Here is a 121,896-nt window from a genome sequence, read left to right as displayed (position 1 = left end):
TGGTACGCCCCGGATTCCTAGATTAGTATTTACTATGGCAGTTATGGCTCAAGTATGGCTCCAACTTTGGCACTCCTCTGGCGTACCGGAGAAGAGCCAAACTTTGGCATGCCATAGGATCGCCCAACTAAGGCTATAGTTAGGCACCGTACTTTGGCACTGATGAATGCCATGGTGCAAAAACCTAACTGCGCCAAAGTTGGGCCCTTATGTTTGCCCGACCTTTGCCCAAGTTGGGCATTCCTCTGGCGTGCTACCTGGGGCAATACTTGTCACAAAAAAAGAGGTATAGGATTTTATATGCTTTTGAGTCAATGATGACAGCAACACCTGAGCTTGACGTGTATCGGTGGCCTTAACTGCGGTGGGCATATCCAGCATCGACGACCACAGTTATGTACGGCAATCCATCCTCAGTGTAGTCTCCGGATTCGCACACCATTCTGTGCTCTTCTTTTCCACCCGTGTCCATTTCAGAAAGCAAAATGTCTTCATATTTGCTGAATGCTGTCGGCGACATGGAAGGAATGTTCAGGAGAGAGAATATTTCTTCTATTAAGCTGAACCCATTTCCGGAGCATAAAGTGCCCATTGCAGCTGCCTCCTTTATGTTGGTTTACTTCAAGTGCTTAATTGAAATGACCCATTCTTCGTTGCAGTGCGTGCACACAAACGTAAATCAAGAGCATAAAGCCTGCCTTAGCTCATGTGCAAATCGAAAAGTGCCACTCGTATCCTCGGGCAATCATGGCATTCAAGTTTAAGGATTTTGGTAATGAAATACCCAACTGAAACCATTCTTCTACCTTCGACCCGAGTGGAAAAGTGCAAACCTGAACTGTGTATGGTAGGTTAATATTTGAGATGCAGGTGGAGTTTCCATTGCTTGGATTTTTGACGATGATGCTGGGCAGATTGAGTAGACTCGAGGTTGATGAGCTTGATGATGGCGTTGGCATTGGTTCAGAACAGGTTGTTCGGTTTGACACGGAGCTGTGAAATGGAAACGAAACATTAGCAAAATATGTTAATATAAATTTTAGCATCGTCACATCGAGCTAACAAAAAAAATCACGAGTATTCTTTCATTATTCGGACTTACACGCGATCTCACGTCGTGTTTATCTGCGAAATAAAAAAAAAACCTGCTACATTAAATAAATTAAAAAATACGGATAAAGTTTTTTTTTTGTCTTACTGAAAGCCACATGGTCCTTCCTTTTTCAGGCAGACGAGCTTAGAAAACAAACCAAAAGTAAATTAGGCACTACACCACAGCCATGAGGTCGGGCTCCCCATTTATTGCGGGATGGTTAGCGCTGTAGGTGAAATATTTAGCCCGTAATATCGCGATCAATATGAGTGCGAATACCGCTCCGCGTGGCCCGCGGTACTATCAGTGCCCCCTGGCGATTGCTCTTTCAAGTATAAGTGCCTATTGCGGTAGAGACATATCGTCTCCGGCGATCGCCGCACCACTTTGCACTTCCAGGTCATCTGCTAGCGAAAAACGGTCGGCGAAACCGCGAAGCTTTTCACCAATGACGAAGCGCATTTCTCGCTAGCAACGTGCGCCAGCAGAAATAACTTGTATAAATATTTTTAGCGTCATCTATTTGCTTGGGGTGTTTTAGTAGATTATCCCAATTACTCTGATAGCAATACCCGATGCTCCTATGACGCCTTTAAGCATACCTCATATTATCGGCGGTATCAAAACAATCAACTAAGACTGCCTATATTACTTCCTTCGCATGATTCTTGCGAGAGCAAAGGACGTAGGCAAAAAGTTAGCGCGGTGCGAGTGTGGGTGATACTCTTCACCATGGAAAACTGCACGAAAGAAAAAAGCGACGCGGACCTCCCGTGCGTTTCTTTTACGTCATCGTCGTTTTTCTGCGATGTTTGCCATGATGAAGAGTATCACCCACGCTCGCACCGCGCTAACATCTTGCCTCTGCGCATCGGTGGTCCTTTGCTCTCGCAAAACTCAAGCGAATGAAATAATAGGCAGTCTTAGTTCATTGTTTTGATGCCTCCGATAGCAATATTATGCATGCTTAAAGGCACCAACGAAGTATCGGGTATTGTTATCAGAGTAATGGGAATAAATATTTATCTATGCTATTTCTGCCTCGGAGTAATGAGAATAAATATTTATCTAAGTTAATTCTGCTGGCGCACGTTGCTAGCGAAAATATGCACTTCGTCATTGGTGAACAGTCTCGCTACTTCGCCGACCGTTTTTCGCTAGCAGACGAGCCGGAAGAGAAGAGTGGCGCGGCGATTGTTAGAGACGATATGTCTCGACCGCGAACTGCGCTTCAAGGAGAAATCGCCAGGGTGCACCGATAGTACCGCGGGCCACGCGGAGCGGTGTTCACACTTTTATTGCTCGTGATAGTACGCTGTGAAACATAGCTTGCGGTATTTTACAAGCATGACACAGTAGTGTTACAAGACCACACTCTCAAGAAAAAAGGGTGTCAAAAGGTGTATCGTTACGCCCTTTGTCCCATATAATACACCCCAAAATTTCAATTCGATGTACAGCGCCCTACAGTCGATCAGACGGCCCGAAATTTCACGAGGGGCTTGATAGCCGTGTGGTACAACATTTGAAATAGCTAAAGTACGTATCAATGACCACATAAAGAAAACATCGCGTTCTTACAGTACGGCCAAGAAAACCCCGATTATTTTTTTTTGTTGTCAGTAAAACGTACATTAGCTATTTTAATAAGTTGTAGCACACGGCTATCAAGCCCCTCGTAACATTTCGGGCCGTCTGTTTCACTGTGGGGCGCTGTACGTCGAATTGAAGTTTTGGGGTGTATTATATGGGACAAAGGGTGTAACGATACACCTTTTGACACCCTTTTTTCTTGAGAGTGCATAGGCCGGTGCGATGCTCATCAAGATTGAAAGGGGCACGCGCAGAGATCGAGCCGGAGATCCCTGCTTTCCGCAGTGCGAATATTTTGCCGTCTTTGAGGCATGGTGCGCCCCAAAATACACAGGCGGTGGCGTTCTCTGCCAATATAGTATTGTCATGAAGGAATAGGCGAGGAAACAAAGAATAACGGAGGAAACTAAATGTTTAATGGGGCGAACTTGTGCCCGAACGGAAAGGAAGAAAGGAAGAGCGTCGCCAGCGTCGAAGTCGGCGAGAGAGCAGCATTGAACGCTTGGGTGAGACTGACTCCGCTCGCCCTGCGGAGTCCCTTATGTACCCTCGTGGGTTTCTGAATCATTCGGCGTAGAACTTTCGATGCGTAGAACATTCGGAACTCGATCTGACAAGAATGTTCTCAAACTAACGAGAAGGGCAGGTTGAACGAGTAATTAAAAGGACAGTCCGTCGGCTGGAATCGAACCCTGGCTTTCTGCGTGGAAGGCACGCCCGATAACCATTAGGCCACGAGAGCGCTGCCTGCTTAGCTTCGATCGCGGCAGTATTAAAAAAATTGAACACGCTCAATTTCAATATTCTAAAATTATAACTATTCAAAATATAGTGACGATTGTGGGAATTAAAACACATTCTGATCATCGTTTGGTTGTCAGTGAATAAGGATACCTTTGTCTGACTGTTGAAACCTCTCAACGCCCAAAAACCGTTGCATTTCCGGGTGGCCGTTCTGGTAAACAGCTGCTGGAATGAGCAGCTTGCAACAAATTCTAAACTAGAGCACTGCACGGGCTGGAATTCCCAGGTCCGTTTGACCCGCCCAAATGGGTACACGGCCCGAGCCCGGCCTGGGCTACAAATGTCCTTAAAATGTGAGCCCGAGCCCGACCCGGGCCCGTCAGGTTTTTACAATCTAAATACGAGCCCGGCCCATACCGCCAGTTTCACAGACGTGATCCTGGTTAAGTTTTCCTCCCCAACCTGGCAGGTTCGATATAAAAGTGGGCCGAGTCGTGTTTTGAAAATTTTAAAACGTTTCCGCGTCCGACATGGATTGGTTGGCTTGGCTGGCCCCGGCTTTGCGGGTCGGCTTGGCCCGAAATATTTTTGTAACAATCTCGAGCCCGGCCCTGGCTTGAGAGATACATACGCTTCGCGACCCGCCCTCGGCCCGTGGGTCGGTCGGGGCTTGAGTTTTCGGGCAGGCCGGGCCCCGTGCAGTTCCTGTACTCTATATTCTCCCACCATAGGTTCTTTCAAATTATTACGTTGCCTTCGTCCGATGAAGACGCACATACTTTCCAACATTACAGCACATCTTACCTCCCCAGATCTGTAGAGATTGCTTTCGCTGCTGAAGCGGCAAGCTTATGGCAGTGTCTTTTTTGCTGTTGATTGGAATATATAACTATCAGCGCTTTACGTTAGTTTCCGTGGTCCAATAGACATCCGGGGCTAACACCTCCATCGGCTATCTGATCAGCGAGATTGTCGCCTGTGGCGATTGGTCAAGTGCCGCGCGTCACATATAACAAACGCTCTCAAGATTGTGAGGTTCGTCATGAAAAAACGAGGCAGACTGAACGTCGCCATCTGCAGATCTCGCAAATTGTTTCATGACCTTATCGTGGAGCAAAATATTACATTTTTAGTTTGTCTACCCCAGCGATGTACCAGAGTGGTCCGATAAGTACTTAGCCTACAAAAGAAAAACAAAAATTTTGAAAAAGTGGCGATTTATTTCTCTTACACTTTACCCAGCGATGCTCCAACTTTTTTAACCCATCTAAGAAATACGTTTTCTCGAGGTCTGCAAAGTAGGCTTCCGTGCCGGCGATGACCTCCTCATTCGACTCAAATTTCTGCCCGGCGAGTTACTTTTTCAAGTTTGGAAACAAAAAGAAGTCGCACGGGGCCAAATCTGGAGAATATGGTGGATGGGGCAGCAGTTCGTAGCCCAATTCGACCAATTTGACCGTGGCGAGGGTGGAGGTGTGAGCCGTTGCGTTGTCATGGTGGAAGAACACTTTTTCCTTCGCTAAATGCGCCGTTTTTTCTGCAATTCGGTGTCGAATCGGCCCAATAATTCGCCATAGTACAGCCCTGTGACCGTTTCGTCCTTGTCCAAGTAGTCGATGTAGATCACACCTTGTGAATCCCAGAAAACGGTGGCCTTCACCTTTCCGGCCGATAGGTCAGTCTTCGCCTTCTTTGGAGCACGTTCGCCGCGTGAAGTCCACTGATTCGACTGGTCCTTCGTCTCCGGTGTGTACCAGTGGATCCATGTTTTGTCGATGGTCACGAAACGACGCTGAAACTCTTTCAGATCGCGCTTAAACAGCGTCAAACACTGCTCTGAAGTGGTCTCACGGTTGCGCTTGTTGTCCGGAGTGAGCAAACGCGGCACCCATCGCGCCGACAGCTTTCTCATGCCAAAAATTTCATGTAGGATATAGCCCACGCGGTCTTTTGAGATGCCTACTTTCTCTGCTATCTCGCGCACCTTCAATCGGCAGCCTGCCAATACGAGATTGTGGATTTGTGTCACATTATTCTCAGAGGTAGCCGTATTCGGGGCACCTGGGCGTGACCCATCAAAAACCGACGTGCGACCACGTTGAAACTCGTTAAACAAGTTTTTGACGGTCACCATCGAAAGAGAAGAGTCACCGTACACAGAATCCAAGCGGTCTTTGATTTCACTGCACGAATTTTCTTTCAAAAACAACAATCGAATCACCGACCGATATTGCTCTTTTTCCATTTTTCTAAAATTCGCTCACACGCCCGCTTTCAGATGCGGTAAAAACAAAACTACGAGTCCGATTCGGTTGAAATTTTGATAGTAGCCGTCTACGAGAATTTACTACACAATAGCACATTTTTCTTGTGATAGTGGCGCCATCGGGCGGTGAGGCTTATCGGACCGTCCTCGTACAGCACGGCTATCAGGCTACGGCCCGCCGGGTCCAACCACGAGCTCGTTAGGAACCACCTGCGTATTCACGAAACAATATAACGCGTGTATTTTGAATTTGCTCATGATTGCATCCGACTGGCTGCAGCTAGGTGTTTAGCCCATCGCAGTGCACGATCAAGGGTACGTATTCGATGGTTATTCAAAGTGCCACAGAAGGTATGCCCCTGCCCAACACTTATGAGTTCTCTCTTGCTTCATTGAGGCCGTCTGTGTCGCCAAAGTAAGGGGCGGCGGCGCCTCCCTTTACATGTTGTCTGCGGATTTTTAACGTCTTCGCCCTCACTTCTAAGAAGTGGAAATCGAAACCACACACTATATATTCTGTCCGTACCTTACACAGCTTCGACTTCGTGTACTTGAGCTTAGCTGCGCTCGAAGCTAGCGTAAAACGAAGAAGTGATGCCGCGCACCTCTACAGCGGTTGCGCGAAATGTGTAAACTAATTTTTCTTACGTCGCAATTCAATTTTATGTGCTGTTTGTTATGTGCGAACCCCTAGAAAGTCCACAAAAATACAAACAGCAACAACAGCTACACTGCCAAATACACGCTCGATAGTTAACCGCAAAACACAAATTTGTAATCCCACGTTATTTTTCATCTTTGACGACCCGCGAAAAGGTAATCAAATCACGCCAAATAAAATAGTGTCCTGAGTTATTTTGTGATTCTTTCTTTTTATTTACTATGTGTATAGTAAGCGACAGCTCCTCCAGCCCTGTAATGCATTTACCAAACTGAACATTGCAGAACCGGAAAAAATATAGCGCTGAACGTACTCATTTTCTCGCTAAAAATAAGTACTCAGAGCTATTCTGAAGTAGGTTTGGACCTCATGGTACTATAAAACCTCCATGTCGATAGGTGTTCCCCATGCTCTATGTTTTTTAAAAAGTAAACAGCTAAGAAGCCTGGAACCAGGCTCCCAACAAAACAATAAAAATAAATGCTTTTGTGCTAATTATTGGCGTATTATAGATCAAAAAGAAAATTGTGATTCTGTCATTCGCAAGCTTAAACAACTAGTGGTATAATATTAAAACGTATTAGTAGGCATAAACCAGGACCGCAATAACAAAAAAAAAAAAAGAAAACTACAACAGATGTATAGTTTAGCGACTTTTTAGCGACTTCCTGGCGCTTTTGTTGGAGTTTTCTTTCTATCCCAATCGGACGGATGCTTTCACTGCAGGAGGGCCGGCGTAGTCCTATCGACGTTCGACAAAGCTGGGGCACGTAATTTATTTCCAGGCTGATTCGCCCAAGAAAAGAAAGTGCTACGCGCCATTGCCAAAAATAAAGATTTTGTTTTTTCATAGAGACCCCTAAGATGATGATCGAAGCATCAAAAAGGGAGTAGATACATAAAAGACAAAAAAGTATGAAAAACAAAAAGCGACGCTCTTGGGCGCGCGGTGCCGTCGGTTATCAAATCCTCCATCTGCATGACACCGCAAACAAACCGGATCACCGGATTGCACTTCGTAAAAGCATCACGATCGGAGAAACTAAACAATGACCAGGGATGACAAAGTCAAGGAGAAGGCAAAATGCACACTCTATCGAGGCGCCAACATACACGACTTTATCTGCTCATGTCTAGGTCTGGATGACGATGCGAGCGCCATCTGTTTTTCTAGAATCACACTAAGTGAAGGTGGGACTTCACCTTAAAAGCTCTGATGTTCAGCTGCGCAGTGTCGTACAGGTTACTCAAACCTTATGTATATGTAGAGGATCAAATTTGTAAAAGTTTTCGAAGTGCCGCCATATTCACTTCCTCCAGCTTCCGCTGATCACCGAAGCTTTGCTTCAGTAGGTGAACGGCATCGGCATAGCACGCTTCTGTTGCAAGTAGGCTGGCAAATGCCACTGCGGCGCCTCCAGTGAGGTAGCGGCGCCAATAATAGTAATTATTTGTATTGACAACGCTTGATTGGAGTGGATTGTTCCTTTCAACTGTTTCCAGAGGGTGCGCAATGCGTTATGTCCAATCTGAATGCAGTTATATCTAACTTCGGTAGCTAAGATGCAGTCATCCTGTGGACTCAGGTATACTGGGTGTAGTCCGTCCGGTCGCGGGGAGCGTGCGACGTCTGCAAATCTAGAATTCCTCAATCTCAAAACAGAGTTCAGCAAAAAACAAGTTGGCCTGGCTTTGAAATTCGTAGCTGCTGTGCACTCGACCTCGAACTCCTCAATCAGTAGTAGCGGCTATAACACCTCGTTTATTCTGTCCAGCTCTGCGTTAGTTTTAGTAAGGCGTTCTTTTATCCAGATGAGTCTGGTCAGGTCCATTTGAGGGTTGTTCAGTAGTTCGGTACCGTCGTTTATCATACCGGTGCTTTGGGCTCGTAGAGTGGTAGGGTTCGCTTCTTATTTTAATACTGCGATTCGTTAGGGTCGATCGGTTATTGCTTGGTTACAAGAATTCTTCCTGAAAGGTATTCGCGTTACGTTACCAACGGTTTGCCTCCGCCGTTAAAGTCTCCAAGTACCACATATAGGATTAGCCCCGAAAGTCCCAAGTAGCTGGGAAAGTTGCAGCGTTGTCTTGGCTGGTAGATGATGTCGTGAATCAACCTCCCGGGCTGAGACACTGAACTGTCAAAGATCTTTTCCGTTTTATGAAGTAGGACGTCAAGCAATGATTTCCATACCGTTGAATTAGTTTTGCTCGTACTGCCCTAAACTTTCTACTTCATATTCATTCCTCGCTTCGTCTTTTTTCTTCTTGAATCTCAACAGCCGCTAGAGACAAGCGCACTACAGCGTCTATAGACACGAGTGCGGGTACGCAGACTACAGCATCGGCAGATGATGGGAATGTCATAAACTCTAAACCATCCACAAAGGACCAGGCGGGTACGCCAGCTATAACAACCGGAGAGGCCGGTGAACAAAAAGAAATTACTGAATCAACAGAAGGAGTAGATTATATGAAAACAACAGCATCAACAAAAGGCGAGGAAGGTAAAAAAATAACAACCACCAGAGAAGTCGGTGAAGATATGCAAACTACATCATCAACAGAGGCCGGGGATGCTATAAAAATTACAGCATCGACAATGGTCGAGCCGGGTACGCCAACTACAACAAGCAGAAACCGCGGTGAAAATAATACGCGAATTACATCCATAACAGAGGCCGGAGATGTTATAAAATCTACAGAATCAACAATCGTCGAGCCGGGTGCGCCAATTACACCAAGCAGAGATGGCCGTCAATATACGCAAACTACATCATCAACAGCGGCCGGAGATGTTATAAAAACTACAGCATCGACAATGGCCGAACCGGGTGCGCCAACTACAAGAAGCAGAGATGTTGGTGTAAATACGCAAACTACACTATCAACAGAGGCCGGAGATGTTATAAAAACTACAGCATCGACAAAGGTCGAGCCGGGTGCGCCAAATACAACAAGCAGAGATGTTGGTGAAAATACGGAAACTACACTATCAACAGAGGCCGGAGATGTTATAAACACTACGGCATCGACAATGGTCGAGCCGGGTGCACCGACTACAACAAGCAGAGATGTTGGTGAAAAGACGCAAACTACACCATCAACAGAGGCCGGAGATGTTATCAAGACTACAGCATCGACAATGGTCGAGCCGGGTGCACCGACTACAACCAGCAGAGATGTTGGTGAAAAGACGCAAACTACACCATCAACAGAGGCCGGAGATGTTATAAAAACTACAGCATCGACAATGGTCGAGCCGGGTGCGCCAACTACAACAAGCAGAGATGTTGGTGAGAATACGCAAACTACACTATCAACAGAAGCCGGAGATGTTATAAAAACTACAGCATCGACAATGGTCGAGCCGGGTGCGCCAACTACAACAAGCAGAGATGTTGGTGAAAATACGCAAACTACACTATCAACAGAGGCCGGAGATGTTACAAAAACTACAGCGTCGACAATGGTCGAGCCGGGTGCGCCAACCACAACAAGTAGAGATGTTGTTGAAAATACGCAAACTACACTATCAACAGAGGACGGAGATGTTATAAAAACTACAGCATCGACAATGGTCGAGCCGGGTGCGCCAACTACAACAAGCGGAGATGTTGGTGAAAATACGCAAACTACACCATCAACAGAGGCCGGAGATGTTCTAAAAACTACAGCATCGACAATGGTCGAGCCGGGTGCACCGACTACAACAAGCAGAGATGTTGGTGAAAATACGCAAACTACACTATCAACAGAGGCCGGAGATGTTATAAACACTACGGCATCGACAATGGTCGAGCCGGGTGCACCGACTACGACAACCAGAGATGTTGGTGAAAAGACGCAAATTACACCATCAACAGAGGCCGGAGATGTTATCAAGACTACAGCATCGACAATGGTCGAGCCGGCTGCGCCAACTACAACAAGCAGAGGTGTTGGTGAAAATACGCAAACTACACCATCAACAGAGGCCGGAGATGTTAAAAAGACTACAGCATCGACAATGGTCGAGCCAGGTGCGCCGACTACAACAAGCAGATATGTTGGTGAAAATACGCAAACTACACTATCAACAGAGGCCGGAGATGTTATAAACACTACGGCATCGACAATGGTCGAGCCGGGTGCACCGACTACAACACGCAGAGATGTTGGTGAAAAGACGCAAACTACACCATCAACAGAGGCCGGAGATGTTATCAAGACTACAGCATCGACAAAGGTCGAGACGGGTGCACCGACTACAACAAGCAGAGCTGTTGGTGAAAAGACGCAAACTACACCATCAACAGAGGCCGGAGATGTTATCAAGACTACAGCATCGACAATGGTCGAGCCGGGTGCGCCAACTACAACAAGGAGAGATGTTGGTGAAAATACGCAAACTACACCATCAACAGAGGCCGGAGATGTTATAAAAACTACAGCATCGACAATGGTCGAGCCGAGTGCGCCAACTACAACAAGCAGAGATGTTGGTGAAAAGACGCAAACTACACCATCAACAGAGGCCGGATATGTTATCAAGACTACAGCATCGACAATGGTCGAGCCGGGTGCACCGACTACAACAAGCAGAGATGTTGGTGAAAAGACGCAAACTACACCATCAACAGAAGCCGGAGATGTTATCAAGACTACAGCATCGACACTAGTCGAGCCGGGTGCACCGACTACAACAAGCAGAGATGTTGGTGAAAAGACGCAAACTACACCATCAACAGAGGGCGGAAATGTTATCAAAACTACAGCATCGACAATGGTCGAGCCGGGTGCACCGACTACAACAAGCAGAGATGTTGGTGAAAAGACGCAAACTACACCATCAACAGAGGCCGGAGATGTTATCAAGACTACAGCATCGACAATGGTCGAGCCGGGTGCACCGACTACAACCAGCAGAGATGTTGGTGAAAAGACGCAAACTACACCATCAACAGAGGCCGGAGATGTTATCAAAACTACACCATCGACAATGGTCGAGCCGGGTGCACCGACTACAACCAGCAGAGATGTTGGTGAAAAGACGCAAACTACACCATCAACAGAGGCCGGAGATGTTATCAAAACTACAGCATCGACAATGGTCGAGCCGGGTGCACCAACTACAACAAGCAGAGATGTTGGTGAAAAGACGCAAACTACACCATCAACAGAGGCCGGAGATGTTATCAAGACTACAACATCGACAATGGTCGAGCCGGGTGCGCCAACTACAACAAGCAGAGATGTTGGTGAAAATAAGCAAACTACACTATCAACAGAGGCTGGAGATTTTATAAAATCTACAGCATCGACAATGGTCGAGCCGGGTGCGCCAACTACAGCAAGCAGAGATGTTGGTGAAAATACGCAAACTACACTATCAACAGAGGCCGGAGATGTTATCAAGACTACAGCATCGACAATGGTCGAGCCGGGTGCACCGACTACAACAAGCAGAGATGTTGGTGAAAAGACGCAAACTACACCATCAACAGAGGCCGGAGATGTTATCAAGACTACAGCATCGACAACAGTCGAGCCGGGTGCACCGACTACAACAAGCAGAGATGTTGATGAAAAGACGCAAACTACAACATCAACAGACGCCGGAGATGTTATCAAAACTACAGCATCGACAATGATCGAGCCGGGTGCACCGACTACAACAAGCAGAGATGTTGGTGAAAAGACGCAAACTACACCATCAACAGAGGCCGGAGATGTTATCAAGACTACAGCATCGACAATGGTCGAGCCGTGTGCACTGACTACAACCAGCAGAGATGTTGGTGAAAAGACGCAAACTACACCATCAACAGAGGCCGGAGATGTTATCAAAACTACAGCATCGACAATGGTCGAGCCGGGTGCACCGACTACAACAAGCAGAGATGTTGGTGAAAAGACGCAAACTACACCATCAACAGAGGCCGGAGATGTTATCAAGACTACAGCATCGACAATGGTCGAGCCGGGTGCGCCAACTACAACAAGCAGAGATGTTGGTGAAAATACGCAAACTACACCATCAACAGAGGCCGGAGATGTTATCAAGACTACAGCATCGACAATGGTCGAGCCGGGTGCACCGACTACAACCAGCAGAGATGTTGGTGAAAATACGCAAACTACACTATCAACAGAGGCCGGAGATGTTATAAACACTACGGCATCGACAATGGTCGAGCCGGGTGCACCGACTACGACAACCAGAGATGTTGGTGAAAAGACGCAAATTACACCATCAACAGAGGCCGGAGATGTTATCAAGACTACAGCATCGACAATGGTCGAGCCGGCTGCGCCAACTACAACAAGCAGAGGTGTTGGTGAAAATACGCAAACTACACCATCAACAGAGGCCGGAGATGTTAAAAAGACTACAGCATCGACAATGGTCGAGCCAGGTGCGCCGACTACAACAAGCAGATATGTTGGTGAAAATACGCAAACTACACTATCAACAGAGGCCGGAGATGTTATAAACACTACGGCATCGACAATGGTCGAGCCGGGTGCACCGACTACAACACGCAGAGATGTTGGTGAAAAGACGCAAACTACACCATCAACAGAGGCCGGAGATGTTATCAAGACTACAGCATCGACAAAGGTCGAGACGGGTGCACCGACTACAACAAGCAGAGCTGTTGGTGAAAAGACGCAAACTACACCATCAACAGAGGCCGGAGATGTTATCAAGACTACAGCATCGACAATGGTCGAGCCGGGTGCGCCAACTACAACAAGGAGAGATGTTGGTGAAAATACGCAAACTACACCATCAACAGAGGCCGGAGATGTTATAAAAACTACAGCATCGACAATGGTCGAGCCGAGTGCGCCAACTACAACAAGCAGAGATGTTGGTGAAAAGACGCAAACTACACCATCAACAGAGGCCGGATATGTTATCAAGACTACAGCATCGACAATGGTCGAGCCGGGTGCACCGACTACAACAAGCAGAGATGTTGGTGAAAAGACGCAAACTACACCATCAACAGAAGCCGGAGATGTTATCAAGACTACAGCATCGACACTAGTCGAGCCGGGTGCACCGACTACAACAAGCAGAGATGTTGGTGAAAAGACGCAAACTACACCATCAACAGAGGGCGGAGATGTTATCAAAACTACAGCATCGACAATGGTCGAGCCGGGTGCACCGACTACAACAAGCAGAGATGTTGGTGAAAAGACGCAAACTACACCATCAACAGAGGCCGGAGATGTTATCAAGACTACAGCATCGACAATGGTCGAGCCGGGTGCACCGACTACAACCAGCAGAGATGTTGGTGAAAAGACGCAAACTACACCATCAACAGAGGCCGGAGATGTTATCAAAACTACAGCATCGACAATGGTCGAGCCGGGTGCACCGACTACAACCAGCAGAGATGTTGGTGAAAAGACGCAAACTACACCATCAACAGAGGCCGGAGATGTTATCAAAACTACAGCATCGACAATGGTCGAGCCGGGTGCACCAACTACAACAAGCAGAGATGTTGGTGAAAAGACGCAAACTACACCATCAACAGAGGCCGGAGATGTTATCAAGACTACAACATCGACAATGGTCGAGCCGGGTGCGCCAACTACAACAAGCAGAGATGTTGGTGAAAATAAGCAAACTACACTATCAACAGAGGCTGGAGATTTTATAAAATCTACAGCATCGACAATGGTCGAGCCGGGTGCGCCAACTACAGCAAGCAGAGATGTTGGTGAAAATACGCAAACTACACTATCAACAGAGGCCGGAGATGTTATCAAGACTACAGCATCGACAATGGTCGAGCCGGGTGCACCGACTACAACAAGCAGAGATGTTGGTGAAAAGACGCAAACTACACCATCAACAGAGGCCGGAGATGTTATCAAGACTACAGCATCGGCAACAGTCGAGCCGGGTGCACCGACTACAACAAGCAGAGATGTTGATGAAAAGACGCAAACTACAACATCAACAGACGCCGGAGATGTTATCAAAACTACAGCATCGACAATGATCGAGCCGGGTGCACCGACTACAACAAGCAGAGATGTTGGTGAAAAGACGCAAACTACACCATCAACAGAGGCCGGAGATGTTATCAAGACTACAGCATCGACAATGGTCGAGCCGTGTGCACTGACTACAACCAGCAGAGATGTTGGTGAAAAGACGCAAACTACACCATCAACAGAGGCCGGAGATGTTATCAAAACTACAGCATCGACAATGGTCGAGCCGGGTGCACCGACTACAACAAGCAGAGATGTTGGTGAAAAGACGCAAACTACACCATCAACAGAGGCCGGAGATGTTATCAAGACTACAGCATCGACAATGGTCGAGCCGGGTGCGCCAACTACAACAAGCAGAGATGTTGGTGAAAATACGCAAACTACACCATCAACAGAGGCCGGAGATGTTATAAAAACTACAGCATCGACAATGGTCGAGCCGAGTGCGCCAACTACAACAAGCAGAGATGTTGGTGAAAATACGCAAACTACACTATCAACAGAGGCCGGGGATGTTATAAAAACTACAGCATCGACAATGGCCGAGCCGAGTGCGCCAACTACCACAAGCAGAGATGTTGGTGAAAAGACGCAAACTACACCATCAACAGAGGCCGGAGATGTTATCAAGACTACAGCATCGACAATGGTCGAGCCGGGTGCACCGACTACAACCAGCAGAGATGTTGGTGAAAAGACGCAAACTACACCATCAACAGAGGCCGGAGATGTTATCAAGACTACAGCATCGACAATGGTCGAGCCGGGTGCACCGACTACAACAAGCAGAGATGTTGGTGAAAAGACGCAAACTACACCATCAACAGAGGCCGGAGATGTTATCAAGACTACAGCATCGACAATAGTCGAGCCGGGTGCACCGACTACAACAAGCAGAGATGTTGGTGAAAAGACGCAAACTACACCATCAACAGAGGCCGGAAATGTTATCAAATCTACAGCATCGACAATGGTCGAGCCGGGTACACCGACTACAACAAGCAGAGATGTTGGTGAAAATACGCAAACTACACCATCAACAGAGGCCGGAGATGTTATCAAGACTACAGCATCGACAATGGTCGAGCCGGGTGCACCGACTACAACAAGCAGAAATGTTGGTGAAAAGACGCAAACTACACCATCAACAGAGGCCGGAGATGTTATCAAAACTATAGCATCGACAATGGTCAAGCCGGGTGCACCGACTACAACAAGCGGAGATGTTGGTGAAAAGACGCAAACTACATCATCAACAGAGGCCGGAGATGTTATGAAGACTACAACATCGACAATGGTCGAGCCGGGTGCGCCAACTACAACAAGCAGAGATGTTGGTGAAAATACGCAAACTACACTATCAACAGAGGCTGGAGATTTTATAAAAACTACAGCATCGACAATGGTCGAGCCGGGTGCGCCAACTACAGCAAGCAGAGATGTTGGTGAAAATACGCAAACTACACTATCAACAGAGGCCGGAGATGTTATCAAGACTACAGCATCGACAATGGTCGAGCCGGGTGCACCGACTACAACAAGCAGAGATGTTGGTGAAAAGACGCAAACTACACCATCAACAGAGGCCGGAGATGTTATCAAAACTACAGCATCGACAATGGTCGAGCCGGGTGCACTGACTACAACAAGCAGAGATGTTGGTGAAAAGACGCAAACTACACCATCAACAGAGGCCGGAGATGTTATCAAGACTACAGCATCGACAATGGTCGAACCGGGTGCACCGACTACAACCAGCAGAGATGTTGGTGAAAAGACGCAAACTACACCATCAACAGAGGCCGGAGATATTATCAAAACTACAGCATCGACAATGGTCGAGCCGGGTGCACCGACTGCAACAACTACAACAAGCAGAGATGTTGGTGAAAAGACGCAAACTACACCATCAACAGAGGCCGGAGATGTTATCAAGACTACAGCATCGACAATGGTCGAGCCGGGTGCGCCAACTACAACAAGCAGAGATGTTTGTGAAAATGCGCAAACTACCCCATCAACAGAGGCCGGAGATGTTATCAAAACTACAGCATCGACAATGGTCGAGCCGGGTGCACCGACTACAACCAGCAGAGATGTTGGTGAAAAGACGCAAACTACACCATCAACAGAGGCCGGAGATGTTATAAAAACTACAGCATCGACAGTGGTCGAGCCGGGTGCGCCAACTACAACAAGCAGAGATGTTGGTGAGAATACGCAAACTACACTATCAACAGAGGCCGGAGATGTTATAAAAACTACAGCATCGACAATGGTCGAGCCGGGTGCGCCAACTACAACAAGCAGAGATGTTGGTGAAAATACGCAAACTACACTATCAACAGAGGCCGGAGATGTTACAAAAACTACAGCGTCGACAATGGTCGAGCCGGGTGCACCGACTACAACAAGCAGAGATGTTGGTGAAAAGACGCAAACTACACCATCAACAGAGGCCGGAGATGTTATCAAGACTACAGCATCGACAATAGTCGAGCCGGGTGCACCGACTACAACAAGCAGAGATGTTGGTGAAAAGACGCAAACTACACCATCAACAGAGGCCGGAGATGTTATCAAAACTACAGCATCGACAATGGTCGAGCCGGGTGCACCGACTACAACAAGCAGAGATGTTGGTGAAAAGACGCAAACTACACCATCAACAGAGGCCGGAGATGTTATCAAGACTACAGCATCGACAATGGTCGAGCCGGGTGCACCGACTACAACCAGCAGAGATGTTGGTGAAAAGACGCAAACTACACCATCAACAGAGGCCGGAGATGTTATCAAGACTACAGCATCGACAATGGTCGAGCCGGGTGCGCCAACTACAACAAGGAGAGATGTTGGTGAAAATACGCAAACTACACCATCAACAGAGGCCGGAGATGTTATAAAAACTACAGCATCGACAATGGTCGAGCCGAGTGCGCCAACTACAACAAGCAGAGATGTTGGTGAAAAGACGCAAACTACACCATCAACAGAGGCCGGATATGTTATCAAGACTACAGCATCGACAATGGTCGAGCCGGGTGCACCGACTACAACAAGCAGAGATGTTGGTGAAAAGACGCAAACTACACCATCAACAGAAGCCGGAGATGTTATCAAGACTACAGCATCGACACTAGTCGAGCCGGGTGCACCGACTACAACAAGCAGAGATGTTGGTGAAAAGACGCAAACTACACCATCAACAGAGGCCGGAGATGTTATCAAGACTACAGCATCGACAATGGTCGAGCCGAGTGCGCCAACTACAACAAGCAGAGATGTTGGTGAAAATACGCAAACTACACTATCAACAGAGGCTGGAGATTTTATAAAAACTACAGCATCGACAATGGTCGAGCCGGGTGCGCCAACTACAGCAAGCAGAGATGTTGGTGAAAATACGCAAACTACACTATCAACAGAGGCCGGAGTTGTTATCAAGACTACAGCATCGACAATGGTCCAGCCGGGTGCGCCAGCTGCAACAAGCGGAGATGTTGGTGAAAATACGCAAACTACACTATCAACAGAGGCCGGTGATGTTATCAAGACTACAGCATCGACAATGGTTGAGCCGGGTGCGCCAACTGCAACAAGCAGAGATGTTGGTGAAAATACGCAAACTACACCATCAACGGAGGCCGGAGATGTTATGAAAACTACAGCATCGACAATGGTCGAGCCGGGTGCGCCAACTACAACAAGCAGAGATGTTGGTGAAAATACGCAAACTACACTATCAACAGAGGCCGGAGATGTTATAAAAACTACAGCATCGACAATGGTCGAGCCGGGTGCGCCAACTACAACAAGCAGAGATGTTGGTGAAAATACGCAAACTACACCATCAACAGAGGCCGGAGATGTTATAAACACTACAGCATCGACAATGGTCGAGCCGGGTGCACTGACTACAACAAACAGAGATGTTGGTGAAAAGACGCAAACTACACCATCAACAGAGGCCGGAGATGTTATCAAGACTACAGCATCGACAATGGTCGAGCCGGCTGCGCCAACTACAACTAGCAGAGGTGTTGGTGAAAATACGCAAAGTACACCATCAACAGAGGCCGGAGATGTTCTAAAAACTACAGCATCGACAATGGTCGAGCCGGGTGCGCCAACTACAACAAGCAGAGATGTTGGTGAAAATACGCAAACTACACTATCAACAGTGGCCGGAGATGTTATAAACACTACAGCATCGACAATGGTCGAGCCGGGTGCACAGACTACAACAAACAGAGATGTTGGTGAAAAGACGCAAACTACACCATCAACAGAGGCCGGAGATGTTATCAAAACTACAGCATCGACAATGGTCGAGCCGGGTGCACCGACTACAACAAGCAGAGATGTTGGTGAAAAGACGCAAACTACACCATCAACAGAGGCCGGAGATGTTATCAAAACTACAGCATCGACAATGGTCGAGCCGAGTGCGCCAACTACAACAAGCAGAGATGTTGGTGAAAATACGCAAACTACACTATCAACAGAGGCTGGAGATTTTATAAAAACTACAGCATCGACAATGGTCGAGCCGGGTGCGCCAACTACAGCAAGCAGAGATGTTGGTGAAAATACGCAAACTACACTATCAACAGAGGCCGGAGATGTTATCAAGACTACAGCTTCGACAATGGTCGATCCGGGTGCGCCAGCTGCAACAAGCATAGATGTTGGTGAAAATACGCAAACTACACTATCAACAGAGGCCGGCGATGTTATCAAGATTACAGCATCGACAATGGTCGAGCCGGGTGCGCCAACTGCAACGAGCAGAGATGTTGGTGAAAATACGCAAACTACACCATCAAAAGAAGCCGGAGATGTTATAATAACTACAGCATCGACAATGGTCGAGCCGGGTGCGCCGACTACAACAAGCAGATATGTTGGTGAATATTCGCAGACTACAGCATCAACAGAGGTCGAAAATGTAAACACTACACAATCTACGAAGTACGGAGCAGGTGCGCTGGATACATCTGCCCTGACAACGCATAATGCAGGAACAACTGCACCAACCACAGGCAGTATTTCAGAAGGCGCTTCAAATGACGGAGTATCATCGACGCTGACAACCCGTTCTGACCCCAAAGAGGGTGAGTAATACATATTTAAATTTAAATGTGGTATTTTTGATTTTTATGAATATGTGGTTTGTTCTGAATGTTTAGAATTGTTCATAGTTTGAGTCTTTTTACACACCGGTTGTGGTTCGGTACGCCGCATTTTAGGAAGGTGAAATATCTGTTGCTGTCTTGAGGGTTGTCAATTGGAGCTGGAGAGTTATGGCCGCATGCAGTGACTACCTCAGCAAGGATAGTTTTATTCCGCCTCTTGAGTAACAACAATATAATCGGTATTCTAGTCGAAATTAGTTACGTGCAACCCGTAGCAGTACACTTGCGAGCTAATGATTTATCACCTAATTAAATCTTCCAGCAGCTAGTACTTAGCTACTGTGCAATCATGACGCTTTATATACTATGTTGCCATGACTATTTTAAATTAAACATTTTTATAGTTGAGAAAGAAAGCTAATAGATGTGGCCCTAATATACAGGGTATTTAAATTTCAGGTTTACTCCTCTTACAATATTAACCTATCGAGGATAAACCGAATCCCTTGCATCTAGCTTTTGCTTCCAAGTTGACGCTTATGGAAGGACAAGTGTACTTGACAGTTTTTTTCAGCAAATTACATTTATTGTTTAATCGTTCACTTGGATACGCGCTAAATAAACCCGTATTCACGTTATTATCCGTCTAGGACTGGTTGCTGGGGCGTAGCCGGGAGACGGGTAGGCTTCATGGCAGTTTAGTATTCAACGCCCTTGTCACCGAAATGTAAACGACCGATATTCGTGGTGCCACTGTTCACACCTAGATACATAGACCCTCTCTACCCTGAACCTCCCAACCCCAAATCCAAAAATGCTGGCAACATAATTGACCTCATGTGTTAGTTCATACTGCATCAGTAGTCGCTTCTGTAAATGGGACATACAATATGTATATCTAACAGCGACGACATTGAGCAAGACGGATTCTGCTATTTCTGCATCTTCAAAAGAAACCACATCAGCCAGTCCTTCTGAGGCGCCGACATCAACCGAATCATCACATGTTACTGACAGGAGTGAGTATTCAACCTTTAGCTTGGAATCCAGAATGGTCAGAAGTTACAAAGCGATCGGTGTTTCGTACTTCTAAGTCGCAAAAACTATATCATGCCTTAACAGATATATATATAATTTTTTTAGGAATGGCGTGCAAAATACCGCCTCACCGGTTTTATTCTCTCGCGTGAGTGTCTTTGAAGCGCTGCAAGCGAGGCGCTGGAATGTTGTCAAGATGTTTTATTTCTATTACCTGAGGCGGGAAACGGGATGAACCGAAATATTTCAAAGTGCAAGGGGCACGAAAAACAAAAACACAGTCCGTCTATGTTATATTTTCTTTCGCTTCAACATTGACTTCAGAATACATATATATTTTTACGGGGTTGTTGTTGAAGGAGCAGTCCAGGAGTCAGAATCTGACGGTCGGCTTTTATTTCGAACCGCCGGGCTCGGCCCGAGCTGTCGCGCGCCCTAGCCATTTTTCAGGCGCGTTCCTTCTCTTTTTCTAAGTAACATTACCCCACCCCCTTTTCCTTTTTTTTTTTTTTCGCAGTCGTTTCGACCGCAATAAGCCCTTTTTTTCGTCGTTTTTAAGTAAAGAAGGTTGCGGTGGTTAGTGCGGTGGGTCGGGGAGTGTGGGGCTTCATCAGGGCGACGTGGACTATATCGGAGGTCGCTCGGCGTTGGTCAGCACTGTCTTGCTGTTGCTGCAGATAGTATAAAATGTCGGACAGTTTGCGGATGACTACGAAAGGGCCGATGTAGCGGTGAAGGAATTCGGTAGCCAAGCCCTGGTGACGGTGAGGCGTTCAGAGTAAATCAAGGTCGACTATTTCATACTAAACGGGGTGGTGAGTCTTGTTATACCGTCGGCATTGGCGTTGCTGGGATGTACGTGTGCGTAGCCATGCCAAAGTATGGCTCTCCTTTGGTCCGCCACATGAGTGCCGAAGTAGCGCCATACTTGAGCCATAACTGCCAGAGCAGCGCCTAATTTGGGTATTTCGGACATGCCAAAGTTTGGCTTTTCTCTAGTCCGCCACAGTTGTGCCAGAGTAAGTGCAAGATTTCAGCCAAAACTGCCGAAGTAGATCCTAATTTCAGAATTCGGGGCATGCCGAAGTTTGGCTCTTCTCTGGCTAGCCATTGGAGTGCCAGAGAAGTGCCAAAAGTGCTAAAGAAAGCGCAGAGGCCTGCCGAAGTTTGGAATTTCTTTGGTGTGCCACATAAGTGCTCTTTCACGCGCTCCAGAAGAAAAATTTTAATTAAATAGGTGTTGGGAACACGATTGTCAGATCTCACCATCTGGGTTCCCATGCAGCACTGCGATACTTGGCAGTGTAGTGCCAGTAGTGGCTGAAAGTGGGTTACAATATCGCTCAGATGTCTAGTTAAGAACCACCATTCAAAATCCGGCAGGTATTGACGCGTAGAGTCGTTTTTTCCCGGTCTAGTGTTCACGCAAAATGTTATGAATACTCTACTATGCGTCTCCTCCGTATTGGCCGGATGTCGTGCAAGTCTGTGTTGTATAGGACGTTGCACATCATTTGTCGCATATCAATGACATACATCGACGAACGAAATTTTTTCGAACACTCCCAGAAGTTTATTAAATCTCTGTCATTCTACACAACTTATTCTCGACATATTTACAAAGGTCATACTTCTCTGCCAACTGAAGACCGAGATATAAAATATAATGAACACAGATGAACAAGCAAAATTTATAAACTAAAAAAAGAAAACGCGAACATTGAAAGGAAAGCAGAACTACTGTGGGAAGCATGCTTGCAGTGTAATCACTAATAAGAGCGATATCATGTAGTCCTTGATAAATGCATAATCCAACTTGGGCAGCCGAAAAACACAGTCGAGAAAGAAGGTTGCGCAAATTCAACTGATGTCTTGTCGTCGGCGATGAGCAGTTTTTGTCGAAGCCCGTCCAACAAACGCAGCACAAGAATTCCACGAACGTATTCCGGCCATTTACAACCAAAAAGCACGGCTAGCTCTGCAACGCACGAAAGCAACAGAACACTGAAGAGGGCATTTCGAAAACCGGACCTACGTGGCCCGCCTCTTTCTATAACTTCGCAAACGGCGCAAACAACAGCCCCAAAGATGCCATCAGCGACAGCGCGATAGAGAGTCACGTGTCAAACTTTAGGGAGTGAGATCACGACTCACGCGTTTCGCTCCACCCTTCTGATTTGCCTAATGCGGCTGTCGCGCTCGCCGACAGCCACACGAAGACACAAGAGCAGGTGGGGAGGCTTAGCAAAAGGCGAGGTCGAAGGGGCACCAACAATGTAGCTAAGCTCCTTCTGCATTATGGGCGGAAAGTGAAAACTTTCAATGCCTCGTACCCGAGTCTTGGAATGTCACCTTTGGTAAGTGGGGGAGGCGGGGGGGGGGGGGGGGGGGGGGGGGGGGAGGGGAGGATTGAAAGACTGTGAGGGAAAGCAGTGTCTGGTTTGATGCTGTCAAATGCTTCAAGTTTACTTCAAGAAAAAATCGTCCCCGCCAGGATTCTATCTAAGATCCCCCGAGTGTGAAGCGGGCGCAATACCGCAGAGCCACTGTCGCTCTCGCGTTTTGTTATCGCTAAGATTTGACACTACTCAATCGCAATGCAAGACACGCACACAGCAATGCTCGCTTTTGCAATGAGCCGCCTAATAATGATATCTGTTGAGGAGACGTGCGCAGATTAGTCCAGCGCAGCGCTTGCTTCACGACAGCAGTTTCTGCAACGTCGAACCATTTTCACTGCGCGTCCGTATATTGGCGTGTGTTCCTACGTGCGAACACAACAATCCGGCGAAATCTGCGTTTGCAAAGCCTGGTCCAGCCGTGGCAAAACATTCAGTCTACCTTTGGCCTGGAGAAATCAAGAAACACACGAAATAAAATCAAAAGTGGCGAGCAGAATAAAACTTGATTTCAATTTAGTTAAGTTGCAGACCACCCGTGTACATCCAATGCCTCATCAGCCGAACTGCAAGGCAGTAAGCCAAGTTCTGACACTTGTTTGGCGACTTTGGCCCGTAGCTGCCAGATGACAGCCGAACCATAAGGAAGTGAAGCCTAACTTTGGCACTTGTTTAGCTACTTGGGACCAAAGATGCCAGATGCGAGCCGAACTACGAGGCAGCCGAATTACGAGACCCAGACTCTGGCACATCTGTGGCGATTTTGGCCCGAAGGTGCCAAATGACAGCCGAACTATCAAAAAGTGGTCTAACTTGGGGCATATGTTTGGCAGTTTTTTGCCCAAAAATTGCAAATATCAGCCAAACTACCGGGCAGTAAGCTTGACTCTGGTATTTATTAGGCGATTTAGGCCCAAAGATGCCAGATGACAGCCAAACTAGCAGGCAGTGAAGCCTAACTTTGGCACTTGTTTGGCGAGTTAGTGCCGAAATACCCAGACTCTTGCCAAGGAAGGTCAGGTTTGGCTCTACTTTCGCTTCTTCGGGCTTTTCTAGGCCTAAACTTCCAGACAAAAGCCAAATTTTGGCCCAGAACTCTGTGCCACCGGGGTGTACATTTACTGTATATAAAAGTTATACTTTAGCAACTCTACTCCGGGTCTGTTTCCTTGGGGCCATGACAACAGCGAGCCACAGCCCCGACTCCCGCTTGCGCACCTGAGATCGTCAGTACACACACACACACACACATATATATATATATATATATATATATATATATATATATATATATATATACAACGGGAATGGTGGTGGGAGGCCGACGGCGTGGGTATGTAATTGAGAAGAAAAAACCGTTGGCGAAAGCAGCAACAACGGACGGTTTATTTTTTTATTATAAACCATCCGTTGTTGCGCTGTTTTCACCAAGGTTTTTTTCTTCTCAGCTATATATATATATACAAAAACGAACACATGAAGATAAAGGAACCGTACTTAATGCTATGCATGAAACAATTAAACGGCGGAGCCAGGATCCTTGCTCCACCGTTTATTTTGTCTTTCGGCGGGTAGGTAAAACATATATATTCGTTTACTTCCTTTTCGGAGACCACGTACGATGATGAAGAGTGCCCGTGATTTATATTTAAAAAGAACGGGGCTCTTGATTCTCGTAGATGATGATGATACCATTATCCTAAAGCTCCCAAACAAAAATAAATGTACATGTACACCTGACGAGACAAACGGTGCGAGGATTTCCGCAGCACAGCGAGCACGTACCACGTCCCAGCGAGCGTCGTACCGCGTTCCATGTGGCGGCGTGTGCTTGTAAGGCACCTCTGATTGGATAGATTTCGTTTCTTGTGCATGAATAAGACAAATAGAAAACGCCAGAAAGCCAAGGTGGAGTGTTGGAGTGGTCACCACATCCGATTAGTGACTGGGAGGCCCACAGTTTATATCCTGGCTCCGACGTTTATTTTGGCTTACGGCGGGTGCGTAAAAGTTTAATTCTTTGATTCGAACGCTTTGCTAAAATCTGTGAAAATCTCTAAAGTTAAAAGTGTATTCTCAAATTTTTTTATTATTAATTCCTTCTGTACTAGTAAAGCTGTTTCTGTGGATATATGTTTCCTAAAACCGAATTGCGATTCCGTCAACAAGGAGTGTTTGCCCACAAAATTGATAAGTCAAGAGCGCATTATTTTTTCAAACGGGCTTTGAAAAAATGGAAAGGTTGGAAATCGGACGGTAGTTACTCAGATCATTCCTATGCCCACCTTTATAAAGAACAGAAACTTTAGCAACCTGTATCCTCTTCGGGAATATACCGGATGATAATAAAGTTATACAAATGAGTTAAGCATAGAAGTATCAAATCCAAGACAAATTTCACAGGTCCAATTTGGAGATGCTGACAGTCATGACTACGGCTATTTTTTATGTCATAAATGTGGAGAAAACTTCGCCTTCATCAGTAGGATTAAAAAAAAAATTGTTTCATTGCAGGTGGTAAGATTATTTATGGCTGTACTGTTAAAAGTACTGTTTCCCACACTTACAAAATAGTCATTGAATTTATTTCTAAGTTCGGTACCCGATACTTCCCTATTAATAATGGTCATGCTTTCAATACCGTCCTGTTCTGGGTTACGCATTAGTGAGTTCAAACGCTTCCACATAATTTCGGGCTGCCTAAAACAAGACACATCAAATTTGGCAGCAAAATAACGTCGTTTTGCACGTTTTAGCTGCGTATTTACGAAGTTTCTAATTTTTTTGAATTCACGCAATTTTACTTCGTCTCGAGTTTTAAGTTAAACTCAAGACGTTTCAATTTTCGATGACTGTTTTCTAGACACATACCTCGAAGATGTCCCTTCCCATTTTGAAGAAGTTCGACAGCTCTCAAGTATTTACACGTTACAATTTTAACAACAGCAATTTATTCGTCACGGGGAGCACCACGCAACCGTCTTCTCCACTGTTGGCGACGAAGGTCTTGTATGTACACCTCCTCGTCAGGCTGGAAGGTGCGAAAAACTTAAGGAACGCTTCAAGAGCCCATTTCAAATCTCTCGTAAGCTGTCCTCCACAAACAACGAAGTCGCACCTGCACATTCAGTGCATAACCACTGCTCTAAATTAACCAATATCGTCCATATCGCGAGACTAAAACCTTACTACCGTCAAGTCCCATACCATCTGCGGCCGTTGGACCGGCCTTTTCCTTGAGAGACGTATATTGTCAGCAAGAAAGAAGCAGGGCTCAGACCGCAGTGTACGAGCTGAGCTCTCTCGGTTCTGCATCGAAAGGTCACACCATCGTAATCAAATATCATCCATTGTATTAAGTCGTCCATCCATCCAGAGCTTTAAAATATATATACATACATATGTATATATATATATATATATATATATATATATATATATATATATATATATATATGTGTATATATAAGTTGCGTTGTATATATTTGCCCGTGGTAGATCACTGACATCTTCCAAGGGACGGTGTTAAAACATCTCCCACTGCTATATTACGGATAGTCGAACTCGAACGATGTTTGAGATCACCACGCGTATTCTACATTGCCGACGCCAGCACGTGGCTATGATTAAAAGAGCCATAAAAGGTTTTATCTACTTTTGCTAAATACTACTTAGAATCCCTCCTTAACGTTAATAACAGCATAAACTTGCCTTAGTTCTTCTTTCTAGACAATGGCAGTCACCAGGAAACATTCGAGATATACGAGCACTGGGTATTTATTTATTTATTTATTTATTTATTTCATTTTAGCCCGCAGCGCCAGAGGCATTATTGGGGGCGGGGGGAGGGGGGGCGCAGTACATTTGTGTACAAGATGACATGGTACCTGCGTACACAATGTACAAATAATAAAAAACACAAGCTCCCAGGTGAATATACACTTGCACAGTACCAGCCAAACGAAATGGGTAAAAACACGTTAGAGTGTCGCAAAAGGGGGCACAAGCCCCTCAATTATAATCAACCACAATAAAATAAAAAAGCACAGAAATCAATAAAATTTAAAAAATACAAATGCTCAATACTGTTCAATACAGTGCCCACAAAACCCGGCACATTTTCCACAAGAAAAGGTAAACGTAGGTGAGATGTTATATTCTCTTCAGTCATGAAACCCCGCCCAACCATCGCCCGGTTGTCTGTCGTAAAAAGGAGACTCGTACACGATGAAAACATTTTCTTCGGGTAGTTCATTCCACTCTTTTATGGTGTTAGGAGAAAATGAACATTTAAAAATGTTGGTTCGGGCTGTGTCTCCTCTTATTTGCTTAGAATGGTCCAATCTTCAAGAGACGAAGTGAGATGGTTGTATGTACTTTGGTTTAGTAATACCCGTACGATCATGATCTATTGCATGAAGAAACTTCAAGCGCAGTCGCCTTCTTTTTGAGCATAGTGGTTCAAATTCTTATTGGTTTTTAAGAGCAGTAACATTTTTCTTGGTTTTCTTTTAATGAACATTATGAAACGATTGTATTAGCGCGTTAACTTGGCTTGATGTTTGTTCTTTTTTTTTCTTCCGGTGTGTCGATTCAACAGGTTGGACAAATAATAAAAACCGTGTAACGCGCAGTAGTGCAAGTGGCTGATTTGGACGATTTGTAAAAAGGATCACAGTTAAAAAATAAGACGCAAGCGCAAAATATTAAAAACCTTTTTTTTGGCGCGATTGGAACTCGTAAGTTTCACGCCGCAACAAGTACCGGCGCTCGTACCTCTCGACTACAGCAAAAGGCGAGTCTTGCCAACGCTGGCGTAGGTATATAACTATACTGCACCGCCCTTATCTAGAGTGATTTTTCATTTATTTTGGCTTATATTTATCTTCCCTGGTCTTAACTTTACCTGCGGCTCGTAAAGTATGATGGAGCGGTTAATTGGACTTCACTTTAAAGCCTCTGCGGTCAGTTTCTGCTAGCAAAATTAGACTTCTGTACTTGAAGCGACCCGGAATTTTCAGCCATTAGGCAGAGGCGCAAGGTACGTCCTCGTCCCCATGCAGCTGGTCACGTGACATGAAAATTCCTCTTGGCCACAGCCGCAGCCGCGGCCGCAAGATGAGCAAACCACCCCTAGTGCCTATCCTATACCGCCAACAATTATAATAGCCACGCAGCGGGGTTGGAAAAGTAGAAAACGCCTGCTGAGCTCCAGGCATTGTTAGCGTTCGGCTATTTTCATCACCGCAGTGGTTGTACACGAGACACTACACGAGTGTCCGCCGGGGCATTGATTGTTACGAGCCGAAGTCGAGTCCTCACGCAGTGCTTTTGTCCAATACATGAGTCGCCCTCGGCTCTCGTGAGGCGGGTGGTTTCGATCCCACAATTACGCCATCAAGTTTCGAGAAGGAGATAACGAAAGAAGCAGTTCCGTTTTATCCTCGCAATTTCACCGCGAAAAGAAGCTTCTGAGTCAGTGGAGGCTTGTGCGAGTATACTTGGGTTAGACGAGGACCAGTGCGAGTCTTCTAACTTCTGAACATTCTAACCCAATATCTTTCCATGACCTTAGTTATTTTTAGTCTCCTACCATATTCTTTTGTGCAAGTAGTGTGGTGCATGATATGCACTGGTGTCGCTGTCCCTGACCTGAAAATGCTTCACATCAATTGAACACCAAGATTTATTGTGGTTTCTAAATAATTTTAATTGCTAGACCAGAAGCGAAAGGTAGTTGTCTTATATATGCAGATTGGCCAACGCGGACTTAGTATTTTGTCTCTCTAGGCAGTCTAAAAGTGCCCCCCCCCCGCCCCCCCTACGATCAAATAAACATGCCTGTGCATAGATGTTCACAGCAGAGTTTGGGGGATTTTTAAAGGAGGTTACCAGTAGCCACTTCCGTAACACCGTGTATAAGGTCGAAGTTATAACGGTTTATGACGCCGTCTAACGACAAATATACTAGGTCAGACTTGATTCTGAAAAAGTAATTACTGATGCGTTTAAAGCACAATTAGAATCGTATAATCGTGTAGTACCATACAGACAAGCAGAGGATCGCACAATGAATCAGTCCGGATGAAGACAATTCTATTTTCGAAGGCATCTAATCGTATAAATCTTCTATTCATCGTTGGTCAGTGTCTTTAGTGTTCTCTAATTTATTTTAGAAATTTCGCCCCCCCCCCCCCCTTACACAAACACACTCTGCTGCCTTAAGTAGCTGCCTAATCTGCCTATTGACAACTTTTTCACTGCAGATAGGAACTTCAAAGGAAAAACAAAACTCAACTGGGATAGTGCACTAAAATGTCAACATTGTCAGTGCTTTCTTTGGTTATACTTAGTGTTTCGCCTTCTGCTGGTGTTTTGCTTGTTTCTAGACAAACAGTTGTTAGTCCGTCTCCTCTTGTAGCTGTTTATAATTCTCTAACCACTAAGCAAAGGTGACGTTAAGGGTTTTCGTCCTATTTTCAGCACAGTGGCCTGCAACTATCAGGACAATCCATCAGTTTATTGGAACTGAAAAAAAATGTGAAAGCTAAGAAAGTAAAAGTTAGATTCATACCGAGCTTAGAAGCATATGACATGTATCGTGATTTATTAGTTGATGCTATGAGCGCCAAACTGCATATGGAGTTCAATGTGACAGAAGTCAAATCTATGGTTGCAGTATTTTACTTATAGCTAAGAACCTGTACTCCAATTGAGGAGTTTGGTTAATTAGCGTATGTATATAACCATCTTGAATGGTAAATAATTGATTCAACATTCATCTGTGTATGTAGAACCACATAGTGCAACAAGCATATTTGCTCTGTTGTGCAGTGTACTGTGCCACAGAACATATGCCATGTACCTCTGTTATCGCATGTTACCATCGTAGAAACTAATCTTAGTTAGGGAATCATATCTGTACTTTAGTATAATCCATACAAATATAATAATTAAATAGAACATTTACGTATATTGTTTGGGTGCGGTTTGCTGCAATGCAGATGTGTTATGTGGTGAAGTAGGCATCATGAAATCAACTAGTGTTTTAGTTTTTTTGCAGCACTTCACATTTTAATATATATATATATATATATATATATATATATCCATATATTTATTTGAGTTTTTCACTTTGTTATACATACGCCTTTGGCCCCTTGGCTCCCTATGCCACCATGCCCACTATATATGGGTGGTTTCATCTCAAATCGTGCAGGCAAAAAGGGTCGAATTTTTAATTTCGATGAAAAAAATATATGTTATGGCGCCGTTTCTAAAACCGCAGTCGACGCAAACCGCAAGTTCGTCGGATTTTTTGTTCTCGACTTATGAATTTTTAAAGAGGCCGCGGCGAAAAGCAGTGTTTTTCACACCCGTCGTGGGTCGGATGTTTCGCTTGATCTCCCGCCATGGATTTTCAGTCCACATTATATTATCTTTTTTGAAGCACTCTGTGGACACGTTTAAAAGGCTCCAATACCATTAAATAATTTTAGGCCTTTTGCTTTTTTTCTGTAAAAATGTCAAAAACGCCTCCTCGGTCAATTGTTGACAAACTTTGACAATTAATTACTGGCGATCTACTTGGGTTACACTGATATTTTTTATGTCCACAGAGAGCCCAAAACACGCTCTTTATATTTATCAATAAATTCTTTGGCTGTATAAATTATCCTTTGCGGTACGTTTACGTTAATATTATGCAAAAACCAAAAAGTACCATTTTTGAAATCGATTTTCTCAAAAAACCCATTTTTTATTTTTTTCATTTTTTGTTCAAATGTAGATATGACAGTTGTCTACACGAAAATGAATCCTAGAAAGTGTATATTTTGTTTGCATGTTTTATATTTAGGCCTCAATATCGGAAAAAGACGTCTTTGTTTTGCAAGACCTAAGTCAGACATAGCGACCCATGCGACTCTATGAATTGTGAAAAAAGTTTTCTTGATTTTTCTTCTGCATTTTGTAATCAATTATAAACGGATTTTGTGGTATTGAATATTTATGTATGTTTTGATAAGAGCGGAAACCATGAGATACATATCTAACCAAATCAGCAGGCCTAGTAGACTTTCAATAACCAAAAGGCACAGACGTTGTATTGTTTCGATTTATAAACCTTTCAAAGTAAACTAGCACGACTAGATATTAGCTGTCATATTACTAAGACAAAGAAAGTCACCACATCGTCGATATATTATATACAATTCTTTACGAAACCAAACACTGGGGCTTGTTCACCGCACATCGCACAGGTCACCAGGGAATGTCCTTTCACTTCCGTAATACACAAAAGTGGTGACACAGAAACGGTCCGAAACACACGGAGAGTGTGTCATGGAGAGGGGTAGGAAATAAAATTAAATAAATAGGAATTAAATTGCCCAACTCCGATCTTAACGAAAATTGCGTTAAAAAAAATGAAGTATTTAGGTTCGAGCGGTGGCAAGGCGATAGGTCCACGCCTGGTGGAGAGTCAGACAAAGAAGTCGACGGCACGTAAAGGTAAAACAAAAAAAAAATCAATAATTTAATAAAGACGGGAAAACTCAGCCGCACATGGCAAGAACAAAAACCAACTCCCGCAGGCATTCCCTAAACGGGACGCAACCAAATGCGTGCGAACACGCTCTCTACATCACCGCCAGGCCGCTACGCCATGGCGAAATAAACCCAACAACTGAACAGTGCTAACAAACAGTTAGTAAGAAAACATTTAAAAAAAACGTTCAGAAAAAACCGCACCCGAGAGACAAAGTTCAGCGGGGCGAAGAAACACACACGAGTCGGCCCCACGACATTGAAGTCTGGCAGGATGACGGCGTCCAGATGATGCTCGAATCTGTTCCTCTCTCTATTACGCACATCCACGACGGCTGTGCGGAACAGTGGCTGTATGAAAGGAAGTGAAGAATAGATTCGAGCAGGCGATGCGCGAGAAGGTAACCGAGACTTTGCTTCAAGCTTCATATCGGGAGAGGAGCTTTCGAGGTAGTTTCTGCAGTTACTCAAACTTTCTCTTTCTTCTTCCTTTTTTCAAAAGAACACGTCAGCCGGCGCTAACGTTTCATCTCGGGAGAAGCCCACTCTTCAAAAACGGTTATAGTTGACAAGGAGGCTGACTTCGACCCAACTAGTCTCCGGGCAGAATACAAACACAAGTATATTTACCAACACGCTCGTTTTAATGTCAGTCTCCGGGCTTTGCTGTTTCCAAAAGAGATAACCCTTTATAAAGACAGAACGAGCGGGTTGGTGGGGATAATTAAACTTAAACACTCCCTTCTCGTTTTCTTCCTCAAGTTTAATAGATAACCCTTCGGTGCTATCGGATCTCCCCGGAGAGAGAGAGAGAGCACGGCCGTTTCAAGGTAAGGATATGGCGCTCAAAGCTAGGGCAAACAGGCAGTATCGTTTCACGCATGCACGGATGGCTGGTGTCAAATTTCCCCGCATCCCTAGCGAAACCGGCCCATCTTCGTGTGTGCGTCTGCGGGATTTCTGTCCCGCGCCGCCGGTTTTAGCGCGCACGCGGCGTTGTTTTGGCTGGCAGAACAGTTGTTGACCGTCGACATTGTAAGGCCGTGGTGTCCTCATCCTTTCAGGCAACGATTCCTTTGCTTTCCCTTGTGCAATACTCTGACAGACTCCTCCTGGGTGGCTGTCACTGTTCGCCGCGTCAACGACACAATCGTACCATTTCACTCCTCGTGACACAGGGTGCGCTGCTCGCTTTACTGTCACGGGCCGTCCCATCTAACACAACGAGCGCGAAAGGTCGTGGTCATCTGCTGGCTCTGAAAGGGCGGGACGTTCATGCAGGCCAATGAGGGCCCCGAATCAATAAGACGTCTGCCGACTCCTACACGTTAAAAATTTGCGACACCTGCTGGTCTGTTAAGAAGTGTTGCTTTCTCTTTTTGGAACTCCTCCGATGTAGCTTGCCGCCTATAATAAAATTTAAATAATCAATAAATATATCAGGGTGGAAATACTGTATTTCATTTTTATGTGGGAACGTTGAAAAAAAGAAAAAACTCTTTCCAAGCTTGCGAAGACGCGCAATTCGCAAGTCCATTTCGAGCCGTAAAAACACGTTTTTGTACGATATTGATGCTTAAATGTAGAACATACAAACAAAATATACACTTTCTAGGCTTGAATTTCGTGTAGACAACTATCATATCTACATTTGAACAAAAAATTAAAAAAATAAAAAATGGGCTTTTTGAGAAAATCAATTTCAAAAATGGTACTTTTTGGTTTTTGCATAATATTAACGTAAACATACCTCAAAGGATATTTTATACACCCAAGACATTTTATAATAAATATAAAGAGCGTGTTTTGGGCTCTCCGTGGACATAAAAAATATCGGTGTAACCCAAGTAGATTGCCAGTAATTAATTGTCAAAGTTCGTCAACAATTGACCGAGGAGGCGTTTTTGACATTTTTACAGAAAAAAAGCAAAAGGCCTAAAATTATTTCATGGTATTGGAGCCTTTTAAATGTGTCCACAGAGTGCTTCAAAAAAGATAATATAATGTGGACTGAAAATCCATGGCGGGAGATCAAGCGAAACATCCGACCCACGACGGGTGTGAAAAACACTGCTTTTCGCCGCGGCCTCTTTAAAAATTCATAAGTCGAGAACTAAAAATCCGACGAACTTGCGGTTTGCGTCGACTGCGGTTTTAGAAACGGCGCCATAACATATATTTTTTTCATTGAAATTAAAAATTCGACCTTTTTTGCCTGCACGATTTGAGATGAAACCACCCATATATATATATATATATATATATATATATATATATATATATATATATATATATATATATATATATATATATATATATATATATATACATATATAAGGTTAAATTATTATTCGCAAAAAGTTTGGCCCAAGCCCCGGAGTCCTGTCGTGTTTATTCGGACATTTGTTATTAAATTTTTATGTAAATAATTTAGGTACTAACGAAATCATGAAATGTTTATGAAGACTGATTTCTGAATGTGATATATTTTGGACAGGAAGGTAGGTCCCAAATACATTATGCTTGATGTGAGACAGAGCAGGTAAATATATTAGAAAAGAAACTATGTACAGTGCCTAGGTCTAAGGCACCGCTTGTATTTATTCTCTGAAGTACAGAACTAACAGATGCATCCAACGAAAAACCCTCATCACTCGGGAATAGAAATTATAATAACATAATAGAATCAAGGGAATGAAGCATACGACTGCCACAAAAAAGGTGGAATTTCACCAATATACGGCACCTTTGTTACAATACTGAGAATCTAAAATAACTGAGAAATGCAGAGCTTAAAGCAGCTAACTTTTTGGGCTAACTAATCTAAAATTAACTGTCGTTAATCCCATTAGCTAACAAAACCCTAGTGCGTAATCTAGCACACAAAAGACCAGAATGTAAGGTTTGAAGATTGCACGTTAAGATACCAAGTCAGCCGTCGTGCTGCACATTTAATGTTTTTTTTCTACGGCGCAGCCACAAACCATCTATCTCATTTCACAGCTGACTGACTTTACACTTTCTGAAGATTCGACAACCCATTTAATTGTGACTCTTACGATCATAATAAGATAAAAATAGATAAATATTTTTCTATGCAAAGGTATATATGACTATTACATATGTACTGAATAGTGTGACCACACATGACGCTAAAAATGTTCGTTTTCATACGAGGATCATTAACAATTATTCACACTTCCGTTATCTTACACGTTATGTTGGCTGCACTGCTAAGCAGCACTTTTTGGTAGAAGGTTTCTGTCTCTCCAATTACTGCTGTGTAGGCTTGAATGTGTTAAGTACGGTCAGTTGTAACTGAGGTGCAAGAAAAATGACTGCCCCATGTGTAATTTTTACAAGTGGAGGAGTCATTGTTTTCATGGTCTTAAGGGGTGTCTGGGCCGATATCTATCAAAAACAATTTGCATAGTGTCATCGATATTTTTTGTTTCAAAGAAGTGCGTTTGAACGGCTAGATGAGTTCTATGAAGAATGCACATGTGTCAGCAATAAATGAGACAGGCCCGACCGTGTCGACGCCTGATGGTGACATTGAGCGCGCTTGCTAACTCATTTCTCGGATAAACGAGTGAGAGTGGATGATGTGAGAATTCGTTTGCATATCAAACAAGGCTTTATCTTGGCCAGTAAAGACGAAAGACAATATCTTGGCCAGTAAAGACCAGAGTGAATAATTTTGATCACCCTCGTATTCAGGTATTTCTCTTATTTTTTCTTCAGTTTATTCTTCGCACATTTGTTGCACCCACCAGTGAGCAAGGATTCTATGTTGTGGCTTGCCATTTCTGAAGTCTGTTTTCTTTCTCTGAGCCAGGTTCCTGCTTTAGACCAGTGATTCTTTGTAATCTGTAACCTCTCTATGCATAGTTGAAACCACCACAATGAGAGACAACCTTAGTGTAGGCCTGTTACGTGTCTGTAGAGGCTCCATATTCTCTAACGATTCTTTTAGCCGCCTTCTGGAAGGTGCTGAGCCACTTCCGCAGGGCGTTGGGGGTCCTTCAGAGGGCATTGAGAATATTTACGACGTCGTCGTCGTTTTCAGATTGTAGTCAGTCTATGGTCTTACAATGTGTTATTGCGACAAGGTGGCAACATTTTGTTGATCACGAGTACTTTGTATTGAACAAAATGTTTTGCTATTTAATACGTTTTGTTTAGCATTTGGCGAAACTAATATTTCTCATAAGTATACGTCGCTACCTTGAGAACGCCGATGTTATGACCAATTAGTACTTTTGGTATGCGCCGTCTTAAGGATTGTGAAATAGCCTGTTTGAAACCTCACATTTCGGTTTAGCAGTTTATCTAAATAACAGTGTGCAACTGAAAGCATTGTTACCACCTAGCCGTGTAAAAATGATTTCCTGCGAAGTCAATAATTTTTTTCAACTTTCTCACGTGTTACTTACAAATTAATTGCATAGGAAGATATATAACCCTCAAGAATATATAATTTACTTCATGTTGTACAGCCTGGACTGAGTCACAACTTCGAATAACGACAGAAAACTGGTTTAGCGAATAGCTGATTAGAAGTATTTATAATAACGACATCCAGTACAGAAGAACAAACTTCTGATATCCAGCAGCCTCACCCCAGTAACCTCAAACAAAGTCCAAAAGTTTTGAAGGGTACACATCATCATTTACCTTACTTTATCTACCTACTAAAGCTGAAGGAGGGCTGGGAATTATTAGAAACATAGAAGCGGCGCCGTTTTTAAGACTGATAAAATCTCCACAGTTGTAATCTGGTTTTCGCTTTCACTTCAATACTTCTATGTGAGTACTAAACCTTACCTTATTTCTTGTTTTAGCTCTTTAGTAAACACATCGTGTAAAGTAAACAAATCCTGAATAACGTGTGATACAGATGGGGTATGAGCGGTTTTATACCGAGTCAGGCAGTTGGTGTTTCCAGCCAGGGGGCTGATATATTTTATCCAAGGAGTATTTCGATAGCTTATTTTATTTCGTCAAATCGCGAGACCTTTTTTTTCTGCGAAACAAATTTGAACGTCTTAGCATTTTCAGCGACGGGCTCCGACGCTTTCTCGCTCTGCCGCTTTCGCTTTGCCTTTATAAAAACAAACTTCCTCACCATCAGTTCTTGTTTTCTTTATATTTTAAGAATTTTTTTTCTAAACTTTATTGTACCTTTTGGTGCTGTCAGTTAAATTTAAAAAAAATACAGTGACCTTTACTTATCGAATCATAAGTGCAACATTTAGAAAAAAAACGAGCACAAAACAAACTAAACTTTAAAGTTGTGCCCATCTTCTTGAGAAGGGTTGCCATGGCAACACCACATCAAAACAAGGCCTACGCTGCATCGTCTTTAGAATTGGATCCACTCGACTTCTCCTGGCTAGCGTCCGCGTCGCTGTACAGGCATCTTGAAACGTCTCTCTGTGAGGGCAAAGCTAGCGCACGGCAACGTCAAGATGAACGCATCTGCCGCTCTGTGCCGTACTCTGGTCTAGCTCCAGCATGTTTGCCGCTTGGGGCTGGTAGGGTAATAAATAAAAACGAGGACATTTTTTGCCTTCTAGCTGATATTAGTCGTAAAGAAAAGCTGCGTTCAACAACGTTAGAGCTATGAAAACACGACGTACCCTTTAAAAAGCATGAAATAAAAACTTCATGCCTGAAAAGTGTGTCAAGGTATTGTGAAAAAAAATTAAATCATTGTTTATTTGGCGTGACGGATAAACGTGAAGCAACGTATGCAAGCAGGCTCAACGCAAAGAAAAACTAAAATAACTTTCTGCCGAACGTGTTTACCAATTAGCTAATTACACTTTAAAGGACCACTGAAACGAGAAAAGAATTTTAAACGATCTGGTAGGGACACGCGTGTAGAGAATTAAATGTTATGCTAAAAAATTGAGTGCAATATTCATGGCGTGGTATTTCTTTCGAAGTCTGCGCGCAAGGTCCATGACGTCATGGAATGGTCTTACCATATTTCCACACAACGAGATGGTCATTCACTCTCTCCACCTATACGTGCTGGCCAAGCCGATCCACCTCTCACCCCGCGCCCGAAATGCCGAGAGAAAACAAGTGGAAGGGAGGTAACTACCGACTAAATCGCGTCTCGCGCCGCCAATATTGCTCTAAGGTTTTGTTTTCTTTTTGCGTAAAATTGTTATCAAATTATATAAAATCATTTATTTGCATCTGCAAGAATATATGCCGGAGCGACGCATGTCCCAACCAGACTGTCTAACAAAACATTTTATTTTTTCTGTTCAGTGGCATTTTAAGTGAAGCATGTGCCAATTATCATAACATGGAAGTTAATCATACAAAACATTAACATCAAGAAGCTTTCATGCCCAATAAATAGTGAAACATATTTTTATAGCATGTTCCTTGCTCTAGTTATGCGTTTTACTTCAGGAATCTGCGACAACACTGAAGAGAAAAACTGCAAGAAAACTCCGTTTGGTAGATGTGAAGTAAAGAACGGAAAAGGCGTTTGTTCTTGCGAACCTCCGCTGAGACTGGTGAAGGAAAATTGCCAATTGGGTAAGTCGTTGATATGAATCATCTGTCACGATTCTGATTTTTTATTCACAAGGTCAAATAATAAAATAGCCTCGTGCTTAAATGATTATACGAATAAATAAAAATATATCTTTCAGCCGCGTTTCCGCCCAAATTGACCATGCATGTGGCAAAATGTCATAATTGTTTTTAAAAGGAAAAAAGTATAGCTTAAATATATGATTTTCCTAAATCACAACGTTTAATTTCTTTTAATATTAGGTATTTTTTTATCTCTTCGTAAAATATTTTTGCCGTAAACAATGCGCTGGTACACTTTCAATGTTTTACTTAAACCTATTCAAATAAAATTTTGATGTAAGTAAATCTAAAGCACGACATTTAAGAAAAAAATTGAATTTTCTATAGAATATTTGTTGTAATTTTTGTGCTTCCACGGTTGAAAAATGATTCATCAAAAAGGGCGCCCATAAAAACTGGACCTACTATTGGTTGTTACACTTCGGTTGTAACTTTAAAAAAAAGAACGGTTCCATATAAATTTTACAAAAATGATATAAATAATCAGTGGCCAATTTCCAAGCCGGTCAGATTACTATCATCGCGAAACACGGTTTAATCACTTAAGCCCGAACGCAAAAAAAGATATATAATTTCATAATTTCATAATTTCATAATTTATATATATATATAATAATAATAATAATAATAATAATCTTTATTTTGGGTGCCCCAAAACAACCACATAGGTCTTCTTATTGGTGCGCCAACACAACAAGCAAAATGAGCAAACAAGTACATAGGTTATAAACATTTAAAAACAAATAAAACATCCAAGACAAACATAATGCTGAGGGGCTGGAATAATATCATTTAAATCACGACGGTACATAGAAATTGATGCAAATATATCAAGGTGGGGTGGAGCGAAGGTATTATATAATGACTGAATCCGTAAGAGAGGTGAGGTGTTACACGGCGAGCGAACATCAAAACAAACAAAGTGTCTAGTTACTCGGAAAGGAATATGAAGGTTCACTTTTGCAAGGAGTTGAGCCGAATCAACAGCACCATTCGCAACCTTGTGCAGAAAAATTAAATCACGAACAGTCCTCCTTTTAGACAATAGAGAAGGAGACAACATTTTCATTATATATTCATACCTATAATAAAAGCGCCGCTCGAAGTATCTATCAGAAACAATCCGGACAAGTCTTTTCTGACCATTTTCTATGCTCATAGCCTGTGTGTTAGAATTTATATTATATATATATATATATATATACATATATATATATATATATATATATATATATATATATATATATATATATATATATATATATATATATATATATATATATATATATATATATATATATATATATATAAATTTTCCGAGGAAATCGATGGGTACCTTCTCGACAAAATACAATGATATGATAATTAGCCGTATACGCCCTAAAATACTTGCATATCTGCTCTTTTGAACATCGAGTGGCTGGTTCATCAATGCAATGTTCAAAGCGAATGTGGTAAATGCAATACCCGAAAGGCGGTTTGGCTAAAATGCGCAATCGGTGCTAGGACGATGAGTGTGACGTTTCTCGTGCTCATTATTCATGCACCAATGGCACTGTCGAGTCATTGCGTCTTTCACGAATTATCACTTCCTGTCTGCGCCCTGTAGATTCCAGTGATGGGCCTAACCTTTCCTCCGTACAATGTAGACGCACTAGTATCTTTGAGAGCGTAATATACGTGTAGCTTTCTATATTATAAAACGTGTGCTCCAAATAATGTGCTCGCTTCTATATCTTGAGCAACTGGTATAATGAGTATCGAGGAGAGGAAATTATTGGCAGTTGTTGCCAGAGCATGGCCAAAAATATAGCTGCCATTGATCTTCTTTCAATAGCATGTATCTTGATTGGGAGGAACGTAATATTACGTAGGTTCAACGTGCACTCCAACCAATAAGTTCCTTGCGTGTTTCACAAAAGTTGCTACAGAGGGGCCGGCTAGGGCAACTGGTTTAGGCAAACGTCTCTGCCCTTCCGTAATCATTTTTTTCGCTCAATTTAACGAAAGTAGCACAGTAAGGTATTTTGTTTTCTTCATGGGATCACCGAGTAATATGTGTAAGAATGGCTTCCATATTCGCTGACAACTAAATAAAAGCAGGGCGTAACAATTTTCGAGCATAAGCATGTTATTGTCGTTCTGCGGACATTGAGATCGAAGTATTAATTAATGAGAACACTGAAGAAAGAATCATGAAGCTTGAAAGCAATAAGTCAGGTCCTGTGTTTCTGAAGCTCTGAGCGTCTATAGAAGCAACTCGCATAAGCGCCCCACACCAAGGACAAATGGGAATGGCGCGCACTTGGAAACAGGTGTGCGGATCGTATGTGAACATTAACTGACGTTGACCGATGTGTTTCAAATCGGTTTTCCTAACTTGGTGTAGTCAAGCCGGAAAAATATTTTGCCTCTTGAATTGGTAGTCTTCCTGAATCTAGGTAAAACGGATATGGGCGAAACCTTTGAATGAAAATATTAAGAAGTGTACGAAATTCCTTATTAATCTCATGGCATATTTACTACATCGTGTCAGTGCACACTTTGGCGTTTGAGGTATCCTTTAAATCTTGCCTGTTCTCTCGTACATCTTCTACATAGCACGCGATATTTTTGTTCTCCGTATCAGAACTTTGTTTATAATTAATTGAAAAAAGTACTGGGACGGCTAGTAAACAATAAGCCAATTTTTTCGACTTATAGAAGCAAACGTGCATGCATAAAACATAGCTTTTATCGTGACGCACTTCACGCTACTGAAAGGCTATGGAAAAGCAAAGAATAGTAAACTGCTTGCAAACAGTCAATATAACAAATAAATATTAAATTATAAGAAACGGGTACTGGCATGTCCAGCTTAAGAATACTTTGTTGTCTCTGTGTAAGAGGATCTCTCTTTTGATTTGCGCAACACGCAGTCTTTGTGACGCAGGATCCAATAACCCTGAATTATTATTGACTAATGGTGAATTCCGCTCGCAGATATCGAGCGCTCCAAAAGCGCTGCATTTGGAGCGCGCATATTCCGCTCGCAGATCTGGCTCGAGCTTGTCATCTTCCTCTCGTAGATCTCTGGCAGCGCCCGCTCCACGGAGCGCCCCAAACCCCGCCGAACTTGCTCTGCGGGATTTCACAGATCTCTCCGGAAATTGGCAGAGCGGCCCACGTGATTTCCGTCTCAGTGCGCATGCGCGCCGCGCGGCGAGGTTGGAGATGGAGAGGTCTGCGGGCCGGTCGGGCCGTCGAGGTGAATCTGTGCGGGTGGGTCGGTTGTTTATGCGGCATTATGACGGCTCGAACGCTTCTACCTCGCGTAGATCAGGGATGCAAAGCCGGGACTGTGGAGCGTGGTAAATCGTAAGCGCTGACGTCTGTGATCGTGAGAGGAAGAACGACAGAAAAGCTGGATGCAGTCGCAAGGTTAGGCCTGTTCATTCTGCAGCCTATGATTGTTTACCTTTTTACACTGCATTCCGCCGGCGTTTTCCCGTGAAATAAAGCAAGAAGTGATTAGGCAACGACCGCGCAAGTGATGTTTTGTTACCTCTGTGTTTATTAAAGTCGTACCAGAAATCTGAACTCCACCGCGGGCAATCGCTGTCCGTGCCCCGCCGCTACAAGGCGGCCGAAAGGTATGCGACGGTGCCGACCGCGGACGTATTCGTGATTTGTGACTTGGGCGCTGTGGTGCGTATAATTTCGCCCGGCCAGTGTCGCGTGTTATTTCTGCAACTAAGCAGTGACAGTTGCCACTGGTCGTCGGAAAGATCAGTCGGCTGAGGCCACTGAGGCGTTGGTGGGCTTGTCAAGTTCGAGCAGCGGCCATTTTGAACGGCGGCGGGGGAAGCCGTGGGGAGGGGTATGGGGGAGGTCGATCCAAAAATGCGGGTTCATCTTCCCCTCGTCGATTCAGAGCGGGTCTCACGGAGCGGAATTTTGCCTCCCTCGCGGATTTTGGGAAGCGCTCCGGATCTACGAGTGGAATTCACCATAAGCTTCCTGCACACCATTTGCCCACAGCACATGCTGCTATGGTTGGATTGGTGCTGAAAAAGTGTGCTTTATTCGTAAAAAAATAGTTTGACCTGGAGATTAAACATGTACCATCTTTAAAAAAATACCAAGTATCATGGCACCTGGAGCAAATAAAGGCAGGTCCCATGAGTGTACTCAAGGAACCTGCTTTTATTTTGCTCCACGGCGCTGTTTATTTATGTTCAATTTAGTCAGAGCCATTCTAGCAAAAATTCAACAAAAAGGTCGTTTGAATTTCCCAGTGGTTTGACAGCGATCAGAGGTGCTTCCCGATGGCCATTGCGATTGACAATAACTGAATGACATCTTGCCTCATATTTCAACCAAAGGGTTTATGGCTCATTAAAACTGTCTGTTTAGTAGTTTGCAGATAATCTTTTGTCACAATAGGAACTGAGATTATTGTATCTTGTTTGCATCCTTATTATTTTTTTGGCTGCCACGTTCAGATCTACCCCGTAATCAGACCTTCCGGTTTGAGACCATCACCAACTATACATTATAACATCCTCAGTTTTGTCAGTCGTGACTGGTTTAATTGAGTTTGATTCGAATTGAGAGACTTACGAACTGTAGTAGTTTTAGAAACGTGACACTTGTATTGCGGCATTTTCGGACTTGGTTACTAACAAGATTTTCGCAAAAAGGAAGATGTCACCTTGGGCTTTGTCATACGGTCGGAGGACTACAGGACAGTTGTAGCGCTTGTATTTTTTTTTTTATATTATGCTACGCACCCTTGTATTAATTCCGAAGAGCATTCACATCGCTTTCGTAGTGGCTTGACAACCCTTGTTGACTTTTTCCTTGCTAGAGAGAGCTTTTTTTGTGGCCGCACTCAATTCTTCAGCAGCGTCTCAGGTCTCAAGCATAAACGCGGGCCTCTTAAGCAGTTCCGCGTGCGTAGGTTTCAGTTAGATGAGAAGGAAGGTGTCACCGAATGAGCTTCCAAATTTGTATGTTGGTGAGGGCTTGTTACAAACACTTTCTAGAGAAAGTGTTTGTGGTATTTTCTTTCTTCATAGCAATGACTTCACTTAAACCACTTTGCAACCGCACACATACGCCAACAGTGCTAGGTTGCGTAATGTGATTTAATACCTGCCTCCAACCCTTCAGTCTTTTTCACAGATGGTTTTAATGCACTTGTAATATACAGCGCTGCTGAACAAGTACTATGAATAGCCAACTCGCCCGATACTCAACCTTAATAATAATTTTATTCAATCGACTAAGATATTGATTGTTCTTTAGTGGCTTCTTCGCATTCTACAAGTTAATGTAAGGGCGAAAACGAGCTGGTTTAGTGTTTGTGCCGTTCTATGCCTGCAGTCTCGTGGTTTATGTCATGTTCACATTCCTTTTATCGAGATTAAAAGTTCATGGCATCGTGCAACCTTTATTGTCCAGAAGTAGCATTCATATTTTTTTGCTTAAGGTTCCCAATTTGTATCCTCATTTTCTCTGCAGAGTTGAAATAACCTATTAATCCTGCCATTCTTCTTGCTTCTTTTCCTGTCGTAACCTTGTGAATTCCTTCTAGGACGCCATTGCAGTCGTAATAAAAGTTGTGTACTTCGCCGCCTGTTATGCTGTGATTTACAGCGAAATAACGATAGGCACATCCCGTGGCGAAACGTCTACGAAATCTTACACATTCTAAAATCTGCCACGCAGTGTAATAAAACAAGCACGAACAAATATAATCAAGAAAATAATTTTAGGTTATTCCCTTAATAATAGAGGTAGGTAAGAAACAAATCAATCAAATTATCAAAATTTCTGCATGCGTCCAACAGCAAACCTTGATGATCATAGATAAATTATGCTTATTGTGCGTTTCTAAGTAGCCGGCCTCAAACTAAAAACGTATTATCGACTTCATTATGTTATTATTAGTCAGCTTTAGTATCTACATGACAGGAAAATCTGAAGATATCCGGGTGTGGGCAAAGAATTGGAAAGGGATGCGCGCCACTTAGAGAGCAGAATAATTGTGAAGGATTAATACAATAGGCAGGCGACGGCACGTTACAGAAGCCAATGCACGCGCGGTTGATGGGGCGAGTCTGAACTGGCAGATGTGCGGAGCGCCTATGCCTTGGTTTCCGCTACAAAATTGTGTGTGAACCTAGTACTAGCGCTGCTCCGATTAGGCGGCAAAAGAAGAGAGATTGTGAATGAAGAACACTTGCTCCCGAAACCGGTGAACAGCGAAAGGAGCTTCAGGCAGCGGATGCCGCAGTTAAAGGCCCATACACCCATTTAAGTTTGAGCGCGGTGCGTTCCATATTGGCAAGCTGTCGCTTTTTGTTGTGAAGAGCGCTTGCGCCAAGCTTGTATGCATAGTTCCGTTTGACACGCAGTCGAGCTCCGTCAAGAACCAATAATAGTCCCTTCCCCTCGCAGATGAAAGGTGCTCCGCGCTAGCGGTCGTTGAGCGGTTGGTCTCTGTGAGCGATCAATCACGTGATCCATTGGCGTGCGCTGCGGAGTAAATCGAGCGAAACGCTCAAAGCGGCACCGCTTTCAGAGCATCTGTCCTCGCTTTTTAACTGTTTCGGTTCCCATTCCATCTTGCTGAAAGCAAGATAGCATGGGAACCGAAACTTCAACTTCCGATCGGAACTTCATGCTTTGACAAAAATTGTGAGTGTTTACTGCTGAATTAAAAGTGACCCTGACATTAGGACACAATTCACTTTTTCTTGCAGTTATGTAAACCCTATGAAAAAAAAATCAACTAAAAGTGCTTGTCGGAACCGTAGGATGCAATTAAGCAATACCAAACACGTATGCCGTAAAGTGATCGTCATCTCCCAAGGCGATTTCCCATTCCGGAGTATTTGGTGTATTTTATAGTAGGGTACGTTTTTGGTGCTAGTTGGTTCATCTTAGTAAAGCTTATAAAATAGTGCAAAAAAGACAAGGACAAGAAGTACAGAGGACAGGCGCTAACTTTCAAGTAGTTTTATTAAGGAAAAATGAACGTATATATACACACGACAGGCAAAGCAGCACCACGGAAAAGTTTATTATTTTTTTACCTGATCACTAAAAAACTGAAATTCATTCCAATGAAGTACAATAGAAGTGTCGCTGACACATGCCGTCCCACTTTTTTTGATAAATAAAACTTCCAATAGTTCTCGAGCGACCGTCTCTCGGCTTTTTTCTAGTCTCCTTATCTGCTCAAGTCCCGGAACACAGCCACATGTGTTGCAATGTATTGGCAAATGCGAGTCATATTTATTTTTTACTGATAATGCGTGCTGATCAATGACCGAGCACAGGAGCACGCATTATCAGTAAATAATAAATGTGGCTCGCATTTGCCAATACATTGCGACACGTGTGGCTGTGTTCCGTGACTTCAGCAGATAAGGAAGAAGCCGAGAGACGGTCGCTCGAGAGCTATTGGAAGCTTTCTTTATCAAAAAAAGTGGGACGGCATGTGTCAGCGACACTTCTATTGTACTTCATTGTAATGAATTTCAGTTTTTGAGTGATCGGGTAAAAACTTAACTTTTACGTGGTGCTGCTCTGCCTGTCGTGTGTATATAAATGTTTACTTTTCCTGAATAAAACTAGTTGAAAGCTAGCGCCTGACCTGCATACTTCTTGTCCTTGTCTTTTTGGTGCCATTTGATATCTCTTACTTTGTGTATTGTCTTCGGGTTACTTTAATTACATTACAGAGACCACACATTGAAAGAACGACACTAGCTCTTCATCCGAATAGGCGCGCACAACGTCTTCGACGTCACACGATATCTTGGGCCTCTTCGCCGGCAAGGCGGAAGACTCGGCAAACACTTCGCCGAGAACGGCTGCCTCGTCGTCCCTCCAGCTGGAGCTAAGCTGGTATCTACGTCGCTGCAGCTAATTTCGCTGTCACTGCCCTTTATTAGACCTCCTCAAATAAACTGCAAAGATGTCGTCGCCGCAGTATGCTCGAGCGAGTCGTTCATGACGAGAGGAAGGAAAGCAAGCACAGCAAGAGAGCCCACCCAGCAATCGAAACAAAAAAGCCGCTAAACTCCTTCACTCCCCCGCGGGAACGTTGATAACAAAACTGAAATATTGCCAGTGACTACAGGTCGTACTCCTCCGAAAAAGGCTGTGCTGAGAACCACTCCGGACCACTCGACGCGCTCCGCCACTTTCCCACAGATTGGTTAGAGCCGCTCGGCGAGCGCCCCAACGGCTCCAGATCTACAAGCAGCAGACGGAGAGATTGCTCGCAAATCGCGAGGAGAACAAGAATCCGCTCAGCAAGCGCGTGCGGGGAATACGGCTATACGACCGTGCTATCGTTGCTAGCATGCAACTCACTAATAGCAAGTGAAATTCACGGCAACATGGCGGGGCACGGCGACAGCGTTGAAGTTGTTGATCTTGGGACAACCCCGATGGGTTCCCCGACAATCTCACCAGCCTAACCCATCACAGTCTTTGAAAAACTTGCTCGCGCATTCTCCGCTGCTCCTCAACACGAAAAAGCAGGTTCCGCGAACGAAAAACCGGATGCGCATCGTCAAGTGGCGCGAGCGAACACGTGACCCTCCTCTCCTTTATCGGCTTCTGATTGGTGGAACGCACCGCAACGCTTTAGAAAGTTTTGCGAGACTCTAAACGCTGGCGTCGCGCTACCATATGTTGCGGGACGGCGCGTGCCCCCCCCCCCCCCCCCCCCCCCCCCTAGGCCGGCACCCCCAAGGTCGGAAAAGAAAATTTAGAAAGATAAATTGGTGGATCTTTAGGGAATGCTTCAGCATGCCCCTTGACCTATCCCAATACCCAATAAATCTCTTACTATCTAGATTATGGAACAATAATTCTAACTGGAAATATTATTGGAAACCCGAAATCCAGTCTAAAGACTTGAAATCCAGATATAATCCAATACGATTTCTTTTTTTCATAATCCAGATAGCGAAAAGTTATATTGACTCTCACGGTAGGATGGGAAACGCCACGCACGTCCCGTTTTGCGAAACGCTAACATTGACCCCGTAACAAACCCAAAAGAGGCTGCAAAACATTGAGGATGCAAATTATAAAGCCAAAACAGAGAAGACAGGGTCCAGCGTAAGCGTTTCCCAAAACGGGACGTGTGTCACTTTTGCCAGGTGTCATGTTAAAGCATTCCCTAAGTATGCACCAATGGATATTCCTTTTATTCATTTTTGTCCAGCGATATTCACCTTTTTTGTTATTGTGTTACTGCAGATCAGACAGTCGTCAAGGTAACATTCAAGCTGAAAAAGAAGTCCCGTGTGACCTTCAGCAACGATGATGATTGTCCACCCGAAGAAGTGATTAAAGAGGAGGTAAGGATACTGTCACCAGTGAAAGGCAGAGAAAACAGTAGATACTTCAATAATGCAAAATGGGTCAACAACTCAAAAGAACGGTATAAATACTTTCAAAGAAAAGCATGCGTGAGTAAGGCGGGAACGTAGTATAAAGTGCGTAAACAAAAAAAGAACGCAACTAGCAAACGTCTCGTCTTTTATTTATTTTTTTTTTTTTGGGGGGGGGGGGGAGTAGAACTGCAGATGCAGGTAGATATCCAGCAAGGAATGACTGACTTTCGGGAAAGAGGGAAGGCAAGTCAATCATCTGTACAGTATAGCAATATAAGGTGCTGAAAACTTCCCGGTCGTCCAATCCGGTTCATAAATTCGCCTCAAAGTAGGCAATACCCAAACAGCGCTCGGAAAAACCAAGCTCAAGAAATTTTTTTCTGGAAATGACCGATCTCGGTAATTCGCGAATGAGTATCAAATATAATATTTAATGAATAATATTATTGTGTCATAAAAAGTTATAGTAAAATAACGACACATCCACAAAGGTGTGTAGAAACTTCACACTTCAGAATGTCTGCAATATCTGCCTTTATTTAAATAAACCGGTTATTGAAGTTGTATCGCTATGTTAAATTTAACAGTGTGAATGCTTTCTTTCATTGCAACTTTTACCTTTTTTTTTTTATTTCGGTGTTCCCCCAGGAGTCTTGTTCTCAGCATCAATATTAAACTAAAATGCCATAAATATGGTAAATTTGGAAAAAAAACATGCGTCATGAGGGCTAAATTAAAAAGAGCGAATGTTAGAATCAGATACCAACGCTCTCAAGCGCAACATGCTTCATGTATGTCAAACAATGTGAACATTAATTCTCGGGCTTTTATTTTCTTATCTTTTTTAAGGGCTTCACCACTCATGCTTAAATTTTATTTTCAGGTAGAAAAGCCAATCCAAGACAAAACTATAATTAGCGTGGTCAACATAACATGCTGGTAAGTGCGTCCGAATTTCATATTTAAGATATTTGTGGAATGAAAACAATAATGATTTCTACCGTTCACGTGAATGACGTATTTTGAAAAACAGAAACGTCAAACGGATACGGCATGCCAATAAATATCAGACTCTCAGCAACCATAATTACGTTTATCAAAAGCTCGTGATACGCTTATGGCGAATACGATTTACAATGTGTCGAGGCTTACTTCAAGTCCTATAATTTACAGATTGACTACTCTTATCAGCTCGCAAAAAACGCCGAAGACAGAGAAGGCTGCTTGCGTATAAGAATAGTTCCGAGGGTGAAATGTTGCCGAGTATTGTTTCTACAGGTATTGTTTCTGCCGGTATAGTATTCATTCCGCCGCCGTAGATGTAGACGCGGACGCCTCACGGTCCCATCGCAGGAAGTACAAAACGAGCACAGATGAACTCCGAAGGGCAACTGACGCGCCGGGGGCAGCGCGCTATGTCATGCTTTGGCGCTATGTTATGCTGCGCTCTGGCGGTGAAATCGCGATCCCACACTGCACAGGCAAGGCGTCTCCGCCGGCTTCATGGCTTCCGTGACGAAGCTTCTGCGTTGCTGTGCCTTTCTTTATCTTTTATTTCTGAAACACGTCCCCTTTGACCGCAAGCGGCACGTGCTTGAAGACATTTTAGTGGCCATCTTTCGGGCACAACGCCGACGCCGCCTTTTCCCGTAATGGGACATATGGCGCTTTCGCCTTAAAGGACACATGCAAAGGAAAAATCTTTTTCTTTTAAACAGTCTAGATGGAAGAAAGGATATTATTATAAAACGAATTTAGAACGAAGAAAAAATATTTAGAGCGATATTTACGGCGCAAACCGAATTTGTAGTTGGCGCCTGCGGGAGCCGCCGCTGGTCACGTGGTATGCCCGCGCGCCGCCGCGCTGCGTCGCCATCGCCGCAAAGTCACGCCGCCACCGCACGATGAGCGTTGTGTGACGGCGCTTCAATGCGTTTCTCCGCGCCACCGTTGCCACCGCCGCACAAGTTCGTTTGCTTCGGGGCGCCGCCGTCGTCATCTGACCGCCGCACAGGTCACTCAAGCCTGCTTGCGCTTTTTCAGGAGTTTCCTTTGGGCTCTAAAAGTTACTTATTAATCTTAGTTTTTTTTTGTTATGCTTCAAACAAAGATGAATAAGTTACTTTTAGAGGCCATATGAAGCTTCCGAAAGAGCGCAAGCACCACGTGATAAATAAGGGCCAGTCACGTGAAAAATACGGGCCACTTTTCCGCGGCGCCCGCGGGCGCCAACTACAAATTTGTATAGCGCCGTAAATATAGCTCTAATTTTTTTTTCTTCGTTGTAAATCGTTTTATAATATCCTTTTTCCATCTAAGCTGTTTAAAAATATGTTTTTTTTTTCCTTTGCATGTTTCCTTTAAGAAAGAGAGCCTCCTGAACCTATACATTATCATGATTCATAACTGTATGCCAACTGACAGCATGGGGAAAAACATAAAACGGTTCCTTTCTTTTACCTGAATTTCTCAACGTATGGTCGTACATAAAACGTACGACCATGCGTTTCACGTACGTAAAACCTACGTGCTACGCGCGATTTTTTATAAAAATAATGACAACATATTAAAACTGCGCGTTACACGTAGTACACCTTTGCGCTACGCTGCAATTGATATAGTAGAGAGAAGTAAAACAAATTATTTCGTATGATCACGCAAACTTAGTCACTGACAGCAAAAGAAACATTTCTTTTGTTGCTGCGTCTCGCATCGTCATTGGTTTTTCGGCGTTTTTTTATCGGCTGATTCCTTGATTTGATTGGATGTAGAGAGTCAATAAAACACTCGGAAGTCGCCGCACCCTGCGTGTCTTCAGCCATCAGCGACGATAGATGCTTACATTTGTGTCATTTATATACTAGCGATACGTACGCAATGCCTTATTAATCCTGATTTATTTCTTATTTTACAGCAATACGATGTTTCACTCACCACCTTATACTAGGATATTGCTCCCAAGCGTTTCAGTACGGCATGAGCCCTGTTTTCATTCACCTTGCTCGAACCGCGCAATTAGATTTGAAGCAAGATCTGACAAAGTGCTAGTTACAAAGAAAAATACCGCATGTTTAATAAACTGAATGCACGGCCCTGCATAGGCGGAAAATAATGGTGACTATTTTTGTATCTTTGTTTGGATGCTCATTTCTATACGAATGTTTCAGGCAAGGAGAGGTGACAATGAACGTTGTGATTGAGAAGAACGTTGACTGTAACATTGCGGACACTGTAAAAGACACACTGGAGAAACGGCTCTTCAATTTAGGAGAGTATGTTCTGCAAAAGGATGAAATCAGAAGTACGTGGACGCCATTTTCTTTTCTGCAGTGTGAAGCCGGGGCCACACTTATTATATATCATATAAAATACAGTCTGCATACAGGTTTGAACGCGCGTCACCGCGAGATTCGTACCTTCGAATGCCGCATGGCAATGGCACGCGGCATTCGAACCACCAATATTGCGGTGACTCGTGTTTGCAGACTGTCTTTCGCATGATATATGAGCCTCGTGACCCCGGCTTAAGGGTCCTACTGCATCTGCTGTCCCGTGAAGCATTTGGGAGAGCCAAGCTGCAATCTACAGTGAGAGAGAGTAAGAGCACGTTGACTGACGGCTTTTAAATTATATTTTGACCTGATAAAGAATGTCTACTCTGTGACACTGGGTGTAACGTATCACGTCTTACGTCATGCTCAGCATCGCAGCGCATGTATTTAGCCTGGTCATTTGACGAGTCCCTTCGCAGATTGCAGCAATTGAATTTCCCGAGTGCTTTACAGTAAACTACAGGTTTCCCTACACTTAATAATCGAAGTGCCGGCTTTTTTTAATCCAAGTCTACCTGAAATTACTCCATCAGTGCCATTGAGCAGCTGTGCACAAGAAGCGCAGACGGTCGCATGGAATAGCAGACGACGTCTGTTGATTAAACCATCGGACAGCGCTCTTGTTTCGTCTGCAAACACTTCGTGTTATGCTTGCGCCGTGTCGCGGTTGGAGACGATAATCTGGCATCTCCCGCTTGGATGTCGCGGCGGCCGATTCAAAATTTTCGAGAGAGCCTGTCACGAAACGCGCATTTAGAGTGAAAGTCATTCATGACTTGCAAACAACTTAGACCTCTAAAATGATTGTAACATATGGGTTCGTTGCCGTAGTTCATTCAGAGATATAAATGGATTAAATTGAGTCACTCTTAACTTAATAAAAATGGCGTTTGGATAGAATTCTTGAAAACTTGAGTTACTATCAGGGACTCTGAGATTAAAAAAAAGCTGACACTTGGATTATTATGAGCGGGAAACCTTTAGGCGCGCTCTATATTTCCAGTAACGATTTTGTCAGTAACCATGAGTGCGTCAGGAACCAACTTTACAAAATTACTCTAATAATTCGCCCAATCAATGAACATCAATGAGCTTTTGATGTCTTAAGCTAGAATTATGTATTACTTTATAATACTTTTAACGTCAAACATGGTGCTGTGCAATTAAAACTTATTTATGGCCAATTTGTCTGGGCCCGCACCGCACCCGTCCAGTGCAGTAAACTCTTTCCACTTTGTACACGAAAGGCTGGCGGGGAGAGAAGGGCGCTTCCCTCTCGCCTCTAGCCTTCCGTGTACCACGAACCGCACTGCACCGGTGCGATGCGGGCCCAGACGAATTGGCCATTAGTTTGACTTTAAAAAAATACAAGGTCGACATCTCGTAAACCCTGAGATGGGGAACGATAAAAAAACGGACGAACACAACAAAATCTCAAACGCAGCTGAAGTTTTATTGATAGGAGCATACCAATAAATATACTTTTACACAAAAGGAAAAGAGAAAGGGCAAAAAACTCAAAAGCAAAAACAAGACGGCCAACGCGTTCACCCCAGACGGCCTAAGCCACTTCCCGGCTCCAACAAGCCCCGGAAAGGGAGCCGACCACTCGAACAACAACAACCCCACGGTCGCCACACATGGTGACCTCCAAACCGCTAAAGCCTAATCCCCAAATTTCTTACTCGAAGCAAACGCTTCCCGGTCCCCCCCCCCCCCCCCCCCCCGCCTTTTTCAAGGTTTCCAAAGCTCCCCTCATACAAGCAAAAACTCTTTCATTCGATCAGTGATTACCAAGGACGGCTGGCTGACACAATTCCCCCGCTCGCGAATGCATAAAGTCTCCTTAATTAGCCTTCTAAACAATTCTTTTTCGTTACACAACACAGAAGTTTTTTTCCAAAGAGGGGAACAAAAATTACAAGAACTAACATGATTAACCAATTCAGAATTCTGCGCCAAATTCTTTACACACCTTTTATGCTCCGCAAGTCGGTCATTCAAACAACGCCCCGTCTGACCAACATAACACAATCCACAGTCAAAGGGGATCTTGTAGACTACCTCTGTGACACAGGAGACTGAGGGATCTCTGTGTTTTTTCCCGCAACATCCCTCACGTCTGAAGGAAAACGGAGTAAGCCTGTCTAAACGGAAGTCCGTCCTAAAAACTACATTAACGTTAAACTTCGCACCCAAGGCTTTTAGGCTATGAGAAAAACCATGAAAATAAGGAATTACAGCAAGGGTTCTACCTTGAACCCTCTCAGCGGTCACCGACGCGCGTACAAGCAGTCTACGTGCACTAGAAACGATAAAATCCAATCTATAACCCGCTGACAGTAGACGTTTGGTTTGAACGTCGAAAGCGTTACCAACACAATGAGAACAAGATTTTTTCAGTGCACTGCCAATTAATGATCTCACCACCCCCCCTTTTACCAGTTTAGAATGAGCACTCCATCTAGAAAGAACCTTCTTTGCGGTTTCCCTACCATAAGACCAACAAAGCCCCCCTTTATTAAATAGTTGCAAAACTATTTAATAAACTATTTAACATTATTAAACTTTTATATACGCTTGAACAAATATCGTGATGTTCAATGATAAAGGCTTTTCATATAAATATGCTGCAAAGCAATTCATTTTGAGAATATATGTTGTCAAGACAATTTTGCACGTCTCATTTCCCATACCACTGAACCATTGTGTCCCTACGTGAGTTGTATAACCTTCAGCTGACGCCCAAATGTAATGTTTCAGCAACTCTAGTGAACCATTGCGAAATGGGGCTCTCAACACTAGGAAAGAGACTTGGCGGATTAAAGTGCATACAGAGAAATAATGCGTATGCGCTAGTTTGCGACACTGCTAGAGCCATTCCTGTCGGAAACATGAATGTTTCTGGATTTGAAGTGGAACTTTGTCAAGGTATGTCCGTCTCAGCCTCAGCTACCTTAGTTGCAGAAACGTAGCTTCCTTTTCATTTAAGACGTGTAGTTAATTATAACCTGTAACTTTGACGCTAACATGTAATGCTGACACAATATTAGTCATGTTGCGATAACATAGGCTCCTCCGTTCCTCAAGAAAATCATTCGTAATGTGAGTCATCTGGTATAACAAATCAAAGTCAAGGCCACAAATATTAAGCAGCAGGCCTGGGCAAAAAGTGCATTGTTAATTTAGGAAAATCTAGACTTTTTCTTCACAGACTTTTTGGTTCCTACTTTCTTAACCAAAAAGAGTAATATATCTGCTACTTAACAAAAACGTTCCCCAACGTGGCTGTAAATTTTGAGACTGTGGTGAAACAAAATATAAAATAGTAAGAGGCAGAGCAAATAGATCACGGGCGGGGCTTAGCGGGCTGCGACCTCCACATTCTGCACCTAAATTGCGTCTATCTGCGTAAATATTGCTCAGAAGAAAATATTTTTCGTATCTTTTATACGTTTTAGAAAAACAAATTAATTGAAGCTAATATTTAAGTTTACTATACTGTTGAATACAGACCAGCTCACCTGCACTTTCAGCATTTTTGCGTCCTACAGGCTTGCTGCTTATTCTTTTAAACGCTTTTCATATAAATATCGTGCAAAGCAATGTCTTTGGAGAATATGTGATATCAATACATTTTTTCATATAAATATCGTGAAGTGTGGACATTTCAAGATTCAGATAATAACTGCCTCTTCCTTCTTTGCGCCTATCTTATTGACTTCCAAGTGGCATTGGAAGTGTTCTGTCTGCGCATGACCTATGAATGCTCTTCAGGTTTGTCACCCCCGGCGGTGACAAACACAGGAAGAGAAGGGCGAGTGACTCATTTGTTATCGGAGTCTGGGTAATCTATTCATTGTACGGTGGCAATGTGCAATCCTTTCCATCGAAAGGGCAATCAGCAGACAATAGGAAAAGCTCAGGGTTTACATTGAGGGCCCAAAAATATCAATATTTTGTTCTTTTTTCGCTTGTGTTTAGGAACCGTGTTTAGAAAGCTTGTTCCATATTAAACAGAAAAAATCATATATTTACACAGTTTACAACTTCATTTCTAAACGGATTGTTCATAGTCCGGATTGTGGGTTTCTGTATTACCCACCCATTTTTTTTTTTCTTTGTTAGTTTTTGTTTGATTGTTTATAAAATGGAGTGCTTATTTGCTTGGGTTTATGATGGTGGAATATGAATGTCTTAGCTTTTGTGTACCTACCCCAAATATTCGTTACTCTTCAAAAAAAAGGTTTGAGGTCTCTCGTAACTGTCCCTTGACTAACAAAATTGAAATAGAAGTCGCGGCAATAATCGTCTATTCCCAATAGGCAACTCCTTAATGCGATAAACATTTGAGACCCAAGAAAATTGCAATGCATCCATCCGTATAATTATTACAATGGTCCTTCCAAAACTATGTCTTTATTTTACGCTCTACGTGCGTCAATTGTTTGGTGCTATTTCAGTTTAACTGAACACAACGACGTTGCTCTAATCGGTTGTCCTTCTAGTACAAAATACGGAGTTGGTTGCTTTCGGTTCAATTATCAGCTCTCAATTAAAAACGAATCGAAGTCAATATATCATAAGCACAGAAGGTACGTAGCTGTGTATCGTAAATAATTGCAAGCTCATGAACCGGCTAAAAAACTAAAATCCAGAAAATTGAAAAAAATGCAAATATCCGTTGAACGATGTTGTTACTCTATATTTAAAGAAAATCACGTCAAATAGTTTCACTGTTTGATTAACCCACTAACGCCTCTTAGGGAGCGCGGTTAGTACTTTGCAAGCAGAATTTAATCGCCTCAAGAAAGCTGCGTTAGCAGAGCTGATGTAGAGTTAACGTGGAATGGACTTACCTTATTAATGTTTTCATAATTGTTCTTCTCAAATACTAAATAACCGTAAAATTAAATATCCATATAGTTCTCATATTTCGCCGACAAAAAAAACAAAAAAAAAAAACTCTGCTCTATGGTCTTTCATTCACAACTAAGTTTTATGTCATGCTCTCAGCGTTATTTAACGTATTCCTTTTTGTTGTATTCAGATAAACCCTGCACTGAGTACTGCAGTGAACATGAAAACAAGGAGTGCGTGCATCAAACCTGTCTCTGCAAACGAGGGTTTCGGCTTGATAATGACACTTGTGTCTGTAAGTATAATTTGTCCATATTTTATTATATTTATGTGAGAATACGTGCTTTCTGAATTTAGCCTAATTGCGGGTAGAATCAGAAAATGATCAATGAGTTTGAAAGAGTGCACCGACCTTTATCTCCGAAGTTATAAAGATGCGTAAAATGCAATCTTTCAAGAGCAATCGTTTCAACCTGTCTAGAATGCAGTAAAGAGATTTTACGGAGAGTGAGCAAAAACGTATTACTTATGTTCCCCGCTAAATGTAGAAAGGAAATAGCGAAAAAAATAGTCACGTGAAGTTAACACCTTGACGTCACGTCATGTGATCGTGTCAAGTGATGAAAAGCGGTGTGACGTCACATGATATCAATATCACACTTAAATATAACGGGTAAATTTACGTCACTTGAACTGACGCCATGGGGTGGCGTTACGTGACGGGATATAATTGTGTGAAGTCGTGGCATCACGTCGTGCTACGACTGAAGAGACGAAAATATTCTGTAGAAAAATTGATCAAAGTAGAAGAGGTAAACTTACAAGCGCTAAATGACAACGGACAATTCAGTTACGAACCAACTAGCTCACACCGCCTCTTCAGTCGGTAGTCAATTAGCCCACATCGCCACTTTTATATGATACTAGGACGTCAGGCGACGTTAATTTTTCCTCAATTGTGGCAGAAAAAATTGAGTCATTTAATCATACGTCATAATGTCGTCATGTTGTCATGTGACATCAATTTCATGTCTAAACGTATCAAGGAAATACACCAATGAATGACGAGACTAATTTCATATAAAAAAATTCCATAATTAAAAAACAATTGCATGGTTGGTGGGGCAGCTTAACCAATGAGACGGGCACCTATGCATAGACCACTCTTAAAAGCAGGTTAAGCCACCTTTGAAAATTTTATCATGGTGAATTTCACTCAGCATTTACCAACCAGCACTTTTCTCATAAACATTACTTTCATTTAGTTTTTTTTGTATTATACTATCACAACCATATTTACATATCCGGAAAATCTAAATTATGTTTTTCACTCTTTATAAGACTCCTAAACTGCTCTAAAAATGTATTCAGGAATTCGGCGTGTTTTATGTCAAATATCATCAGGCTGATCAGTTAACGAATTCTACAAAAAATAACATAAGCTGCTACAAGAAACTCGAGAAGAAAAGTAAAAGCAGCGGATCAGGTTTATCATGTTTCCGATGATGACAACGATAACTTAGTGAAATTGGGGGAGGCGAGGGGTGTTAGGCTAGATAAGTGCAACAATGAAGTGTCTGCGGATTTCTAAACCCAGACACAATGTTTATTTTCTTGTGAAGGAAAATACGGACAAACCGAAATATCCCTTATGAATATAAAATAAATATATTTCATACGTGGATGTCTCGAAGAGCAGCCCATTCCAGATGTTAATTTATATCTGGTAGTAAACCAATTACACGCAGATGATGGGTAACATTGCCGCTCGCGGCGCCAGAACTTTTATGAATTCGTCCTATTTTCTTGTTCACGAAAGCGTCTGTGAATTCTCATGCCGAACGCTTGACGCTCGAACCTTCTGGTCCGAAGGATCGAGAAGCCAACTCACACTGGATAAAGAGCTGCGCGGGAGCTTGTATAGTCAGTCTCGCTCTCGCTTGCTGTTACGCCGCAAAATCGCGGCCTGCTTTTCAACTGCCTCGACGATCGTTTTTTATTTTGTTTGGCACAAGTTCGCACCATTAGACTATCAGTTTGAAATGAGATTTTCGCCGCCTCTGCTCTTGTTATTCATGACAATATACAGCACTTAGCGCTTACACGCGAACTGTAGCCACTCCGTACTGGTTGCTCCATATATCCAACTCTCCCGAAAATAATTCGCAAACTCATTGCCTCAAAAAAAAAAGCGTTTTGACATTCAGATCTCACTTTTGCCTGTCACGTTATGTTTCGTGAACTACCGGTTATACAGAGCTAACAGCATCAAGCGACCACCGTCGGTGAGCTAACGAAGTCTTCCATAGAACAGCGCCACCTCCTTGCTTGCGCCAAGCGCACGGAAGCTGCGCCTCTGCCCGACTGCGTACCTTAGAGCGCAGTTCTTAGGCGGCCGTTTCCGGCTTGAGCGGCGTCGCCGTCGGCGTACCCGCAAGGTTACGTGACTTCCCCCAGGGTCACGTGACCCCTCCAAGTCACGTGACCACCCAGGTCACGTGACCCCCCAAGTCACGTGACCCCCCAGGCCACGTGACCCCCCCAGGCCACGTGACCCCCAGGTCACGTGACACCCAGGTCACGTTACTCCCCAAGTCACATGACCCCCAGGGCACGTGACCCCCAGGTCACGTGACCCCCTCCCCCGAAATCTCGTGACCGCCCCCCCCCCCCCCCCCGAGGTCACGTGACCGCCTGAGGTCACGAGACCCCCCTGAGGTCACGTGACCCCCAGGTCACGTGACCGCCTGAGGTGACGTTACCACCCCGAGGTCACGTGACCCCCTAAGGTCAGGTGACCCCCTGAGGTCACGTGACTCCCTCCCCCGAGGCCACGTGACCCCCTGACGTCACGCGACCCCCTGAAGTCACGTGACCCCCTCCCCCGAGGTCACGTGACCCCCCTGACGTCACACGACCCCCCCTGAGGTCACGTAACCTTAAGGAGTCACCTATCCCTCAGTACGCTTCCATCTTCCTCCTTAAGAGCTGCGGTCCAACCGGCGTTACAGTCAATTGTAAACGGCTTTCATTTTTTTTACTTATGCTCTCTCCCTTTTGCAGTCGAATCGCTTTCCAACCAAAACTCTAACCCTCATTACCATCATTCCAAGTAATTCAGTAATTCATTCATACACTGCTTTTGGTTTTCGACCCAGTCAAATTTAGACATCGTTTTGGCCGCTCACAAGCAGAACATCGATATTTCTTTATTGTTGCTAAATATCTCTCGGTATCACCCTAACATATTAATACAAAAAAAAAAACATTTTCAGAAAGAAAAAATATAAAATTTATATAAGAATTTTGCGTGCATGGTGACGGCAATAGTGAGGTGGTGCGCTCCTTGACTGCTCTGTTACTTCAACCCGGGCTTGTACTTTGGCATTTTATCTTTTTCTTCCGTTGATCCCGAGCGAGGAGGACTGCCAACCGGAAAATCAGGCGCATGTTTTAGCCCCGTGCGTGCAATATGTTTTTTCTCGATATGCAGACGATGTTTAGCTTGTTTTATTGCGCCCTTCAGCAACCTTTTAGACAGTGTAAAGTATGCATGTCGGAGTCGTCAGTGGCCATTTATCTGCGGGTTTTAAACAAAATATAAAGACACATTTGTTCGATAGAATTCTTGTAAAAAATGACTTTCTAGACAAAGCAAAAAAGGATAAAATATTCAAGGATGATGGTGTGTAAAAAAAACGTGTTTTTTCTTATGGAGTGAAAATAGTTGCGCATGGTATATCACAATGAAAGTATAACATTCGACCTAAATTTAAAAAAAAAGTCGCATAAACACAAAGTAATAACTGAGCCCCATTAATATGGGCAGGCAGTTAATGTTTAGAGAATAACCTTTGGTAACGTTTCCGAATAATATAAAATGTATATAAAAAATGGGGTACATAACGTGTGTCTTAGCTTTACATGCAAAGCTAACCGCATATTAAATCATCACACTTTTTCTGTCTTTTTTCTTTTTTGCTTCAGTGTTTTTGTTAAGTTTTTGGTTATTTTCGTCCAGTGAATGAACACTTCAGACATCCTGGTTCAAATAACGTATAGTATATTGTCACGAATAAAAACAGCAGGTAAATGTGGAACTGAAAACACACGTTTGATAAGGCTATCTGGTGTTCTCAAATTAAAACGAGAAAGAACCGTATACATTGTCAGATCGCGACGAAAGATGGACTGTGCTGATGTTGCCAGTTTCAACCTTTTCTAGATATTGCGTAGTCTGGAAAATTATGCGCAAGATCAAGCGATATGTCACAGGATTGTGCAAAAAAGGTTCCATTAGGAGAACTATACAGCTGTGCTCTCGCTTGGGAGCCGGGAGCGATGCCAACTTGGCCATGCATGCGGCAATATGATGCCATTACTTCGTTAGTGTACTCTCTCAGTGCTCTTAAATATTCTTCTGCTAAAAGCGAGACACCAGACACTCAAAAGTGCAAATAAAATTGTTCACGTTCACCATTAAGCGAAAAAAACTCCATAATTCGGGAGTCTTATATAAAATAAGAGTCCCGAATTTCAACTAATACGAAATTTCAACTCTGACACCGCTTTTTATGTAATGTTTGGTTTATCCACGAACAGATTAGTCTCCTGTAGAAAGGAAGGAGTGCAGTCCTTGGAAAAAGTTGTGATCACAGTTATGACAAGGGCTGCTCCAATGTTCTCTAGAGTGAAATATTACCAAACGTTTTCTGTAATTTAAACCAGACTCTTTATGGTGTGAGTTTAAAACACGGAAAATGCTCGAAGAGACAAAACACGATGGTTAACGAAAGCTGTGTTCAACAACAGGAAATAACCACATCTGATCCTACCAAGGCAGACAAATCAAACGCACATCAAAAAGAAACAGAAAAGATAAGAAACACAGCAGCCCACTTTACGTTGCGTTGCCCCCATGTTGAACGTGGACAGCGAACCTGGCATAAATAAATACAAATTTATGCTATTTTTACAACCATGTGAAATCCACCGGCTTCGAAAATAACCTGGAAAAAATATGCGTCACTATTTTTAACAATAACGACGTCTCGAACAGCTTGTCTGTGTCGTCTAGGCATATTCTTTAAACAATTTATAGTACTGGTGCCGTCAGCATGGTATAGACACCGCGGTTTAATCCGTTCTACAGAATATTGAAATAAACTTTTTTATGACATATGCTTTTATTAAGTTTAGAATCATGCTTTCGACTGCATCATGAACTGAAGAAGCTCGATATTTTTTTTTTTTAAGTCCACAGCTCTTATGGGCATGTTAGGAAGTTTTGTATCAGTATAACCCGCTGATTTTCACCACCTAACAAGGCGAGCCCACCAATTACATCCGGGCCTGATGTCAAACCCTAAGGTTTCCACTTATTGAAGGCCTACTTGATTGTCGTGTGTTAAGACACTAAGAAAATTGTTTCTAAGTAATACTTTCGGAGTAATTGTTCTACGTGACAACCAAGAACCATGGCGATACCAATAATAGAAAGTGAAAGCGAAATCACTATTTAGGTTAGTGACTATTCAAGAAAGTAGGCATAATAGTAGTTCCTTTACTCTCATCCCATATTTTCGTCAGACTTATTGTAATACCATAGCGGACAATACGAGTTGAAACAGTCCATCGTGCTTTTTTAGAGTACCGGCCAGTTATTAAGATACCGCTGAGGTCCCAACAAGGAGTGGAAGGCGAAGTTAAGCTTTCATTTTTGGGTCTCTGACAAGACAAAAGTTAATTGAGATTCTAGGGCCGAAAACCCAGAAAAAGGCTTGATCGGCTGTTTTATTATTGTATTGCCAGCGCGCGTACGTACCTACTCTCGTAGGTATTATTTGTATAATACTAACCGTACATCCTACGGACATAAACAACAGGGCATGTAGAGGTAAAAATCCTGACTGCTAGAGAAGAGGACTTCCCAAAATCCTCACAATAAAAAACTGAAATCTGCATCATTTATCTAGGAATTATTTTGTTGCCCCCACAGTTTCTGAACAGACATACTTCCAAATGTTGCGCCAAGATTAAAACACATTCATTTTCTTTGTCGTTAGAATTATACATCACAGTTGCTCTGAATACGAATAAAATGTGCAATGCGTTTGTTTACATTATAGCTGTGTGTACACTAAACGTTTGCAAAAATGGAGGCACCTGCAAGCCAGACGCCGCTGTCGACTTTACGTGCACGTAAGTGTTCCTCTGTTTCTGTGGAAGTATGAAAAACGTGTCCACTGTAGTATCTAAGCAACATTTTATTGATCGAAAATTAAACTAAATTGTTCACATTTGTCTAACCGATGGACCTGCATGTATCTTATGATTTCAACAAATATAATTTAGTTACGTATACATTCTGCTAAAGAAGCGTACAATTTCAACCTTATGAATACGATTGGCTACATTGCTTTGCAAATGTAGTTTAATTAGAATTACAACAACTGTGTTTTAAAAGTAGTAAAGCGTATGATCCACCGTGGCCCGAGAAAGCATTTGGACTAGACCGAAACGTAATACATTAGTCTCAAGGGACTTTGGCCGGGGATTTTGAAAAATTCGTATTATCCCGAAATTTGGGTGAACTTTAATTATATGCTTGTGATTCTAGCGTATAATTAGTAGGTAGAAAATATCAGTCATAACTTTATGCATCACTTTCAGAAAGTAATGAAAACACTTCACAATAAGTTTTGTATCGAGGGTACGATTCTTTACAAATGTAAATCTGAAAGCATTTTTCCGCCCTAAGATGTGCGCTTTTCTTTTCTGACTCCTGAATATTTGTTTTACGCCTGTTAACATCCGTCACATTGCATGCCTTCGTTTGTCCACTTCGTTAATAATGCGAAAACTGTAACTGCCCCTCGGAGCGAGCCGACGTCATGAGCTTTGAAGGCGCACCAAAAACCGCTCCAAACGACAGCTAAATTCCCCTCTCCCAATGGAGCGAGGTGAAGCCGCGATCTGAAGCCACGCTGAAAGCCACGCAAAACGGCAAAGAAATGAAACCGCCATATGAAGCCTCCCAGCTTTGAAGCCGCATAAAAAGCCGCGTAAAACTGCAGCGAAATGAAGCCGAAATCTGAGGGATGCAGCCGCCGCGCGTCAGTTTCGAGGTGCGCCACCTGATGGCGCTGTGTACCCGCGCCGCCAGCGCGCCGGTAGAAGGAATCGGATGGCGGCGGTGCCAGCCCGCCCGGGCAGACTCCAGAGCGGCGGCACGGCCGATGTCACCGCGGCGCGGCCAATTCACGAGGGCGCGCTCAAGAACGGAATTCCTGCTTTCGCATTCACAACTCAAAAGAAGTGCTTAGGTGTACCTCGAGCCTTATGCTCATGAGTTCTTTTGGTATTCTGAAACACCACTAAGATTGTTTAGTGTTCTTTTTAGCACTGATGTTCGAAATAAGCATGATATCGCTGTGTTATATTCACCAAGAGCATGAAGAGGACAGGGTTTACCCTTCGGACGACCGGCCTCCAGCAAACGCTTGTTGCCTGGCGCCGCGCTTTGGTTGCACGTGCAGGCCCAAAGCTCATGAGACTGTCATTAAAGGTAGAAAGCTCGCGCTGGATGAGGGGGAAGTTAAGCTTCTCAGTGGCGTTTTCATCCTGTTAGTGACTCAGCTAGGCACGAAACGCATGCGTTCAAAGCTTAAACTTTTAATCAATCTCGACATAGCCTACACAATCCATAAAAAAATATTCATGTGCGCACAAAAATCAAATTATTTTTATTATTTACTTTTAAGGGAAGTACGCTCGCTTTGAATAGGACATTTTCGTGCCGCTCAAGGTGTGCTGAAACTTCAGCAGTTTCCCAACTTTTAAAGACAGAGGATCCCGAGGAAGTAGAGCTGAGCCCCCCGTCTGGTCGCCATTTTGGTTTACGGAATGACCAGTTTCTCGCTGACCTTTGCATTTTTTGTGACTGAATTTCAATTCCCGGTGGCAAATTGCTTTATAAAGAAGTGTCTTGTATAGGGAGATTTTGTTATCAACACACTGGCGAAACAAGCGCACATCTTCGCAACCGCTACCATATGCGATGTCGCTGCTTGGCGGCATTGAAAAAATTATCTCCCTATTTCTAAGTGCGCAACAAAAATAATTGCGAGAGTAAAACATATAAAATAGCGCAACAGGAACAAGGACAAGAAGTAAACAGGACAGGCGCTAACTTTCAACTAGTTTTATTCTGGAAAATCGAACACATATATACACACGACAGGCAAAGCAGCTCCACGTAAAAGTTGATTAATTTTTCACCCGATCATTCAAAAACTGATATTCATTACAATAAAGAACAATAGAAGTGTCGCTGACACATGCCGTCCCACTTTTTTTGATAAAGAAAGCTTCCAATAGCTCTCGAGCGACCGTCTCTCGGCTTCTTCCTAGTATCCGCATCTCCTGTTTACTTCTTGTCCTTGTTCCTGTTGCGCTATTTTATATGTTTTACTAAGATGAACCAACTAGCCCAACAACGTACCTTACTAAACTAATTGCGAGAGATCCGTGGGGATAAGCACAATTGATAAGTTGATGTCATACAGAGAGCCAAAAAGCTTCAGTTGACAACGAACGCTTTCAGTACAGCTACGCTCTATGGCGATTGTGGCGCATTGGTATATAACGATCCTGTAGAAGCTTTAAAGATTTTAAGGAACCAAAATGGCGATTGCTATGGCAAAGAAGACAGACCAGCCAATTGCCTTCCCTGGTTCTTAGTCGTCTGTATGTTAGTATATGTTTGTGTTCGACTAGAATGGAGAGAATGCAATGACGATACTTTCCCAGGATCCAACTCCCTTAGCTAAGGTGTGCGCTCACGGTCGGTGCCCTGGCACAGCTTTGGCGTTTCACAGACCTTTGTGTTGGCAGAACGGCAATGAGGCAGATGCTAACTCTATTTTCTTTTGTCACTATTTCTAGCGGAAAAATGAAAAGTAGTTTCAATTGTCGTCAATATTTTCCAAAGACCCAGGCAAACAGTAATTAAATAACAAATATAATTATTCTTTGTCAAGAGTAATGGATTACAATTGCAATTTACTTAAAAAAGTAATTAAAGCTCAGTAATTAAATTACTCATTTTAAATACTACTCTTGTGTGCTAGCAACTTTTTCACTAAAAAAAAAACAAGAACATTTCAACATCTTGCTAAATTTGAAGTTACATATTTAAATATCAGTTTTACAATAACTAAAACGCTTAAAACAAAACTTCCCTTTTATAAACTTTCATCAGAAGGAGTGGACATCAATAAATTGTTTATCATTATTCTGTTTTGTCTAAGTATTCAAAACCACCACTTACATTTTTGTTTAACTCAACAGCTTCCCATAGAAATTGGAAGGAATTCATGGAGAGAACAAACTTTCCGGTTTCGAGTAATAGTATATAAATTGTGACCTTTAAATGCCTCGATCGTAGCATCTAGGACGGGATTTTGGTATTTGTCGCAACATGCTGTTACCATTGAATAGGAAAACAAAGCCAGAGTATAAAATCGGAGTAATACAGTATCACAGAGGTCACATCTTATTATCGTTGAAATTTTAAATTTACAAATAATTTTACAACCATGCTGTCTATACGTACCACATCTGACCTTGCTTTCTTTTTGATCGAGAAATATAAGGTATTATTTGCCATCTTTCTATGTTAATGACCCACATAACCTGAATATAACATTAGCCAGATTAAATTGTAGACCTAATACTGGTTGGGATATTTATTGGAATGTTGCGCAGTATTAAAAAAAAACAGTGTCCTCAAATATACTTTTATTTTATTAGAAATTCTTAAGTTATCATCAAAGAAATGTATCAAAAACAAGTCAAAAGGAAGACACCAATTAATGCAACAATTAAAATTTCAATATCTTGTTTGAATTTATTTTTTGCTCAAAAATTAAACTCTTCGGTTTGTTCATAGCGAGGTTTTTTGATGCAAGAAAATTAATATTTCGCCAGTCGAAGCAAACCGTTTGAAATAGTAATATATCTTAAGGAAGGATTGCAAATCAAGCTCATATTTGGAATATTCATATTGATGTAAGGATACTAATTTAATATATATTTTGAAACGATGTTTTCTGATCTTTGATATCTGCAGTGATGATATTTAGCATAAATATCCGGCACATCTAGTGTCTCTGCTTTTAATTTGATAAGTTTTTTTTTTTTTTTTCATAGAGGGTAAGAAACGCTGGACGAGGACTTTTTTCACTATATATTTGTGAGGCTCGGCGGACATTACATGAGGGAATAATCATCACCTCAAGTTGACAAATTAACCAAAATCTGTTGGTGGACTTTCTAGTTATTGCTTTTATGGGTCATGATTTTATTGCAATATTGACGGGACGTGTATTAGAAGCCAAAGTAATTTTAAAGTTTGCTTAAATATAATTGTTTTTCAGTAATTAATATAAACCAAAGTTCTCCTCTTTTCGCGCTAGTAAAAATAGCACTCAAAAGAGCGCCGAAATCCCTGCACACGATAGGAACTTTTAGAATAGCGTACGTTAGTGCGTTGCGTCCTCAAAGATTAGCGTCGTCGCCAGTGCGCATGCCTCGTACGCTAACCTCGTGTTGCGTTTTGCGTGCGCTATTTTAGCGCATGCTATTTGTCAAAATTGCGTGCGTACGCAGAATCGTTGCGCTCCTCCAAGAAGCATTTGCGATACGCGAGAAGTTTTGGCTGAAGCCAAGACGAGCAGAATTTAAAAATGGAGGCTCCCAGGACAGCGGCAGCGACCGCCTTGGCGGTTGCCGCGTGCGAAACGTCGGCGGAATCCCTACGGCTGTGGTTGTCAGTACAGTACGATATTGCAGCCCTACTGGTGGATCGCGTTAAAAACAGTTGGAAGATCCAGAAAAGGGTGGGCAGCGATCGCAAGCAACTTGCTGCTTGCGACGTGAGCACGTATCTCGTCCAAGGGACGGTGTGGGAAGTTCAGCACACAACACCTCTCCCTAAGTCAACGCAATCGGAGACGACGGGTCATAGAATTTCGTGGTTAAAATAAAAATGGTTAATCTATCTTGGTGGCTTTACAAACGCGAGAGGCGAGATGCTCGGGTTTTTGGCGTCGTAACGGAGCAACGCTATTCTAAAACTCTCCTGCTCTGTGAGCTCTAACGCAAGCGTCGCCGTGGGCTAAAATTGTATACGCGATTTTAAAACTTCCTAATGACGCTTGGATGAGTGATGTCGTTGTTACATTTACGCCGTCACTACCTCCAAGGCGGTCCTTGCAGGGTGCGCCGACGACACAAGTGACGACGTGACCGAAACCACAACGTCACTCTTCCAAGCGTCATTGTAGGCTCGAATTTCTGCGTTTTTTAGGCTTGCAATTTTTGATTGAGGAAAACAAAAATCGAACATTAATGCAATACTATCATACGAAACACAACATTTGAAGAAATTATTTAAATTGCTCAGGTCTCTCATGGTAATTGTCGTCAAAACAGCAATTCCAACCTTGCCTTAAAAACCGAAAATTAACAGCTAATTTACAAATTGCAGCTAATTAGTCAACTTAGCATGACTATTATCGATTCATATAATTCCCACTGAGCCTGATAAATGAGTGGTTGAGTGGTGAAGACGGCACTCGCCCAACTGACAGCCCATTTGTTTCGAGATAAAATCAAATTAAAATTAAAAACTTTGCAAATAAGTGACTATGCGGCACGCGGTTATGATATAACTGTAATAGATTAGTTTATAATATAACTATACAGTATGAGTTTACGATATGCCTATAGCGCATGAATTTAGGATAAATTTATCCGGTGTGGGTTTATGATCTAAATATTTCGGTTGAATTGATATAACTATCCACTAAATAGACAGTTTTCCTTCAATGTTCCGAACCGATTTCTTCACATAAACTATTTTGGGTAAGATATTTTATTTGGATATAGCTGCAAATAAGGCCAGTGTGAAGAGCTCAAATTAATCACGATATGTGTTAATACGCTTGGCAGGATCTTTGAACAATAAAGTTCGAACTAGCGTAATCTTTATGATAGCGGAGTATTTTTTTCCTTCGAGATATTGTAAATTACACTTCTGCATACTACCCTTGAAGCCATAGGCTAATAAAATATTAGAGTCAGAAATAGACATCATTTCGTTGATTAAAGTGACGCTGGTGTTTTTTTTTTTTTTTGCAATTTCATTTTTAGGTGTCCACCAACATTTAAGGGACCACTATGCGAGGAAGAAAACAAGGAAGTTTGGTGTAAGTTTTAATCCTTGAAAGCATAAACTTTCAGCAATTCTACCTATAAATCCCAATGAAACATTGGATTTAGCCCTAATTTTAATCGAACATTCAATTAGACTGTTGTTATCGGCTCGTTTCCTTTTTCTTTTTTTTTTTTTTGGTTTTTGGGGGCTAACTTATTAATGTATAAATCATTGCCCTGAACTTGCACTTCGTGCTCAGGCATTCGGAATTTTTTGTGCAGTTTCAATTTATAATTAATATTAGGTATCAACGTCCATTACTGCAGTACAATGATATAAGGATTTCAGTGTTGAGGATGTAAAATCCACAGATTTTGAATGATTCTAGACAAAATCAATATATTTAAACATGAGACATTTCACGAAAGTGTGAGGAATTTAACCGCCTTCATTAGTTATGCAGATAGTAATCGGCGGTTATGTAAACTCTAATGTTTGCTACATGTACTTTCAAATTTTTTGTCCTTTTAATTAAAAAACGAATTTAAAAAGTATCTATTATACTTTAGCACAAAACTGGCTTATTGCATTTCACTCATGATTTTTGTAGCTGCCACATTGAACACTGTAATCATTGGAGTGGTGCTGTCGGCACTTCTTCTGATCTGCTTGGTTTTGACAGGAAGCATAATTTTGAGGTAAGGCGCCTTGCTCAGCCGCGTTCGCAATATGCAACGGGGATTTTAGAGCAACGTCTATTTCACTTTATTCACAATTTTGTTTTACATTCTTTACAATAAACATTAGGGCACTGTAATCCCATGCCACTAATTATAGTTGATATCAATTATAAATACGCTGCTGTTCACACCCCCGTCTGGTCTCAGCTGGTGTCCAACACCCGTTCGAAGTTCATTTGAGAACTAAAATGCAAACATCTCTACGTAAAACAAATATTTCAGTTACTTCCCATCCAAGCTCAAAACGTACTGTATCTATGATGCTTGTGTAGTGAATGTCACCGGCTATTATTACTCTGCCACTGTTTCTAGTAGAGGTGCGGTCAACAATTAAACTATTCTAGCAGCAATGTCGTAATGTTCTAAGTTTGCAAGGTAAATATATTCGAATAGTCATAAGGCAATACAGAGTATATTGGCTCTTCTCTGTGCATTTTTTTATAAAACAAAAAATTCATATATGTTAATTTATTGCGGTCATTATTGCACCATAGCTAACTTATGCAATACCAGGTGTGTTGGTGGCCTGCTCACCCGTCAGCGCAGGCACGTAGACAAAGGGGGGGGGGGGGGGGCACGTGGCCTGGGCCCCCCCGGAAATCTTCATTTTTGCTGGGACCTCCTCTCCCCCTCCCCCTCATACAGTCTTTTGTCATGGGCGCCCCCCCCCCCCCTCCCCCCGGAACAAAATCCTTGCTACGTGCCCGCGTCAGCATAAGTACAGTTTCCGAGGTTTAAGGTACAAGAAAAAGATGCACACGAATATGTCTTTCAAATATTCATTTCAGCAAGAAGTTGACGCTTACCAGAAACTGAAATCCGCGAAACATGACAAAAAAGTAAATTGCGAATTGTCGCCCTCCCCCCTTCTTTTTTTTACTATTTATTAAGAAAGCATCCAAAAGCTTGAACAGACTTTGTTAGAACTCTGAAGAGGCATATGCACGAAAGTAAACTATATTCAGAATAACCTGGTGTTTTTTTTTTGTTTTGTCTTTTGTTTCTACGATCTGTGAGAAAACAATACGGCATATTGTTGCATATTATCTACCATGTACAACCCATTGCAGTTCGGCACATCTCATATTATTTGTATGTTTTTATTCAACAGCTTTATTGTTAATTTATTCACAGAGTGAGCCCAAAGCAAACTGGATTGGGTTTCACGGAGGCATGTTTTTTTTAGCATTAGTAAATATTATTGCTAACTTCCTATGTAATTTTTTTTTCGCGCGACAAGATTGTTATGCTTTGTCCTGAAGTGACCTGAGTTTAATTATCACGAATGTTTTTTTTAGTTTTTTTTTTAACATCGAGTACTATAAAAATTGCGAAATTATTTATTTCCTGGAGTTTTGCTCCAAACCGCCTATTATCACTTTTGTTCGGACAGGTTGAAGAAAAAGAATCAAATACTGACCAAAAACTGCAAAATGTGAGTCCGAACTATTGTTACATTACACAAAATAAATTGGCAGTTGCGTTTATTTTAACCCACTTTCTTCTTCAGGCGGTCGAATGGAGGAGAGTGATGCAAGATTTCGTCTGACCTCACCACACGAATGCGCCAGCATCTGACCATTAGCACCACGCATAATCGTCACTGAGATCTTGCACTAAACAATTGTCATCACTACAACATCATCTGAGCAAGCTTTCATTTTGAAATTTCGAAATATGATCACAGGAATTTATACGTCCGTCGTAAATGAAGCCACAAAGAACGTTGTTAAATATTATCATATGTACGAAGCTAGAGTAGCCTTTCGCTTTTAGCACTCATAAATCTCCTTATTTAGAATATTAAATAAACACATCTGCATGCCGAGTAACACTTCTGCACCTAGTCATCCGCAATATTAATTTGGTGCATCAATAAAAAATATTCAGTGTGTCTAGAAGTTTTATTTTATTGTCCCTCAATGTCCGACTTCACGCAAAAAATATTTGCTGGAGTTTTACTACGCAACAAAATGGTAGAAGTAAATTTAAAAAAGTTCTTATCGTGCAAAAAAAAAAAAACACTGCAAAGATAATATTTTCTTCTGAACTTAAATGTACGAATATATTTTTAGTTAATTGAGCACAGAAAAATGTAAATCTCATTGACATAAATAATTCTTGGAGAAGGGAAACAAAAGACAAACACAAATCTCCAAACACTCAGGTGACTCATGCCTTGCCAAAAAAATCCGCCTTGTCCTGGTTTCGGTGGCGCTCCAGTCAGCTAACAGTGTTTTGGTGATTCGTGTTTGTCTTTCGTGCCCCTTGTTCCCCTCCTCCAGGGAATATTTTCGTCAGTCTTGTACAGCTCGCTTGCACATTTTCATTAACTACATTATCGCCATAACCTTAAAATGGAGGATGTTCACCCCTGTTGGTGTTATACAAGTGGCAGCTGATAAAATCTGTTTTCCCTACTGACGTCTGATTCTTGGTTAGCCCAGTTGGTAGAGCGCTCGACTGGAAATGGAGAGACCTCTGCTTCGACACCTATACCAGGTGGTTTTTTCCATTCGCGCATCAGTCACCGAGGTATGTTTGGAGACAAATAGCGCAATGATCGCGCTTTCATAAAAATAGCGCGAAGGCATATCCAACTATATTCCGTTGCAATGCAAGAAGGTAGGGCAAGGGAAAGAAAGGCCGGGGAGAAGAAAGCAGACGAAACGCTGGAGAAGAGAAAGAGAAACCTGTTCCTCTCTGTAGCGTTCCGTCGGCTTCCTCTTCTACAGCCCTCCTTTCCCTCGTCCTACCTTTTTTGAGTTACAGCGGACCATAGGCCACTTTAATATTTTGATCGTGTTTGAAGATTTGTGTTTGTCTCTTGTGCCCTATGTTCCCCTTTTCCATGGATTATTTTGTCATTCTTGTCCAACTTGCTTCCACCTTTGCAATAATCGCATTTTCATCATAAATCTCATTGTTACAAAAAAGTGCGTATTTATAATGTACAAAAAGAGTTTAGAAGAACGTAGTTCGAATTGAAAATTGCTTTATGATGAACGTACTAAAATGACAATTACGAACTCTTAACCAAGTGACTACAAAATATTTCGTACATAATATTACTCTTTATATCTCTCCGACCAGCGTGGTGTTTCCTTTAACGCAAAAAATGTGTATTTGTGGTAGCATTAATTAACGAAATTAATTCACGATTGAAAAGGGTATGCTATTTCACAGGCATTATTGCCACTCTTGTGCAGTCAGAATAGATTTTTATAATGTGTTATCAAAAGGTACGATGGCTACCGGTCCATCTTTATTACATAAAATATTCTGCTGTCATCAACTTCACATATTATTAATACAAACAAGTTCGAAGATATGCGTTTGACACCACTGTATTCCTTTGTACATACTCAAGAAAAGTCGGCCAGTTTTTCTTTCGGGTTTAAACAAAAGCTATCCACTAAAGCATAAAAATATTAAAAAAATCACCACTAATTTTACTTTAGAAACCAGTTCTTGATATGATGCCATGACAGAGGCCCTCATCATGTACGGAAATCCCAAGTTCCAAAGGGTTCCAAAGTAATTGTCACGATAGCTAGACGCGATATGTTTTGACTTAAGTGGTGTGTTAAAGCCAGGGTTCTTATGTAGACGACTTCCCACGAGCCAATGTGAGGGTCATCACCTAACTGAAAGAAAGCCTCGCTTGATGCACTAGAGCATAAATGTACGGCTGTCATGTGAGAAATGCGCCATATTTGCTGCGACCTCTTCGGAAGACGGTGTAATGCTGTGGTCGAGTGTACATATCTGAAATGGCTGATACCCTGCGTGAACCCAAACCTCACACCCCCGTGGCTTTCAAGAGGTGGCACTAGATATATCTAAGGCGGGACTTCGAATTTGTGCATCACGCAGGTGATTTAAAGCTGAACGCTAACAAACTGGGTCGATTGGTCATTTGTTGCTTGGCCGACTTGAGTTCAATCTTGGACGTGGAGCACTTTCACCGTGAACAATGAACATTTGATGAGGCGAAACACCTAATTTCGCTATGCGATAATTACTGCGGTAAGTGTCATGGCACTTCTTTGGCTGCAAGGACATCCTCAAGGCGCCTGTAGCCCTAGTGCAGTGAACAGAAGGCGCCTAACTAGCTTGCCAGCAGTTCTGCGTCATAGCTGAGCAGAGCAGTGGGATATTCGAGCTCGATCTCTTGGCCAATGCCTGCGGCCGTGGCACTGCTCATAATTGTGTCTTACGCATAAAGTGATGCTTCAGACGAACGGTTAAAGAGTTGCCCTAGCATACATTTTGCTGATGAAGGAAAAAGTAGAGAATTAATTATTATATACAGAATGCTCTGGTAAAACCAGTATTAAAAAAACCAGTATAGTAGCGTTAGTGTGTTTATTTTTAATTTTTTTTCGCCCACCAGCAAAGTTAAGAACTATAGGCGCCTCTAGAAAGGAGGCGAATCGGTTAATTATATGAATATTTAACTAAAACTTTTCATTCACTTTTTTCAATTAAAATATTTGGGGCATAGTGTACTTGAAGACTTAATAAAGCCAGGTCGCGATCCCAAATTATCATTAAAAATTTTCTAAGTGTTGCCCCTGTGCAAGGCTTCAATCCGAAACTAAAAGGCAAAGGGCGCCCGTGGCGTCGGCTCTACACTCTACACTTCCGTCGTACTTCTCGCGTCACCTGCGACGCAGACACATAAATAGAGGAGCGGGTGCAGGTACTGATCTTAAATACGATAGCATTGAAAATACGTAGTTTGCCCTCTACGGGGCGATAATATTACAATATCAGGAGGCGGTGGAGTAAACGACTTCCTGACGGAAAAATTCAAAGCTTCCGGTTCAGGTTCGAGTCTATTGTGATCGAATAAAATTGCGAAGCTGAAACCTCAGGCAGTCAGAGCCACGTTCGTTGAGATAAGAAGTGGGTGCCCGCCAGCCGCATATCTGTGACGGCGATGCCCGAAAAACGTATGAAGGTTTCGTGCAGGCAAAATCGCCTTCTCGTGGTCCTTTTAGGTCCCATCATAATTCACAGGTCGCAGGGGCTACATAGAGCGAAGCTGTCTACTCCTACGAGATGTCCTATTTCCCACGGCTTGCGCATGTTACGCCGTCAAGAACCAGGTGCATCGACGCACTGTTGTTAACGAGCTTACTGACTGCTTAACCTCCTTCCACAATAGAGATTCCGATGATTGAAACAAGTGTGAAAAAAGTGTCGGATACTCAAGAAACACCGACTTTATGCGCTCATGAAGAAAGCGGGTGCTTTTCTGAATGAAGCAGACGCTGAGCGGAACATTTTTTTTGCAGCACTCAATGTTCAAGGTCTGAAGTTTCACGGAAATGACGTGTTTACCGATGAGGTGCTCACCAAGGCGCATGTGAATGAACAACGCGGAACGTGGTTTTGCACACCCACTTGAGATGGATGAGTTCCTGTGTATGACACATCGGAAACGCGGGCATCATCGAACCGCTGGAGCTGCTGTATACGTCTGGAACCGTCGCCAGGTTTCAGTGCTTATTAAAAAGGCCACTCTGCGCTTCATATGAAACATGCGAAAGTCGGTTTCCGTGACATCGATTTTATCTGTGTGAATCATAGAAAGGCGATGGTTGTGTCCGTGCTAGTTACAATAGTCTGCGTGTCTATGCCGATGACTCAGAACGAGTTCAATGCATTTTAAAAGATTTGATTTTGGAGATGCTCTAAGTGTATCAAAGGAACCATTCTCTTACATGACTACACTGCGAAGGGTAAACATGAGCATGATCTTTATGGGTGCCTATAAGATCAACATCAGAGGTGGTGCGAACGAGTGTTTGGTGGATTTATGTGCGCAGAATTCTAACTTGAGCAAGTGGGTGATGCAACTAAATGCGTGGCACGGTACGACGTTTGACTGTGCTTTTCCACATATTTGAACAGAGTGAGTGTGCTGAGGTATGTTGCATACTTTAGCAACCATACTTTAGCAACCAACTTTAGCAACACAGTTTGAAGACGAATGAGAAGACGGTGTGATGTAAGTGGACGGCAGCAAGTGAATGATAGAGTTGCAAATGAATTGCCGAATATCCCATAATTAGATTTGTTTTCTCTTTGACCCTCTTATGTCTTAATATACTTTTGCTTTATGCAGTGTGAGTTGTTTCCCAGGTGAAACATTCGAATTAAAATCAACTACATTTAACTGGGAATCAACTCATCCTTAAAAGAATTTGATAGAGGCCAACTGGGGTCAAAAGAAACCATCTGGTGGGCCAACTAAGACCAGTTGAGGATTTTCTGGTTATAGCCATTTCCAAACGGGCATGACCCACATTTACCAGTTGGGTAACAATTGAGAATCAACGACCATTTAATTGTGTGGAATTCCTCTCATGGTTCAAGTCATCTTACCATACCCATTTGAGTCATGATTAAAAAAAAACTATGAGATAAAACAAATTTCTCGCATGAAATAAGAATATAGATAATTACAAAATATGGATTAAAAAAATTTAGAAAAAAAGTTACGTAAGTAATAAAGCGTTAATATAAGTAAATAAAGTTATATATATATATTTTTAAAGACTTCTTGAGGCGAATGAAAGTCAATAATGAACCACATCACGCCACAAAGAAACGTAAGTTCATTCTTTTTTTTTATTTGTAAAAAATCATTACAAAAACATTGTTGTGTGTATCAGTTGGGAGGCCGGTCGGTGTCAGGTAGGACCGTACATTGCTCGGGTTTGTCGCAGACTCGTGCTGTCGAGGAGAGGGTTATTACCAACGCGAAGACAGGAGGGAACAGGCGCGGACGCAGACGTCCAACATAGTGTGTTGTCACAACTATTCGCACGAATGTGCTACTGATTTTATAGCGCAGCTCCAAGGCGCCTTTTTATGGCTTGAGCGGCGTCGGCGTAGGCGTAGGCGTCGGCGTATCCATGAAGTCACGTGACCCCTTTGACGTCACGTGACCCCAGTGACGTCACGTCACCCCGTGAGCTCACGTGACCCCGGTGAGGTCACGTAACCCCGGTGACGTCCCGTACCCCCCGTGAGGTCACGAGGGGCGCGTGACCTCACTGCTGCGCCGACGGCGATGGCGACGCCGACGCCGCTCGGAGTAGCAGGCAGGATCAAGAGACGAGGCGGAAGGAGGAGGGGTATACGCTCCCCTCAGCACCCTTCCCGCCTCCTCCTCAAGAGCTGCGCTCCAATTCGGCGTTACAGGGAGTTGTAAGCAACTTTTATTTTTTTTTTAATAAATCGTTTTTGATTAGATTAGCAACACCTTCCGTTCCGTGTTGTGTGTTCTTGTAACTGCTCCTAGGACTAGCTGTAGTTGGGATCAACTGGAACTGGGAGCCGACTCGCCCCAATTCAACTGGTCTATTTACCACATTCCCAGCTGCGCGGGGACCAACTGCAACTCAGATTGTGAGTAACAGTTTTCCCGTTACCAGTTAATACCCAGATAAAAGAAATTCGCATAGGTGGGATATTGTGAAGTGGTTCAGACCATCATAGAATACGTACGTCCTTTAAGAAAGCGGTTCATTGATTGAACATGTACTGGCATTCGATACTTAGTAAAACGAAGTAGGATTCGCCACAATCAATCAGCGGATTATGGCCTCCATAGAACAAAACTTTGAAGTGCTATTGTAATTCGACGTAGTTTTCAAGCGAAGCACTTCAGAAAAGCAGCCTCCTTTTTTTCATATTTCACGTCACGGCAAGTGATCAAGTGTCGATTCTCCAAATTCATTATCCACCTTATTCATTATCCACCAATCCACCTTATTTTATAACTCTTTTTATAATCTAATTGATCTATTTCGCCCCTTTTTTTTTTTGTTGCAACCCGAGTCACCAGCTTAGCTTCAGAACTTAAATACGCTAAATTTTTTTTTTATTCTGGGTTTTAATAAAATGCACCTGATGAACGATGAACTGTAACTTGAATGGTGTCAGAAAAAAAATGTTTTCGCACATGATTATAATCAAAATCAATTTATCCGAAGCAAGCTCCCAAGAAAGGCTGATCATATATTACAAAAGTGAAAGCCGTTTACAACTCGCTGTAACGCCGAATTAGAGCGCAGCTATTGAGGAGGAGGAGGGAAGGGTACTGAGGGGAGGGTAGACCCCTCCTCCTCCTTCTCCTCCTCCCCTATTCTTGAATATTCTCCGGGGGTGTCACCTGACCACGGGGGGGGGGGAGGGGGTCACGTGACTTGGGGAGTCACGTGACCTTGGGGGATCACGTGACCTCTGGGAGTCACGTGACCTCTGGGGGCCACGTAACCTTGGGGGGTCACGTGACCTCTGGGGGCCACATGACCTTGAGGGAGGTTCACGTGACCTCTGTGGTCACGTGACCTTTGTGGGTCACGTGAACTTGGGGCTCACGTCGCCGTTGGCGTAACCTCACGGTTACGCCGACGGCGACGCCGCTCAAGCCGGAAATGGGCGCCTAAGAGCTGCGCTCTAAAAAAATGGCCATGGCATTTATTGAAGTTTAATGTCCTGTATAACGCCTGTATAAACGAGTGCATATTGCTAATACGATACTCATTTTCATCGTGATACTTAGTTAGGTTCGCCATTTCGCACTTGTCACTTATATTTCGCCATCAGGCACTTGAAGCTACTACTGGAAAGTCATTGCAGAGCGTTTTCAGAGAAGATCGAACAACCATGTCCGGTGACCATTTTTAATTTTGATTAAAAATATGCCGCGCTGGTTCTATGCCCAGAATAATAAAACCAATCAATGTTTTGAAGAAGAAAAATTGTGTTTGCGAAAACAATATGCAAGCACCCTATCAGTCACGTGCGCGTTTTGCGTATCACGCGATGCTGGCATTTCGGGCGGCTTCCCCAAACAAACTGTCCTGGCTGCAGGTCTAGAAATATTTACTGACAAATTAGGCATAAGAATGACTGACAAAAAGTATTAACCACCGAGTATTAGGGTCGTTATTTTGAGAAACCTAATCGCAAACACGGCATATTGCGAGCAAACCTTCAGGATTAAATATTTTTTCTCCGTATCTATAAAAGCTAAGCTCTTCAAAATATGCAAGTGTGTTGCCCTGTATATTGTTCATTTTTGCATAAAATATTGTTCTCCCGGTTAGCGGGCAAATTTTACCAGAATTACTTACACATGAGAATTTAACTAAATGTGCATTATTTTGAAAATTATTTTAAAATTGGCACGCCTCAATCATTTTTTTAGATTCTGCGAAATTAGCGTTTGTAATATGCACTAATTGAATCTGCAAGAACGTATTGCAATACTTGTGTGGCTTTGAAGTTATAAAGCGAGAAATATGGCCAAATTGGCCCTAACGCGGTTGCTATAATGGAGAAAGGGTAAAAGCACAAGCGAGCTGGTGAAGAACTTCCACCGTAAACCGGAAACACCGGAGAAACCGGAGAATTATTGAAACTTGTTGTTGTTTTGTGCGTTTTTTTTTTAATTTTCTCTTCTCTCCGGTTTACGATGGAAGGGCTACAATGGGGCAAGTTCCTACCCATTCTTCACAATTTCATTATTGTTAAAAAGCGTAAAAGTGCTACGGGGTAGTAAGGAAAAGACTAATTGACAGCGCTAGGGTGTACAGTAGTTTTTAAGAAAAATTCCTAATACGTACAACCGACTTAAAAATGCCCATGGGCCGGAGCAATCGAAAGGCGCCACTTTATAACATGCTTCGCGGTGCCTGTTTCAACAGCCGGCGTGCAGCGTCTCCATCTACGCGACGTAAAGGAGCGACTTTGCAAACCGATCAGCCTACAACCTTGGCCGTAATATAACATAGGAGGCAGGACGCGGCAGAACCTGAACCTGCGCCACCTGTGGGTGCCAATAAATCCGCCGCCGTGGAGGGCCGCACAACGCCAAAACAAATAAATAAAGATGCTGAAAAAAATTTAAAAAAAAAGAGAACTGCGATTGAATGAGGTTGCCTGTAACATACCTTGTATGACAACGGCATGAATAATCGTGAAATCCAATTTGGGTATGCTCATGTGACGTACGTCAGTAATGGTGCAGCAAGGCACTTTAAGAACGAGTACCAACTATACAAGCTGCAGAGCAACAAGTACACGTTAGCGAAGTGTATTTTTTCCGCGACTGGACATGGCAAGACTGCCTGCCATTGAATCGTGAGTCCTGCAAAGCACAAGGCAACGTTGCACAACCTCCAACTGCCAAACATGAAACTAATCCACCTCCCGAAAGCTGACGTCAAGGCGCTCAGAGACATGAAAGCAAAGGAGTGGGACTCTGTTTCTGTTGTGCGTGGAATTCAGTCCTGTCACTTATAACAGTGTGCGGGGTCCGTCACTTCGCAATCACAGCTGTTTGTAGCAAGAACGGTAGACACCGAAAATATATATCTTTGAAAATAAAGTCTCCTATTGCTGCGAAAACCAGCAATAGGAGACTGAAAAGAAATGAACAGTAATCGCTGCTCGCAAAACAGGAAAAAAAAAAAGTTCTCCTCGCAGTGCCATGAGAGCGCCGTGAGCGAGTGAGGTCAGTGTCCGGCAGAAAGAATGCACGCGACAAGCGCCGAGCGTGGGCACAAGATCTTGATTCAATAAACTCATTTCAATTGTACCACTTTAAACATGTGTTCTTTCTTATCGCAATTTAAACCTGGTCGTCAGCAGCCCAGCCTCCCTACGAAGGGTATAGGCGCCAAAATTCACTGATCCGAGAAATCTGTATTTAAATTGTTGACTTGTGCTTCACACTCACCATTAATCTTTCGTATAAATTAAATGTTTCATGAACTCTTGTCACAGTGCTTTCTGTTCTCGGACTTCCTGCATTTTTCGCCTAATTTCTTGCCCTTGTTTGACATTGCCAACCTTTCACCCCCCCCCCCCTCCTTCCCCAACATCCCAACATCTTATCTTTCTCAACTCCCGATTCATTTATTTATTTATTCGAAAATCCTATCAGTCTCTATTGAGACATGATAGTTGGGGTATACGAATGTACAAAGAGAACAACAACAACAAGGGCAGCACACGCTTGAAAAGGTACAATAAAATATGTCCCCAAATAATCACAAAAAATGCTTTGACAATGAAAGATAAAAATTAGATCCGTCAAGGGGGTATAATGCGTTGGCGGAAAACAATACAAATAAAGCAACATTTTATTACACATTTTGCAAGATGCTAAATAAGAAAAAAAACTTCAAGTGATTGGCATACCCCAGCTTGCTCCGAAAGAAGATTCCAGTCACTTATGGTTTGTGGAAAGAATGAGTACCTAAAACAATCCTTGAAGAACCGGGGCTGATGAAGTGCGCGACTGTGTTTGTTTCAAGCTATTCTCGACTCCTCACGAACTAAGTAAGCTGTTTTATCTATCTCCAATGAAACATTATTAATCACATATAACAATTTCAGTCTTTTTTCTTTACGCCTCATCTTAAGAAATGGAATGTTGGCTTTTGAATACAATGCTAAGGGTGAATCCAGTCAACGATTCTTCTACGGCAATGCTGTATATTTAGTGCTATTTAAAAGAAAAAAAAGGAAAAAAATATTGCAAAGCAGTTTTGAAGAGCTTGATAGGACAGATTGTGAGCCTCGATCTCCGAAAAGTAGAAGAAAAATTAAGAGGACCTTCTTATTAAACTCATTTTTAATTACTGCAAATCGGTAACCTGTCTACATTTTAGTGCATTTTTTAAATAGGTTATCGTTTCCAAATTTCATAGACAATTAATGCAAACATTATACAAGCGCGTTCAAATCATGATAAAAAGTCTCATGTTCCAGTTTTTAAAGATCCGGACCCATAAAGTTCTGAATTGCTTCGTAATCGATAATACATGTTTACCTCCTTTTATTTTATGTACAGTTGCTGCACAAAAAATATTAAACCTGAGGCGACAATAGTTTTTCTAAAATAATATCCAGAACGACGGTTTCACGCAAGTCGCAAAAAACGTGCGCACTGCGCAAGATCAGACAGCGACTGTGATTTTTGTTCCTCAAGAGAAATTTTATTTCCTGCCACAAAATTTCGAATATGTTTCTGCGATTGCTCAACAAGTGAAATATATCTTTTGGTAAAACAAGAAAAGAAAAAAAAAAGCCGACTGGACATGGTCGTTCAATCCTATCTGAAAATGCCCAATACAAACAATTTCCATCAATCGGAATTATTTTTTTCCTACGTATCTTTATTTCGCACGTATTGTGCAGCCCTCCATTGCGGCGGATCTATTCGCACTCAGAGGCGGCGCAGGTTCAGGTTCTGCCACGCCCCACCTTCTATATCATATTACCGCTAAGTATTTAGGCTGATCTGTTGGCAAAGTCTCTCTCGTTGCTCCCTTTACGTCGCTTAGACGGAGAGGCTACACGCCGGCTGTTGAAACATGCACCGCGAAGCATGTCAGAGGATGGCGCCTCTTGATCGCTCCGGCCTATGGGCATTTTTGGTTCGCTTCTTCGAAAATGTTTCTCTTCAAAACTACCGTCCACCTCTGTGCTGTGACAATGCCTTTTCCTGGCTAACCCGTAGCATTTTTACGCTTTTTATAAACATTTAAAGCGGGAAGAACGGGTATGTGCACGCCCCATTTATTGCAACCACGTTATCGTCAAATTGGACATTTTTCTCGCTCGCTACCTTCAAAGCCACACAGCTATTGCATTATGTTTCTGCAGAATCCGTTAGTACATATTATACAAGTTAATGTCGGAGAGTTTAGATAATATTAAAGATGGCCTTTTTTTTAATGATTTTAAAAATAATGCATATTTAGTTTAATACCCCAGTGTAAGCAATCCTAGCAAATTTTTCCCGCTAACCAGGACAACAATAGGGAGTTTTAGAATAACGTACGCAATTTTAGCGCAGGCTAGCACTAAGTTTAGCGCTTGCGTTAGCGCACGCTACGCAAAGAGTTTTAGAATGTCGTTTCTCCGCCGTGACGCCAAAAGCCCAAGCATCTCACGCTTGCAATGCCGCCAAGATATTGTCACAATTTTTATTTAACACACGAAATTTTGTAACTTGAAAAAAAAAAAAAAAGTTCTTTGGTCTCGAATAACCATTTAGATTTCTTCAAACGTGAGAATGGGTCGTGAGCGGTCGACCGGTCATGTCTGCTTGTTTCGCCTCGGCAAGAGAAGTCTCGTGTACTGACCTTTGCCGATAAATGTTCGGGCGTCGCAAGCATCATCTTGCCCGTGATCGTTTGTCAAACCGAGTACAATGTCGTCCCGTATTGAAAATCGCAGGGGCGAGGATGCCGCCGGCGTCACGCTCGCGACGCCGCCGAATTGGCCGCAGCAATAGCCCTGGGAGCCGCCATTTTTTTAACTGTGCTGAGCTTGGCTTTAGCCAACCTCTCGTCACGAATCCTCCTTCGGGGGGCGCAAATACTCTTTGCGTAAGCACGCAATTTCCGAGAAATAGCGAACGCTAAAACAGCGCTTGCAAAGCGCAAAACGCGGTTACCGTTGGCATAAGTGCAGTGGCCACGACGCTATTTTTTGCGTACGCAAAGCTTTAGCGTGCGCTAACCTAAAACTCCCTAATATTTCATACAAAGATCAACTATATACAGGGCAACACGCTGGGAACGTCTGAAGACCTTAACTTTTATATATACGGAAAATAATATTATTTAATCCAGCGCGTTATTGCGCAGTGTGCCGTATTTGCGATTTTGTTTCTCAAAATAAGGACCATGATAGTCGGTAATTAACGCTTCTTCTAAATTCTTCCTATGCCTAATTTATCAGTAAACTATTCTGGGCCCGTATCCAGAAGATGTTTTTGGGGGAAACTGACCGAAATACCAACATCGCGCGATATGCAAAAAGTGCACGTGACTGATAGAGAGCTTACAATTTTTCTAAGCAAAGACATTTTTTTTAAAACAAGGATTGGTTTTATTTTTTTAAGCATGAAGCCACCAACATAATTTTTTTCATCAAAATTAAAAATGGTGACCGGTCATGCTTGCTCGATCTTGTCTGAAAACGGCCTGCGGGTCCGGTTTTTATTAAGGAATCATAAAAACGTTTGCATAAACGCTTCGGAATTTTAGAGATAAAAATATTACTTAAAAAACAAACTAATTTGAAAGTTTTAACGAATGCCACCGTCAGTCGGACAAGTCGTTGTATTGACAAAAATAGCTACTAAACGTCACCGCTGAAAAACTTGTTTAAAATAATTATTATGGTTTTCACTGGAAAATAAATTAAAATGATTCCTAACAATGCGTGGTAGGTTAAGCAATAAATTTTGGCAGGTGGTCGAAATTTAGCTCAAATCGCATGATTGGACGGCCACTCTTTACAATACATTTATGTTAGTGGTTAGAGGAGCCATTGCACGAAAAACTAAAGTGTTGGGATGTTCTTCATGATATTTCGGCAGGGCCCGTTTGATAAACCCCGTGACGTTTACAAGTTATGTGAGGTAATACTTGCAGAAGCAATTTTGTTTGAATAACTTCACTTTGTAGCATGGTGGTCAAGCGAATTTGATAGCCACGAAAATGCAATCTTTTGTCGACCCCCATGTTTCACCAATTAACGATATTGTTACGGTTAGTACGCAATCACATAATTGGGTTATACAAAGAACGACGAAGTAGCTGCGGGGACAAGGAAGAGGAAGTTGGTCGTAAATAAAAGACCGAAATGACAAGACGTGGTTGCCGTGTCCTCCAAGTCCTTTCACACCCTATTAATTGGTGGAGATGAAGCGACCCCCACCTCAAGGCTGAGAATCCGACACGGAGCTCCGATCAGGTAATCACCGGGGTCTACAGCCACTCTCGGGCTCAAACAGGGGGGCTATGTTGCATGTTTTGGACTCCCAGGAGACTAGGGAGAAGGAAGTGACGTAGGTGTGAATGAACGTATCTTAGCAGCACCCGCAGCGCCACGCAACGCGTCATAAGCGACTACACCAATCAACATCCAAAAAGCGTTGTTGACGTCACTTCCTTTTTCCTAGACTCATGGGAGTCCAAAACGTGAAACATAGCCCCCCAGCGTATCATCCCACACCATGCCGAATCCACCCGTCACAACGTCATCGACCGTCACATGCCGTCAACGTAATCCTCCATTGTTTGCTGGCACAGCGACCCAAGATGTCGTCGAATGGCTCCGCGACTATGACCGGGCGAGCGCGCACAATCGCTGCGATGATACGCTTAAACTTGCTAACGTTAATTTCTACCTCAAAGACTCGGCGATGATCTGGTACTATAACAACGAAGACGCTTTCACCTCCTGGGGTCAATTCAAGGAGAAGCTTCTGGAAGTTTTTGGACTTTCTACGCACCGCAGACATGTGGCCGAAGGGCGTCTCGCTTACCGTGCCCAAAGTCCCGACGAGGACTGCACCGTTTATTTTGAGGACGTACTTGCTCTCTGTAAACTCGCCAATCCCACCATGCGAGAGGCAGACAAGGCTGGCCATATACTCGAAGGAATATCAGAAGACGGGTTCCAATACCTCATGGCTCCTGACTCCCGCACCGTCGAGATCATCATAGAAGCATGCCGTCGCCTCAACAAGAACAAAACATCCAGGATTCTAGCAACCCCTCAATGAGGTTACCCTCGCTACCCTCGCGACTGCCAATCCCCGTCACTGAAACTATACGCACAGTCATCCGTGACGTCATGAAGGAAGAGCTTCGGATTATGTTTCCCGACAGATCCACATTACTCGAGGAAACAACTGCAGCGACGCGTATGTCTTTAAGGAACGCCCTTCGAAAAGAGGTTCATTGCGTGACTCCGTCTCTTCTTTATCATCCATGGTTGATAAAAAAAAAACTGCAGGGGCATTATCAAGGGCTACTATTAGATTTATTGCAACGATACTCTTCAGGCTTTGACATTGAAGGTGGCCCATTGGGTTTAACAACCTCTGTAAAGCATCGAATTGATACCGGCGATGCTTCACCAGTTCGACACACACCTTACCGCGCCTCTCCTTCAAATCGAGCCTTAATTGATCAGCATGTTAAAGACATGCTCCAATAGAACATAGTTGTACCATCATCAAGTCCCTGGTCCTCCCTCACCTGTAGTTCTGATCATGAAAAAAGATGGGTCGTGGAGGTTTTGCGTAGATTACAGACGCCTCAATAATGTGATAAAAAAAGACGTGTATCCTCTACCACGAATCGACGACGTTTTATACAGCTTACAAGGATCCGAATATTTTTCTTCTTTAGACCTTCGATCCGGATATTGGCAGACAATACATGACCAAGATTAAGAAAAAACAGATTTCATAACTACCAACGGGCTCTATGAATTCAAAGTCCTTTCGTTTGGTTTATGCAATGCTTCTGTCACGTTCGAGAGGATGATGGATGTTTTATTGAGGGGTTTAAAATGGCAAACATGCCTGTGCTATTTGGATGATGTTGTCATCTTCTCCGCGACATTTAAAGAGCACTCCTTACGATCGCAATTTATCCTGGAATGCATTAAGACACCGTCAGCGCAGGCGGCATTCGTCCTGAGCCCGACAAGATAATAGCTGTCTCGGAATTTCCCCGGCCATTCAACGTTAAACAATTGAAAAGATTTTGCGCCTCTGCTCATACTTCCGTGGCCTTATCCAAGACTTCTCTGGCCGTGCAGCACCTCTAAATTGCCTTCTCTCAATGGATACAGCATTCGAATGGACGGAAGATCAAGAGACCTCTTTCAAATCCTTAAAGCTGTCTCTGACCAATGATCAAATACTATACCATTTTAACCCCCGCTCTCCCACAGAAATACATTCAGACACAAGCGGATATGAAATTGGTGCTGTCCGCGTCCAGAAGAAACATGTCAAGAAACAGGTCATCGTGTATGCTAGCCGCACGCTTACTAGAGCGGAGGTAAACTACTCTACAACAGAGAAAGAGTGTTTGGCTATAATATGGGCCATTACCAAGTTTCGACCGTAACTATTTGGGCGATGCTTTCAAATAGTGACTGACCACCACGCTCTCTGCTGGTTGACAGACATAAAAGACCCATCAGGACGTCTCGCTAGATGGTCACTTCGTCTACAGGAGTATGATGTCGAAATAGTTCATAAGGCAGGCTATGCTCACCAAGATGCCGAAGCTTTCTCCCGCTGCCCTCTAAAACCCACCACCACCGATGATACGGATGCCACCGAGATCCTTGTTCAAGCCTTGTCCCTCCAAATGGACATCGCAACGGAATAACGTAACGATCCGAAACTGCGGAGTATCATCCGACTTTTACAGCATCCTTTGCCACAGAGCAGAGCAGCGAAAATGAAACCTATGTATGCAATTGTTGAGAGAGTTCCATATTGTCGCAATTATGAACCCGCAGGACAACTCCTGCTTCTCATGATCCGCGACATTTACGCTCTGATGTACTTCGTTCCCTTCATGATGATCCAACTGCCGAGCATTTGGATGTGTTTCGAACATACAACCGCGCCCGCTCTCGTTTTTTCTGGTTTGACTTATACAAGAGTGTCCACAGATACGTCACGTCATGTGAACTTTGGCAGCGCCGAAAAACACCTACCCTTGCTCCTGCGGGCTATCTGCAACCCATTCAGTCCCCTAGCCGCCCATTTGATATTGCTGAAATTGATCTCCTTGGCCCTTTTCCTGGGTCGACAGATAAAACACGATGGATAATCGTCGCCGTCGATCATTTGTCGCGATACGTAGAACCCCAGGCTCCCACGGCACCAAATGCAGAAGAGGTGGCCTCGTTTTTTCTCCACAATATTGTTCTGCGACACGGGTCCGCCAGAAAACTCGTGAGCGACCGAGGGCGCGTCTTTGTATCTACAGTCATTACGCACCTCGTTGCACAATCCATCGCACCACAACTGCCTACCACCCTCAAGCAAATGGGATGACTGAACGCTTTAATCGAACCCTCGCCTCGATGGTAGCAATGTACATTTCCAATAATCAAGACAACTGGGATAAACTTGTCCTGTTTGTTACTTATGCTTACAACACGACCATCCATGAAACTGCGCACTATTCTCCATTTTACTTAGTCTACGGTCGGGATGTAGTTACACCCCTAGACACGATTTTTCCAAGCGTTTCCGAACCACCATCTCACTACGTACAAGACGTTCTTCACCGGGTGGAAGAGTCCCGCCAAGTCGCGCAACACCTCACACTGGCTTCTCAACGGACACAGGTTATCCGTTATAACGACAAACACAGACAAGTTAACTACTCTGTCGGCAATCTTGTTTCAGTCTGGTCACCCGTTCGTGTTGTTGGACGTTCTGAAAAACTTCTCTCCGGTATTTTGGACCATACCGGATCACGCCGCAGACATCTGATGTCAACTACGATAAAGAACGTGTGACGCCTATTCCAGACGGTCGTTCACAGAACAAAGATATTGTCCATGTGTCTCGAATAAAACCATACACCGTGCGCTCCGATCACGACAACTATCTTCAACCCGTACCTTCTCCTTCTCCAGAGGAGAGGGGTAGTGTTACGGTTATACCGCAATCACATAATTTGGTTATACAAAGAACGACGAAGTAGCGGCGGGGATGAGGAAGAGGAAGTTGGTCGTAAATAAAAGACCGCACTGACAAGACCTGGTTGCCGTGTCTTCACTGTCCTTTCACACTCTATTAATATTCATAACAGCTCCCTTATCACCAGATGAATGTTTTCTTAATTTGCATAAATATATTCAATCCCGTGTAATAATAATATTGCAGTGGATTGGATTGGATAATGCTGGCTAAGGCCTTTCAAACGGGCGAGGCTATAGACGCTTTACACACGCGCCAAATTACAGCCGCCATTGCTGACCTTCTCTTGTCTTACCGAGATGCCGAGCAACTGAAATGGTAGTTGACGATCCTCTACAAAGTCCGATGCTTTAGAAAAGGACACAGTTGCATTTAATATGGCAATAACCTGTCCTGCTATGGTAATGATGAAGTGAAAGAGACGGAATAAGAGGACGCAAAAATTGAAGGTCAGTTATGGCGGCGTCCATGCACAGCTGCTGCAAAGCGTCTATACTACTGGATCTAGCCAGTACAAAAATTAAAAGCGTAAGCACGATTGCCGTGGCATCCCTTTGTTCTCAAAGTCCCCCCCCCCCCCCCCCCCAAGCCTTCTAGTCTGCTTTTTGTGACATCTACTCTCTTGCGAGCAGAGGCAGTCTCACAACGTCCATCTGTCGTCAGCACAACTGGCGCATTGTCGTTGCACGTTGTCTGATATTGTCTCTCCAAATTCAATCGTCCGAGCCCCAATGCATTGGCATAGCCACTCACATCTGGTGGAACGAGTGTCCTCAGCTCATAGCACTACATCGAGACGTGGAAGGCTGTTTCCTCATGCTGGCCGCGTACGGCGACTCGTAATATCCAGCCTCGTCGAGTACTTCATCCTGAAATGGCGTGTCCATAGTGCTCCACTGCGCGCCTTCTGGGCCACTTGTGGTGCCGTTGCTGGACCCGCTGGTTGTAAGTTGCAGACTGAACCGAAGCGTAAAGAGCACCGCTGAAAAATTATATCATTTAATATACCATTAAAAGTATGCAACCTATAACACGACTATAATGCGTATACTCATAATGTACAGCGAGCGTACTTTTTATAGCATAAGATTCCACATGAATGTGTAATCTACGCGTGAATTCGCGCTGCTGCGGTGGCGCTATTGTCGGCACGGCCCATGCGTAGACGCTTCGCCTAAAGAGAATCTGGTGTCTGAGAACGCGCAGCGCCCACACCTGGTGAGGGCTAGTGTGGGCAAACGCGGGCTTGTTTGTACACAGCGTGTTTGTCCATACTTTGATTGTCACTAATAGTTTTAATGTGAAGAGTCGAGCTGGGGTTGCACGTATACAACATATCAAAGATTACAGGAGTCCTCCTGTAATTTTGATATGTTGTCTACGTCTACTTAAGACTGCTTACATGTAGGAATGCGAAAGGCATTCCTAAGCTCAGCGCCATGTCTTCCTTTCGCAGTGGGGGAGCCTGATGTAACTGGCGGTGATATCAGACCCCCAAATGCGCAGGAGCGGCGCACTCGCCTGCTCCACGACTTACGTGACGATGCACCTGCGCTACTGTGCTTTCCTTTGTATTCTATTTCGGAGGCGAGTCTGCTTTGACCTCGAACGGCCTCTCCGGCTTCCGTGACGAAGCATCTGATATGACGCGTCGAAGCCAATGGGCTTTAGAGACCGTTTCCCACAGCGAATAGGAAAAGGGAAATGTAGGTGCCGTTTTTTGCTGCTACAGACACCGCCGGCTTTGCTCCATGCTTTCGCACTAAGAGAGCTCACAAGCGGAAAGTAATAAAAGAGAACACAGAGGACCACGCGCCGACGCCCAACTGATGTATCGTGAAAGAAAGAGGAAGACGAGGCATCAAAAGTAAAACAAAACAAAACATCGGTGCATGTATGTTTATACAGCCGGAAGATAGTCTGCCTCAGTGGGCATGTGGTGTCTCAGCTCAGCTTTAGATGGGCAATTTAGCTAGTGCGGCAGAACGGTTAGCCCGGCGTCCTTAATGTGCCTGACGCAGTAGTGATACACGAGCGTACGCCGGTACGATGCTCATGCAGATCTAAACGAAGAGGAGCGGGGTACCAAACGCAGGTTTCCTGGGTTCTACAGCGCTTGCTTTCCCTCTAAGTGCTGTTCTCCACGCTCCACAACAGGTGTGCCCTAGCCAACTTGGCCACCGAACCCCCCCCCCCCCCCATCCCTTCCCCTTACACACACACACACTAATGATATCAGCTGGATGGCGTGTGTTCATCATGTACGTCTGTGTGTTCCATTTATGATGCCTCGTCTTCCTTTTTCTTTCGAAATACATCCGTTGAAAGTCAGCCCTCGGTCCTACATGTTCTCTTCCGCTTCTTGTGTGCCCTGCTGGAATATGTTGTCTATAGCAGCTTAAAGAAACTCAGGGCGTTTCGAGTCAAGAGCATTTCATTATTGCGTCCTCATCAAACGATGAAAACGACAAAAAACGAATTGTGCAGCAAAAGAGCGATCGTAACAAGCGATGTGCTGTGTTTCTTAAGTTATCGCAGCTGACAACTTAAGAGAGGCAGGGTTAATGAGTTCCAATCATATTTTGAATGTGCCGCACCAAGTCAGACTACAATATCAGCCCATAACAACGACCAAGAACGCATTCAGAAGCAAGCAGCGCGAGCGCATACATTTTTTCAAAAGTAACTATAAAGCGTGTTACTTTTTGTGAAGTCCCCTTATAGTGGGTGTGTCTGACGTTCTATTATGTATCCGTCCTACGGGTGGCGCACTAAATCTTTAGAAAGAAAAGAGAGACTGCACATTTCGACGCATGTTGCAATTGCTTCGCCTAGAGGCAAAAATCCTGACCACAGTATTTGACTTGATCAATCGCGAAGTTCCTGTTTAGTTTTGATGAATCGTCAAACCTTTATTTGACTATCAAGATAAGCACTTGTGCTCGCTGTTGCTCGCAGAAAACAAAAAAACGATTCGACGTTCGGATCATGACAAGGGTATCTCTTATCTGCCACGCTCTTCATTCTCGGAAGCCTATCTTTTTAGGCGAAGCAAAAGAGTTTCCATAACACATTTCCCGACAGTGACATAAGGAGGGAGGGGCGCTCTTCTCTTAACTCGCGTTCTCCAGAAAAATGTGCGAAAGTTGGATCGTTCTAAGAACCAAACGTACGACTGTCTTGCACGTCACTCGGTCGTAAAAAAATTGCGACAGTATGCTAGAGAAGCGCCATAAAATAGACCTGCTGCCTCTGTATTCTAGCGTGATAAAGACTGCGACGCAAAATCGGCAATCAAAGCGTTTCCCAGAACGGTGCCCTCCAAATGTATAATTCCTCTATGAATTGAAATGACAGACAATCGGCACGTAATCCAATATAGGCGCTGAAATAAGAACGTCCCTGGGACTCTCTTGCATCCAGTTCTTGATCTTATGGCGGCAGACAGAAGCATTTAAAATATAAAGTTGGTGCTTTTTTACGGCATGATGCAATCCTACCTGGTTTTTGTTGTATCGCATGCGTTATTCTCGTTCACCGGTTCTGTAAGAAAGGTGTATGCTTAATGTTATTCTAGTACGCTAGAGTCGTGGTCAGGGTAAGCGTTAACGACAGGGGAGCGAGCTAAACATACCGGTGGCGCTGCTCCGACGCTATATGTTACACTATCAACCATACATAGCATTCGAAAACAATTGTAGTGCCTACCGCCATCTGACTCAGCCCATCCCTTTTGCGCGCTTGAGAAGCACTTCGATGTGACCCCGTGTTATCTAGCCGCCTTGACCCCGCTCTTGTCTGGCTTCGATAAAGTTATTTCAGTAGCCAAAGGTGATAACAACTAGATTCGCGCTGAGTAGCAGCACATGAGCATGCAACGGCGCTCAATTGTCAAGCGCAACCAATCTCAGTTAGATAGCATGCCGGAGCAACGTCGTTCGCACTCTGTCTCTCGTTCGTTGATGAAAACTCCTTTTGCATCGGGGCAGCGCCCTCAGCATATTACGGTCTCCACTCAGTCGTTTCAGTCTTTCAGCCTACCTTTCCCGCGACCATACTTTCAAACTGATCCAAACACCCACAACATTCCGTCAAATAAGGCTCTCGCATAGCATGACGTTTGGCGAGGGTGGTGATAGATAGTCCTGGTATACATCTCAAAGCTCTATATAATGCGTGAAAAAAGGAAAGACGTTGACAAATTTTTATAAGGCGAAATTAGAGCACAGCTCATGAGGAGGAAGATGGCAGGATACGGAGGGGAGGGTATGGCCCTCCTCCTCCTCCGTACCACCTCCTCCTCCCCTCCTCTTCCCCTTCTTTTTTCCTCCTAATTTCCTCCTCCTCTCCCCTCCTGCACGTTTTGTACTCCCTCCTCTTCCTCCCCTTCCTTCTCCTTTCTTCTCTCCTCCTCCTCATTTCATTCACCTCCTCCGTACCCACCCCTCCTCCTGCGTACCCTCTCGTCCTCCTATACCAAACCCTCCCCTCCTCCTCCATAGCAGCCCCTTCTTCCACGATTTGCCCGCTAAGTTTAGCTGAAAAATTGACGCCCCGTGACCTCAACACCAATTCAGTTTCCCCGCTAAATTTAGCGAGCAACTGAATTGGTGTTGATGTCACGTGACGTCAATTTTCGCGCTGAATCTAGCAAGGTTACGCCGACGCCGATGACGACGCCACGAAACACGGAAAGGGGCGCCTAAGAGCTGCGTTCAAAAACAAACAGTGTGAAAAATTTTTTTTTTAAATTTGTCAAACGCGTGAGTTATTACGCCAAATATACAAAACATGATGTTTGGCGTGGTTAGTGTTCGCTTCAATTCATGTTTCAAGAAAAATTTATAAAGGCCTTTTTTTAGGATGCATGAAAAGAGTTACTGGTTTGTTAAGAAATTAACAGGAAATATTCAACAAAGTGAGTGAATGGGCACTGGTATCTCATGTTCTGTAGATTCTCGTTCGTAAACTCCATTTCGGTTATCACGGCAAGTAGGCTCGCTTTAATGTTTAAACTGAGAGAAGGATGATGTAAAGACTGGGTTGATTGAGCGTAAGACTCCTTATTTATTTTTCATGTTAATATTTTTTTCGGAAAAGAGCGTTTTTAAAGTATCCAAATAAAATGCCCAAAATTTACAAGCTTCTCTTCCATTGGTAAATCGGTTTCTTTAAAAGGCAAGAAAGATTTTAAATACTCCAGCTGTACTCCTAATTAATACTTTCTTGAGTCTTGTCAATATTCGGCAGGTGCGCTTGAATTCAGATATCGTTATACTAATCTCGACATTATCAAGCACGTGGCTTATGTGACACGGTCAAACTAACATCGTAAAGCAAAGAACACACATGTCTCCTCTCGGACGGCAGAATTGCCTTTGTGACGTGGGCTGCACTAGAATCTTACTGAGCGGACCGCCCTTGTGGGCTATAAAACAGCGGAGCATGGTGTACGGTGTCCTAAGCCGTTGCAAGTGCGGTTGCCAAGAAAGTCCACCGATAAGCCGCGAATGAGCAAAAAGGCGTATTGCGACAATACATATCTGTATGCTCCTTTCTTCGCTGTGACGGAAGGCCACAGCGGCGAACTGTTTTACAACCAATGGCACAAAGCCTACCCTTGTGCGAGAATCCGGCATTGAAAGATGGAAAGTTGGACGAGTTGGTACGCTAACCTAAAAGCAAAATGGCGCGAAAGTACAACTGCCGAAGAACTGGAACTGACAGGACACAGCGCTGTCAATTTATAATGTAGGTTTGCATCAAATCAAACAGACGCTGCGTGACGATCTGTGAGCGTTTAATAGGTAAACACTATATTCGCTGCTGTGGCCTCTGGTTCAGGAGAGCAGAATATAAAAGTGACAACTAGAACAGTATGTAACTCAACAAATATTAAAAATGGGAAACAAAAAAGCGCTCTTGCAATCAGATATTAGAAAACACTGCGCACAAGTTCCAACGCCGGCACGTATGTTTGTGTTTCAGATCAGATGTTATAGAATAGCGTAGAAAATATCTTTGCACGCGCAAAGAAATAGCTTTGTCTTAACTGCGCAAGCGCCAAGCCCCATCTGCGTTGTAGATTGACGCGTGGCGACGACGGTTTCTCTAAGCACGATGCTTTGAAACTCGCAAATAGAGAGCACAGAGGTTAAAATGGCATACCTAAAAAAATTGAGTTCTTAAAAAAACAAAAATCGCGCTGATATTATGCTCCAGTCAAGAAGGCGGTTTGGGCTCGGTACATGCACAGGAGGGAGAAAGCTATTTCTATTCGTAAGCAAACCTAAGGGGGCGCTATTCTGCGACTTCCTAGTATTGCGAATAGAATCTCAACGCGAGCACTGTGTGTTTGTATTAGCGTTACGTGCACCACAGTGCGCTTCGCCATACACTGCGGCAACGCAGTAAGTTACGCGTGCGTACGCTAGCTATGAATAGTGAGTATTACTACTGTGTATACGTGCAACCGCAAGCACTCTCCACTTGCATTGACCTTGCGTGTTCCGCACTGCAAGTGCGCGGAAGCCCAAACTGCGCTTTCGATTGGCACATGGCGGCGACCCGCGCGTGAAGAGTGGAGCACGCAATGATAAGGCGAACGCACAGGGCATGCGTTTGCTCACACACTCTAAGAAAAAAGGGAGCGCGGCTTAGTCCCTCGGGGGACCAAATGTGCTGCCACCACCTTTAGTCCCGTAAGGGAGCAACTGTAACGGGAGCAACTGTTTTTTTTTATTACGTAGGGGGTTGCCTTTAGGCATAAATGTCTTATATGTATGCTACAAGACCTGTGGTATGGATGAATTGAAGCAATGTCTTGTGATAGTTGTTGTCATGCAGCCACTTATGGTAGCTGGTGGGTGCACTGTGTTTGGAGACCTGCAGCTGTAAGTAGGCGAGTGCGCTCAGTCTGTAGGCCAGGACAAGTCCATATAAGATGACGCACATCCGCTTCCGTCGCGTCTAGGGGACACTTGGGGCATGTCGCCCGTCGTGTGCCGGGTGGAGAGCTCCATGTGCAGGTTACAGCCGGTGTAAGGGCCACCCCAGCCCGCAGTCTCCGAAGCACAACTTCCTCCACCCTGGTGAGATGGCGGGGGAGGGAGCAGACACACGGGGGGATAAGAGCGCGTGTGTCCTGCCGGAGAGAGTGTTTACGGGCGTGGAGGAGGGAAAGGGGTTCGGACGGGAGGGGGAGGGGAGGGAGATCGGGATCAGATGGAAAGTGTGCCTGTTGATCAGCTGCAAGGTTGTATTGGTTCGTGGCATGACCTTGAATTCAATACACCTTAATGCAGGTCGAAGTATTGCGGTGAAGGGTGTGTATCCTTTGACACAGTTCCATTGCTTTGGAAACCTTTTTGAGCTCTCGAATTGCCGCTAAGGAGTCTGTAAAAATGTGAAGATGGCGGATTGTCGGCAGCTTGGTGGTCACTGCTTGTATGGCGTCGTGAATGGCCTGTAGTTCCATGACAAGTGGGTCGGCTTCCTGAGATGTATATCGCTGATGCCCCTGGATGCATGTGTGTGTGGAGCTGAGGAATGAGACTCGGCCACCGTCTGGGAAGATCGCTGCATCCGTGAAAACTTGACAGTGGTCGTCATGTTGGGTTTCGGGGCAGGGACGTTGGGAGGGTGTGCCCCCCTGATCGCGACGTCGTAACTTGGTCGGTTTGTTGGTGGTAATGTAGGTGAATTTCCATGGAGGTATCGTCTCCGACTGCACGTTCAGCGGGGGGCCACGTTGAAAATGCGCATGTAGCGCAGCAACCGCTGGTACAAACTGTTTTTTTAATTTCCCTTGCCTGTTCTCGCTGAGAGATGAGTTCCGTGATTGTGTTGAGACTCGCGTGTTCTTGTAGGGTTGGAATTGGAGTAATCCGAGGTAGCGCCGTGATGGCGCGCATTGCGTCACGATTAATGGTTTCCAATTGTGACCACTGCGCCGCCGTGAGTCGATGGAATTGCGCTTGGTAAATTATTCGCGGTTGCAAGATGGCACGCACCAGCCGTCGAGCAATGTCTGTACGGGCACCACCCGCTTTCGGTGCTATGCGTCGAATGAGATGGAGAGTGGTAGCAGATGTTTGCTTAATCTTTCGGAGCCATTGAGTTCCACTTCCTGACTGGTGTATATCCAGGCCCAATATCCGGACATTCGTAGTCTCAGGTATTGTTATAGCACCCAGCCTGAGTTGAAAGGGGGCCTGGGTAAATTTCTTACGTCCCGCCTTGTTTGCTACCACAACGTAGCTAGATTTTTGCGAAGAAATTTCCAGCCCGGCTCGTTGTGAATAACTCAGAAGAATGTCAAGGGCTTCTTGAAGTTGCTTGGCTTGCCTAGAGAGGTCCTTGTGAGTTGTCCATAATGTGACGTCGTCAGCATAGACGAGAAATTTGACGTCCAGTACCCGATGGAGTTGCCATGCCAGAGGTATAAGTGCAATGTTAAAAGGAAGCGGAGCCAAGACGGAGCCTTGGGGGACCCCCCTATTGGACGTAAAGCATCCTTCTTGTTGTCGATCCTCCCTTATAGCAAATGTTCGATTCCTAAGGAAGGAGTAAACAAATCGTGTGACCCGCGGAGGAAGCCCCAGCTCTATGAGGTTGCTCATTATGACTCTGTGACCAATATTGTCGTACGCTTTGGCAATGTCTAAAGCTACCACCGTGCGTACAAGCTGACTGTGAGGTGACACCTGTATGATGTCGTCCGCTAGAATCGACAGGCCTTCCTCAGTCCCCAAGTACGGTCGGAAGCCGATTTGTGCGGGGTGATATTTTCCGTATCTTTCGAGCCACCAGGATACTCGTGTGGCCAGCATCCTCTCTACAAGCTTGCAAATCGTTGGTGTAAGCGAAATCGGTCGTAATGCTTGGAGAATGTCGGGTGTCTTTCCTGGCTTCGGGATAGGAACAACAATGGAATGTTTCCAGTCAGAGGGGATATCTCCTGTCTTCCATACTTGGTTGATTGCCTCTAGAAGTGTGTCAAGAGCCGGACCTTCTAGGTTTTGGAACACCTCAGTAGGGACACCATCGTGACCGGGGGTCGTGCGTTTCTTAGCAGTTTCAATCGCCGCAATTAGTTCAGCCATGTTAAAAGGACTAGAAATGTCTGCCTGGGAGGTGGAGTCGGGCTCGTCAATATCGGGGCATTGAATGGGTGAAGTCTGGTCATATTTGGTGAAGAATGTTCGAGCCGCATAAGTTGCAAAATCTTTCGGTGTGGTTTGCAGTGCGAGACGAACACACGCAGCTGGGTCGGGCTGTTTTCCCCCTTGCTCCATGGAGTGATATGTGCGCCATAGAGCTTTGTTTCCAGTACCGGTCCCAAGACTATCACACCACTCATACCACCGCTGTCTGGAAAGCCGTTTTTCGTGCCGGCGCGCTTCAGCCGCAAGATGGTTGGCACCAGATCGACCACCCGGCGTAGTTGGGTTCCTAGACGCAGCCACGTCTGCCTGCCGGCGCTTTGCCCATAGCTGTAGAAGGGTAAGATCTGGTTGTAGTTGGTCTTCATCCACCGTCGTAACGATGATCGAATCCCGAAGGAGCTGTTGCAGAGCTGGAAGGAGCTCCGTAGGATCAGTAGGGATCATCGTGGCCGATGCTTCTCGAAGCTTATCCCAGTGTGTGACCGTCACCCGATGCCGGATGTTGCTCCCCGTCAGTTAGTCCCTCGCACTAGCACCGTTGGGACACCCTTTCAGTTACACCTCGAGGACTAGCTGTTAAGCCATTGCGGAAAAGGTCTATACGGAAAGCACTGCTCCTGTAAGGCCGCGCTCGTATCATGTTTCAAAAAGCGGACGTAAGCTCATCCAAGAGAATGTTTAACAATATGCTAGCAAAAGGCGTAGTTCTACATTGCTGCAGCCCATGGTCATCCCCAGTAGTCCTTGTTAAGAAAAAAGACGGATCAGACCGCTTTTGTGCTGAACACCGCCCTCTCAACGAAGTGGCACGGAAGGACATGTACCCTTTTCTCACATTATATAATACACACGACAGCTTACAAGATTAATACCTTTCATCACTGGATTTACGATTGGGATACTGGCGAATTCCCATGGTCGAGAAAGATTACGAAAAATGAAAGACGCTTACAATTCTCTGTACTGCCAAATTAGAGTGCAGCTCTTGAGGAGGACGAGGTCAGGGTACGGAGGGGAGGGTGTGCCCCTCCTCACCTGCCGTACCCTCGCCTCCTCCTCTCCTGCTCCCCTCCGATGTAGCCAGAAATTTTCGCTAAATTTCCCGTTAAATTTAGCGGGAAGTTTACCGACATTTTGGGAGTTGTAGTAGATCGTTTTCTCCTCCGCTACGGTATCCGTAAAAAAACGCCGCAGCTGCGCATGCGCACCGCCAGCCTTGTCTGTATAGCTCAAGGTCTTGTGGCGGATTACGGAGCGCTATCCGGGGGCTTAGCGGGCTGCGAAAACGGTCTATTAAGAGTCCCTTTTTTCCCGCTACATTTAGCAGGAAATATTTGCCGCGAAATTTAGCGGAAACATTTTTTCAGGTTCAGTGGCGTCACGTTTCGTCATCTGTGACGTCACACGTCACGTGTTTCCTATATTGACGTCACGAGGGTAACGTCGTGACGTTACCCTCATAACCTTTGTGAGGGTTACCCTTGTAACCCTCGTGAGGGTAACTCTCGTGACCCTCGTCAGGATAACCCTCGTAGAGTAACCCTCGATTGTGAACTTTGTGAAAGAAACCCTCGTGATTCTCGTGAGAGAGACTCTTGTGACTCTCGTGAGGGTAACCCAGTGACGTCATTATGGGAAATGTCCTATAATGCAATGCGCGGTTAGGCCGACGGCGACAGCGACGGCGACGCCGCTCAATCCGGAAGCGGGCGCCTAAGAGCTGCGGTCTAAAAACTGCATTCGCCACACCCGATGGCCTTTACGAATTTAATATCTGTCAAATGCACCTGCCACATTCGAACGAATGATCAAGGGTGTCCACTGTGGCATAAAATGAATCACTTGCGTATGTTACATCGACGATATCTTCATTTTCACAGCCACGGTTTAAGATGCATCGCTCTGGTGTTTCTTGGATTGTGTCATGCCCCTCCAACGAACGATTTCAACTTACGCAAGAAAACGCAATTTCACCGCTAAAAAGTCAAGATTCTTGGACACGTCGTAAATAAAGCTGAAGTGAGCCCGACCCCGAAAAGATATGTCCACTACGCGACTTTCCTCTTCCAAAACCCATGAAACAGCTCTGAAGCTTTCTAAGCGTGTCTTCTTACTTTGTCGTTTCGTTCAAGGGTTTGTGGCAACTGATGCGCCCCCCTATTGAAAAAAACAAGCGTAAGCTGGTCCTAGCTTCAAGCTCGGGTATTGCTCCAGCACGCCCAGTTGGGCATGCTGGCATGAGCGTACCAACCCGGGGGGGAGGGGGGGGGGGGCAGGGGGGCGCTTGCCCCCCCAGCTCTCAGAGTGGGGGGAAGGCATGTGTTTTGCCCCCCCCCCCGAAACAGCCGCCACTTGGCAGGGCAAACACTGGCCGGCGGCGCCCAAGAGATACCAAGGGCACCGCCCCCTGGCCCTGGGGGGGGGGGTGGTCTGGTTTGCCCCCCGCCCCTCAAAAGCAAGTTGATACGCCACTGCATGCTGGTCATGCTGGTTGATCTGGTCCCAGCTTCAAGCTTGGTTATTGTTCCCGCATGCCCAGCTTGGCATGCTGGCCATGCTGGTTGATCTGGTCCCAGCTTCAAGCTAGGTTATTGCCCCGGTATGCGTAGTTTAGCATGCTGGTTAAGCTGGTGGACTTCCCCACCCGTTCGACCAGTTTAAATTAACACAAAATAAAGAAGCCAAACTCTCCAGGAAAGCCAGCACGGCATACGATGTATTATTTCCCTACTCGAAGCCTGCTGATATGAGCTCAGATGCTACAAATCCTCGGCGCTGACGCAGTACTAATCGACGTGCAGACAGTAGTTTCCGCTGCAAAAGAAACATCGTTATTAAAACTAGATTTCTTATCTTACAACACAAAAATACTAGACATACGCCAAAAACAGGCAATAGCAGTATAAAATACTGCACGGATGAGACAAGCGAACCTGGGTCCCGCCAGTATTGGGGCAAGCGGCCTATCCCGTAGTCGGCAGAGGCGAGGGAATCCGCGTGACTTGGAAGACATTGACGATACTCCCCGGCACTACCGTCGTTCACGAGCACGCGCAAGATCGAAGACACAAAGCGACGCCTCAGTCGGGGCGTCCGGCTTCTTCCTGCGCTGAAAGGATTGTCACTCGCTGTCTCCTCGAAACCCGCTTCGTTTGCACCACTTTTCAGGTAGTCTTGAAACAACGCGCACACAGCCGTCCTCTCAAAAATCTGCCCAAGCTAGCCAAACGTGTCTCATATTCTACCGTTCCTAGTATTCTCTCTCTCTCTTTTCTTGCACACAAATGCAGCTTGCAGGACGCCTGAATCGCCCGGTTGTCTACTAGAAACGGGAGGACAAAGAACAGGACGTGGCCTCGCCCCAGCAGCCGACATTGGCGCGTGTGCTTCCAGCAATGCCAGTTCGATCAGCTCTAGCCGACCTTGGCGTGCGCGCTCCCAGTAAGACCAGCTTGACCTGCACGATTAGGAGTTCGACCAGCTTCACCAGCTTGTCTCTCAGCTTGACCTGTTTGACCAGTTAGTACCAGACTAGCTCCAAGCTACATCCGATTGAATCTAAAACCAGATTCCACCTAGACCACGCTGGTTTCTGTTTAAACCAGACTGAGCAGCTCAAATTCTAGCTTGTCCAGCTTGAACCAGATAGGTTGCCAGTTAAACCAGTTTGACTACCACACTGACCTGTTTCGCAAGCCTAAATACCAGCTTGACCAGCTAGATTTTCTTGCTCTTTTTTTTTCAAAATGGCCTTGCATGTACTGCTCCAAACCAACGTTGTCTCTAAATGGAATGAGGGTTGTGCAGCTGCTTTCACTTCACTACAAAAAAGGGCTCAAAACACCACCCATCTTGTACCATTTTGACCCTGCGGCTGCTACATCAATAGATACTGACGCCAGTGGTCCCGGCTTGGCAGTAGCCTTGCAGCAGTGACACAGTTCAACATCCCCCTATCAAGACATTGCGTAGGCAAGGGGAAGAATAACAAGACCCGAAGCAAATTATTCAACCACCGAACGAGAATGCGTAGCTCTTTCTTGGGCCTATAGCCGGATTTCGCCCCTACCTTTATGGACACCGCTTTAACATTTTGACCGACCATCACGCACTTCGCTGGCTTGCAATAATCAAAACTGTGTGTGACAACCTGGGGCGTTGAATCCCCCGATCTCAGGAGTATGATTTTACTGTTACATACACGTCTGGCAGCCAGCACAGCGTTGCCGATAGACTCTCACACTACCCCTTACTCCCCCCCCCCCCCCCCCCCAGCGCTAGCATCTCTCGAAACGAGCTATTCACTCTCACTTTGAGGGCACTCAAACATTTAAAAGGCGCCGAATGCTCCAAAAGGCACAACATTGCACAATCCTTGGTGGCCATCTTTACCGACACAACTACATGCCCGAAGGCCGGCGATGGCTCCTTGCTCTCACGTCCAAACTTCGTCACGTCGTTCTCAGATCATTGCGCGACGATCACAATGTGGGCCACATAGGCCTCTTCAAGACTTACGCCAGAATTCGCAACCACCTTTTCTGGCCAGGAATGTATCGCAGTCGAGGCAAACACACTCTATAGTGTCAACAGTACCAATTACGCAAGCCGTCCTCCCATCCCTTCCCACCGGTTTACTTCAACTCCTTATTCCTGCATACAAGCCTTTTGAAGTGGTTGGCATAGTTCTCCTGGGACCTCGGCGTGTGTCCACCACTCCTAATTGATGGATCATCGTCGTCATCGACCACGCAACTCGCTACGTCAAAACTGGTCCCTGATTCCTGATGCGACACCAGCAGCGATCGTAACCTTCCTGCTCTATAACATTGATCTCCGACCAGGAGCGCAACGAGTCCTCTTTAGCGACCGCGGAGGTTCGTTTTTAGCCCAATCTCTGGAAGCTTTACTAAACGCTTGTAATATCAAGCATCGCACGGCTTCCCTGCATCACCCTCAAACCAGCGCCCTTACTGAGCGCTTTAACCACAGCCTCTCAGGCATGATTTCTACGCATGTGAACTCACCACAGCCGGCATGGAACGAAATTCTACCGTTCGTCACATTTGCCTATAATACGGCAATTCAATCCATCACTGGCTTCTCTCCATTTCAGCTAGCGTACGACTGAGGCCCGGCGTCTGCATTCTTTCTCTGCCAAACTGGATATGACCAAGGCGCTTATATCGATCAACTCGTCTCCTGTACTGAAACCTGTCGCAGAGTTCCACACGCCCTAACTTTGGAGCACCAACAAGCCGCCAAACTACGTTTTGACGCACACCACTAAGAGGCCCAATTCTCAAATAGGGACACTGTCCTCTTATCCGCACCATTGCGTCAAGTAGGTCTTTGCGAAAATGTTCTTCCAAAATACAAAGGACAATACCGCATTATGCAGCAGATTTCGCCGGTCTTCTACATGGTTGAGCTGACCACACCTTCCCCCGATAACCGAACTCAGTGCCCACGCATTGTGCACGTCAATTGAAACAAGCTCTTCCACCCACGCACACCTCTCCAGTGACCACCTTCGGCCAGGATGGCCTACTTCAATGGGGGGATGTTTGGAGATAGAAGCATCATCGGCACACGTGACATAACGCAGCCGACGTGATTGCGAGCTCGACGCTTGAGCCTCGAGCCGGCGCGTTTTTTGTACAGAATGGATTCTTTTGAGCAAGCCGTACCTCTTGTCTTCCTAAGTCATCCTCACAATATATATATATTTATATATATATATATAACGGGCATGGTGGCGGGAGGCCAAAGGCGTGGGTATAAAACTGAGAAGAAAAAATTTCTTAGTGAAAAACAGCAACAACGGACGATTTAATCTTCGACGTTTCGGCCGGAGTCCGGCCGGAGTCCGGCCTTCGTCAGGAAGAACTTTTACAGATGAACGCGGATGGTATTTGTACAATGCTACGGTCGAGTCCAAATTTCGGAGGGGTGTCAGTTGAAGCTTTCGAGAGAGGGAAGCGTAGGGCAGTTCTTATCCGGGTGAAGAAGCTTGACGGTCGGTGCCACGTTTCAAGGACGGCGGGATGACGGTTGTAGCTTCTTGAGAGGGGGCGCAGGGTGACTTTGTGTCCGGGCCGGCAGCGGTGACCTCTATAGACGATAGCGTACAATGGACGAAAGTTACACGCGCAAACTAAAGTGCTGTCTCAAAAAAAAAAAAAAAAGAAAGGGCGGCACGGTCACTTCTGTGCATGCAGGCATGCATGAGTCAAACCTGGAAGGGAACAATGTTAAACCTAGAAGTAAAAAGAAATACAATGGATATCAGAACCTGGAAATAAAAGAAAAGTTGATGGTCCAGTTCCGGCCCCAAACACAGTACCACTGTTAACAAAAAAAAAAGTGTTTTTTGATTGCTGTTGCTATTCGTCTGTTAGCATTTTAAGCGATGCCAGAGTACCGGGGCTTTCATTTATTCCTTGTTTAATAGTGTTAAATCGGTAAATTAGGTAGGATTCACGCTGTTCACGTTCGCGATTTGATTTAAATCCAGATTCTAGGAGCGTCATTGACAATTTATCAAACGAATGTTTTGGGAGAGAGAGATGTTTGGATAAAGGCAGTGCCGGAAGATTTATGGCGTGAGATTTGTGATTATTAAAGCGCAGTCTAAATGCCGTTCTAGTCTGCCCTATGTATTGCATTTTGCATACCGTACACTCGAATAAGTAAATGACATTCTACGAGGCACATGTTAAGTTCCCTTTAATTTTGATCGAGAACTGCGAGTGCGTGCTGCTGGTCGTGCTTGTGTGCTTCATCTGTTTACAGATTAGACATCCTGGGTGCCTGCAAGGCCTACATTCGTTAGGTGGTGGCGATGAATTTATCCGAGAGTTTACTATATATATATATAGAGAGAGAGAGAGAGAGAGAGAGAGAAAGAGAGAAAAAAAACGAAGCGCAGGATGACAAAAACAGTACAAACTCCAACTTCACCTACAAAATTTATGGCAACTTAAATTGCGACACCAGTAATGTAGTATACCTTTTACAGTGTAGCACTTGCGGCTCGCAGTACGTGGGCCAGACAGTGACACCTTTCCGATTGCGGTTTAATAATCACAGATCACATGCAAAATCAAACCCCACACTTCCCGTTTCAAAGCATGTTAGCGATCCAAAACACTCATTTGATGAGCTCCAAGTCACATTTTTACAGTCTGGTTTCAAAAGCAACCGAGATCGCGAACAGAGAGAATCTTACCTTATTCACAAGTCCAAAGCCGCGATCAATAAACATCCCGGCATTATGTCTTCCATTCACGCGGTTAACATTCACGATCCTCCTGTATCAGCGTGAGCGTACACATTCCAAAGACTTTAGGCCATCCACAATTTATTTCATATAGAGTTAGTTCTAATAATATTGTTGACTGAACAGTTGCGAGCAGAGAGAATCGTATCTTATCAACAAATTTAATTCAATCCGGGCAGGTATTAATGAAGACCCCGGCATAATGTCATCTATGCATGCAATCTACCTTAATGAACACCCTGGAATAATGACGTCCATGCACGCAGTTAACACATCTTGAGCAGTCATATCGGTTTAAAAATCCAGAACCTCCCCTCGTTGAAGTTTATTATGTGAGAAAAGGGATATGTATGCCTGTGTGTGTTGTTTTTTTACGTACTGAGGAGGCGGCTCGCACACCGCTCGTGCACCGCTTGGTGCAAGTTTTCTCAAAAACTGCAACCGTTTTTTTTTTCGGCGAAGAGGTCCAGGACCGCCCCTCGTCTTCCCTGTCTTGAAGTTCATTACGTGAAGGGGGATGTGTAGATGTGTGTTTTTTTCACGGACAGAGGGGGCGGCTGGTGCACCTCTTGGACACCGCTCCGGACATTTTTCTCAAAAGTTTTTTTTTTTTTTCGGCGAGAGTTTGTTGTTTGCTGTTTTTGGGGCTTCCTCTCCTCCTCCCTCCTCCACCGCTTTGCTTCAGTTAGATTTTGCGACATGGTGCGAGTTCTTTCACCAGGGTCAGGTTTACGCGGGGGGGGGGGGGGGGGGGGGGGACGCCTGCGTCGGGGGGTACCGTCAACTCTTGAGAGAAACCAGATGATTGGAATGCCACGTGACGTGGTCAAGAAGCGTCAATGTGACCTCTCATGTGCCAGTCTTGAAAAAGGTCTGTCTCAGGCCGAAACGTCGACCAACTTTACCAATAATATGTTTTAAAAACTCCAACAACCGTCTCAGGTGCGTTTTCTTCCGTATATATATATATATATATATATATATATATATATATATATATATATATATATATATATATATAAACTGGATATGACCAGAGCGCTTATATCGATCAACTCGTCTCCCGCACTGAAACCTGTCGCAGAGTTATATATATACATACCGGGTGTTTTTTTTTTTTCAGCTTCACAGATTTGTTTTAAAAAAGCCGTAAAAGTTACACTTATGCTGCTTGTGGAGATGAGTTATACGGCCAGGGGGACATACTATAGGGGGCTAATCGTAACGATCAGTGAACTAATTAATTAAAATTTGTTAATTAACTCTTTAATTAATGAAAATAGACATATGGTTCCAATTAGAAACTTGCTCAGCCTCATCGAAAACCACTAAATCAGTCATTTTCAGAAAAACTTTGAGCGCGTGAGAAGCGTAGTAGTGCACTAAATTTACCACTCGTGGAGCAGGTACAAAACTAGCTGTTGCGATAAGGCGCCCGCGCGATTTATCCGTCTCTTATCTAGCCCCAGCCTTGTACCTGCTCCACGAGTGGTAACTTTAGTACAATACTACACTTCTCACGCGCCGAATGTCTTTCTGAAAATGACTGATTTAGTGGTTTTCGATGACGCTGGGCAACTTTCTAATTGAAACCATATGTTTATTTTTATTAATTAAAAAGTTAATTAGCGAATTTTAATTAACGAGACGACTGATCGTTACGATTCACGCCCTATAATATGTCCCCCTGGCCGTATAACTCACCCCCACAAGCGGCATAAGTGTAACTTTCACGGCTTTTTTTAAACGAATCTGTTAAGCTTAAACAAATACACTCTGTATATATATATATATATATATGTACAGGCTGGGGGGAGGGGGGTGCTCTATGTAAGAGTTACGAATTCGGAACGTTAGTGTATTGGAGCTAAAAGTATAATTTTCTAGGGACCGCATTACTCGTGGTGCCATACCTGAGAACATGCGTGACACTTTCGGATTGGTTCGCTAATTAAATAAAATTATTAATTCACTTCTTAATCAGTGAAAATAGACATATGGTTGCAATGAGAAACTTCTTAAGCGTCATTGGAAACCACTATATCAGTAATTTTCAAGAAGACTTTGAGCACCTGAGAAGCATAGTAGTGCACTGAAGATACCACTCGTGGAACAGGTACAAGGCTGGGGGCCTCAAATGAGACGGAAAAAGTGCGCGAGCGCCTTACCGAAAACGCTAGCCTTGTACCTGCTCCACTAGTGTCAATTTTAGTGCTCTACTACGCTTCTCAGGCGTTCAAAGTCTTTCGGAAAATGACTGATTGAGGGGTTTTCGATGACGCTCGGCAAGTTTTTAGTTGAAATCATGTCTATTTCACTAATTTTTTTTTAATAATAATAATAATTTTTAATAACTAATTCTTAGAGTCAGGATCAAGTTCCAGGTCTTGTGAAAGACTCAAGGGCTTGTGGGACGAGACCCAGCAGTTGCAGCAAGCTTATTGAAAATTTTCACATTGTCACGTACGCACACTCACACACACACACGCACAAACACGAATCACACACCGATGACATCTTCTGCTCCAGGCGCCAGTTCACATTTCTGTCGGTCTTGAAAAAGAGCAGGAAAACTCGTAGTCTTATCACAAAAGAAACGCACACATACGCAAATACAGTAGCCCGAGAATACAATGAAGACCGTAGTCGTATCGGAAGAAGGAGCGAACTGCCAAAACCAACTTACTTCCTCAAAAAAGAAAAAAAGAAAAAAAAGGACGGGCGCGTTTTTTTGCAGAATTGCTTTTCTTAAGGAAAAAATAAGCTTTTTATACTTTCCAAACAGAAAAGAATGAAAGATATGCGCAGTCACAGTTACTCTGAAGAATTACTTACACGATTACTTTCATAAAAAAAAGTTTTTCATGTTTTTTTTTATATTTTCATCAAGAAAAAAATATAAAAGAATCCTAGTAAGGTACAAAATATTTCTTACAATCACGTTTTTAATGATAGATCAAAACGTGTAAACGAAAAAGTGAACTGAAAAGATTACCTTATAAAACTAAGGTAGAAAAAAAGAAGATGGATGGTCACTGTTTTCGCACATCCGAGAACATGCTTCTCAGACATTTTTTCAACATTTTGTTTTAGTTAATGGAAAGCAGCGATTCTAGAAGACCATTAAAAATTTTCGTTACATAAAATGTGCGCAGACTTTCACCACAGTGAGTTCTCACCCTAGGAGTGACGAAACGTGGAACAGATCTGAGTTCACAAGATGGAGTAGACTCGAGTTTGAAGTCACTTTTCCAGAAATGCTGCCAAAGGACGGTTTGAAGGAAAAGCGAGTAAAAAGACGGCAACTCAAGTGAAGTGAAGAGGTTAGCATTGAATGAAAAGTCGCTGTTGTATGCGACACTTTTTAGAGTTCCTTTTAAAACTCGGTCAATTCTTAAATGCCAGGAAAGTGAACAATTGAAAAAGACAGTTATGCCGTACCTTAGTACGCTGTAAGCTAAGGCGTGCATTATGTCCCTTCTAACTGACAATGGTATAAGACCTTTAATGTGGTACATCATGCACGACACGCTCCTCAACCGTTGACATACGTAAGACATATGAGTGTCCCATGTAAGATCACAATCAAAGTGAAGGCCCAAGTACTTTACTGAACTAACATATTCGACAGGTCTACAATTACAACAGGGACAATTGTAGCTGTGAAGGAATAGTGGAAAAGCCAAACTAACATTTTTTAAAGGATTACGGAAGCAGATCAGTTTTGTTTTCGAAGCATTTACACGTAGCTTGTTTGCCGAAAACCAGTCAATAATTTTGGTTGCGTCTGCCTGAAGCATTTCCATAGCACGCTGGTAGACTAGGTGCCGAGAAAAGAAAAGAGTGTCGTCCGCATATTAAAAAATCGTTGAAATTGTCGTTGCCGCAGAAATGTCATTTACGTAGAGGTTGAATAGTAAAAGAGAAAGAATGGAGCCCTGGGGAACTCCAGAAGTAAGGAAAACCTGAGAGCTGCGGACATTGTCTACTAAAACAACCTGTGTAGGATTTGAAAGAAAACTCTTGAGCAATGTATGAAATGGTCCTCGAAAGCCGATTCTATAGAGTTTGTCTAAGAGGATGTTGTGGTTCACGGTGTCAAACGCTTTGGCTACATCAACGAAGAGGGCACACACATACATGTTATCGTCGAAGGAAGAGTGCACAATATCTGAGAATTTCTCAAGGAGATTAGTTGTACTACGACCAGCAACAAACCCGTATTGACTTTGCGAGATTAAATTTTATTTGTCGAGAAAACCGGACATAACAATAAAAATATGTTTTTCTAATATCTGTGAAATGCAAGATAGTATTGAGATTGGCCTGTAGGATGACACTTGGTTTTGTGCGCCACCTTTGAAAAGAGGAACAACTATGGCTTGTTTTAAGTCACCAGGCACATTACCAGTTTCTATAACATTATTTATAAGAACGAGGGGCAGTCTTTTTAAAGAGTCATAATTCCGACGCAAGTCTCTAACTGCAAGGCCGTCTAGACCCGCCGACCTGAATCGCTTAAATCCAAACAGGTAGGACCTCAACTCAGCTTCTGAGAGGGAAGGAAGGAAAGCAGATTCAGAGTGAAACGGAGTTCCGGGTGTCGAATCCACCGCGCTATCAATTGGCACCGTAATAGAGTTAGCGAAAAAATTATTAAACGCGTTGACAGTAGTCGCTACATCAGTCCCAAAGTGTTTGCGTAATGTCTCAGTTACGTTCTTTTTTAGATAGCCACGAAGCTCATTGACGACAGTCCAAGTTTTCCTGGAGTCCGAACGAGCGTCCGATATTTTTTTAGCGAAATAGGTTCTCTTCGTTGACCGAATGAGGGCATTGACTCGATTTCTTTGCATCATACATTCTAGTTCGAGAGAGACATTGTTCGGGGACCTCCGAAACTTCTTCCACAGTTTTTCTTTGTGACTTATAGCTTCAAGAATATCTTGGGTGAGCCAGGGCAGTGAGGGTTTGCGTTTTTTAACATATACAACGGTCGTCGATAGCTCCCGGGAATTTCTAATGATGTCTACAAACATTGAGTACAAGTTCGTGCTGTTAACCGAGGATAGGAATTTATTCCAATCATATTTTTTAATAAGTCGATCAAAAGCGTTGAAGTCAACCCGCTCTAAACTACACGCACTTTCGAAATTATTACCTTTTCTTGAGGGAAAAACACATTTACATGTGACAAAATAATGATCTGCAAGCTTTTGTAAGATGACAACGGAGTGTATGGAAGCATCTGGAGCTCGTACGTTTACATGATCTAGGCAGGATGATACAAGATTTTCATTTAATACTTCTTCGCGGGTCGCACTCTGAATGGTAGGTATGATTCCATGCTCGGCAAGTAGTGATAAATAATCACAAACACAATTTTTGGAAGTTTTGAGGGTGTCAATGTTGATATCTCCCACCAAATACAAATGTGCTTCATTAGACAATTTTCTCAAATTTTCCCTCAGCTCCTCTAAGAAGCCAGAGCAGTTGGATGAAGGAGGTCGGTAAAGTGCAAGGAAGCAAACCGTGTAGTTAGAATTAGAAACCTTTAGCATCAAGCTCTCCGAGTGTTGAAATGTGACATCAGCTTGAGTTGTTGACCATGAGTTCTTTATAGATACGCCGATTCCTCCTCCTCTAGTAATTGGCCGTGTATAAAATAAATTTTGAAATCCTAAAATATTAAACTGTGACAGAAGATCAGCACTGACATTGATTTCTGTTAGCACAATTGCATCAATTTGGTCCCGCATTTGATCAACAACTGTCTTAAATTCATCCCAGTATTTTCAAATACTGCGAATGTTTATGTGTAAGACCATGAAAGAGTCAGTTGAGGAAGAAGACGAGCTATTAAACAAGAGAAAATCGGCGTACTGTAAAAAAACTAGCCATGTCGGTTATGTGATTAGGTCCAGGTCACTTCTCTGCTGAATCCCTAACGGAGAAGCGCCCTCATCTTTTTTGGCATAAATTCGAGCATTTTTGACCCACACAAATTTGTAACCGCGTTTTTTTCCAAGAGCACCTGCCTGCCAGAAAAGTTCTGTGTTGGTCTGAGTTAAGCTGTCGTTGAAATACAGTCTTTCGGGTGGATTGTCACGAGAAAATTGCCTGAGCTTGCTACGAGCTTGCACCCATTTGTCTTTAGTGGCTACAGATGTAAACTTGATCAAAATAGGTGGTTTTATAGATCGTTTGCCTGGTAGCCTGAAAACCGACACGACATCAGCTGGTTGATGTCCCGGAATTCCCAGCTTGTCTGCCAGCCCCGCTAAGATGGAAGGGAGAGCCTCGTCAGGTTCGACGGTCATTCCATGAATTTCCATAATATGTTGGCGACCGCGTTGGTCAGCGTCGTTCATCTCGGTTTGGAGGCTTTGGATAGTATGTGCCTGTTCGCAAACCGTGTCCTTCAGTGAAGCCACTTCCGTACGCAGCTCGTTCATGTCGGTCGCATGAGCAGACACCGTGGCGAGGAGGCTATCGTATTTCTTTCCTAGGAAGGAAATGGAAGTTTGAACCTCCTCCACAGTCACTTTCATGAGATCTATGGTAAGCTTGAGGAGCAAGAGCTCATTCACCTTTGTAGGAAGCTCGAGCAGTAAATTTACGCTAGCCTTCAGAGAAAGTATTGAATCTAGCTTTTTGTTGATGGTCAGGATTAGCTAACTAAATATTAAGTATCGAGTTTTTACACGTGTGCCAACACGGGGGTAATGCCGCCCCGGAAAATTATTCTTTTACCTCGAATACACTAACTTTAGTGCATTGTCTCACTCTTACGTGAAAGACCATGTATATAAATATTAAGTCACGTATCTTTAAATTGTACCTTGTCCTTGTTAATATGGATACCTCTGTATGTGAATACCATTTTGAGGGACACAAAAGGGAAAATAAATGCTTTTTTTCGTAGTTATGAAAACTCTCATTACGAACGATTGGGGGAGGGGGGGAGGGGGGGAGGTCTCCATATTAACAAGACATAACTGTATATATATACGGCATATTGATGCTGCGTCACCTAACGACCACAGAAAGAATGAAACAAACTCAGGGCGAAGGGTGACGAACATTTATTTTAACTAGCCACGACATGAATGAGTTAAAAAACACCTCCTGAAATTAAGGACGGACAAGAAAAAGGAGAGAAAGGGAGGCTGGTAGAGAGAAAGGAAAGTGTAATGATAAATTTTGAAGACGGAAGCAATATTAAATGGGAAGTAACTGCTTGAGCAGCACAAAAGTTAGATGGGTTTGGGAGCTGTTATAATCGATGCTAACACTGGAGTCAAGTAGGTTAGATCCTCTTTGGAAAGGAAAAAGGCAGGCGCTGACATATTGTTGTCAACGGTGTTCAGGGTGAACGAGATTCATTCACGTTGAACACATCGGAGAGTATTGTGTCACCTGCCCATCCGAATTTCGTGCTGCCCCATACTGTTACTTCACATTCTATCTTGTTTCTTTCTTTACAATTCTGTATTTACACTTTTTTTCTCTCTTCCTGCCTCCCTTTCCTTCCGTTCTCTTGACGGTCCTTAATTTCAGGAAGTCCTTTTAAACTCGTTCATGTCCTTGCTAGTTGCAAGGAATGTTCGTCGTTCTTCGTCCCAACTTTGTTTCATTCTTTCTGTGGTTAGTCAATTTTACCAACACGATCTTCAGTTGATACTTGATCTATACTGTAGAAGATTGTACATAATGTTTTAAACAAATAAAACGACCGCTCTATGATTACTAAATTACATGCAACATCGGGCATTAAGAGTGAAGGTCGCTGCCAATTTGTTTTCTCGAAGATTATAAATTGATTATTTTTGTTCTGACAATTTTTTTTAACCGAATGTTTCTACAGTTATAAAGGTAACGTCACTTTAGCGGCAGGCAGAGTTTCAGTCTTTAGACTGCAGAATTTGCTTTCAGCTACTCACATAGTTTTATGGTGTCAAATGAATGCTTTGGAAGCTCGATTCAGCCACCGTGCAGGAAGCAAAAGAAACAAATTGTCGATATACACTGTTTCTTTCTACATTCTCGCTCAAAGTGCAAGCCTGCCGCCTGCCAGTGACGTAACAGCAGCGAAAAACGCAGGGCATTTTCGAATGCTGCTCTTAGCATCCCCTTCGTTCGTTGATTTTGAAATAACTACTACGAATGTGGCGTTTTTAAATAGCACACAGGAGAAGCTGCTAAATGCACGGGATTGAAAATAATGGCCAGTTGACGTAGCTGAAAACATGGCCGGGGTACCCCTGTAGGTACGATCGTAGTCAATGCTACAATCTGACGCAGTCAATCAAGCAGCCCCGAAGGTACGTCACCACGACGCTCGTTGTTTTTGTGGGTTTGCTGTCACCTGCCAGACCAATCACGTACAAAAAAAAAAAAAAAAAACGGACAAAGACGATGAGTGTTATGATTGTGTACTTTCGGCCTCTTGATTGACTCCATCGGATTGTAGGGTCGGTTCCGGTCGGACTAAACGAGGAACGGAGCGGCTGTTTGGAGCGATCCCGTAATTTATGACGTCAGTCATGACGTTTCCGGGCGTTTGGAATTCCCCCGAGAGGTTTCCACGGACAACTCCGGAATTCCCCTGAGAGCTTTCCACCGAAACGTCGGAATTCCCCGGCAAAGTTCCCATTACCAACGGTCACTGTAAGAGCTCACAGTATTTAGACTTTTAACTTCGTTCGTTAATAACGTGCCTTTAATAAGCTCCACAAAAACAATAAAAAAATGAAAAATTAAGATTCATCAAAATTTACACCTACTTCAAAAGTATGTCGCGCTAAGGCGAGCAGAATGGCCTTACCAACTCGCGATGCGATCGATATTTGTATAGGATAGGGAAGGCCACTGCTGGGGGGCATATCGCAATGCGTCTTGTCTCGAAACGAAATTTGCGTAAGTCGGGACGACTTACGTACTTTGCAGCGATGGCAATTGGAGCGAAGCCTGGGCAATACCCTATTAACCCTGATAGCCTGATAGCGAGATTACCCCTGATAGCTTTCGTTCTCTTATCAGCAGCCATTTAGGTATTGTATGACACGATTTCTTGTATGTTGGCAATACTGTGGAAGCTTTTATTTTTTGTTGCTTGATTTACGATATTTTATATGTTTGCACTGCTGCGCGTGTTTTTATTTTATTATAATCTGGATGAGCATTGTACCGGCGTGCGGTCGTGTATCACTACTGCGTGGTGCACGTTAAGACCCCAGGCTAGCGGTTGTACTGCACCGGCTAAATTGCTCATCTACAGCGTGTGACTCGTCGCAACTTTAATGGCTGACCAACTACACGCTGTATAAATATCCCCAGAACCAAATTTTATTTCATTATTTTTTGTGTGTTTATATACGATGCACTCATCCCCCCCCCCCCCTTATACAATGTCCTTCCCAGAAGGACCATTAAGGTATTTCAATAAATAAATAAATAAATAAATAAATCCCTGTACCTTCGGGTGGCAGGTATTTCTTCGTACTTCGGGGCTGACTAGACAAACATTCAGCGTATTGCACGTTGATGTTTTAGCAGTCTGGCAAATATTAGCTTTATATTCAATTGTGGAATAGCTTTTACTGGTAACAAAAATAAAAAAAGAAGCTCCTTTGAGTGGCAGAAAGACGTCTGTATTAAAGTAAAAGCCAAATCTTTGAGCTCCTTATCTATTATAACAAGAATATTGTCAATGAAAACCTTTATCACTAAACGCGTATAGCTATATACAGGGTATTCGATTTCTGTTTGAACACATGTAAACAAATAAGGGTTACTAATTTATGAATGTCGTTTTCATTATAATGTATATGGTTCGGCGGACACAATATAAAATAGTTACCACCACTCTCTGTAGCCTAATCAGATACGTTTTTAATTATATGTTTAGTTTTTGGTTTCATTGATTACTCTCATATTGCAGTTTTTTTACCAATGCCATTATTAGTGTGCGTAAATATAAAGAATATGCGGGAATAAGCGTGGTTTTCAAATATTCATAGATTCACTTTTACAATTTCTGTTGTTCGATTTCAAACCTAGACACGGAAAGAACGCCAGGAGTCTTGCCCGCAATGAAATTACGAAGGGGTATGCAGCCTATCACTTACGTCGTTACTATCTCGCAGCGCGTCTTTGATGGATACCCCCTGGGCAGTGTACCTAGGGCGCGCCACCGTCGGTTGATCGCCAGCGCCACCGTGGCTAAATGCCGTATTACTGAGAAGGCTTAAATCGGCGACACGGCCGGTATCACGTGAAAGATGCCACCCGTTATTTTATTTTGCGGATTCAAACCAATTCAAGATATCGGCAACTTTTATCGCGACCAGGCATTAGAAAAGGGGAAGAGGTTGTTCCAGAACAACCACGTGTATGGCGTGCGGGAAGAGAACGGCACGGACATCGCGGCCAAGTGCCATTCCCAGCAGGGAAAACACGTGTACGACGTAACACTCCAGGTGAGTGCAAGCAATGAGGAGTAGATATATTATCGAGATTTACATGGACAAAAGGGTGATTTATTAATGTTTTCCTTGCACAGCTAATCCAAGACTCGCGAAAGGTCGTCGCCGGGTCCTGCACTTGCCGGTACGGTGTCCTCGGCGAGTGCAAGCACAGCGCCGCTGTAGTGCACTACATCAACACGCACGAGGTCAGCGCTTGCACTAGCGTGCCCCAAGCGTGGGGCAAGCCTTCAAAGAGGCCGAAATTAAGCGACAAGGCGTCGATCGGGGACCTTTTTGGAGGTAGGAGTGCAGCCATATCGGTTCACGAGCATGCTGCAGCACCGTTATGTGGCGTTGACGTTCACGAGTCGCAAAAGCTAGTGTCAAGTCGTACACGTTATCGTGCAAGTTACTGCTGGGTTGGCGATTGGGCCGCGCCTAACGGAATACCAGACACCAGCGATACAATGTATCCACGGAGCACTGTTTTGAGCTTATGCACATGTTTTATTTTGGGTGCTGTTAACAGAAAAAAATAAAAGTATTGCACAGGATCCGAGTATCTAGCCTAGTCCCGCACGTCACGGAGAATTACAGCCTCCTTGTTAAGCATAACTATCAATATCATTGGTTTTACTTTTAGATTATACCTGTGAAGTGACTCCCGAGTTAGATATATGTAAAAATTACAGTGCACAACAGACAAGGAGAGAAACGAAACATAGGTGTTGTGTGTCAAGTTTCTTGTGTGCTGCACTTTTCACTATGTCGTCTTAGCAACTAGCCCTACCTAGCACCCTTCTGCAAGCTAAACAGCTATGATGGTTTCCAAGCATGGGCAAGCAAACATCAACTATTACCCCAAATTGATTAATATCTTGCTGACGCAAACTGCAATTTTCCCCCAAACCCTGCATGCAATCTGGACGTATTAACCTTTTTTTTTTAATTATCTACAACCTTGTATTTATGAGTTGTTAATGGCGTGCAATGTTAATTTCACAGGCAACCGAAGCAACTTCGTAGGAAAACAAGAGCCACGAGAGGTGCTGCCACGCTACATCATTGACCATTTCCCAGACATTGACACCCCATTTACGGACATTCTGCGATTGACAGGACAGAATCAAGTAGAGCTGGAGTGTGCCCAGCTCTTAGAAGACATTGTAAATGATGCGGTCACCATTGTGAGGAAGTCTGAAGTGGAAGTGGTGCTGCAACATCTAACGCATCAGGCTTCGGACGGAGAGGCACTGAAGTACCGTCAAGATCAACTCACAGACCCCGAGAAAGCATTCTTTCAAAAAAGAGTGGCTTCTCGTGATGTACTCGGAATCTGCATGGCAACGATGGCACAGTCCAAGTGTGCACAGTGAGATCTTTTACCTCCTCAGAGGTCAGGGTGCATGTTGGCACCTATCTGGGGTGCTTTCGAGAGGCCCAGCTTTGTAGTGAGGTTTCATGCGAAACTGTACTCTTGAAGTGGTGAAACCGCAGTATTGATAATGCAATTTCAAAAGGTCTGAAGGATCTGCTCTTTCCACTAGCAAATTATTGCCCAAAATCTGCACTGTCTGTTTGCTTTGGAGTTTTTTGTTTTTTTTCCTCGACTTTCTTGCCTTGGCCTGCATGTGCCTGGTGCTGAAGATTACTCTATTAACACTACTTTTCAGAATAGCTGTAAACTCCGTTCCTCAGATTAAATTCATGTTCTCGATACCAACAGGTGGTACCAAGAGCGCAAGGTGCGGATTTCGAGCACAATGGCACATACCATCCTCCGGACCAGGAAGACTCCACAGGATCTTGTTGCGAGCTTGATGAACACCACAAGCTTTTCAAGCGACGCAACGACTTATGGTATTATTTAGGCTTTGAGTGTTCACAATATATGCTAATACCAATTTCAATTACACAGGCTTGCAGACTGAACCAAAAGCACGGCGACGGTTCGAAGAAAAGTTTGGAGCACATATCGTGGAGGTGCGTTATTCAAATACCCTAAATAAATTTTTAGTTGCGGTGAAACCGGTCCACAATTCAAAAGATGACAAGACTAATGTTTGACACACCCACACATTAGTGCATTGCATTGTTTTCTTATCATAGAAACCAGTATTGCCCTCCACATACACATTCTAAAACACACAAAGTTCTCACTGCATCTTCTCAGTTGCAGGCACTATGTTGCCAAGGCGAACATAGTGCTTGCAGCATTTTCAAAGCTACTTGCACGAGTGCTTGGCATTGCTTGGCAACTCCTTTGCATGTGAGAATGAGACAAGGCTAAGTGAGGTGCTCGCACAACGGTGCGACCCTAAAGCAATGTGGAAACTAATTGCTTCGACAGTATCCCCCAGAAGAATTCACGCCGAGTGCAGTGGTTGAAGTGGTCAGGTGTAGCCATGTTATGAAATGGTGTGCTAGGAGGTCTACTTTCCACAGCATTATTTCACTTTCATTTCAGGTGGGCCTGCTTGTGCATCAAGAGAGGTCTTGGCTTTGCGGCAGTGCTGACGGAGTGTTTCAGCAAGATGGAGAAACAGCCCTTCTGGAAATCAAGTGCCCTAGCTCGATAAAAGGGCAACCGGTCGTTGACGCCAATAAGAGGAAGACATTCACCAGCTGCCTGGTGTACATTAATGACAAGTTGTGCCTGAAACCATCGCACAACTACTACACACAAGTGCAAGTGTTGATGTTTGTGCTGGATTTACAATCTTGTTATTTTTATGTTTACACATGTGATGAGCATGATGCCACTGTGCTCGTTCCCAGGAATGACAAGTTTTTGAACAATGAGATCCCTTCTCTGGAATGGTTTTATTTCAGCTGGTACCTGCCAGCCCTTGCGCAAAAGTACCAGATCTAAGCACATCAGTAAGAGTGACAAAAAATAAAGTACTGCATTCAATTCACTGCAGACAGCATGAGTTGCAACAGTGTTCCATGCTTCTTTTGCATACTTGCCAGTTTTTTTAGGAATTGGTGGTTTAAAACAAGGCTGAAATGTGAAGCAGAGTGCACAAAATATAATCCTACAATTGAAATGTTTACTTCTGCACTGAGGTGTGTGATTTTCATTTGCCGCTGCTTCGTTCTCAATGACAAACACAATGGTACTCATAAAACTTGCTCGGATTTCACACTTTCATTATACAATAGAACCCCAAGGACATGGAAAATACACTCAAAGCTATCAACCATCTTTACATCTAATAAAAAAGCTACAAACATCTTTTACAACAGGAGATGACCTACATACAGGAACGCTTAAAGGGAAGATGGGGCACTTTTATGTTCGAAAAAAAAAAAAAAAACGCTTGAATTGTGTTCATTTGGCTTTTAGAATAAGAGATATCACAATTATATTTCAATGCGATGCGCCCGAGAGCCATACAAGCAATTTCTAAATAGGACTGAAGCCCCGCCTCCCTAGCCTTGGGCAGCCAAAAGATCCGTCGATGACGTCACATAGAGCGATTGTCTTTGGCCTTTTCCCCCCGTTTAACAATACTTGCGCACCAAATGGTTTGGGTTTACGGGGTAAAAATACACTAGAATTCACTTCTAACTAATTTTTTTTCAAGAAGCTCCATAACTTCCCTTTAAAGGGGCCCTGCAATCATATTTCAGCGTCTACCTTTTTTGCAGTTTCCACGTCTTTCGGGGTTCGGGCAAGCCAGCGGGCACGGAGAGAGTAACTAAATATCAGTGCATCATATTTTAACCGGACGACGCAGAAACCTCCCGCGGTACCGAAAGCGCGCGACATGCGACGTCTTAGGTCCTGGGCTTACTACTGGTCAGAGCCGCTAAAAGCTTCTTTTTAGTCGAAATACAAAATATAAGTGGCGCGAACCATTTCAATTATTTATAAAAGTAGTTTTTGTTCAGTATTTTAGAGCACGAAAGAAACAAATGCAGTTTATAAAGTACGGAAACAAGAAATGACCCGTCGACATAGTGGGATCGGGCGCCGACACGGAAAGGTCCCGGATGTACGCGGCGGCGCTGCAGTCGTTTACAGACTGGAGAATCCTACCGGCTCTGAGCGTTCCAAAGGCCTTCGGCGAGCAGCTGTGTTTTGCGGTTTGGTCGTTTCGCGGTATGCCAGCGCGGAGTGGCTCCCATTCTGAACTGATCTTTACCCTGTGTTTGCCGTTGTTTGTGGCCAATGAAGTGTCATGCCGAAATAGTGTTTAATCGCGCAGCAAATGCAAGGAGAGCCGCTCTGGCTGCCCGCTGCATACAGCCTATCCAGAACATGATTTAGTGGCGCCCTCTCGCGCCGGTGACACAAAGTGCAGCAGTCGTGAGCGCTCGCGATAAGCCCACTACCCCTCCTCTAGTTCACGGCCGCTCAAGCAACCAAGGACGTCACGAGGGAGGTTATTTTTTGCTTGTTTTTGTAATTCTAATTTGCCTATAACTTCTAAAATAAGCGAATTTCGAGAAAATAAAAGTTTCACTAAGTCACTACGTCCAGTGCGATCAGGTTCGGTGCAAACTAAAACCAGTAAAAAAGTCCTTGCAGGGCCCCTTCAAAACAGTCACTGGCAGAGAACTCGTCTGCGAATAAAGAGCCTACCAACGAGCTTGAGTAAACTGACAGCGGTAAACCATAGGCCAAAAATGGCACCCCCCCCCCCCCCCCGGTTGCCGCCATCCTGACCGTTTGCCACATTAGTGATCACGTGACTTTAAGATGGCTGCGCCCATAGGTGCACCAGATCAGATTGGCCAGATTACAATAAGTAGGGCCGCAGTCCAAAATTCACTTGATCTCGCTCTAGGGTAAATGTTCTGTACCTTGGCGTTCGAAAACCTACCCGCGTCCAGTTGCTCTATCAGTCTTGTCACGTGACATGACCCACCGGAATAATGCGGATCCATTCAAGTAAGATTCGAACGCAGCCTCAGAGGTCCCCTCTGCTTACCGTGATCTGGCCAATCTGACCTGGCCCACCTCTGGGCGCAGCCATCTTAGTTTCACGTGATCACTAATGTGGCAATTGGGTAAGATGGCGGCAACCAGGGGGGGGGGGGGTGGTGCCATTTCCATTGTAGGCCCTGGGTTGCGGTTTACCGCTCTAAGTGATACTCAAGCTCGTTGGAGCCTACGCTGGTACCCAGGAAGAGTCGACCCCCATACGAGAAATTGGAGCCACATACCAAGCCTTGCCATTCGTCTGAATGGGCCTACACATACTGCCGCTTATTCCTGTGGCTTGATGATGGCAGGTTGCAAATTTGCCAGCACACAGCACATGTGGAAAACATCATCCATCAGGGGGATCAGAGTAATGGGCACCGTTGTCCTGAGGATATTGTATATCTTAATTCGCTGTATCATACGCTCCACGTGAATTCGGACCTGGGCAATGTCATAAGTGTCGCGCACTTCTTGCTCACTAAACTGTCCATTCCCCGATAAAAAAGGTGGCATCACGAGCACCGCATCGGTGTCTGCCAGACCTGCCCTGATGCCCGGAAAACCTTTGTCAGCCAGAATTACGTCTCCCGGCTGCACAATGTTTAAGAACCCAGAGTCCACCGTAACATGGATGTCGGAGCATCGGCCTCCGTATGCCTTCGAACGGAAACAAATAGCCCCATTAGGGGTTACAGCGACCAGAAACTTGAGAGTGTAGCCACTCTTGTAGCTCGAGTACAGCACGCGCTGCTGGCCAACACTACTTGGCTCCTCTGTTCTTACTTCGGTGCAATCAATGATCATTTTGCATTCAGGGTAGTTGACTTTAAAACACTCTGGCAACGTAGCTCGAATAATGCTAGAGGGAGGCCGAAAAATCCACCTCGCTGTCGCAGCAGTCAACGTTGTCAGCACAGCTCGGAAGTGGCGCGATGCTGTAGTTCTATTGACACTAAAAATCACACCAAGAGCAGTGTAGCTCAACCCGAGCTTCATTTTCATGAGAAAGAGGAGCAGCCGGTTCCCCAGCGTTACATCACAGCTCCGCTCGGTGACAAGGGGCAACATGCTCAAAAACAAAGCAAATACACTCATGCTTACATTGCAAATGCCTTGTAATGCATCCTCCGAATGTCGGATGCTCTCGTAACCTCCGAAGAAACTGGTCCTCTCGCTTGGACCTGAATACTTTGAAGACAACTCTGGCTGGTGCTGTGTCCCAAAGTCGCAGACCTCGCGATGTGTGATCTGTGTGCAACCAGCGCCGCCTTCGAGGGAGCACGTGAAGACTGTGAAGCCTCGACTGCAAGTACCGAGTTCATCGGTCTGGATCTCCTGAAAAAGCATTTCCCATCTTGAACATTCAGCGAGGCCAGCCATGAAACATGAATTTGTTGGAGTGCTGAAAGACCGCGGCTCTAAGGGAGTTAAGGCACTGGATGCACTGCAGCGTGCCTCACAATCCCCAGTCTCATTTCTATCAGCCAAAGAATTAGCCTTTCCGTGATTGACAATGTGTAGCTGTAACTATACTCCGTTTCACCTTCCGTCCGAGCACAGCGGACGCTAGGAGCCACCCCAGCCAATGCGGCGTTGAGGGAGTGTCATGCGACCTTGAGCTCCCGGTGTGGCCCCGCCCCACCGGCAGGTCACGCGACTTTCTCCCGGCGCTGGATCGGCTGGGATGGCTCGTGGCGTCCACTGCGCTCGGACTGAAGGTGAAACGGAGTATAGCATTGCAGATTTCCTGACCCCAACTGGCAACTGTAGAGGTCAGTCAGCACATATTTTTTCATTATCCGACTAGCTCGGCTTTTGATATGCATATCTATAGTGAATGACATGTCAACTGGTTTTCTGATACTTTCCAGATTTTCATTTTCAAATTATCACTTCCCAGCAAAGATTCAACAAAAACAACTGGTTTGGTTTTTGGTACGGTTATTGCAAAACTAAGAGATTGATTCCTGTACGGCTTTGTGGAGAGCTGGTTATCTTAGCTCGGGTCACCAGTTTAGCATTCTCCTGATTTATGTATTCCGGTTAGTGTCAAATACCTCACTCAAACCACAGTAAACTTATTTACTTCGTTAATATTGGCCAATTTTATTTCGAGTGATCCATTCGACGACGCAGAAAACAGTGACACTTCCTATGATCACAAAAATCATTCAAGCAAAAGCGAAATAAGTGTTGAAAGCACGAGCCAGTTTTTTTTTAAAAGTGCATGGTGTTCTTTACTTTTTGATTGGCTTACAATCGAGGATATATTTTTATTATTTTTCTACCTTTTGGGATGGGCATAAAATCAATGCCGGCTTAGACTCAAGTAAATACGGTACCAAAATGTAATCAATTTCATAGTACTGCTTTAACTGTAACAGAAATCAAACGGCTAGTTTTTTGGCTTGAGTCTCTGCTTTTCAGCTTCTGATGCACCTTGCTGCAATCAAAAGATGGGGGGGAAAATACATAATAACTACCAACTCACCACTGAACACTTCTCTCGAAGTTCTACAGCTTCACACAGCAGCTCCAACCCCCGTTGTGGGCTTCCACTGGAATCTGAATCATGCTCAGAAGGCACTGGGCTGGTACCACCTGTAGATGGTAGTCCTGAAGATCCTGCAGCTGAGGCACCTGAACATGCTGATCGCTCCTGCCACCTGCAAACAAGTATGCACAATCAAATACATATCTGCTAATCTTGCACTATACACTTCCTATCAGAATATCGAGAATCGCAGGTGTCATGTCATATGTTCAATGTCATAAGAGGACGAAATGAATGTCATGAACTCCCAG

At 43.9% G+C, this 121,896-nt stretch overlaps 5 protein-coding genes and 1 long non-coding RNA gene across 6 annotated transcripts in view; 2 read left to right on the top strand and 4 right to left on the bottom strand.

Moving 5' to 3' along the window:
* Nucleotides 1-5,069: 5,069 nt before the first annotated feature.
* On the bottom strand, nucleotides 5,070-5,657 carry LOC121835166 (the record flags this gene model as incomplete). Its single annotated transcript, XM_042289126.1, has 1 exon — nucleotides 5,070-5,657. A coding segment is annotated over one exon (588 nt), but the record flags the coding sequence as incomplete, so codon positions are not given.
* A 3,506-nt stretch (nucleotides 5,658-9,163) lies between these two features.
* Nucleotides 9,164-70,110, top strand: LOC115330220 (mucin-19-like). Its single transcript, XM_040215147.1, has 13 exons — nucleotides 9,164-18,991; nucleotides 19,307-19,481; nucleotides 20,408-20,521; nucleotides 37,919-38,047; nucleotides 47,375-47,475; nucleotides 48,395-48,450; nucleotides 50,679-50,812; nucleotides 53,607-53,774; nucleotides 55,894-55,998; nucleotides 61,832-61,904; nucleotides 67,920-67,975; nucleotides 68,534-68,621; nucleotides 70,057-70,110. The coding sequence occupies exons 1-13, from the start codon at nucleotides 9,179-9,181 to the stop codon at nucleotides 70,100-70,102; spliced, it is 11,058 nt and encodes a 3,685-aa protein (XP_040071081.1). The 5' UTR covers nucleotides 9,164-9,178; the 3' UTR covers nucleotides 70,103-70,110.
* Nucleotides 70,111-75,339: 5,229 nt separating this feature from the next.
* Nucleotides 75,340-90,827, bottom strand: LOC120843706. The gene is made up of 3 exons (XR_005716247.1): nucleotides 90,738-90,827; nucleotides 87,991-88,219; nucleotides 75,340-75,410 (listed from the first exon to the last, which is right to left on the bottom strand). It is a non-coding gene; the product is annotated as an uncharacterized LOC120843706 (long non-coding RNA).
* An 18,765-nt stretch (nucleotides 90,828-109,592) lies between these two features.
* LOC120843708 lies at nucleotides 109,593-110,490 on the bottom strand. Its single transcript, XM_040215150.1, has 2 exons — nucleotides 110,479-110,490; nucleotides 109,593-110,360 (listed from the first exon to the last, which is right to left on the bottom strand). Exons 1-2 carry the CDS (start codon nucleotides 110,488-110,490, stop codon nucleotides 109,593-109,595), a joined length of 780 nt encoding a protein of 259 aa, XP_040071084.1.
* Nucleotides 110,491-113,854: 3,364 nt separating this feature from the next.
* On the top strand, nucleotides 113,855-117,194 carry LOC120843709. The gene is made up of 6 exons (XM_040215151.2): nucleotides 113,855-114,167; nucleotides 114,251-114,455; nucleotides 115,161-115,527; nucleotides 115,882-116,015; nucleotides 116,074-116,138; nucleotides 116,623-117,194. The coding sequence occupies exons 1-6, from the start codon at nucleotides 113,970-113,972 to the stop codon at nucleotides 117,025-117,027; spliced, it is 1,374 nt and encodes a 457-aa protein (XP_040071085.1). The 5' UTR covers nucleotides 113,855-113,969; the 3' UTR covers nucleotides 117,028-117,194.
* Nucleotides 117,195-118,924: 1,730 nt separating this feature from the next.
* The window catches only part of LOC115311472, a 5,963-nt gene continuing 2,991 nt past the window's right edge, over nucleotides 118,925-121,896 (bottom strand). The window contains exons 3-4 of the mRNA XM_040215118.2: nucleotides 121,583-121,757; nucleotides 118,925-120,426 (exon numbers count right to left, since the gene is read on the bottom strand). Of these exons, the coding sequence (XP_040071052.1) occupies nucleotides 119,374-120,426; nucleotides 121,583-121,757 (1,228 nt within the window). The 3' untranslated portion in view covers nucleotides 118,925-119,373. The remainder of the gene's footprint in view (nucleotides 120,427-121,582; nucleotides 121,758-121,896) is intronic.

Source organism: Ixodes scapularis, unplaced genomic scaffold (genome assembly GCF_016920785.2).
Source record: "Ixodes scapularis isolate PalLabHiFi unplaced genomic scaffold, ASM1692078v2 PGA_scaffold0__279_contigs__length_252992795, whole genome shotgun sequence".
Classification (NCBI taxonomy): domain Eukaryota; kingdom Metazoa; phylum Arthropoda; class Arachnida; order Ixodida; family Ixodidae; genus Ixodes; species Ixodes scapularis.
Note: the sequence above shows the minus strand (reverse complement) of the source record. Positions and strands in the feature narration are given on the sequence as shown.

What these genes read in the sequence shown, in the direction of transcription:
- LOC120843709 (XM_040215151.2), top strand. Translation starts at nt 113,970, where the DNA reads ATGCCACCCGTTATTTTATTTTGCGGATTCAAACCAATTCAAGATATC. An exon ending in TGTACGACGTAACACTCCAG is followed by an intron (nt 114,168 to 114,250) that starts GTGAGTGCAAGC and finishes TTCCTTGCACAG; the next exon opens with CTAATCCAAGACTCGCGAAA. An exon ending in TTGGAGCACATATCGTGGAG is followed by an intron (nt 116,139 to 116,622) that starts GTGCGTTATTCA and finishes CTTTCATTTCAG; the next exon opens with GTGGGCCTGCTTGTGCATCA.
- LOC115330220 (XM_040215147.1), top strand. Translation starts at nt 9,179, where the DNA reads ATGGCCGAACCGGGTGCGCCAACTACAAGAAGCAGAGATGTTGGTGTA. An exon ending in GCAAAAGGATGAAATCAGAA is followed by an intron (nt 50,813 to 53,606) that starts GTACGTGGACGC and finishes GTAATGTTTCAG; the next exon opens with CAACTCTAGTGAACCATTGC. An exon ending in TGAAGTGGAACTTTGTCAAG is followed by an intron (nt 53,775 to 55,893) that starts GTATGTCCGTCT and finishes TGTTGTATTCAG; the next exon opens with ATAAACCCTGCACTGAGTAC.